We start from the raw sequence: 144,179 nt of genomic DNA, 5'->3' as shown, positions 1-144,179 counted from the left end.
CCCCAGATCTCTTATAACACCTTCAGTGTTCAGTGGGCTCCCATCAATGTGGTAATTAGTGAGAACTGAGTTATTATCAAAAGGGATGATGATGATGGTCAAATGTGAGGTTGTTATCAACCTGAGTGCCCAGGTATCTCACCACATGTTGTGTGATTAGGCGGTTGCCATTGATGTGGTAATCAGTAGGGGCCGTATTTTTGCTGAATGGTATGATGATACATCTTTTTGTGTTTAGCTTGAGGCCATGACTTTGGCACCAGTCATTAGTTGCTGTGAGACCCTCTTGTGGTATGTTAACATCATTTGGGGAGTCAATGACAGCACACAGCTTACAGTCATCTGCAAACTTGGTCAGCCACAGGCCTTTTGTCTTTTCCTGGACCTCTGAGAAGTAGATGCCAAACAGTAGGGGTCCCAGGACAGATCCCCAGGAAACTCCACTAGTGACAAGTCTGCTATCAGAGGTGGAGGCACCTTCTTTGACTTTGAGCATCCTGTTGGTGAGTCAGTTGGTCACCCACCTGCTGAGATAGGGATTTAAGCCAAGTTGTGTTAGCTTTTTGATGATGCCTGAGTGGGGGATTGTGTCAAAGGCCTTGGCCAAGTCAAGGTAAGCTGTATGTACTGACTTTCCCTCATCCAGGGTCTTGGTGACAGTCTCAACTAAGTCAACCTGGTTCGACAGGCAAGATCTGTCCTTGACGAATCCTAACTGGGTGGGGTCAAGTGCTTGGAGATTGCCTATGTCCTTGTTTATGAGATCCATAATAATATGCTCCATGGCTTTACAGATCAGACTTGTCAAGCTAATGGAGTGATAGTTTCCAGGGTCAGTAATGGTGCCACCTTTGTGCAAGGGGATGACAATGACAGTTCTCCACTCTGCTGGAATGAAGCCTGCACTTAGGCTGTGGTTGAATAGGGTGCTCAATGGCAAAGCAAGTTCTTGCTGGAGATGGTACAGAATACACACTCACAACAAAAGCTCTTCAGCTCCACAGGATCAGCAGCTAAATCCAAATAAGACAACAGCCAGTTCACCAAAGCAGTTTATTCTCTGTAGATACTCTTCTAGGCTCCTCGGCTACAAAGCCTTCAAGGAGTAACTAACAAAACACTTCCATCCATTACTTATACACACCTACATTAACACATTATATAATCAAACATCAATTTAACAATTAAGAAACCAATTTAAAAAAAAAAAAAGAAAGAAAGCAGCATATTTATATAACACTTTTCCAGCAGCAGTCAGTATTTAACCCTTTTGGTACCAGTGTTTGATATTTTAAAATAAAAATTAATTCTTTCTTTAAAAGTAAATTTTTTATACTTTCTTCACTAGCTTCTTTTCTAATAATGTTTTCTAAAATAGACACCCTAAAACTAGTAGTGTCAGAATTATGACATTTAACAAAATGCTGAGCTAAAGGGCTCTCTAACTTGTTATTTTTAATGTCTCTCAGATGTTCCATGATTCTGACTTTAAACATTCTTTTAGTCTGCCCTATGTAAAATTTCCTACATCCACACTTAATAATATAAATAACTTGTTCTGTAACACAACTATAGAGACCTGTAGGTTTAAAATTTATTGCATTTATGTAAGGAAAAGCACTATCTACATGAGCACAAACTTTACATTTACCACAAGTTCTAGTTCCTATATTGCTTATTGCCCTATCTATATTTTGTATGGGTAATTCAAACTTAGTGTGTACTACTATGTCTCTTATGTTCCTCCCTCTTCGATAACTAAACATTAATTTTTTCTTTGTCATCTCACTTAGTTCTTTATAATTTTTTAGGAATCTCCAAAAATGCAATATACATCTATTTATATCATCACTGCAGATATTATATGTAGAGACCATAAAAATATTATCTAAATTTCTATATTCTTTACTGTACATCCTATCACTTATTTGTGTCCCTTTATTATACCTTTTTTTAAATATTTCATCCCTACTCTTCTGTATCACCTGCATATTATATTTTCTATCTATAAACATTTCCGTAGTATCTTTTATTTCCTTTTTAAATTCTACTTCAGTATTACATACTCTGGAGATCCTCAAAAATTCACTGTATGGTATAGCTTCTATTGTATGCTTTGGATGGCAACTAGTGCCCATCAAAAATTGATTTATACAATTAAATTTTCTATGTATACCAGTAACTATATATTGTCCTGTAAGTCCCTTCAAATTAATATCTAAGAAAGAAACATTAACTCCACACTGTATTCCATCAAATTTAATATTAAACCTATTCCTTTGTATGTCTTTTATAAAATTTACACTATCATTTCTACCTCCTTTACACAAAAAAATTAGATTGTCTATAAATCTAAAATAGTGTATTACATATTTTTTTACAAATGAATGTGTATAAATGCATTCAGATTCCACTTGGCCCATAAAGATATCTGCACCCATGGCTGTGCTTGTATTTGATGATACGTTCTATTATTAAAATTAAAATAATTATTTTCCAAACAGAATTTAACTAGTTCCAACACATAATGTGTTAGTGGATAATCTCCCATTGACTTAAATAATGCCTCTATTCCATGTATATTTTTAGTATTCGTATATAGACTACTAACATCCAATGTTAGCCAATACATATCTTCACACCAAACAATATTTTTTATCTTATTCAAAAATCAAAAGAGTCCTTTATATATGATGGCAATTTCATGGCTTCTTTTAACAAAATTTGGTGTAAGATCAGCCCTAAATTATGTAAAAACCCGATACAATCAGCCTGCCTGGAGGTTATTTATATCCTTATGTAACTGTGGTAGGCAGTAAAATTAGCAGGGCTGCATTCTGTTATATTTAACTTATAGTCTACATCTTGTTCTAAATAATTTTCTTTGGCTGCAGTAACTTATATGGTACAGAATACAGCCTGAGATACTATCAGGTCCCATGGAAGCTGTGTTCTTTGCCTTGGATAGGGCCTTTAGTATTTGATCTATGGAAACCTGACATGCGGGACAAGTATCAGGGATGTTGAAAGGGCCTTTGGGTGGACAGGGTCTGAAGTTTGCACTGAACCTATATGCTGGCAGATTGGCCAAGTCAACAGGATCGGTGTAAGTGATACTTTTAAGTACTAATTTGGAACAAATCTGGGCTTTGCCATGGAAGTTCCTGACGTAACTGAAGAAGGCTTTGTAGTTTTACTTTGTTTCAGAGGCTAGTTTTGATTCATAATTGAATTTGGAGGCTTTCACTAGTGATCTAATTTGCTTGTTGAGGCTAAGGAGAGAGTTTTTCCAATTTGGAATATGTTCCTTTTTACCTTTGGACAACAGCAGCTTCCTTTTGTTGTAAAGCCTGTTGATATAGGATGTACACTAAACAGGTTTGTGCTTCCTTGAGGTGCAGGTTTTAGTTCTACTGGATATGGCTGAGTCCATGCAGTTGTACAGGTGCTTGTATACTGCACTGGCATACTGTTCAGCATAGTTGTCTGCATCCTCGGCAGGGGGCCGGTGGTGTGAAGCTACAGATACCCTCCCTTAGGAGGTTGTATTCAGCTTTTGAGAAGTTTTTTTTGCTTGATTAAGGTTGGGGGATTGGGTGGGATAGAAACTTCAAATGAGACAGTCCGATGATATGATCTCACCAGGGAGGAACATACTATGAGAGTGGTGCAGTGGTCATCCATGTTGTTGAGAACCAAGTTCAGAATGTTATCTCCCATTGTGGTGGATGAGACGAGCTGGTCTAGTACATTAGAATTGATGAAGTCAAGGATTTGCTGAGTGAGTGCATTAGTGCAGGAATAGCTCACCCAGTCTGTGGTGGGGTAGTTGAAGTCACCAAGGATCGTGGTGTTAGGGAGTACCTTAATGCAGTCAAGTAGATCCAGGTAAGGGAATGGGTGTCCTGAGTCATGGAGGGGAGTCTATAGCTGGCTATAACTTGGATGGGTGTCTTGCCAACTGTCAGTTGCACCTGGAGTAGTTCCAGTGCATCATGCTGGCAAACCAGTCTGGAGGTGTGCCTGTCCTTAATGAAGATAGAGAATCCACCACCCTTAGTCTTCCTGACCTCATTTTGGGGTTGGAATGTGTAGAATGAGGTATATCCTGGTAAGGCAGGGGTGTTCTACGCAGCTCTGAACCAAGTTGCATTGACTGCATAGACATCAGCATCTTTGAGTGCAAGGAGAGCCTGCAGTGAGTGCATTTTCAGGTTAAGTCTCCTAGCGTTAAGCAGCATAACCTTCAATTTACTTTTTGACAGATATTTTATGTTGGAAGATTTGTCTTGAGGACACTGCCTAAAAAAGGCACAATGGGGGTGGTGAAAGCCTTGGCCAGGATTTGGAAACCCAGTGGTGACAGGTAGAGGCCATCTCTGGCAAAGTATTGAGGCCTGTCGAACATGTAATCCCAGGCAGACAAATACTGGATCCCTTTGGAATGACACCAGAAACTAAACCAATTGTTGAAGTCAATTATTTTTTGTTGGTATTGTAGTATTATTCTTGGTGAAGGTAGGATGCTGCTTAGGGCTAGGGTCATATCTACCTGGGACACATACTCTGAGAGCTCAATCATGTCTCTCTTCATATAGTCCAGGGAAGTACGTCTCAAGTCATTCACACCAACATGGACAATGACAGAGTTGTACTTGTACTTGTAAAGAGACTTAAGTGCATACGTGATGTGGCGGATTCTGGCACCAGACAGACAATTGACTGTGACCTGCTCCTTGTCGAGCCTGGTGAGGGTATCATCGGTGTGTTTCACAACTGACTCACCAATGACTAGTATGTTTGGTTTATTGTTATGCCTTGTGGGCTGTGTTGGTTTATTGTTTTGCCTTATGGGCTGTGTTTGTGACACACTGGTGTGTTGTCTGCTGTTTGTGAAGTGTTTAGTATTGTGTATGGAGTGTTTGTGGGTGTGCTTTGGAGGTCCTGTCTAAACCTTCTCCTTCATATTTTTCCCCTCCACGTGTTTGTGTGTGTGTGTGTGTGTGTGTGTGTGTGTGTGTGTGTGTGTGTGTGTGTGTGTGTGTGTGTGTGTGTCTGTGTGTGTGTGTGTGTGTGTGTGTGTGTGTGTGTGTGTGTGTGTGTGTGTGTGTGTGTATGAGACTGTCTCAAGAAATATCATACAAGTGACTGAAAATACGAAAAACTAAAATTTATTTTTTTGTACTGTGTAAAGTCCCCCCTAAACCCCCTTCCACACATCCTGCTAATTATATATATTAACTCCAGGATTATACAACAGCAAGGTAAGGGCAAATTCCCATACTCAGCTGCATTGTGATCCAATACAAAAAAATCCAGTTAAAAGAATGTTTACTTTCTATGGGTTTTCTTCAGGTATTCCGGTTTCCTCTAGCATTCCAAAGGCATGCATAAGGTGGATTGGACACTCTAAATTGGCCATAGGTTTGTGCATGGTATGGAAAAATAATGTAGCTGGGCTAGTCACCTGGCAGTGCGAACATCAGTCCTAGATGATTGTCTGTGGTGAAGTGTGCACAATTGGGAAAAAGGGGTTGTGGATGGATGTGTGTATATACCCTTGTTTCCCTTTTCCCATACCACTATTCCTTTCCCCTTGCAAAATCCACATATCAGTGCTTCCTGTTTCCTTTTTCTGACTGTCAGATATACTAATTTACTAATTTGTATTAAAACAGTAATAGGGACTTTGCTATCTAACCCTTATCAGAGCTTTCAGCTGTGCTCTTAGTGGTGCATCATTCATTGCACTTGTGAATGCAGCAGGCACACAGCTGGGTCTCATTGGGTCATGTGACCACAGTTGAGCAATGCCAGTCATTATGCCATTTAATGGGTTTTCACTAGTGAATTCCATAATTAGTCTGACCCCATTGCACATCATCACTCCTACTGCATATGGAATCAGTTCTGAGCAGCATTGCACTGCTTTGTCTACACTATTTTGCCTTTACATCCCTGTATAAGCAAATTTTCTTTAATTATGCTCTGTAAGTTTAATAAAACACTAATTTCAAGGTGCTAGTACTTGTTTTTAGTTTTGATTATCATATGAAATTAAATATTTATTTGTCCATTTCTGCACTGGTTGTTAATACCACTGCCAATAAAGGACAGTTCAGAATAACCAGCTAATTAGTATGCATTTTGGGAGGAAACCAGAGTACCAAGAAGAAAATCACCAGGACATGGGGAAAGTCTGCAGGCTACACAGTGACAGTAATCAAAAGTCACAATAAAATCCTAAAAGTTGTGCATGTGCAGAAGGCTCAAAATAAAACTGCCAAACAGCTGCAGTGGTCAGTATGCATAGTTCTGCTTAGCGTACTTTTTTCCTGAAATCTAGTACCTGATTTATTACCAGCATTAACTCTGGGATTTGGAGTACCTGAAAAAGATATGCTACAGTGATGAAAATAAATACTCATGGGTTAAAAATGTGGAAAAAGTCACCTAGTAATGAATAATTATTTTCAACAAACATGTAGTAGGATAATATGTGGAAGAGCTAGGATTGAACAGCTGCCCCTACTGTCCTGTTGTGGTAATGCACTTACTTAGCACCAATGAGGAATGCCCTAAGCACAGTTTATGCATACTATACTAGGACTGCACGGTGTGGTGCTGCGGTAGAGTTGTCGCCTCACAGTAAGACGTTGTCCTGTTCGATACTCATCTAGAGTGTCTTCTGTGTGGAGACATGCGTGAATGGGCGTACCTTCGTTGAAGGTTATGCATCAGGGCCAGCAACTCGGCATGTAAAATTCTACTGCCAATCGTTAGCAGACCAGAGTTCCACTGTGGCGACCCCTAACCGGATAAAGCCGAAAGACACAACAACAACACTAGGACTGCACTTGTAAACAAAACTACAATTTAGACAAAGACACAAAGAAGCTACACTGCATTCACAGTCACACTAGCATCCCTCCATACATCTGAACTTCTTTGCTCAAGAATTCTGGACAAAAGCAAAAATAATGGTCGGGGGCATGCCATGCAGTCCAGGAATGGACTTAGCCATTTGACCTAACTCCTGCATTGTCACACCGGTACTCTTTCTTGTGGATGTTATATGTGGGGGAGGGTCAACAACTGCAGTAATGGGCGACACCACACATTGATACCTTCCTGAAAGTGGAAGTGTCACCTTCCCTCCATGCTGTGGCGATATTCTAAACAGTATCATTATCTGAAGATGTATCCCAAACATTTTTTTATTGATAAAAATGTTTTCTATATTGTTGAGGTGCATTATCATCCTTCTGGTGTGGAAACATTTGAGAAGCATGATTATGTCATGATTATGTTAGATGAGGAGGCAATGTCCTGGGTTGTAGGTACATCAGATAGCTTACTGTCATTTGTTCAATAAACTGTTTGAGATAATTCCTTGTGTACTATTACTTGTGCCATACATCTGAAGTTTGCTAGTACTTCTTCTGTTCTATGTTTTTAACTTGGTCAAGTTTACAGTCTCCCAGAAAAAGAGTGAGGCAGTTTTTTTTTACTCCATTAAGTGTCTATTTTTCTTTGAAGCACAGCAGTCTTAAAATGAAGATAATAAAGTAAAAAGGAATGGGGGGGCTTTAAAAACATATAGGTGGTACACAGGTGGCTGGCTCACTGCAAAAACACGTTCATGTTATTTATTGTTGTACATTTTGCTTAAGAAATGTGCAGCTATAGGTGCACGTATAATTGTAAGTGTATGTATACTTGGATTGGCTGCTCTGAGTGTTTTCTTCCATAGAGTTGTGTTTTGAAGCATGTGGCTTCAAGTAGTCATATTGTCTCTGGCAATGATTGACAGGGTTTTTGCTTCCATGTTTATCGTTTGACTTCCCATCAGACAGAAATTAGTGGATGAACCATTCAGAAAAAAGCTGCACTGCCATCCATGACCTGCTGTTAGTGCATCACACTACTGTTAGGTTATTAGTGTACACATTTGAACCAATGATAGTTCTTTGCCTCTTCCCCAGCAAGAGTTGTCATGTTGTGTTCACCTGTGAGAATGACAGAAAGCACAGGTGGCAATCTTTGAACAGTTTATAGCCAAGAGCTACTGATTTTAATTTTAACAAATTCTTATTTGGCATTTTTCCAAAAAAGGTGCTCGAGTGTTTGTCCTTTTGCTTTCATTTTAATCAAGTTCTTAAAATGGGTGAACACTTTCATGGCTTGCTGAGCACCTTGCACCTTGTGTTGTCACACAGTGAAGACCATGCCTACCCTTAAACCAAATGAACAAACCTGGATTGGTATCAAGCATCTCATTTTTATCTATGTAAATTTGAGGGAACAGTGGGTGAGCCTTTGCAGCAATCTATGTAACCTCATCTGGAGTATTTATGCTGGTTAACAAACCATAACAGTGGTATTATACTTATGCTTTAAATCCATTTTCTTTTCTTTATTTTTTAGGATGACACCTTCACCCAACACAGTGGTGTTTCAATGATGGACAATGATGACAAGGCTTCGGAATTTCCATGACTTTTTCACTTTTTACATCTTTATAAATTGGATATTTTGCAGACACCCTCATATAGAATCAGGCATGATTTTAAGCTCAGTGTTCTAAAGTATAGCCAAACAATTCACGCATGCTATACTGAAAAGGTCAAAAAAGACTGAACCACAAATATCTACAACTAATGGGGTTTGGCTTGATTGGCCTAAGCATACCCATAAAGACCTAACATGAAAAAGTAAAGCATTATGGGAATTCAGTAGTTTTGTTGCTGAAACAATGGTATATATTTAGGAGATCATTTGCATATCTCTCATGGGCCTTTACTACAGGAGGTTTAAGGCACTACACAGTAAAGAGTCTAGCTTGGCTGAGTCTTTCTTACAGTTTTCACTGAATGGTTTGTATATGTGACCTTTTTACCACTTGGAGTGAATTTTCAGCTTCTGATTTCCCCATTTTCTGCTGTGACAGCTGTCTTTTCTGTACTCAGTTTTATCCCATGTGCATTCAGTTTTGCATTCCATTCCATTCCCCTATCATTTGCTGAAGTTCCTGTTTAAAGTCTGCTTGTAAATCCACACTGTCTGCAGACAACAGCTTTGTCCTTCCAACTTGCTTACTAATGTAATCCATTATTATTATTAACAGGAGTGGAATTGAATTGAACCCTGATTACCCATATTCCCACTGGGAAGGAACCCCTCCATGAGACTGAACACTGCATACATGTGTCACTGCAATAATTTTACCAATGTTTCCAGGACTTTGAACCACCACCACTGCCCAAAACTGACTTTGTTTGCACCTTGAACACGCATTCACCAAGTCTATGAATGTACAGTTGGACTCTTTCCTCATCTCTAGCTTCTTCTCCATTATCTGTCTCACTGCAAATATCAGATCTTTAATGCTGCATCCTGATCTGAATCCAAACTGCCTATCTCCCATATTACTTTCTCATATTTTGCATATTCATTTATTAAAACCTTCTCCAATACTTTCATGCAGTGTGACAGGTGGGGGTCTACTTCACATGACTGATAACTCAAAATACCGAATTTCATTTGATTGAGACCACAATACCTAATTTTCAAAATACTGAAAACTCATTTGACTGAGTCTCATTATACTGAAAATTTACAATGCTGAATTTCAAAATACTGAATTTTAAGCCATAGATGTGATGTGTGTTTCCCTTCACCTGTGCCTTGCTTGTGATAAATAAACATTACTGTAACTTAAGGTGCCAACTGTCAGAACACAGATAGTAGCATAGAAAGTAGTGTTGTAGTGTTTCTAAATGTGGGTATGTCTCTTTACATTGTGCTCCTAGCAGGAGTGGCAGTGTGTACAGTACTGTAAGGTAAGTAAAAGGTATATGGCCTTTTCCCCACTGTACTGTGACCCTAGAGTTAGTATATATAGTTGGGGGTGGGACATGTTTGTTTTTATATCGTCCAGTTTCTGTTAAGAGAGTAAGTAAGTAGTTTTTAAGTTTTGGAAAGAGTTCGTCATTGGTGTTGTAAGTGTGTATGTCTGTGGTTTAAAATTCAGTATTTGAAATTCAACATTGTAAGCTTTCCATATAATGAGACTCAGTCAAATGAGTTTTCAGTATTTTGAAAATTAGGTACTGTGATCTCAGCGAAATGAAATTCAGTATTTTGAGTTTTCAGTCATGTGAAGTAGATCCAACAGGACTTTGATACTTTTGTACTGCCCACAAATGTGTATGCTCCCTTTGTTCTTGGGCACTGGCACTAGAATATTTATTCTCCAATCATCTGGAATATGCTTTCCTCTCCATTTTGTAATGAGTTCCCTCAGGAGCCATTTCACCTCTAACTCACCCAATATCTTGATCATTTCTGCTATGACCTCACTGAAGCCTGCTGCTTTCCCTGACTTCATTTTCCTTAGTGTTGTAGTTACTGCTTCTAGGGTGGGGTCTTCTTCATTGTAGGCAGTGCACGGGGCACAGCTTTTTTGGGGTTTTCTTATAGGTTCACAGGGTAAGTACAAGGCTAGCTAACCTTACTGGCCCTTTTAAGCACAGCCAGTTTCTCTTTTGGTGCTTGAATTAACTTATCCCATTTGGTGTTAGCTTGCCTTTACCCATCCCATGTTCGATAATTATGTATTATCCCTAGTGAGAATAATTAGGATCATGCCACAAATAATGTGAAGGGACCTGTTCATGGAATAAAGCATTTAGTTGCTGCCTTTGTCTATTAGCAGTAAAGAGGGCAGTCCTGGGGTATATTTTCTTTTATCCATCCATAGATTCAAGCTGCTTAAGTATGGCAGAGATTAGGTTTGTTTTACATAGATGGAGAGTCTGTTCCAGAGCAGTGCAAGATATGCCTGTCCCCCTGCAACATCTATTGATGTTGCAGAAGAGGTTTGGATCCTTAGATTGAGTATTTCTGATACCAGTTGACTTACCGATGTGCAGTAGGTCCATCAGTATTGGGTTGGAGGATGCCTTGAATGCCAGACACAGGTTCTTCTTCATTCAGAAGCTGCTGGAAGTGCTCCTTCCATCTGCCTTTGATGTCTTATGGGCTGGTGAGCAGGCATCCTTTTATGAATAATGTCTGATGACTAACTTCTTTATCTTTGTGTCATTGCCTTGCAATCTGATAGAGTTTCTTTGTGCCATCTGTTGAGTCACTTTCCAGAAGATGGTAGAGTACATTTGTTGCCTTATTCATTACTATTGTGACTGCTCTCTTAGCCTCTCTGTTATTCAACCAGTATTCCCTCTTTGTCTGGTCTGTTTTTAATATCTCCCTTTTCCTGTATGCCTTTTTTTTTATAGCTACCTGAACTTCTGCATTTCACCACTAGCTTTCCTTATGTACCTTATTTCCATACCTCGGCTGTGTATTTGCTATATAGTCCTCACACATGCTGTTTTGAGACACTGCTATTCTTCTTTGATACTACTGTTTCTTCTTTCTCTTGTGGTAGTAGAGTCCTGTGTATTTCTTTGAACTTTTGTACTTTCACTCCTGTCAGCTTCCAAATCTTCAGCCTAGTCTCTCGTGACCTTACAGCCTTCTCTGTCCAATGCTTTCAGCTGATTCTGGCTACCAGTGGTTCATGCTGTGGGCCAACTGTTTCACAGGAGATTGCTTTGTAATCTCTGATTCTACCCCAGTAATGTTTATTTTCTTGGAGGAAGTCTACTTGAGTTGTATGCTGGCCACTCTTGCATGTGATGTAGTGACTGTCTGCCTTGTTTAACCATATGCTGAATATCCTCAAGCCACTTGCCAGGTAGAAGTATAGAATGGCCTTTTCTTCTTTATTCCTCTTGCCCCATACATGTGGACGCAGGCATTCATCATATCCTGTTCTGTCTGCCCAGATATGACCATTAAGGTCCCACATTATTACCACCAACTCATGTTGTCTTTCTTTGTCTAGCAGGTACTGTAACTGCTGCCTGAATGCATTCTTTTCCTTAGCACACACCATCTAGTGGAGAGGATTAATGGTTCACTTAACAACGGACATCCAATTTTACACAACAAGGTGAACCAGAGCAAGACACAAGTTTTTAACACAAAGCAGAGATCCTGAGATAAAATTCAAACATTTAATTTTATTCGTAAGCACTTACACAGTCATTAAAGACCACTTCATCAAATGATATACAAAATAAAACAATTTCCTCTATATAAATGAATTAAAAATCCTAGTAATCCAATCACATAATTTAAGTCACTAATAGCTTTGAAACAAATAAACTCCACTGCTGCCCTCATCATTTCATGTATAATCGCATTAATCTATTACATATTATTAAAACATCTGTATTGATATTAAATAAACAAATTAATATTATGACATATATAATCTATCACATATATAAACAATGTAAACAGATATGCAAAGGAACATTTGTAACACAATTACAAAGCGTCAAAGAACAGTAACATATGCTATGCATTTTTTTAAAAGGGGAACTATCTCATAGGTTCATAGGTTGATACTAGGCTATCGGCCCTAAGGCCTATGCAAGCCTAGCCATAACAATTCCCTGGAAATTTTTTCCCTCAATATTTACTTCTCTGGGCCCCTGTCTAGCAGGGTGACTGACATGATCCCTGGGGTGAATTTCCTATCTCCCATCCAATCATCAAGGTTCCTTTTGAAGAGGGCCAATGAGGCGCTCTGCTTGACATGTATGGGCAGTCTATTCCAGAGTGTGGGGAGTCTCTGGGTCAGGAACCTATCCCTCCAGCATGTTTTGTTCATTGTGATGATAATGTTTAGATCCCTGGAGCGTGTGGCTCTGAGGGATTGGGATTTCTTTAAGTGGAGCATGTCCAACAGCTCTGGGTCTGACATGGCCTTGTATGTTAAGCAGAGATCGCCTCTGAGTAGATGATATGCCACAGAGTATAGCTGGAGTTTTTTTAGACGGTCAGCACATGGCATCTGCTTTAGGCCTGTGATTCTTTTAGTGAGGTATTTCTGTGGCCTTTCCAGCTGTTGCAGATGTCTTGTGAGGTACATACCAAATGGGGCATTATACTCTATAATGGGTCTAATGAGGGATGAGTACAGTGGGACAATGACCTCCTTTTTTCTGGATAAAAAGCCCTTAGTGATGAGGTGTGCCACATAGAAGGATTTCCTGACTGTTGTGGTGATGTGGTTATTGAAAGTGAGACCACTGTCCACTTGTGTCCCTAAGTCTCTCATCACACTTTCGATGTTTAGTGTCCTGCCACCTATGTGGTAGTTCATGGGTACATGTTTTTTCCAAAGGGGATAACTATACATTTCTTGGCATTAAGCTTGAGCCCATGACTCTGGCACCAGGCATCTGTTTCTGTAAGGCCCTTTGTAGAATATCCACATCATTTGGGGATTCAATAATGGCTCCCAGTTTGCAGTCATCTGCAAACTTTGTTAGCCAGAGTCCCTTAGTGTTGGCCTGTACTTCAGAGAAGTAGATGCCAAACAAGAGTGGTCCCAGGACTGAACCCTGAGGTACTCCACTTGTCACTTGTCTGGAGCTGGATTTGGAGTCGGCTACTTTTACAGTCTGGGTTCTGTCAGTAAGCCAGTTGGCAACCCATCGAGTGACGTAGGGATTTATGCCCAGCTTGTAAATTTGTGTTTGGATATTCCTTCTGGGCCCATCTCATTTGCGCACTCAACTGAGTGCAGTGAGATCATATTCTGATTTCAGGCACTCCTACTGTGTACAAAGAGAGCATCTTCGGAAACAGAAAAAAAAATTTAGGGATTTATGCCCAGCTTGTAAATTTGTGTTTGGATACTCCTTCTGGGCCCATCTCATTTGCTCACTCAACTGAGTGCAGTGAGATCATATTCTGATTTCAGGCACTCCTACTGTGTACAAAGAGAGCATCTGGGAAACAGAAAAAAAAAATTAAGCTTGTTTCATGCCTTTCCTGTTAAGTGGTATAGACTGTTTGTAGGCTTCTGAGCCCCCAAGCCCTTCTGTGTTGGAGGGAAGCCTTCTAGCTTAGTTTTTTTTTCTTATAAGTAGCCAGTTTTCTAGTTTCAGCACTCAAATCTGTTTCTTTGAACTCAGCACTTGTTCAGAACTCATTGTAAGCACTACATAAGCTGCAAATTACTACAGCACTCAACTTTCCTCACTTGTCTAGTGGAAAGCAGTTTTTAGTACTTAATAAATAAGCACTTATCCGGGCATGTCTAAGTGATTTCTCCTGTCTACCTGATGAATCTCGGCATCTTGGGGCAATGCAGCAATTGCCTCATGTACACAGACAACCCTCTCCTCCTTCCACCCAACACTACAACCTGTGAGAGATGCACTTATATAGCCAAACTGGAAGCAAAGCTCTCTTCACCCAAGACTGGATCAGACAGTCAAGAGAAGAAGGTAAACACTTGCACCACACCACACTCATCACATAGTCCCTCAAAACCTACACCACCAAAACACACACATAGAAACACAAAACACATTCGTGGAGGCTCTCAATAAAAACCTGCCCAAGCATCAGGGACATCCAAAGCATAAACGCAAGCAAACTCCACCACCCAACACAACCCAAATGACACATAGCCCACAAACTCAGTGTGCCACTCAACCACAGCCCATAAGGCATAACAACGTACCCAACTCTCTAGTCATAGGTGACTCTATAGTCAGGCACACTGATGTTCCACTCACTAGACTAAACAAGGAGAAAGTTACTGTCAGCTGCCTGTCAGGTGCCAGGATCCGCCACATAATGCATGCACTCAGGTCACTCCACAATAAGTACAAATATGACACTGTCATTGTCCATCTTGGTGTGAATGACCTGAGACGTACCTCCCTGGACTACATGAAAAGAGACATGGAGGAGCTCTCCGATCTTGTATCCCAGGCAGGTATGACCCTAACCCTGAGTAGCATCCTGCCATCACCCAGAATTATACCACAGTACAAGGACAAAATGATTGACTTCAACAATTTGCTAAGCTTCTGGTGTCATTCTAAGGGGATCCAGTATTTGTCCGCCTGGGACGACATGATCGACAGTCCACGATGCTTTGCCAGAGATGGCCTGCACCTGTCACCCTTAGGATTCTGGATACTGACTAAGGCTCTTGCCACCCCTATAGTCCCTTTTTTAGGCAAGGTTCAAATGTCAAATTCACCACCGTAACAGGTACAAGCAAGCAAAATCTGAGGGTAATGCTACTCAATGCTAGAAGTCTAAACCTCAAAATGCACTCACTCGAGGCACTCCTTAAAATGGAGAACATTGACATCTGTGCAGTGACAGAGACCTGGTTCAAGGCTCCAGAGAGCACCCCTGCATTACCAGGCTTCAATTCATACCACATCTTTCGGCCATCTAACCCAGAAAGAAGCACTAAAGGTGGAGGCGTGTCCATATTCATTAAGGATATCCACACCTCCAGGCTAGTTGCACAGCATAATGCATCCGTGATTATCCAAGTGCAACTAACTCTGGGCAAGACCGCAATCCAAATTGTAGCTTGCTACAGACCCCCCTCCATGCCCCAGGATTCACACTCCTCATTTCTTGATACACTGGAAAGTATTAGGGTACAACCCAACACCCTAATAATGGGCAATTTCAACTACCCCACCATTAACTGGGAAAACTACTCATGTACCAATTCTTTTGCTCAACGTTTTCTAGAATTCATAAATTCCAACGCCTTGGATCAACTTATTCACACCCCTACCAGGGGCAGCAATATCCTAGACCTGGTCATTACCAACATGGGAAACCGGTGTTCCACACCAGAGGTCAGTTCCTCGTTGGTCAGATCCGACCACAAGCTAATCAGCCTAGACATCCACATCCCACCCCCAGCCTCAATTAGGGAAACCATCATAAAAAACTTCTCAAAAGCCAACTTCGCACTTCTTAAGACAGAAGTGGCAAACTTCATGACACCCATGCAGACGGACAATAGAGGTATGACTGCCGAATCCTACACAAATGCACTTTATAAGCACTTACACAAGTGCATGGATCATGCTATCCCTAATAGAACCAAGATGTTATCCTCCAAAAAAAGGAAGCCAATCTGGTGGTCCTCTGCCATAAACAAACTCTACAACAGAAGAAAGAAACTGTTGCAAAAAAGAGTAAAATCCCATGACTGGGGGAACTCCCTGGTCAACCTCAGTAAGAAGCTGAGATTGCTCATAAAATCCTCCAAAGCTAGTTATGAAAACAAAATTGCCACTGACTCTAAAGACAACCACAAAGCATTCTATAGCTATGTCAAGAATCTAAATGGGAACACTCAGATCTGCTCTGAGTTACAGCATAATGGCACTAAATATACAGAACCAACTGATATTGCCAACATCCTAGCAGATAGGTTCAGTGCTAACTTTACCCCCTCTCACCCCCCTAGAGGGCCCATCTCTATACCGGAAGAATGCAAAGTTCCTATAATCATGGCTGCACAGGTAAAAAAACACACTCTCCAAACTACAGCTTTACTCCATCGCATATTGCCTACTCAGGGGCGATCTCTGCCTAACATACAAAGCTATGTCAAACCCAGAGCTGTTGGGCATGCTCCACTTAAAGAAATCCCAATCCCTCCGAGCTACATGCTCTAGGGACCTTAACCTTGTCACCACAATAAACAGAACATGCTGGAGGGATAGATTCCTGTCCCAGAGACTTCCCATACTCTGGAACAAACTACCTATCTATGTCAAACAGAGCTCCTCATTAGCACTCTTCAAGGAAAAATCTTGATGATTGGATGGGAAATGGGAAATTCACCCCGGGGATCACTTCTGTGGCTCTGCTCGACAGGGGTACAGGAAAATAATTTTCTTGGGTGGCGAAAGCCAGGGTACATTTTTTGGCTAGGCTTGTATGGGCCCTAGGGCCGATAGCCTAGTACCTACCTATGAACCTATGAACCTTAGTAAGTTTATCTATGATTCCAGAGTGGGGGATGGTGTCGAAGGCCTTGGCGAGGTCCAGCTAGGCTATGTGGACCACCTTACCCTCGTCCACAGCTCTGAAGACCGATTCGAAGAAGTCAATCAGATTCAGGAGACAAGATCGGCCCTTCACAAACCCAAACTGGATGGGGTCCAGTGTCTGGAGGTTGCCAATGTCTTTGTTTATAAGTTCCATGATAATGCATTCCATGCCCTTGCAGATCAGGCTTGTCAGACTGATGGGACGGTAGTTCCCGGGATCCAAGGTGGATCCTCCCTTGTGGAGCGGGATAACTGTAGCTGTGCACCACTCAGTGGGCACGAAGCCTGAGGTGAGGCTATGATTAAACATGACACTTAGGTGGGGTGCCAGTTCATTTTGTAGTTCATGTACTACACAGCCTGGGATGTCATCTGGTCCCATGGATGCTGTATTCTTAGCTTTGGAGAGTGCTGTTTCTACCTGTGTGGCTGTGATTATCGGAATTTGGCAATCTTTTGGTATTGAGATGGGCCCTTTAGGGGGTGAGAGGGGAGTGAAGTTGGCACTAAATCGATCTACCAGGATATTGGCAATATCCTTGGGATCAGTATATTTAATGCGATTCTATTGTAGCTCAGAGCAGATCTGAGCATTGCCATTTAGATTCTTGACATAACTATAAAATGCCTTGTGGTTGTCTTTGGAGTCTTTGGCAATTTTATTTTCGTAACTAGCTTTTGAGGATTTTATGAGGGATCTCAGCTTCTTACTGAGGTTGGTGAGGGAGTTTTTTGCATCCTGGGATTTTCTCTTTTCTGCAACAGTTTCTTCCTTCTGTTGTATAGTTTGTTTATAGCAGGGGACCACCAGATTGGCTTCCTTTTTTTGGAGAAGAGCATCTTGGTTCTATTTGGGATGGCACGATTCATGCACGAGTGGATGTGCTCGTACAGTGCCTTAGTGTAGAATTCTGCAGTCGAACTTCCAGATCCTGTCTGTGTGGGTGTTGTGAAGTTTGTCACTTCTGACTTCATGATGCATGAAGTTGGCTTTGGAGAAGTTTTTTAAGGAGGTTTCCTTACTGGGGGTGGGGGTGGGATGTGGTGATCAAGGGTGATTTGCTTATGGTCAGACCTGACCAATGAGGGAGTGACCACTGGTGTGGAGCATCTATCTCCCATGTTGGTAATGACCAGGTCTAGGATATTGGAGCCCCTCATGGGACAATGGATTAGTTGATCCAGGGCATTGGAATTTATGAATTCCAAGAACCGTTGGAAAAAGGAGTTGGTACCCGAGTAGTTTTCCCAATTAATGGCAGGGTAGTTGAAATCACCCAGTATTAGGGTGTTTGGTCATATCTTAATATTTTCCAGTATGTTTAGGAAGGTGTAGTGAGAATCTTGGGGTATGGTGGGGGATCTGTAGCAAGCTACAATTTGGATTGCAGTCTTACCTAGTGTTAGTTGCACCTGGAGAATTTCAGATGCATTGTGTTGGGCAACTAGCCTGGAGGTGTGAATATCCTTGGTGAATATGGACACTCCTCCACCTTTAGTGTTTCGGTGTTGGTTTTGTGGCCACAAAGTGTGGTAAGAATTGTAGCCTGGTATTGCAGGGGTGCTCTCTGGAGCCTTGAACCAGGTCTCAGTCACTGCACAGATATCAATGTTCTCCATTTTTAGGAGTGCCTCGAGAGAGTGCATTTTGAGGTTTAGACTTCTAGCAGAGTAGCATTACCTTCAGATTTTGCATGCTTGTATCTGTTATGATGGTGGTTTTACCCTTTGAACCTTGCCTAAAAAAGGCACTATAGGGGTGGCAAGAGCTTTAGCCAGTAACCTGAATCCCAGGGTTGACAGGTGCAGACCATCTCTGGCAAAGCATCGTGGTTTGTCGATCATGTCTTCCCAGGCAGACAAATACTGGATCCCCTTTGAATGACACCAGAAGCTTAGCCAGTTGTTGAAGTCAATCATGTTGTCCTTATACTGTGGTATCATTCTGGGCAAAGGCAGGATACCACTAAGGGCTAGGGTCATACCTGCCTGGGTCACATGATCCAAGAGCTCTTCCATGTCTCTTTTCATGTAGTCCAGGGAGGTACGTCTCAAGTCATTTACTCCAGCATGGACAATGACAGAGTCATATTTGTACTTGTTGTGGAGTGACTTGAGTGCATGCATTATGTGGCAGATCCTGGCACCTGACAGGCAGGTGACTGTAATTTTCTCCTTGTTCAGCCTGGTGAGTGGGACATCAGTGGGCCTGACTATAGAGTCACCTATGACTAAAGTGTTGAGTAAATTGTCTTGCCTTAGGGGCTGTTGTTGGGTGGCACACTGGTGTTATAAGCTATGTGTCACTTTGGTTGTGACTGGTGTTTGTTTGTGTTTCGGCTTCGGAGGTCCTTGTTGCTTGGGCAGGTTAATGTTAAGGGCCTCCGTATATGTGGGTTTAGTGTTGCTATGTGTGGGAGTTGATGGTGTGGGTTTTGAAGGGCTATGAGTTGCTAGAGGTGTAATGCAGGTGTTAGCCTTCTCCTCTTGACTGTCTAGCACAGTCTTGACCGGAGAGAGCTTTGCTTCCAGTTTGGCTATGTACGTGCATCTCTCACAGGTTGTAGTGTTGGGTGGTAGGAGGAGAGGATTGTCTGTGTACATGAGGCAGTTGCCGCATTGCCCCAGTATGCCCAGATTCACCAGGTGGAAAGGAGAAATCACCAGAAGCTGACCCTTGGACATGCCTGTTTAGGTGCTTTTCTGTAAGGTTTAAGAGCCGTTTTCCTTTGCAATTGTACGCTGTTTAGTGCCTATGATTAATTTCTCCTTATTGCCAAGGAGAGTTAAGTGCTTCTATCAGTTTCAGGCTTCCTAGTGCTTTCCAGCAGGTTCTAGAGCAAGTGCTAGTCACAGGGGTTCAGATTTTAGTGCTACTACTGAGAAACCAGCTGGTTTTAAGGGAAAATTTGAAGAGCAGACTTTCTGGCACCTGGAATACTTTAACTGTAGCCTCATAGTGCTGCACGATGTGAAAAATTTTAAGCCAGAAAGTTGAAAGGGATAGAAATCACCCCAAAAAGGGTAATAAAATTACAATTTCAGAGCTGGAAACCACTCCTCTAGCGTTAGATAGGCAGTACAATGCTCACCAGTCCCACTGGTAGGCAGTAGGACTTCCCTCTGCCACAGCAAGGTCTGGATAGCTCTGAGCACAGAAAATAAAGTCCTGAGACAAGCAAGGCCTGTGATATGGACTGGATAGAAAAGGTGGGAAACGAGCCAACAAGATAGTATATATATATATATATATATATATATATATATATATATATATATATATATATATTTTTTTTGTTGTTGAAACAGGCTAAACAATGCAATAATACAGTAAATGAACACAGAAAAGGCTAACACACTTGAGTGTGTAGTCCTAAACAGTAAATGCAATTAAAACTCTACAAAATTAGCAATTTAAAGCTTTTTAAATGAAGCAAGGCAAGCGCACAACTGAAAAACGATTTAAGTGGCAGTAATACAGCAGAATAAGTAGCTAGTCTACATATACAGAGAAGTCTATATATACAGAAAAGCAGCTTAAACACACAAACACTTCAGATGCAGTGCAACCTAGAGCACTTGAGTTGTAGCAATATTAAGGCAATTACAGTTATAATAAATGCTCTAAAATATACTCTATATTTCCAAAATGTTTGAGAAGCACAGTCAGAACATAAGGAAATTCAGGCAAAAAATTATTATTATTATTTTTTTTGAAAGGGAAAAAGAAGAAACAGAAGGCCTTATCAAATGTTCTCCCTGTATTAGGTAGAATGAGCTAATGACACTAGACTGGGAGGAGTGTCCCAGATCAGATTTACAGTAGGGGTGGGCAACTGCAAAGCCACCAAGTATAACACAAGACACCAACAGGGAGGGTGGGTGGGTGGATGGGACACTAAAGCTATTAGCCTATAAAGCACTAGAGAAAGACACAAAATGAAAGTTTTTAAACAGATAAAGATTTGTAAAGATACAGAATGCTTTTAACTGCAAACAAATCAGTTACCCGTGCAGATTACAATAAAAGTGCTATATATAAATTGCTAGAAACAATAAACTGTATAAATAATTGAAAAAAAACAGGATACTTATATATCTCAGCTAAGAGTTGGATTCAACACCTGTCATCCACTCTAGTCTGTATATATAAAATGGCAGGCAATATAAAAAAATGAACCCATAAAAGATGTGTTACATCCTGTCCCTTGAATAATAAATAATAATAACATAATAAAAAATACGAAATATAATAAAATGAATTTCTCCCTAAGAATGGTTTAAAATCCAAATATTAACCTGCTCTTAAAGCCATGTGGATGAATGTGTGTGGTTTGAAGTTCAGTAGGTTTTTGACATGTTTAAAGTGATGCATTTGTAAGGGAGGAGGAGTAGCTTAAGTAACAAAGGCAGGGAGGTGATCACTTAGTTGTTTGGGAGGGTGCCGGCTGATGAGATTTTTGTTGGATAGGAGACTAATCTTCAGTCCAGACTAGAATCTTCATTAGTTTTGTTATTATATCTGGAGGGGGTAGTGATAATTTGGGTGAAGTTAAACAGGTTAATGTTAGAGGATGGTACTTTTGAGGTAATGCTTGACCAGTTAATGTTAATATTACCTAATATTACAGTTTCATTTTTTTATGGTGAGGGAGGCCCAGGACAGCATTTCTTCAAAAACTGGTATGTTATTACCAAGGGGGAATATAAAGGACAATGATACGGAGCTTTTTGGAGTTGTTTATTTCTAGAAGAGACCAAGATTTCTGTGTTTGAAAATTAAGGGATGTTACCGGAAAATGGGAGTATATTGTAAGTATTAGGGAATAGAATATCAATATCTGTCCAGCCTGTCTTTCTTCAAAACACCCTGTCAATACAAACAAACAATATCTGATTTATTTATTTATAAATATCTCAAAACTAAGTATCCAAATTTATGATCAAATGCCAAAGACCAAAATATAACTGACCACACTCTTTCCTCTGTAAAATATCAATTCAAAAAATTAGTGGGGATATTCACCCCAATCTAGGTCCCACTGTTTGTAAAACCATCACGTTCAACCCCAAAATAAATCAGTCACCTAACTGATCTCAGCAAAAACAGAACCCAAACTCACCTTACTAAATATGAACCTGAGAAGTATGTGCAATAAAATCCATGCCATATATCCCTACCTTGCCACATACACTCCTGATGTAGTCATAGCTACTGAAACCTGGTTAAACAAGATATAAAGAATAATAAGTTCATCCCCAGGATACAATATACTCGGCTATGACAGACAAAATAAACATGCAGGTGGTGTAGCAATCAACTATAAAAATTCCCTAACCATCAATTTACTTCCACAGGAAATACCCACATTTAACAATGCTGCACTTCTGATAACCATCCTAAAAATCAGCAATAGGAAAACTATATGTTTAACAGCAAATTGTATACTACCAGGGGAATACCATTGATACTTCTGAAAGTATCCAGTATTGGATATCCCAACAAATTAGCCATTAAAATATAATACTTGGAGACTTAACTATTGACTAGCAACTTATAAATTCCACTATCCCCGCTGAATCTGTAAACCTGTACAACCTCAGTTAATTAATAACCACCCCTACTAGAATCAATAAAACTTCAGGAAGACACTCAACATTAGACTGGATTCTTACAAACAAACCAGACAAACTGAGAAAAGTAGGCTCCTTCTCAGATATCATAAGTGACCACATACCCACATATGCCATTAGAACTAACCATAACCTAGATAAACATATCATCTATAATCAACCAATTTCAGCAAATATATTTTCAATGAAACACTAAAACAATATAACTGGTCTGTACTTAGAACAATGCCACCAGATACTGCTGTGGAACAATGTAATTCTGACAGACCTTAAATAATCTATCACCAGTACGTAATAAAAGAGTAAAGTCCAACCCTGCACCATGGCTGACAAAGGAAACAAAAAAAATTATGATAAAAAGTGATAAAGCCTGGAAAAACTGGTATAAAAATAGAAATCAAAATGCCCTTCATCAATTTAGACATCTTAGAAACCTTGCAAAACTCCATGTCAAACAGGATAAGTTAACAAACTATACCAACCTAGAAGACAAATATAAAAACAACCCAAAACTTTTGTGGTCATCACTAAATAAACTACTCCACCCTGACAAGACCACTAGTCCATCTCCAAAAACAGATGATATGACAGACTCTATCCCCACACAGTTTAATTCCTACTTTATACAATCAATATTATCTCTCTTAGACACTAACACATCTGGCACCCTCACTTTACCCCTGATTAATCAAAACCACCCACAGCTCTTTAATTTTAGTCCAGTACCTACCTTGCTCATAAGAAAGTTGTTCCATAAACTTAAAACTACTTCAGTAGCTGTAGACCAACTACCATCAGACTACTTAAAAATGACCATTAGTCATAGTCTTCCCTGTGTCCATACTAATTAATAGGTTCACAGCAGAAAGAGACATACCATCGTTGTGGAACAAATCTTACATCATACCACTGCACAAAGGTGGCACATCTACAGAGTTTAATAACTACAGACCAATAGGGATCCCCCCTCCAAAATATTAGAGAAATACATCCACATGCAGCTGACATAATACCTAACCTCAAATAACCTGCTCTCAGAAATACAATATGGCATTAGGCCCCAGCACCACACCACTACTGCTCTACTACAATTTACCAGTGTAATAAACAACACAGAAACAATGGTCTGCTTGTGACCACCATGTTCTTAGACTTTTTAAAGGCATTTGATACTATCTTGCACCAGCAACTGCGTGTTCGACTCTCCTCAATAGGACTTTCACACTACTCCTTTTTGTGGTTCCTTAGTTACCTATCTGGAAGGTAACAACCCATTAAATGGCAACAAACCTACTCATCCTTTCAACCAGTTACTACAGGTCTCCCTCAAGGATCTATCCTGGATCCTCTCCTATTTAATATATTTATTAATGACATCCACACCTCTACTCACCATGCTAGTTTAGTTCTTTATGCAGATAGCTCAACATTAATATGTGTGGCCTCAACAAAAAATAAGTTTGAAGACATTACCCAAAAATCTTTCTCGTCTGTAGAAACCAGGCTCAAAAAAGCAAATCTCCTACTCACCCCAAGAAAACTAAGTTCATAGGTTCATAGGTTCATACTAGGCTATCTGCCCAAGGGCATTTATAAGCCTAGCCCATAGTTATGTGGCTTTCGCCACCCCTTTAGTTTGAATAAAAACTATGCCTATCATTTTTCTGTGCCTCTGTCAAGCAGTGACACTGAAGTAATCCCTGGGGTATATCTGCGATCTCCCATCCATTGGTCAAGATTCCTCTTGAACAAGGCCAGCAAGGTGCTCTGCCTCACATGTACCGGGATTTTGTTCCACAGCATAGGGAGTCTCTGGGTGATGAATCTGTCCCTCCAGCATGTTCTATTTATAACTGTGTCAAGGTTTAAGTCTCCCACCCTTGTGGTTCTGAGGGATCTAGATTTTTTGAGGTGAAGCATATTCATCAAATCTGGGTTTGACATGGCCTTATATGTCAGGCACAGGTCACCTCTGAGCAAGCGGTATGAGACTGAATAAAGCTGGAGTTCTTTCAGTCGGGCAGCATAAGACATATTTTTGAGACCCTTTATCCTTTTGGTGAGGAACTTTTGGGGCCTTTCAAGCTGCATCAGGTGTCTGGTCAGATACATTCGAACGGGCATTGTACTCAATCATAGGTCTAATGAGTGATGAGTACAGGGGACGATGACCTCCCTTGATCTAGATGTGAATCCCTTCATGATCAGGTGGGCGATATAGAAGGTTTTCCTAACTACTTTAGCAACATGAGTGTCAAACGAAAGACTACTGTCAACTTGGGTCCCCAGATCCCTGATGACTTTTTCTGTGCTCAGTGGATTATCACCTATATGGTAGCTAGGGGTAACCTTGTTTTTCCCGAAGGGTATGACTATGCATTTTTTGGCGTTTAACTTCAGGCCATGGCTCTGGCACCAGTTATCCATTTCTGTGAGGCCCTTCTGGAGGATATCTGTGTCAGATGTGTTTTCGACTATGGCGCCCAGTTTGCAGTCATCTGCAAACTTTGTCAGCCATAACCCTCCTGTGTTTGCTTGTACTTCAGAAAAGTAGATGCCGAACAAGAGTGGACCCAGGACTGAGCCCTGTGGGACACCACTTGTGACAGGCTTTGAGTCTGACATGGCTCCAGCAACTCTGACCCTGTGGGTTCTGTCGCTTAGCCAGTTTGCAACCCATCTTGTGATGTATGGGTTTACATTCAAGCTGATGAGTTTTTCGATGATACCTGAGTGGGGTATTGTGTCAAGGCCTTTGCCAGGTCGAGGTAGGCTGTATGGACTGCCTTTCCTCATCAATGGCCTTGGTGACTGTCTCGAAAAAGTCAACCAAGTTTAAGAGGCAGGATCTGCCTTTGACAAAGCCAAACTGGGTTGGATCCAAAGTCTGCAAGTTCCCTATGTCTTTATTTATGAGTTCCATTATGATCCTCTCCATGGCTTTGCAGATAAGGCTTGTCAAGCTAATGGGGCGGTAATTTCCAGGGTCTGTGGAGGCACCGCCCTTATGAAGTGGGACCACAGTCGCCGCGCCACTCCTTGGGTGCGTATCCTGAGGTGAGGCTAAGATTAAACAGCTGTCCTAACTGTGGGTTTAATTCCTCGTTGAGTTCATGAAGCACACAGCCGGGGACACCATCCGTCCCATGGATGCTGTGTTTTTGCCTTAGTGAGGGCAGTTCTCACCTGGGCGTTGGAGATGTTTGGGGGCTACAATCCTCTGGAATAGATATCTCTCCTTTTGGGGAGGGGAGAAGTTTGCACTGAACCTGTCAGCCAGTATGTTAGCAATGTGTGTAGGTTCAGTAATTTTCACATCATTTTGAACTAATTCTGAGCATATCTGGGAGTTTCCTCCTAGGTTTCTAACATAGCTAAAGAAGGCCTTATGATTGTCTTTAGAGTCCTTGGCGATTTTTCTCTCAAAATTTGCCTTTGATGATTTTATGAGGGCTCTTAGTTTTTACTTATAATGATCAAAGGTGTCTTACCTTTCAAGGATTTTGCTCTATCTTGTAGTAGCTTCCTCCTTTTGTTGTAGAGCTTGTTTATGGCTGGGGTCCACCAGACTGGATGCTTGCCTTTGGTACAGAGAGTCTTAGTTTTGTTTGGGATTGCCTGATCCATGCAGTCCTGTAGGTGCTGGTAGAAGGCATTTGTAAGTGATTCAGCGGTTTGAGTAATGTTTACCACTGGCTCAGGGGCCTTAAAGGAGACCACACTAGTTTTTAGAAGTGTGAAATCGGCTTTTGAGAAGTTTTTCACTGTGGTCTTTTTTGTTTCAGGTGGGGGCGGGATGAGGACCTCCAGCGAGATTAGTTTATAATCTGATCTCACCAGTGAGGGGTATAACAAGTTATGCTTTTTACCTCAAAAAAGTGCCAAATCAAAAACAATCTCTTGCCATAAAGTCAGTAAATAATACTGTCATTGAAACTGTAACTCACAGTAAACTTCTAAGCATTATAATAGATGACAATCTCAAATGTGACCAGCATATACTGCACACCATAGGTTTCATAGGTTCATAGGTTCATAGGAGGTTACTAGGCTAATGGCCGTAGGGCCCTTGCAAGCCTAACCAAATTCAACCCTTGTTCCCTTAAAGGTCTACAGTTGTGGTCTATGTTATAAGCAGATCTAAATCAGCACTGACTGCCCCTATCCAAGATGTACACAGGTGAAAACCCTGGGGTGAATTTGCGGTTTCCCAACTAATCATCCAAGTTTTGCTTAAAAAGGGTTAACAAGAGGCTCAGTTTAACCTGTATTGGAAGTTTATTACCGAAGAGAGGCAACCTCTGGGAGACATATCTGTCTCTCCAGCAAGTCCTCTTGATGTCACATGCTAGGTTAAGGTCCCTAGAGCGAGTGAATCGTGCACCATTTGACTTATGAATGTGCAGCAGTTCCATTAAGGCAGGATCAAAGGTTGCTCTGTATGCAAGGTACAGGTAGCCTGTGAGTAGTCTATGATACAGAGTATAGTGACAGTCATCTCTAAGTAGTCTACATGATACAGAGTATAGTGACAGTCACCTCTGAGTAGTCTACATGATACAAAGTATAGTAACAGTGATTTCAGTCTATCCACATAAGATATGTGATGAAGACCCTGAATTTTCATTGTAAGGAACATTTGAGGTCTCTCCAGTTGCTGCAGGTACCTGTTTAGGTACATACAAAAGGGAGCATTGTATTCCATTATTGGCCTGATGAAGGCCAATAATAGATAAACTAGGCTCCCTTTATAGAATCAATGGATTCCTTACAGATACTGCAAGAAAACCTCTAGCCACCACCTTCTTATTGCCGACTCTCTTAAACACCTCTCCTATCCCAACAAACTTAAACAATACACAGAGAAAGAAACAGGCCTCCAGCTACAATATAATAGCTAAATTTGCCACCAATCTCTCTCATAGGACCCACCATTGTCATAGCTTAAAGCAATTAAACTGGCTTGAACTACACAACTACTTAACATATTCACAGTTCACTACAGCACACAAACTTAATCATCATCCTAAAAAATGCCCTGCACTACAAAACATATTAATGCCCTTCTGTCCAGCAAGGGACCTCTGTTCTAGTAACAAATTCTTATTACTTACAAATTAGTCAAATAATGTTGCAGGAGACTCACTTTACTCCAAATACACTGCTAAACTCTGGAATAGTATCCCCACACAAATAAAACTCTCTGACAAACTCAGTAGTTTTAAACCACTACTTAAACAACATCTTAATCAGTCCTGGTCCTGCACGTGGTCATCACAAGGTTAAGACTTTGCTTTCACCATACAATCCTCTCCAAATACTGTCCTTAAACAAATACTCAAAACCTTTCACTGAAGTGACAAAACAATTTTTATACATAGCTTCTGCTTTTACAATCCACTAAGTTGCACATGGGCTTTCTCTTTAATAACTTCCACCTCTGTAAAATCTTAGAATGTATAAATTTACTACTGACTGTGTATAAATGTAAATAGAAATGTAAATGTGTTTAACTGGAACTTAGTATAATGCAATGTAAATTACTGGAGCTTTACTCCCTAGGTATTACCCAGTCAGACTTTCCTGGTAAACAAAGACAAATAAATAAATAAATACATAAATTGGGGAGTGCAAAACTACATATTCCTATGTGTGTAATGACCAACTTTTTTAAGGTCTGAGGTGAGTAGGTATGTCTGATTATGTTAGATGGGCAGAGATTACACTTTATGGTTGTGCAAACTGTAATACATATGACTGTAATTCTTACTATACTCAAATTTGAACATACTTAAGGCTATCTGTATGTTCCTGTGGCATGCTGGAGAATGTTAAGGACACCTCTGGTGCTGTCTGCATGGCATTTCTATGAGCCTGAGACTGCATTCATGAGCTGCTGAGAGTGAGCTACATTTGTAAGTGGCCATACATGTTCACGTAACACTGAGATTCATAGAGATAAATGAAAAAAGGCCTAATTAGGTTCATAGGTATGTATAATTCTAACAGCCATTGAGAACTTTTTAAGCCTAGCCATGCATCCCAAATCTCTGACAAGTTCTGGTACCCTTGGTAAGTAAACAGGGGCTAGGGAGATGAAGCATTTATAGACTACCTGTGTATATTAGAGAAATAAGTGGCAATCCAGGGATACATTTCCTGTTCCCCATCCATTTGTCCAAGTTACAGTTGAATTGGTTTAAAAAAGAAGTCTGCTTCACATGGATGGGGATCCTGTTTCAGAGAAGTGGTAGTCTCTGGGATACTTACCTCTATCTCCAGTAGGTCCTATTTATACCATGGGCAAAATTTAAGTTTTTAGAATGGGTAATTCAGTGCTGTTTGTTTTGTGGATATGCAGGAGGTCCAACATAGTAGGATCCGATGATGCCGGGTCTATATTAGATGAACGAACAATTAAAATGTTGAGTACAACATGCTTCACACACTTTAGTCGAATGTTCATCTAATTGGAAGCAGAAAATGCTAAAAATACGAGTTTTGAAAACTTTTAGTTGGCCATGTCACTAAATTTGACTTGTGACGTCAATACGCTAACCTGTCTCGAATGGCGAGGTAAGTGAATTCTTTCCTTGTGAAAGAATTCACTTTGGCATTACTGGAAAATTGCCCTTTCCCCAATGTAGCATGATCTCGGAGTTGGTATATTTAGTTAGGGGGAGTGAGGGGGCACAGCCTCACTCAAGCAGGCAAAGCCCCCCCCCCACCTTCTCCTAAAAAACAGAAGAGTGTTTTTAGATATGAAAGGTTTGAAATAATGTGAGAGAGTAGGGGTATACATATATTAGCAGCTTGTATATGTCTCGTATGTCAGTACAGGGAAGATGTTAGCTAAACAAAATCTTTTGATTACCTGATTTTCAACCATTTCAGTTTCTGATTAGATGAACGTTCAATTAAAGTGTGTCCAGTATGTTGTACTCAGCATTTTAATCGTTCATTCATCTAATATAGACCCATGATGCCTTGTATGCCAGGCATAGATCTCTTCTCAACAGCCCATAGGAGACAGAATGCAAAGATAAGGCTTTGAGGTGATATGCATAGGACATATTATTTACACCCTGTATTCCTTTAGTGATAAACCTTTGTGGAATTTCCAATTGTTGAATGTGTCTGGCTATGTACATACCAATGAGGCATTGTACTCAATAATAGGTCTGATGAATGCTGAATAGAGATGAATAATGACATCCTTGGACCTAGATACTATACCTTTTGTTTATAAGTTGCAAAATATAGAATGATTCCCTCACTGTCAAAGAAACACGATGGACAAAAGCTAGATTACTATCTACGTGTACCCCAAGTCCTGACTACTGGGTCAACTCATAGGAATGTGTTATCAATATGATAGTTACCACGGGTGTCTGACTTCCCAAAGGATACTATTATGCATTTCTTTGCAGTTAGTTTTAGTCCGTGGTTCTAACACCAATTATTTGTCTGTGTCAACCCTTCTTGGAGAACTTTAGTGTCAATGGGGGATTCTATGACTGTTCCTAATTTGCAATCCATCCATTGCTTTGGTGAGCTTCTCTGAGAATTATACCAGGTTGAGTAGGTATGACCCTTGATGAAACCAAATTGAGCTGGGTCCACTGTCTAGAGGTTTCCTATGCCATTATTGACCAGAGACCTCCAAAGCAGATATCAAAGCAACCACCACCCCCCCAAAACAAACCATGAAATACATACTTCACAAAACCAGTGTGCCACACAATCACAGCCCTTAAGGCAAAATAACATACCCAACATACTAGTAATAGGTGACTTTATAGTCAGGCACACTGACGTCCCACTCACTAGGATGAATAAGGAGAAGGTTACTGTTAGCTGCCTGTCAGGTGCCAGGATCTGACACATAACACAAGCACTCAGGTCACTCCAGAACAACTACAAATACGACTCTGTCATTGTCCATGTTGGTGTGAATGACCTGAGCCGTACCTTCCTGGACTACATAAAAAGAGACATGAAAGAGCTCTCTGATCACGTAATCCAGGCCGGTATGACCCTGACCCTGAGTAGCATCCTGCCCTCACCAAGAATGATACCACAGTGTAAAAAAAAAAATTATCAATTTCAACAATTGGTTAAGTTTCTGGTGTCATTCAAAGGAGATCCAGTGCTTGTCCGTCTTGGATGACATGCTTGACAAGCCACGCTGCTTTGCTAGAGACGGCTTGCACCTGTCACCCTTAGGCTTTCGAACACTGGCCAAGGCTCTTGCCAGCCCTATAGTGCCTTTTTTAGGCAAGACTCAAAAGACAAACCCACCACTGTAAATAGCGCAAGTAACAAAAATCTGAGGGTAATGCTACTCAATGCCAGAAGTCTAAACCTCAAAATGCACGCACTCAAGGAACTCCTCAGTATGGGGAAAATCAATATATGTGCAGTAACAGAAACCTGGTTTTCAGGCTCCAGAGAGCACTCCAGCACTACCAGGCTACAAGTCATACCATACATTTCGCCCACAGAACCCAGACGATAGGACAATAGTTCACGGGGTCCGTTGTGGCTCCACCTTTGTGGAGCAGAATAACCGTTGCTGTGCACCACTCTGTGGGCATGTAGCCTGTGGAGAGGCTGAATTTAAACAGTGTGTTTAGGTGAGGGGTTAGTTCATCTTTGAGCTCATGCAGGACGCAGCCTGGGACACCATCCGGTCCCATTGATGCTGTGTTTTTGGCTTTGGAGAGGGCTGTTTTAACCTGAGTGTCTGTGATTTCAGGGGCACTACATTTTTCTGGTATAGTTATGGGCCCTTTTGGGGGTGGGGGGGTGAAGTCTGTACTGTACCTGTCTGCCAGGATGTTGGCTATATCGGTCAGTTCAGTGTATTTTGTGCCATTCTGCACTAACTCCGAGCAGATCTGAGAATTGCCACTTAGATTCTTGACATAGCTAAAGAATGCCTTGTGGTTATCTTTGGAGTCCATGGCAATTTTTCTTTTGAAGCTAGCCTTGGCTGATTTTATGTGGGACCGTAGTTTCTTGCTGATACTGATCAGGGATGTCTTCCCTTCTTGGGATTTTACCATTTTATGTACTAGTTTCCTCCTTCTATTGTATAGCTTGTTTATAGCAGGGGTCCTCCAGACTGGTTTCATTTTTTTGGAGGACTGAGTCTTGGTTTTGTTTGGCATAGCATGATCCATACATTTTTGTAGGTGCCCGTAGAGTGCATTAGTAAAGGATTTTGCAGCTTGGACAGCATTATCCTTTAGCATGGGGGCTTTGAAACTTCCCACCTCGGTCTTAAGTAAAGTGAAGTCTGCTTCTGAAAAGTTTTTCACGGTGGTTTCTTTGACTGGGGGTGGTGGCGGAATGTGGATATTCAGAGTGATTAGTCTGTGGTCAACTCTAAACAGCGAGGGGTTGATCTCCGGTGTGGAACACTGGTCGCTCATGTTGGTGATGACCAGGTCCAATATGTTGTCACCTCTGGAGGGGGTGTTGACCAGTTGATCCAGGACGTTTGAGTTTATAAATTCTAGGAAATGCTGGGCAAGGGAATTTGTACTTGAGTAGTTCTCCCATTTAATGCCTGGGTAATTGAAATCACCCAATATGAGGGTGTTTGGTAGGACCTTTATGTTTCCCAGTGTTTCCAGGAATGTGGAGTGGGGGTCCTGGGACATGGTGGGTGATCTGTAGCAAGCTATAATTTGAATAGCAGTTTTACCCTTGTTAGTTGCACGTGGATCATCTCTGAAGCATCGTGCTGTGCCACTAACCTGGAGGTGTGGGTATCCTTGATGAATATGGATACTCCCCCCCGCCTTTTGTATTTCGGTCTGGGTTTTGTGGTCAAAATGTATGTTATGAGTTGTAGCCAGGTAGTGCTGGGGTGCTCTCTGGACCCTTAAGCCAGGTTTCTGTTCCTGCACATATATTGATTTTCTCCATACTGAGGAGTGCCTCGAGTGCATGCATTTTGAGGTTTAGACTTCTGGCATTGAGAAGCATTACCCTCAGTTTTTTGTTACTTGTGCTATTTAAGGCAGTGGGTTTGTCTTTTGAGCCTTACCTAAAAAAGGCACTATGGGGGTGGCAAAAGTCTTGGCCAGTATTCAAAAGCCTAAGGGTGACAGGTGCAAGCCATCTCTAGCGAAGCAGCGTGGCTTGTCGAGCATGTCATCCCAGGCTGACAGACACTGGATCCCCTTTGAATGACACCAGAAGCTTAGCCAATTGTTGAAATTGATAATTTTTTCTCTATACCATGGTATCATTCTTGGTGAAGGCAGGATGCCACTCAGGGTCAGGGTCATACCGGCCTGGGCTACATGATCAGAGAGCTCCTCCATGTCTCTTTTTTCATGTAGTCCAGGGAGGTACGGCGCAGGTCATTCACACCAACATGGACAATAACAGAGTCATATTTATACTTGTTCTGGAGTGACCTGAGTGCTACTGTTATGTGGTGGATCCTGGCACCCGACAGGCAGCTAACAGTAACCTTCCCATTGTTCAGCCTAGTGAGTGGGACGTCAATGTGCCTGTCTGTAGAGTCACCTATTACTAGTGTGTTGGGTATGTTATTTTGCCTTAAGGGCTGTGATTGCGTGGCACATTAGTTTTGTGAAGTATGTGTTTCATGGTTTGTGTTGGGGGTGGAGGTTGCTTGGATGTCTGCTTTGGAGGTATCTGTTGCTTTTGCAGATTTTTATTTAGAGCCTCCGAATATGTTTTCATATATTTATTTGTGTTTTTTGCCGGTGCTGGTTTCATAGGTCTGTGTGAGACTGGTGGTGTGATGCAAGTAATTCCCTTCTCCTCTTGACTGCCTATTCCAGTCTTGGGTTGAGAGAGCTTAGCCTCCAGTTTGACTGTATAATTGCATCTCTCGCATGTATTAGTGTTTGGTGGAAGTAGGAGGGGGTTGTCTGTGTACATGAGGCAATTGTAACATTGCCTCAAAATGCCCAGATTCACCAGTTGGACTGGAGAGTACACCTAAAACTGACCTTTGGACATGCCTGGATAGGTACAGTGAGCTGTTTTACTGATTGGCTGGTAAGGTTGACTAGAGAGACTTGTCCTTCTCTACAGTATATGGGGGTCTAGTGCTAAGGTTTATTAGTGCTTGCTATGAATTTTGAGCAAGTGCTGGGATGAGAAGTGAATGGTTTTAGTGCTTAAGTTGAAAGTTTGTCTAGTTCCAAGGGAAAAATTGAAGAGTACACTTTGTGGAGCCGGGAGTTATACCCTAGCTAACCGGTGCTGCCCAGTGTGCAAAACTGCGCAAATGCAGGTTTTATAGCAGGGAAATAAAAGAGATAGAAATTAGCCCAAAATGGTCAATAAATTACTAATTTCTGGGTTGAAACCACTCTTCCAGGGACAAATAGGCTGCTCAAAGCTCCCTCCTCTCACAGTGAACAGAGAAACTTCCTTTTATCCAAGTAAGGTATGGGCAAACACAGAAACTTGTAAGACAGCCCTGAATTCAGCACTAACCTGAAAACTGGACTATACCAGCTTAGAAAGGTGGGAAAACAAGTATTTATTTTCTGTTTTTGTTGTTTTTTTTTTCAGAAAATAAAGCAGATACAATCAAAAAATCTGTTTAAATGCACAGAAATGGCTATCACACTTGAGTGTGTAGCCTACAACAGTTAAACAGGTAATTTAAACACAAAAATGACTTTGTTAACAAGCAGGCAGTAAAATAAGTACAATATGTAGCTGAAACAAGCTTTTTAAATCACATAAACTCTAGAAAATCAGCGTTTTAGGCGGAATTAGCTAAAGGCAGCAAGAAAATACAGAAAAATTATACTTAATCACTCCAAAGTCTCTTTTTTGTCTCTCTGCTGCTGTAGAACTCTACAGGGCACCAGGCAGGAGCTTGCTGAGCTGTATACTAGTGCAAAAACCTTGCAAATGCAGGTTTTATAGCAGGGGAATGAAATAGATAGAAATTAGCCCCAAATGACCAATAAACTACTAATTTCTGGGCTGAAACCACTCCTCCAGGGACAAATAGACTGCTCAGAGCTCCCTCTCTCATAGTGAACAGAGAAACTTCCTTCTATCCAAGCAAGGTATGGGCAAACACAGAAACTTGTAACACAGCCCTGAATTCAGCACTAGCCTGAAAACTGAACTATACTAGCTTAGAAATGCAGGAAAACAAGTATTTTTTTTTTGTTTTTAATCAGAAAATAAAGCAGATACAATAAAAAAAAACACTTTAAATGCACATAATTGGCTATCACACTTGAGTGTGTAGCCTACAACAGTTAAACAGGTAATTTAAACACAAAAATGACTGCGTTAAAATGCAGGCAGTAAAATAAGTACAATATGTAGCTGAAACAAGCTTTTTAAATCACAGAAACTCTAGAAAATCAGCTTTTAGGTGGAATTAGCTAAAGGCAGCAGGAAAATGCAGAACAATGATACTTAATCACTCCAAAGTCTCTTTTTTGTTTCTCTGCTGCTGTAGAACTAAATCTGCAGGGCACCAGGCAGGGGCTTGCTGAGTTGTATACTAGCACAAAAACCTTGTAAATGCGGGTTTTATAGCAGGGAAATGAAAGAGATAGAAATTAGCCCAAAATGGCCAATAATCTACTAATTTCCGGGCTGAAACCACTCTTCCAGGGACAGATAGGCTGCTCAAAGCTACCTTCTCTCACAGTGAACAGAGAAACTTCTTTCTATCCAAATAAGGTATGGGCAAACATAGAAACTTCTAACACAGCCCTGAATTCAGCACTAACCTGAAAACTGGACTATACTAGCTTAGAAAGGTGAGAAAACAAGTTTTTTTTTTGTTTTTTGTTTTTTTTAGAAAATAAAGCAGATACAATAAAAAACACTTTAAATGCACATAAATGGCTATCACACTTGAGTGTGTAGTCTACAACAGTTGAACAGGTAATTTAAACACAAAAATGACTTTGTTAAAGTGTAGGCAGTAAAATAAGTACAATATATAGCTGAAACAAACTTTTTAAATAACAGAAACTCTAGAAAAATCAGCGCTTTAGCCGGAATTAGCTAAATATGGAATTCTTTAGAAAGAAGAGGGTGCTAACATGATTCAATTCCTCAATAAGTGGTGTTCATCAGTACTAAACATGCCCGAATCCCTCTCTTTTGGAAATGAGAGGGCTCATTGGCCCTCTGTCAAATCCAGCTTCATCTCTGAGTTATATCTAACCCCAGGTCTATAATAGTTAGATTTTTTCCTCACAAGACAATGACTTAGTGCTGAAATCAGCTTGGATTAATTCCCCTAACAAGATGGATGAAAAAGTTATTGATTTTGACAATGACTACATCTCTACAGTCATATCCAGAAGAAAGGAGTGTGTTCCTGTAATTAAATCCTTGAAAAAAGCCAATATTAAAGCTCAAATTCTTTTTCCTGCACTGTCTCCTCTTCAGTTTTTCACTTGAAACTAGTCTAACTCTCAACCTAAGCACTCAAAAAGCATCCTACAGTCCAGCACTTGCTCAGACCTAATAGCAAGCACTAATATACCCTGACACTTGACTGCCCAGCAGGGTAAGGCTCTTTATCCACCCCTCACCAACCAAGTGACTAAGCAGCTCACACTACTATTCAGGCATGACCAAAGGGCAACTTCAGGTGTACTCTCCAGTCCAGCTGGTGAATCTGGGTATCCTGAGGCAATGTTACAACTGCCTCATGTACACGGACAGCCCTCTCCTTCTACCAAAAAACACTAACATATGTGAGAGATGCAATTATACAGCCAAACTGGAGACTAGGGTATCTCCACCCAAGACTGGAACAGAAAGTCATGAGGAGAAGGTTAACACTTGCACCACACCTCCAGCCTCACATAGACCTACTAAACCAGCACTGGCAAAAAATACACATAAATACACAAAATCATACTCGGAGGCTCTAAATAAAAACCTGCAAAAGCATCAGAGAGCTCCAAAGCAGACACCCACAAAACCTGCACCTCCAGTCACAAACCAGACAACACATAAAACACAAAATCAATGTGCCGCACAATCACAGCCCTTAAGGCGAAATAACATACCTAACACACTAGTAATAGGTGACTCAATAGTCAGGCACACTGATTCCCCAGTCACTAGGCTGGACAAGGAGAAGGTTACTGTTAGCTGCATGTCGGGAGCCAGAATCCGCCACATAACACAAGCACTCAGGTCACTCCAGAACAAGTACAAATATGACTCTGTCATTGTTCATGTTGGTGTGAATGACCTGAGCCGTACCTCCCTGGACTACATGAAAAGAGACATGGAAGAGCTCTTTGATCATGTAGCCCAGGCGGGTATGACCCTGACCCTGAGTAGCATCCTGCTCTCACCAAGAATGATACCCTAGTATAAAGAAAAAATGATCAATTTCAACAATTGGCTAAGCTTCTGGTGTCATTCAAAGGGGATTCAGTGTCTGTCAGCCTGGGATGACATGCTCGACAAGCCGCATTGCTTCACAAGAGACGGCTTGCACCTGTCACCCCTTGGCTTTCAAATACTGGCCAAGGCTCTTGCTGCCCCCATAGTGCCTTTTTTAGGCAAGGCTCAAAATTCAAACCCACCTCCATAAACAGCACAAGTAAAAAATTGAAGGTTATGCTACTCAACGCCAGGAGTTTAAATCTCAAAATGCAGAAAATATGGAGAACGTCGACATCTGTGCAGTAACTGAAACCTGGTTCAAGGCTCCAGAGAGCACTCCAGGACTACTGGGCTACAACTCATACAACACATTCCGGCCACAGAACACAGACCGAAACACAAAAGGAGGGGGTGCATTCATATTCATCAAGGATACCCACACCTCCAGGTTAGTGGTGCAGCATGATACCTCTGAGATCATCCATGTGCAACTAACCATCAGGCAAATCTGCAATGTAAATTGTGGCCTGCTACAGATTACCCTGCATGACCCAGGACCACCACTCCACCTTTCTGGAGACACTGGAAAACATGAAGGTCCTACTGAACACCCTGATCTAGGGAGATTTAAATTACCCTACCATTAACTGGGAAAACTACTTGAGTACAAACTCCCAGGCTCAGCGCTTCCTGAAATTTATCAACTCAAATGCCCTGGATCAGCTGGTAAACTCCCCTACCAGAGGCCACAACATATTGGAGCTGGTCATCACCAACATAGGCGACAGGTACTCCGTACTGGAGGTCAACCCTTCACTGGTTAGATCAGACCATAAACTAATCACCCTGGATGTCCACACCCCACCACCACCCCAACCAAGGAAACCACAGTGAAAAACTTTTCTAAAGCAAACTTCACCTTACTTAAGGCAGAGGTGGTAAGTTTCATAGCCCCCACGATAAAGGATAACACTGCCCAAGATGCAGAATCCTTTACAATTGCACTCTATGAGCACCTACAAGGATGCATGGATCATGCTATCCCTAGCAAAACCAAGACTCACTCCCCTAAGAGAAGGAAACCAGTCTGGTGGACCCCTGCCATAACAGGTTATACAACAAAAGGAGGAAACTAGTTCAGAAAAAAAGCAAATCCGAAGAAGAAAAGACATCCCTGATCAGTATCAGTAAGAAACTAAGGTCCCTCATAAAATCATCTAAGGCTAACTTCGAAAGAAAAATAGCCAAGGATTTGAAAGTTAACCACAAAGCCTTCTTTAGCTATGTCAAGAATCTAAGTGGCAACTCACAGATATGCTCTGAGATAGTGCAAAATAGCACAAAATATACTGAACCTACTGATATTGCCAATATACTGGCAGATAGATTCAGTGCAAACTTCACCTCCCTCTCACCTTCAAAAGGGCCCACAACAATACCAGAAAAGTGTAGTGTCCTGGAAATCACAGAAGCACAGGTAAAAACAGTCCTTTCAAAAGCCAATAACACAGCATCAGTGGGGTCAGATGGTGTCCCAGGCTGCGTCTTGCACGAACTACAGAATGAACTAACCCCCCCCCCACCTAAACACGCTGTTCAACCTCAGCCTCTCCACAGGCTATGTGCCCATAGAATGGTGCACAGCAATGGTTATTCCGATCCACAAAGAAGGCACCACAACTGACCCTGGTAACTATCGCCCCATAAGCATAACTAGCCTAGTCTGCAAGGCTATGGTGGGCATCATCATGGAACTTATTAACAAAGACATTGGGAATCTCCAAACACTTGACCCATCCCAGTTCGGCTTTGTTAAGGGCAGATCATGCCTACTAAACCTGGTTGACTTCTTCGAAACAGTTACCAAGGCCATAGACGAGGGAAAGGTGGTTCACACAGCCTACCTTGATCTCACCAAGGCGTTCGACACCATTCCTCACTCGGGTATTATTGAAAAACACACCAGCCTGAACATAAACCCCCTATGTCACAAGATGGGTTGCCAGCTGGCTTACAGACAGAACTCACACTGTAAGAATAGCGGGCTACAGGTCTGACTCTAAACCAGTCACAAGTGGTGTCCCGCAAGGCTCAGTTCTGGGATTCCTACTGTTTGGCATATATTTCTGAGAAGTACAGGCAAACACAGGAGGACTACGGCTAACCAAGTTTGCCGATGACTGCAAACTGGGAGCCATAATTGACTCTCCGGCTGACATGGACATCCTCCAAAAAAGCCTTACTGAGACAAACACCTGGTATCAAAGTCATGGCCTCAAGCTAAATGCCAAAAAACACATAGTCATCCCGTTTGGGAAAAACAAAACACCCATGAATTACCACATAGGCGGCAGCCCCCTTAATACAGAACAGGTAATAAGAGATCTGGGTAGATAGTAATCTCTCCTTTGACAATCATATTGCCAAAGTAGTTAGGAAATCCTTCTATGTGGCCCATCTAATTAATAAGGGGTTCGCATCTAGAAATAAAGAGGTTATAGTGCTCCTCTACTTGTCACTCATCAGACCCATCATAGAGTACAATGCCCCATTTGGGATGTACCTCACAAGACACTTCCAACAGCTTGAAAGACCACAAAAGCACCTCACCAAGTGGATTACTGGCCTCAAACATATGTCCTATGCAGCCCGACTGAAAAAACTCTGGCTGTACTCAGTGGCATATCGCTTACTCAGAGGTGATCTCTGCCTGACTTACAAAGCCATGTCCAACTCAGAATTGATGGAGATGCTCCACCTAAAGAAATCCAAGTCACTGCGAGCCACGCACTCTAGTGAGCTAAACCTTGCCACAACAATAAATAGAACATGCTGGAGGGATAGATTCCTGTCACAGAGACTCCCCATGCTTTGGAACAAAATTCCTAACTACATTAGGCAGTGCCCCTCACTAACACTCTTCAAGAGAAGCCTTGATGAGTGGATGGGTAACAGAAAGTACACCCCTGGGATCACTTCATTGGCTCTGCTTGACAGAGGCTCAGTTAATTAATCAATGGGGCAGTGAAAGCTGACACACTTTGGCTAGGCTTATAAATGCCCTCAGGCAGATAGCCTAGTACCTGCCTATGAACCTATGAACCTAAAAGTTTCAACTGCAATACAACACAGTCCTAGACACTTTCATTTCACAGCTAAAGTGGCAATGTGAATCACTATCAGAAACAACATCTGATTTTACGTACTTGTCAGGCTCTTCTTTTTCATCTATGCCTATTGCTGACTTGAAGACATGTGCTGCTGCTTTGGCATTGATGTATCCAGATGACTTCAATACTGAAGATTTTTAAATTGAGGTTGAAAGCTTCAAACTGAATGCACCTGCTCTGTTGCCAGAATTTAATAAAGCCACACTGATCTCCTTGTTTAAATTTTATTCACAGGTTGGGTTTAAAATAGTCTTATCCATACACTGAAGTTGTGCTCACACTATTTTTGCCTTTGTCTGTCACAGATGCATTCTGTGAACGTAGCTTCAGTATGATGATGTTTATAAAGACATACTTGAGATCTAGTATGGGGCAAGAGAGGTTATCAAATCTGGCCATACTATCTATTGAAAACAATTTTTCCAGTACATGTCAGCATTAGATATGATTGATTCATTTGTTTCTCTCAAGGCAAGAAAAATACACATGATATGGATGTGTGAACATTCTCCAAGATAGCAGAGAAAACAAAGTGAAGTTCAACATGTTCAAAAGTTTTAAATCAGTTCAAAAAAGACAAGTGTAGAATGTTCCAAATTCATTCAAAGTGTACATTAAAGCCACAAGAAATGCTTTACACCACAGAGAAGAGAAATGGCACAGAATAGAAACCTTTTAGATGATACAGATACAGGGTACAAATACATCCAACAAAATTGCTTTGCACAAGGCAAGAAGCATTACTGAAAACTGTAACCTAAGCCACATGAAGTCACACTTGATAAGTCAGTAAAGCTTCTGTGAGGCGTACCACAAAACCATCATATAGCTTGCCAGCTTTCCCTGGGAACCTAAACCAAGATTGCAGAAAGCTCTGTACTATTTCCATTCTACTTGCATGGACAAAGATCCATATCCTCAGACTCTTGTAAAAACTGCAGTTCCTGTGACAGTCTTTGACTTGGTGTCAGTGGTATTTTTATTTTTTTTATTGCCTTAATCTGTACTGCAGTGCAAAGGCTACTACATTTCTTATAATACACTCTGTCTTTCCCTAGCATTCTGCAGCAAATGACCATTGTGACCAAGAAGCAGTCCTACACAACAAGCTTTGCAAAATGAACAGTGTGCAGTAAACACACATTTACTGCCTGACGGTGTCCTGTCACATTGGTTAGAAGATGATGTCCTGGTGTTGTACTTCTGTGGTGTAATGGAAGACAAAATCCCACAGTAATATTTACTTGACAGCTGTAGCCCTTGTTTTTGTTACCTGTAATGTAAAGATGTAGATTCTGGAGTTAATATATTATATATATATATATATATATATATATATATATATATATATATATATATATATATATATATGTGTGTGTGTGTTTTATATATATATATATATATATATATATATGTGTGTGTGTGTGTGTGTATTTATCTACATATATATATATATATATATTTATGGATCTATGTCACATGATTGAGTTTTCAGAACACAAAATTCATATGGACGAGACCATATGCTCGTGTTTCCGAAAACTCGAACATCACAAAAAATCAACTTTTTGCCCCCATGCACCCCTCATACCACCTGAAACTTATATATTCCAACTTTGAGATTGCACTACAGTGACGAAAAGGGTAAATTTCTTGATCCTCACTGTAACGCAATCTCCATTCAAAAGCTTTGAGTTTTCAAACGCTCAATCATATGGTCTTGGCCATATAAATTTTGAGTTCCTGAAAACTTGATCAAATGATAGGGATTTATATATATATATATATATATATATATATATATATATATATATATATATATAGATCTAGGACTGTTGAACAAAACTTCAACATCCCAAATCCACAATAACCGAACTCACTTTAACAAAAGCGCTTTCACCTAAAAAGCGCTTTCGTTAAAGTGTGTTACAAAAAAAAAAAAACAATAAATCTACTTTTATGCATTGGGGCTTTGCTGTGCCCCCCACACCCCCCCACTTTAATATTCTCACTCCGAGGTCACATTACAGTGGAGAAAAGGGAATTTTCCCTTATCCGCACCGTAGTGCGACTGGCAAAACGAGCATACTTATCCAAAAGTGCTGCTTCGGTGAACAGCACTTTTGGTTAAGTATGTTTGTTGATTTCTGTTTTGGCAGAAAGTGCCGTCAGGGATCAGAACGAATCCCATATATATATATATATATATATATATATATATATATATATATATATATATATATATATATATATGTGTGTGTGTGTGTATACATTCATAATCTCGAGACCAGAATCTCGAAGTTCCATTCACTCAAAATTGCGAATGGGAGCCTTAGGTTTAAAAAAAATAAAAAGTTAACTTACCTTTTTGCAGGGGGCCAGGTCCCCCTGTACCCTAGCAGTTTAAATGTGAATGTTCTGTGACCACACTATAGTGGAGGAATGGAAAATCTTCCATTTTGCGCTTACGCGTATAGCTCGGAATGGCAGATTACCCTTTCCTTCACTATAGTGCGATCTCGGAGTAGGAATATTTAAGTAGGGGGGGGTGTGGGGGATGCAGGGGGGTGAAGCCTCCCTGCAAAAACATTTAAAAGGTATTATTTATTTATTTATTGTTTTTTGTCCCTTTCATAAGTTCGAGTTTCTCTAAATTTGAGATTCTGGTTTCTAGTTTATGACTTTCGAGTTTAGAGAAATTTGATCATATGAAGGGGAACTATATATATATATATATATATATATATATATATATATATATATATATATATATATATATACACACACACACACACACACACACACACACTCATTGCAATAAATGACTGTGGAAAAGTAGCCCAATAAGAATGCAAACTCAACAAGGAAATATATATATATATATATATATATATATATATATATATATATATATATATATATATATATATATATATATATATAAACATGTATACATACACATTATATATATATATATATATATATATTTATATATATATACATACATACACACACACGCACACACACACACACACACACACACACACACACACACACACACACACACACACACACACACACACACACACACACACACACACACACACACACACACACACACACACACACTCACTCATTGCAGTAAATGACTGTGGAAAAGTAGTCTGATAAAGATACATACTCAACAAGGATGTTTCCACTGCTAGGACCATGTTGGGCATGCAGTGAACTTCGTGAGTAGGTAAGGAGCATTTTACATGGTGCATCATCATCTCTGGCTACAGTAATGTCCTTAAGAAGCTGCGTTACACATTAGTTGCATGTTCACACTTCTCCTGTGATTAATTGTTTTGCATTATGATGCAGATGGAAAATTTACATAGTCATTATTATGACTGTCAGGCTACATGACCTATCTACTTTTCTTTGTATTCTGCAGTACTATGAGTCAGTTCTGTAAAAGCACTGTAAGTGACGGTACACATGCATAAGATTTTTGCTTTAATATCATTTCCAACACTGGTAAATAGTAGGATAACATTCCATTTAGCATTTCACTTTTATCTATGTGTTCAGACGATGCAGTGGTGCAGCAGTAGCGTTGTCACCTCACAGCAAGAGGCTCCCCAGTTTGATTCTCGGCTGGGGCGCCTTCTGTGTGGAGTCTGCTTGTCCTCTCTGCATTCGTGTGGGTTTCCTCTGGGTGCTCTGGTTTCCTCCCACATTACAAAGACATACATCTGGGGCATTTCTCCCTTGGGTTCTGCTGAAAATTGGCTTTGTTCCAAGTCTGACTTTCCCAGCAAGCAAATGTTAAATAAATAAAAATAATAAATAAATAGCAGTACTGCTGTGAGCAGGTCTATCAAACTTGGTGAGTTCTTCAGTGTTGAATGTTATAAATGCATGAATAGGTTGCTGTTAATAATTTTGTAACTGTTTAGTAGTTTTGCTTTTGTACCTGTAAATCATGATTTCTAATCCTCTTTATTCTACAGTACATCTCCATCACACAAGTCCTCTGATCTTTGTTACATGCACAAAGGGCATCTTCTAGACTACTGTGACCTCACCATATGCAATGGACTGAAGAGGTAGGTAAGAGAATTTCACACTTACCTGATTCACTAATTATGCATGTGCAGAATCTTAAATTTCAAGCTGCATAATAACCTAAAACCCACGTGAGTTGGGCAAAATGTGCATTTTTCAATCTGCAATAGCTGCTCTTTTTTCTGTTGTAATAATGTTTCCTTTTCATTTACAGTAAAAGAGCATGGTGCAGAGGAAGCAAAATCTAGGCTGTCATCTTTGCTTTACAAATTATGACATGCACTGCTTTTGACCATCAAGCGAGTAGTATACTTTACCTCCATATTCACCTGACCTTACTAAACTGTCTGTGATCAAATGAATTGTGAAATCTAAATTTCACATTTATATGAATCAATGTAAAACACATTCAGTTAGATTTCTGTCAGATTATCATACATGTGCAGAGTTTATTTTGCAACTTGTAATTAACATTTTTTTCTCTTTAGCAATGCTCCTACCCTGATGTTCTGCAATAACTGGCCATGGTGAAGAAGCATTTCTGTCAAGAATGGAATACATGGCATCTGCAGGCAATAGCTCACAAACACAGTGGACTGATACTTGTTGTTTTGCAGTATTTGACTCTACATGCAACCTTCACCTTTCAACTTCATCTTCACCTGAGCAATGTCTTGTATTTTAGCTTGAATAGTAATTGTTAAATGTTACATAACACCCTGGAATATAAGATTTGCATGCACAATAGTGTTAAAACGTCATGCTACAAAACTGTTATTTAGTCATGCTTTACTTTTAATATCAGTGTGGTTTCTTTAAATTGCTGAAGCTGTGTTGTGTTTGGTTATGCATCACATGACAGTTAAATAATTAACTGTGAAAATGTGTTAAACTTTCAGTAATACTTCTTGTTTGGACATGCTTTTTAGCCTCATAGTCTTATGTTTTTGTCAAGGCATTTTTTTCCCACTCCATTCAAAAAAAATTTCCTCTGTAGCCGGGCGTGGAAGCCAAATAAGTGTCTTGTCCTGGGCTCTAAATCGGCTAGCTATTCCTCTGCCATCCATGGAAGGGATATGTACCTTATTCTGTAATGTTTAAGTGGTGCAGAGTTGTCTAGAGCACCTGAAATACTGTTCTGGAAGTGGCTACTGCTTCATTTAAGTTCGGAAGATGATATTAGAACTTTCAGTCAATTCCAAGGATTGCCTGGTGAACTCTAACTTGGGAATACAACTGTTGAACCAAAGTACGGTAAGAAGGTAAGTTAAAGGAATTCATGATTTTTGCCTTGTTTCCTGAATGTGCAGCCTTGCAGCTGATTATAATTAGGTAGGGTTATGATAGAATGAGCAAACATTTTATTCACCTATATTTTTTGTCCTTTTATGAATTTCCATTATTCAGCAATTTAATATAGAATCCAATAAATTGGTAAAGTTTGTTTAGGCTTCTGTAACATGCAAGCAATTTCCAAATGTCAAAGATAGGATTGTGGTCACTTAAATGTCCACCAAAATAACTAAAGGAGAAATATTAGGAGGATGGAAGGATGATAACACTTATTTTTCTTGATTTTTTTGTCTGTCCTAGTACAGACCAAAAGCAGCTTAGACCAATCAGCTGAACATGTAATGCCTCTAATAATAGTCCATTTCAGATTTATATCTTCTAGAAAAAGATTTCTGACTCACTACTCTCTTCTACCTATATAAGTTTCATAGTTTCATAGTTTCATAGTATAGTACTAGGCTATCTGCCCTGGGGCATTTGTAAGCCTAGCCATAGTGATGTGGCTTTTGCCACCCCATGTAATGGTACAAAAATGTACAGAATAAATCAAGAATACTGTGCCTCTGTCTAGTAGTGACACAGTGAAGGTCCCCTATATAATAGAATTTGTTTACTGTGCCCCTGTCTAGCAGTGACACAGATGTGACCCCTGGGGTAAACTTACGATCACCCATCCACTCATCAAGATTTCTCTTGAAGAGAGTCAGTGAGGGGCTCTGCCTAATACGAACTGGGATCCTGTTCCAAAGCATGGGAAGCCTTTGGGTTATGAATCTATCCCTCCAGCATGTCCTATTCATACTTGTGCCGAGGTTTAAGTCTTTAGCTCTCATGGTCCTGATGGATTTGGATTTTTTGAGGTGGAGCATGTCCATCAGATCCTGGTTGGACATGGCCTTGTACGTCAGGCAGAGATCACCTCTGAGCAGGCGGTATGCTACTGAATAGAGCTGAAGTTTCTTTAGTCTGGCAGAATAAGACATATGTTGGAGACCCTTGATCCTTTTGGTGAGGTACTTTTGTGGTCTCTCCAGCTGTTGCAAGTGCCGGGTGAGGTACATACCAAATGGGGCATTGTACTCAATCATGGGTCTGATGAGGGAGGAATATAGGGGTACAATGGCATCCTTGGATCTGGATGTGAAACCCTTCATGATGAGGTGTGCAAGGTAGAATGTTTTTCTAACCACTTTGGCAACGTGGGTGTCAAATGAGAGGTCGCTGTCTACTTGGGTCCCTAGGTCTCTGATTACTTTTTCCATACTCAGTGTGTTGCTGTCTATGTGATAATTTGTGGGTACTTTGTTTTTTCCAAAAGGGATGACTATACATTTTTTGGCATTTAGTTTAAGGCCGTGACTACGGCACCAGTTGTCCATTTCAGTGAGGCCTTTTTGTAGGATGTGTGTATCTGCTGGTGTATCGACTATGGTGCCTAGTTTGCAGTCATCTGCGAACTTTGTCAGCCACAGACCTCCAATGTTTGCTTTAACATCTGAGAAATAAATGCCGAACAAGAGGGGTCCCAGGACAGATCCCTGTGGGACACCACTTGTGACTGGCTTTGAGTCAGACATTGCTCCAGCGATTTTAACTTTATGGGTTCTGTCCTTTAGCCAGTTTGCAACCCATCTAGTGGCATAAGGGTTTACTTTTAAGCTGTTTAGCTTATCTATGATGCCTGAGTGGGGTATTGTGTCGAAGGCCTTAGCCAAGTCCAGGTATGCTGTATGGACTGCTTTGCCCTCATCAATGGCTCTAGTGACTGTTTCAAAAAAGTCAACCAGGATTAAAAGGCAGGATCTGCCCTTTACAAAGCCGAACTGGGAGGGGTCAAGCATCTGTAGGTTCCCTATGTCTCCGTTTATGAGTTCCATAATGATTCTTTCCATAGCTTTGCAGACCAGGCTAGTCAAGCTTATGGGGCGGTAGTTTCCAGGGTCTGTAGAGGCACCCCCCTTGTGGAGTGGGACCACTGTTGCTGTACGCCAGTGTTCAGGTACATATCCCGAAGTAAGACTAAGGTTAAATAGCATTTTTATGTGTGGGTTTAGCTCCTCTTGGAGTTCACGTAACACGCACCCTGGGATACCGTCAGGTCCCATTGACGCTGTGTTTTTTGCTTTGTTTAGGGCGGCTCTCACTTGGACATCTGAGATGACAGGGAGATTACATTCAGCTGGGATAAGTATTTCTTCTTTTGGGGGTGAAGGAGGCGAGAAATTTGCACTGAACCTGTCAGCCAGAATGTTAGCAATATCTGTGGGTTCAGTGTATTTTTTGTTGTTGTGAACCAACACTGAGCATATCTGGGGGTTTCCGCCCAGGTTTCTAACATAGCTGAAGAAGGCTTTGTGGTTATCTTTAGTGTCCTTAGCGATTTTTCTCTCAAAGTATGCCTTGGATGTTTTTATGAGAGAACGTAGTTTTCTGCTAATGATGATCAGAGATGTCTTCCCTTCATGGGATTTCACTCTGACGTGCAGTAGCTTCCTTCTTTTGTTATACAATTTGTTTATGGCTGAGGTCCACCAGACAGGACGCTTACTTTTGGTGGAGAGGGACTTGGATTTGTTTGGGATTGCATGATCCATGCATTCTTGGAGATGTCCATAGAAAGCATTTGTGAAGGATTCGGCATTGTGGGATGTGGTATCCACTGGCACAGTGGGCTTAAAGGATACCATCTCAGTGTTAAGAAGAGTGAAGTCTGCTTTTGAGAAGTTTTTCACTGTGGTCTTTTGTGCTGGGGGTGGAGGTGGGATATGTATATCCAGTGTGATTAGTTTGTGGTCAGATCTCACTAGTGAGGGGTATACTTCCGGTGTGGAGCATTTTGTCCCCATGTTTGTGGTGATCAGGTCTAGTATATTATCTCCCCTAGTAGGAGAGGTGACTAGTTGTTCCAGTGCATTTGAATTTATGAATTCCAGGAACCTTTGGGCTAGGGTATTAGGGCTAGAATAATGTACCCAATCTATGTTTGGGTAGTTGAAGTCTCCCAGTATGATGGTATTTTGTGATACATTCGTATCCTCCAATGTCTTCAGGAAGGCTGAGTGGGGTTCTTGAGATTGGGAGGGTGGTCTGTAACATGCTACCAGTTGTATAGCAGTTTTGCCTATGGTTAGTTGCACCTGTATGGTCTCTGATGCTTCATGTGTTGCTACTAACCTGGAGGTGTGGGTGTCCTTTATGAATATGGACACCCCCCTCCATTGTGGTTCGGCCCACGTTTTGGGGCCGAAAAGCATGATACGAGGTATAGCCTGGTAGCGCTGGGGTGCTCTCAGGAGCCTTGAACCAGGTTTCAGTTACTGCACAGGCGTCGATGTTCTCCATGCTGAGGAGTGCATCAAGTGCCTGCATCTTGAGATTTAGACTTCTGGCGTTGAGCAGCATTACCCTTAGTTTTTTCCATTTTTGTTTTCTAAGGAGGTGGGTTTGTCTTTTGAGCCTTGCCTAAAAAAAGGCACTATGGGGGTGGCAAGAGCCTTAGCCAATATCCGGAAGCCCAGTGGTGACAGGTGTAAGCCATCCCTTGTGAAGCAGCGTGGCTTGTCCAACATATCATCCCAGGCAGACAGACATTGGATCCCCTTAGAATGACACCAGTACTTGAGCCAATTGTTAAAGCTGATCATCTTGTCTTTGTATTGTGGTATCATTCTTGGTGAGGGCAAGATGCTGCTCAGGGTCAGGGTCATACCAGCCTGGGCTACATAATCGGAGAGCTCCTCTATGTCTCTTTTCATGTAGTCCAGGGAGGTACGTCTCAGGTCATTCAAACCAGCATGGACAATGACGGAGTCATATTTGTACTTGCTTTGGAGTGACCTGAGTGCGTGTGTTATGTGGCGGATCCTAGCTCCCGATAGACAGCTCACAGTCACCTTCACCTTGTTCAGCATGGTCAGTGGGACATCAGTGTGTCTGACTATGGAGTCACCTATTACTAGTGTATCAGGCAAGGTGTTTGGCCTTAAGGGCTGCGATTGGTCGACACTGATTTATTGAAGCCTTTTCTTTTACAAGTCTGGCAGGTTGCTTGGGAGAGACAAACCTACAAGTTTTAAAACACGTAGTACCCAATGGAACATTGACTATTCCGATAGCTCCATTCACTTGACATAGGTGTCACTTTACATATAAACTGCATTTCAGTTTGTTCATGGACAGAATGGCTACCCCACCTGAAGCCCTATGAGTTCTGTTATGTTTCACTATTTTATAACTAGAGAAATTAGCTTCACTCATCACAATATGGCTTTAAGTCATGGCAGACTGATGAGGAGGATTTTAGGTCTCTGCAGTTTCAGTAAAGGCTTGTGACTACTTTCTTTTGTTACACATACTAATCATATTTAGGTGGAGGATTGTGAGACCTTAGCTCTTTACCTAAGAAATCCCTAGGAATGGGAATTCTATTATATCAAATGGTAATGAGCACAGGGTCAACAGGATAAGTTAGGAAAACTATGCAACAATGTATGGACAAGGATTAAGATTCATGTCTGCTGATCTCATGTACTGAAATCTGATATATAGCACCTGATAATGCAAGTTCAGCCTTGTTTTCCATTTCCTAGTATGTTAAAAGCATATAAAAGTTTCCATGTGGGGACCGCCCATAGATACCATCCATGAAAAGGTATAGATGCCTTATAACAAAAGAATGAGTAAATAAAGGTAGCAGAAGTAAACCTCATGCCAGATCAAATAGCACACCAATACTCTGGGTCTATATCACTTCATCAAATCACAATTAAGTGAATGCCTCTTCATCGAACAAATATTCAGCAAATGTACTATTCATCAAATTAACTTTTCAGTGAAAAGTTTCCTAGGGCAAACCGATGGTTGGCCACCATTTGGAATTTGCTCTTTTTCCCACTGTAGTGCGATCTCAGAGTTGATATATGTTGTGGTGCCTCTTAATGAAATTAATATATCTTATAGCAGGATTGATTATTTTCTACATGACATGGTAATCCAAGGCAAGTTGACAGTGGATGAATATAAATTTGTGAATAATGGTGCACCAAAATTGCCCAATATTTTTGGTGTGCCTAAAATACACAAAGACCTTAATAGTCCACCCTTTCACCTTATTGTTGATGAGACTTGCTCTAAGACTTATTTTATTGCAAAATACGTTGAACAACAATTAAAAGATTATTTGTCTAAAGTAAAACACCTCTGTCAGGGCTCTTGGGATTTTTTATTTAAATGCAATAAGTTGGGTTCTTTTTTGGATGGGACATTATTAACTATTGATGTGAAAGATCTTTTAACATCTATCCCCCACAAAGTTGGTATTGAATGGGTTACTGAATTTTTACTGAACATGTACATATTGCTCAAGATAGAATTAATACTTTGTTACATTTATTTAAAATTGTATTGTGTAATAATTATTTATATTATGATAGTCATTATTTTAAACAAATAACAGGTGTTGCTATGGAGTTACTCTGTGGACCACTTTACTCCAATGTTATGATGTTGGTATGGGAACTTTGTGATGTGATACCAGGTTTTATGGATTATATACCAAGTATATACTGCTGCAGAGTCAAAGGTACAAAGCACAACGAAAAAGTTGAGGTAAAAAACACACACCTTTATCAAACACAAAGCTTTCAGGTACAAGACCCTTTCTCAATGATAGACACAGGTACATTAAAATCAGACATTAAATACACGCCCAACACATCACGTGACCCGCAGCCATGGTCATGTGACTAATGCATTAAAATAATTACATTACTTATAATTTTAAAGCATAAACAAGTAAAATTAAATAAAATTCATACATACATATATTTGCTTACTTTTGTGTACTTATATTTACATGCACACATATATACGCAAATACATTACCTATGTTACTTTCACTTAGTGTGTTGTATTTTTATTAAAACAGGTTTTAAGGAAACATCAAAATTTAATCCAGGGGATGTATTAGCTGCTAGCCTTACTATCCACTCATATTCTTTATTATCTAAATGATTACATAAGTCCCCTCCCCTGATAGAGCTAACAACACATTCTATTACTCTAAACTTGAAACTGTGTGTGGAGCCACAATTTAAAATATGCTTAGATAGAGCATTAGTCTCCACTCCCCTCCTTATACATGATTTATGCTCTATGATGCGTTCCTTAAGTTTTCTAGTCGTCTTGCCAACATAGAAACAAACGCATGCCTCACACGTTGCCAAATAGACAATGTTACTTGTCATACAAGTTGCATGGCACCGAAAAGTAAATATCTTCTTAGTGACAGGATGAACAAAACTACTACCACATTCTGAAGGACCAGCTTTCTGTTTGTATATATCACTACAGCAACTACAATTATAACAACTAAAGGTACCATTACCTAGTCCATTAAGGGAAGTAGCATTCACATATTCAAAATCTTTGTAAGCTAGAACATTCTCAATAGTCCTCATATTTCTGTATGTGAACAAAGGAATTTCACCTACAACTAATCTAATATCTTCCTGAGCTAATAGCACCTTCCAGTATTTCCTTATTATAGTTCTGACTGCATATGAAAGAGAATTGTAAGACATAATAAATCTTACATTAACCTTTTTATTTAATTTGTCCATTGGGGCAACAACATCTGTACTTGTATTCAAAAATACAGATGAATACATGGAATACCTATTAGATACTACATGTTCTCTAGCTTCTACCAGCATACCTTCTGGATAGCCACTTCTTCTAAAGTCTCCACATGCCTCATCAATTTATTGTAAGCACTTGACATTATCAGTGTTTAACCTACTAACTCTTGCCAGTTGTCCCCTTACTATACCCCTAAAAATATGGGGTGCATGCATGCTAAACGCATGCAAGTATCTTCCTGATGAAACTTCCTTCTTAAAAACAGAAGTGTTAATAACATTGTTCTCCTTAGATAAAGAAATATCCAGAAAATTAACAAATGTCTTAGAATAATCAGCCTTAAAGTGTAGAAAGGAAGTAGTATTATTCAAATATATAATATAGTCTTGTAACTCACTGGATGTTCCTTTCCATAAAAGAAAGCAATCATCTACGAATCTCTGATATAAAACTATATTTTCATTCAAAAAGGTAGTTCCATTACCAACATAACACTTCTCCCATTCATAGAGAACAATATTTGCATATGTATTTGCTACCGGGGTTCCCATAGCCACCCCCATTTGCTGCAAATAATATTCCTTATTGAATATAAAGATGTTATTTTTTAAAACTATATCCAACAACATGCAAATGTTCTCTGTGTGCCTAACAGTAAAAGTGGAAGAATGACTTAAAAATTCCCTTATTGAATTGATGCCATATTCATTTGGTATGACAGTAAATAATGAAGTAATATCTAACACAACCATGTATATATTCTGACAATCCATGTTAGATTGCTTAACATTTAAATACCATGTTCTAAGTTTAATAAGAAAATCAGTGCTGTCTTTAAGGACAGTTTCACATTTACCCAAAAGTGGTTGTAACTGCCTCTGTAAATACAAAGAGATAGGTTCTGTTATCCAACCATTTCCTGAGACAATGGGTCTCATAGGGGGATTTTCACATGATTTATGCACTTTTGGAATACCATATAGTTGGGGAATTATAGGACTAGAAACAGTGAAAAAAATGAAAAAGATCCAAAGAGATGTCACCTGACAACTGTAAGTCATATATACACATGTTAACATAACAAATACACTTTTTTACATCAGCATATTGTATCAGTTTGTATGCAGTAGCATCCCCAATCAAAGATAATACTGAACTTATATACTTGTTCCTATCCATTAGAACTATGGAGCCTATAATAAGGAAATACTGGAAGTTGCTATTAGCTCAGGAAGATATTAGATTAGTTGTAGGTGAAATTCCTTTGTTCACATACAGAAATATGAGGACTATTAAGAATGTTCTAGCTTTCAAAGATTTTGAATATGTGAATGCTACTTCCCTTAATGGACTAGGTAATGGTACCTTTAGTTGTTATAATTGTAGTTGCTGTAGTGATATATACAAACAGAAAGCTGGTTCTTCAGAATGTGGTAGTAGTTTTGTTCATCCTGTCACTAAGAAGATATTTACTTTTCGGTGCCATGCAACTTGTATGACAAGTAACATTGTCTATTTGGCAACGTGTGAGGCATGCGCTTGTTTCTATGTCGGCAAGACGACTAGAAAACTTAAGGAATGCATCATAGAGCATAAATCAAGTATAAGGAGGGGAGTGGAGACTAATGCTCTATCTAAACATATTTTAAATTGTGGCTCCACACACAGTTTCAAGTTTAGAGTAATAGAATGTGTTGTTAGCTCTATCAGGGGAGGGGACTTATGTAATCATTTAGATAATAAAGAATATGAGTGGATAGTAAGGCTAGCAGCTAATACATCCCCTGGATTAAATTTTGATGTTTCCTTAAAACCTGTTTTAATAAAAATACAACACACTAAGTTAAAGTAACATAGGTAATGTATTTGCGTATATATGTGTGCATGTAAATATAAGTACACAAAAGTAAGCAAATATATGTATGTATGAATTTGATTTAATTTTACTTGTTTATGTTTTAAAATTGTAAGTAATGTAATTATTTTAATGGATTAGTCACATGACCATGGCTGCGGGTCACGTGATGTGTTGGGCGTGTATTTAATGTCTGATTTTAATGTACCTGTGTCTATCATTGAGAAAGGGTCTTGTACCTGAAAGCTTTGTGTTTGATAAAGGTGTGTGTTTTTTACCTCAACTTTTTCGTTGTGCTTTATGGATTATATAAACAGTACTACAGATTTTTTAATTTTTTCTTGTCAGTTAGAGACCACCTCTATAGCATATCTTGATGTTTTATTGCTAAAATCAGATGGGGGTATGAAGGCAAGAATTGTTAGAAAGAGTACCTATTCTAATAAATACCTGCATTTTTCTAGTAACCACCCATATCATGTGAAAAAGGCTGCAATAAAAGGAGAGATGGTAAGAGCAGCCAGAATGGTTACAGATTTAATAGATTTTCTTGATCAATGCCATTTTATTGGTGATATGTTCTTGAATACATGACTATGGTGAATGCTGTAAAATTTGAAGTTATTAAAAAGAGATTTTCTGGACAGTATTTACTGATATTATTACAAAATGTTGATTTCACAAATATTTTGGAAAATTATGGTAGAGGCACTTACCCTACAATAGATCTAAATATGGAAAATAATGTTATGATGGGCGTGGGACACTTAGAAGATAGTATGGTATTACAGTCCAATAACATAGATGTACCACCTACACTTTATGAAATGGCAAAGGATAGTTTTGAAGGGGCTTTTCTACCAGTAGAAGTTAAAGACAAATATATAAATAAAAATAAAAAAGGTAGATAATGCATTTATTACTACACTGAATGTGGACAGTAAACATGTTTTGGATATTATTCAAAAGAACTGGGCATTGATAAGAACTGACAGAGTGCTGTTGGAAAAATTGGGTGATTTTCCTAAATTTATATTTAGACGTGATAGGAACTTTAAAGATTGGTGTGACAGTTTGCCTTTATTGAAATTATAACCTGTAAGGAAGATGAGGAAGTGTGGTATGTGTAGTCAGTGTAGCTCTATTGTTGGAATGTGATCATATAAATTTCGGTACAAAGTTTATTTAATTTTCTGGCTAATTTACTTGCCAGTGCAAAGGGGTGGTTTATGCCTCTAAGTGTTGTTTTTGTACAGTGTATTATGTAGATAAAACTGAGCGGAAGTTAAAGCAGTGTGTTTATGAGTACAATTATGATATTCAAACATCAAGGGAAACAAGTGTGTTGTTTAAACGTATAAAGGATTTTCCAAACCACGTTTTTAAATTTGTTGTTTTGGAACAGGTGCCAGTAAATCCTAGAGAGGGTCCTTGGAATAGTATCTTGGAACAACATGAATTGTGATCGATACTGTTTTTCCTGGAAGTAATGATGTCGTATCCATTTCAAGTGTGTTAAAGCTGAAAATGTATGATAGTTGAATGCATATATACACATACATATCTGCCTATTAGTCTTCGTAATATATTATTTATTACATTTGTTAATTTATTGTAATTAAATTGTTTTATATGTTTACGTCAGTAAGGCGGTATTTAAATGGTGTCATATGACTGTATTTGATTGTCTAAAGAAGGCTGGCATTATCAGCTGGAAGTGCTTACTGAAAAAATTACATTGAGCTGCTTACTGCTTGGTGTGATGGATTTGAAGTGTTCTTAAGACACTCAGTCTTGCTGGCTGGATTCTGCTAAAATTCAAAGTCTGGTTATATTTGCATTCACATTCTGTTGCATACAGAAACTTGCAGAATATACACTGATGAGAGAATATACTTTGCAGCATCAACTTTAGAGAGCAGTAACAAATAACTTTTTATAATAAACCAAACGGAACAACGTTGCAGCTTAAAAGTACTGTTCCAACTTTACTTCTCATATAGTACAGATGATGTGAGAGATATAACATTTACCTTAGGACAAATGAGTCCCTACCATACCTCTAACATAACTGGATTTATACAGCTCTTTATATACACTTTTTAGTCATGCATAAACATATACATTTCCTCTTGATATTCTATTTTGGAGAATTGCTCATCCTGTAGAAACAATACTAAGCTTTCTTGTTTAACAATGTCTTGTAAGAGACCATCTTTTCTGACAGTGTGAACATCCTGTAACAGTGTCCTGTTGTCCATGCAGAAAAGCATGTTTTTGAGGAAACACATTGTCCTGTATTCTATTTGGATCTTTGTATAAGAACATCTGTTCTTGTGCCAATGCTGATAATCATATCCTTTTTTCCATGCAGAAAAACATATTTTTGAGGAAACACATTGTAAGAGATCAGCTTTTCTGACAGTGTGAACATCCTGTATTTTATTTGGATCTTTGTATAAAAACATCTGTTCTTGTGCCATGTCCTGTTTTCCATGCAGAAAAACATATTTTTGAGGAAACACATTTTCACAGTGTTATTGTCCATTCTTTAAAAGCAGATTTTACATTTTTGCTCTTGCATACATCCTGTTTTTAAGTCTGTAAGGGAAAAATGTCCATTTAGCAGGTTCCTTATTTTCCAAGCCATGGTCATTTAGTATGACTGCTGATCACATATTACTAAACTCTGTTTCTGCATTTAAGCAAGCTTTTTCTTTCAGCATATTTACAACAGAATTAATTTCAGCCTTATATTCATAATATCTAACAATTCCCTCTGTTTTTAAACATACTCAAAACATTTTATATAGAAAACACATTAAGAAGCAAACCTATAGTCTTCTTTTGATACAAGTCAAAATGCAATTTTACATAGTTAATACAATGATATTAAGTATTACTACAAAACTGAATGTATTTAAAACTTTTTCTTTTGCAGACCTTTCTGTGAAAATATTTTATCAATTATGAGCTGTGTCTCCTTTAATGTTATTTTTTTTAACATGATCAATTTATTCTTTTGCAATCACAGAATTTAATTTATGACTTAGAACTGTTCCATTAACTCTTTGCAACTGTAGAATTAACTATAAGAGACAAGAACCATGTGCTACTGCAAGCATTTATACACTGCTGAAAATATACAGTTTTAATGTCATTTTAACCATAACATTGTGGTCATGTCTTTCTATAGCTTTATTTCAGACCCTTGTTGCTTATTTTTTCTGTAGCTTTATTTCAGACCCTTGTGCAGTACTGCTTATACAGTCAGTGTAAAACTGAGAAAGTGTCCTTCCCCCTTATACAGTCAGTGTAAAACTGAGAAAGTACCCCTCCCCCTGTAGTACTGCAGCACTGTTTACCTGCCCTATGCTGTGAGAATAGAATGTATGTCAGCCCAACACTTTGGTTATACATTTATTTTATTAGGTTACTAAATAAAGCTTTCACTGTATATTACCTCTAGTAGGTATTTACACCCTCCTGCACAATTGATTTGAACTGTATATATACTATAGCCCATTTGCTGGCTGTACTTGATGCAACTGAGGTTTTTTTTGCCCTTTTAACATTTACTTGCAAACAGATTATAAGTGACATCTATGCACAATTGTGGCATTTTATTACAATTACCAAATAGTGTTGCCTGTAAACATTTTAACAATTATGTTTTAATAACAATGATGCTTTAGAAAAACTCAAGCTACTTGCTTGGCAATCAGTCTTGTTGTTTATCTTATCTTTTCAACATTTCCTGTAACTATTCATTCAGTCTAGGAAGGTCTGAGCTTACATTTCATACTCTATAAACTATAATTAATTATTTTGGCATTTTTCCTTTAATGTGATTGTGATTTGCATAACTATGCATTTATACAACATAAATAGATATCATTTTACAATGACCTTACATGGATTTCAGTATTTTTTTTTTTAACTATTTAACTGTCCTGCCATTAATTTTACAAAAACTGTTTGAATAATACCATCTGTGATTTTCTTTTTAAAATTCAGAACTTTAACTGTTTGGTGTTACTATATAATTATAAACAAATTGTAAAAAATAAAATAGATATTAGTTTAACCAACACATTTATATTTATATTATTTATATTTGCTGTTGTCTGCCTGTTATTCTTGTGTATTGTAACAGATGTACTCTAGATGAAAAGAACACACATGCATGTCTGTCTTGTATATGTATATCTTTATACAAGCATGTCATGTCTTGTGACTTTAAATTTTTACTCATCTATTTTTATTTAATTTTATACACTAGAACAGTTTTGTTTACCTTTTGACTATGCTAATGAATGGCATTCATATGCTTTACTTTACTGTAGTACTGATAGATGTCTTGCTTTAACTGAATAAAAGTAAAACATTTAAGAATGATTTGGCCAGACATCAGATCCTACCATCCTACCATGTATGTTTAACCATTTTCAAAACATAAACATATTATAAAATATATTTCTTTTGCACAGATTAACTGTGTATGCAGGAAGTTCCCAGTCTTTGTCAGTTCAGCTAATTTATTTCCTTTATCCTGCAACTGCTGTTGAATTTCTTGTGATGTTGCATGGTCTTCCTGACATTCTTTAGTAAGCTGTTCTGCTGAATTTGAAACTCCTATGCACTTTTGAACAGATGTATGTATAACTTGTCTAAGCTTCCTGAGCTCATTGTGTCTGTCTTTTAGAAGTTTACTACATTCCTTTGTAACAAAATGTACTAGGGGTTCTATCAGTAACTGATTTGACTCACATGTGGTGACAGGACATAACAGTTCAATATCAGAATGTAATGGAAACACTTTACCCTTAGTTAATTCTTTATCATGAACAGATCTGTCTTTACAGTCTATATTTTTAGCAATATGATGCAATATTATTTTATGGCATAATACACAAAATGCAGTTTTTGTTGAAGCACACACTAAACATTTGTCATTTTTCACATGGTTTTCTTTGAGATACCAGTCAAATATTGTAATACATTTGCATAATGCCTTACTATCAACCTGCCCTAACAAGGTTTTACATTTACTAATGTGCTGTGTATACCAACATAGCAATTTACTAAAGTTTGGTTTACTCCTGCATGAATTATAAATAATATCCATACTGTCTAGTAATATACAAACTGTCTAGGAATACACAAACTATGTATGAATATACAAACTGTCTTAAGAATATACAAACTCTCTTAAGAATATACAAACTGTTTAACATCATCCACACTAAATATGTGACACAGAAAAAAGTCTTACCAGTTAGCAAGAAAACAGGTGATCAAGCTGTTATTGCAGATGGCTAGAAATTTTTCAGAGTCACTTGAGAAGCTGGTGAAGCACAACAGGCAGCGAACTACTGTGCTAGTGGACATTCACCTTTTCTTGAAGAATTTATGGCACTGCGAATTTCTTGAACTAGTCTTACTCTGGATTGTAGACGTCTAAAAAACTTTACTACTGCAAGCTGCATAAACTGGAATACTTCTGTTTAGGATTTACACATACGTACAAATGTTAGTTACTGCAATTTGACTGAAGTGACCCTCTGCAGGGCTTACCATCACTCCTCCTGTGTTTGAATTGCAGATTGTAGGTTCAAATGCAGGATTCTAGGTTTGACTCCTGGCTGGATCACCATTGAAAAAATTACATTGAGCTGCTTACTGCTTGGTGTGATGGATTTGAAGTGTTCTTAAGACACTCAGTCTTGCTGGCTGGATTCTGCTAAAATTCAAAGTCTGGTTATATTTGCATTCACAGTCTGTTGCATACAGAAACTTGCAGAATATACACTGATGAGAGAATATACTTTGCAGCATCAACTTTAGAGAGCAGTAACAAATAACTTTTTATAATAAACCAAACGGAACAACGTTGCAGCTTAAAAGTACTGTTCCAACTTTACTTCTCATATAGTACAGATGATGTGAGAAATATAACATTTACCTTAGGACAAATGAGTCCCTACCATACCTCTAACATAACTGGATTTATACAGCTCTTTATATACACTTTTTAGTCATGCATAAACATATACATTTCCTCTTGATATTCTATTTTGGAAAATTGCTCATCCTGTAGAAACAATACTAAGCTTCCTTGTTTAACAATGTCTTGTAAGAGACCATCTTTTCTGACAGTGTGAACATCCTGTAACAGTGTCCTGTTGTCCATGCAGAAAAGCATGTTTTTGAGGAAACACATTGTCCTGTATTCTATTTGGATCTTTGTATAAGAACATCTGTTCTTGTGCCAATGCTGATAAGCATATCCTGTTTTCCATGCAGAAAAACATATTTTTGAGGAAACACATTGTAAGAGATCAGCTTTTCTGACAGTGTGAACATCCTGTATTTTATTTGGATCTTTGTATAAAAACATCTGTTCTTGTGCCATGTCCTGTTTTCCATGCAGAAAAACATATTTATGAGGAAACACATTGTCACAGCGTTATTGTCCATTCTTTAAAAGCAGATTTTACATTTTTGCTCTTGCATACATCCTGTTTTTAAGTCTGTAAGGGAAAAATGTCCATTCAGCAGGTTCCTTATTTTCCAAGCCATGGTCATTTAGTATGACTGCTGATCACATATTACTAAACTCTGTTTCTGCATTTAAGCAAGCTTTTTCTTTCAGCATATTTACAACAGAATTAATTTCAGCCTTATATTCATAATATCTAACACTTACAATAAAGTTTCTTAGCTTTTCAGTTTCTGGTTTATTAGCATACATTGCTTTCTGCCTTACTATTTATTTGTTTACTAGTTGTTTTTAAGTTTCCAGTTTTTGTTATTGGAGACTGTAAGATTTGATTCAGATATTATTGGCATCTACTTCCACTGTACATAATAAAACATTCTTAACCAACTAAAATGTATGCAGACTTTTATTCTTAGATGTACAAGAAGATTTGCACATAAAAGAGAGGAGATTGGCACCTCTTAAGCACAGTTTGTGGTAATTAAATAATAAAGACATTCATTCTAGTCTCATTCCAGTTTCCTTCAGTTATTTCCAGTTCATCCCAGTATTCTGCAGTCCTGTCAATTCTTACAATAATGAGCCACCACCGATGGGGGGAGGGCAACATTTGCAATTAGAATAAGTGTCAAAACTGCATAGCAACCTTGCAAATCTAAAGTTGACTATCACATGTATTTACAAAGCAGCGGTGTTCCTACTTCAGAAGATCTACAGTAAAGTCTCAGAGAATGTCACACACTCCAAGATACCAGTGTAAAGGGCATTATCCACTAAGCAGCATATCATAAAACTTCACCATCTACAAAGCAGACAACAGACTTTCATGTTTCTAGTGTGCCATTGCACAGCCAAGGGAATCCTTACAAGAGGGATTTGAAAAAGCTGCAATAGACCTAGCTACCATCTCAACCAACTTCAACTTTCCTTATGTGAGCATTCATTTTTTATTACAATTCATTTTCTAGCTAAATCAGTCAGTAAATCTCATAAAAGTTTAAATACATCAGTGAATGTAAATTGTATAAATATCTTAAACAGTACTTTTACAGTAAAGGCACCAGTAAATGTATGGTTTAAACTTAAAAATTGGGGAAAGCAGTTTAAAAAATGATGTTTTAGAAATTTTCATTTAAATTTCAAGTGTTATTAGTTCACGATTGGTAACTCTTTTTAGACACAAAAGGGTTAAAACACAGAAGCACACTGTAATGACTGAGTTAACAGACACACTTTCATATGATTCACAGTATAATTCAGCTTTTAATGTCAGTATGGTTTCGACTTAAATAACACACAAACTGTAACAAATTCTAGTTTATAGTCTTCAGAAGTCAGTGTAATGTTGTGTAATTCAAAATCCATTGTTAAGTCCCAGTATTGCAGATAGAGAAGCAAACACAGTCAGTGTATGTAACATGCAGATTTCTGAAAAAAAAATGAAGCATACATTTTCAGTGTCTCAAGTTCACATTATTTCAAATTCAGATGTTCAGAACTTAATACATTCTAATTTATATTTTTCAGGTTCCAGTGCAAATATTGCACTGAGGGGAGATAAGAGTGATCAGACTGCAGATTTTGATCAGATTGATAATCAGAGTGCAGAGTTTGATCAGTTTGGTAAAATTAACTCCAGTGTAAATTATACACAGACTTCAGGGCAAAATAAAGAACAAATGCTCAAGTCAGTGTTGCTGCTAGTTCTATAAAAATGATTCTCATCTTATCCATAAAGAGTGTGGTAGTCCAACATCAAGCTAGATTATTTATCTATCTATCATTGTTTAAGGTTGAGAGAAATGACAATATTTCATTGTTTACAGAAAAGAAATTATGGAATCATTTATTGATTAATACAAACATATCAATTTCAGTTACAAATAAACCTCTGCTAGAGGACACTAGTACACTTATGTCAGGATTTGAAAGGTTAAAGGTTACAGTAGTGAGCTGTTCTGAGTGTAACAGAATGGTATTAGGTATGAGCATGTCATCAGAATTACATGTTGTTTTAGACTTCAGTAACAAGCTTTTATGGAAAAATAAAAATCCTACAGAATGTACAGAAGTGCACACAGATGACATGTGTAAGAATTTGTATGCAATAGATTGTGCAAAAGATGTACACAATTTGAAAACTTGGTTATGATAGGAACACACCGATTCATGGGTTAAAAACAAAATACATTTCTGTTCAGTTGCCACAGCTGAAGTGCAGGCAGTCAAATTATCACATTTTTAGAAAGAGTATCTTATTCTCAGAAAAACAAAGAGAAACTGGAAAGAAAATTTCAATTCACTTTTATGGCCAGTACGAATAAAAGGCAGCAGTTTTAGGTTAGTAGTAGATTTAGAATTGGTATTCATATTTACAATTTTGGAAGCAGATGATACGTATGGTATACCAAAAATGACAGTCAAGTTAAATTCATAGAATAAATGGTTTTCACTTACAGATCTGGCAAATGAATTTTTTGCATTGTTGTTTTGGTTTAGTAGACATTGGCAAGCTGTTTCGATTATGGTAATAAAGTGTTGCAAAGCATAAATAATATCTGATATAAGTAGAGGCAGAAGAGCTTTTACAGATATTAATATTTTGCTAGTTTTATAGAATGTTGAATTTAAAGTCAATGTTACATTTTTAAAAGTGACAGTAAAGTCAAAAGATCAGATCCCATGTAAGAAATTAGGGTAGTATAAATATTATGTGTCACTGAAGCCACAGGTTCAACTCTCTTGCAGGAAAAAAATGCAGTATAACTTTGCTATATGAAAAAAAAATCACATACTTGTAAATGACAGACAACTAAAGTTCCAGAATTAAATCAGTTCAATTCAAGAAATAAATGTGTATATATAAATGGTTCAAAATTTTATATATTTCATGCAGAAATAGCAGTCTACCAGAGCACACCAGAGGCACAGACTTATGTAACTGAGTTGTCCGATTACCAATCAGCTCAGTGAGCTGAATTAAAGACAGTGCTGTATGCCATAAAACAGAATGATAAAAGTCAATTAAATATTATTATTGACAGTTTTATGTAGTAACAGATTTTAGTATTTATCCAAGAAAATTATAGACAGTAATGATAAATCCGTTCAGCATTCAGTAGTACTGAAAGAGTTAAATAACATCAGCTATAACAGCAGCTACATGTAAGGCAATGAGCAGAGATCTGCACACAGACAAACCATACCTCTCAACCTGGAAACATCAAAAATCTGGGCAAGGCCCATGAAAAATAGGTAAAAATCTGTATGCTGATTAACGTAAAATTTGCAGATATGATTAAGTAACCCAGCCCACTCCAATGGAATTGTGGGATACAAACTTTCAAATACAAATTGAAGAACAGACAATGAAAATATGGCACCACAGTCCCCCTGCAGCCATTGCAATGTCCCATTACCTGGTTATTTTGCCCCATTTACCATAAACACTAATGTGTGCATACATACTGCTTTACTTCTACAATGATTATTTTGATTTTATTTTTACATTTTATAGCACAATGCACAAACACTAATAGATATCTACTAAACAAAGCAACACTGTCTCACAATGAAAATAGCCTTGGCATTAAAACATCTCTGCCCTTGAAACTCGCATTCATTGAAACAGCATTAAAACCCATACCATATCCAAAGAAAATGCATCTGGCCAGTGGTTGTTAAAGATTACCTTTGGGCTGTTTCAAATCATAGGACCCTGGCTTGCACACAAAACAAAAAACATACATGCGTTCTTTGATACACATTCCTGACTTCATTAAATTATATTCCTTGTATAATACAGCACACTCGTTACACTTAAGTTAGAGCACATTTTAAAATTTATTGTTTGAACATTTTTCCAGTAGGCAATGAAACAAAATACATGAACCAATAATGACAAAACTGCCCAATTCAGAACATTTCCATCATAAAAGTCTACTTCAGCACACACAAAATAGGGACACATTTCAAATACTGATTCTGGGTCTACCTGACATTGCCAACACTCCAGAATGCCGGCAACCATATGGCCAACACCATATGATTGACATTTAGAATGCCAACAATGCGAAACTGGCATCTCACAATAGTGCAAAATGGAAAGATTTCCATTCCTGCACTGTAGTGTGATCTCGAAGTTGGTATATTAAAGTTACAGGGGTGTGGGGGTGGAGCTCCCCCATGGGGGGTGCAGGGGGACTCAGCCCCCCTACTAGCAGTTGAAAGGGATTTTTATGTTCCTTTTTTATGGTTTCATTCCTTTGTCAAAATTTTGGTTGTCGGTGATGTGGTGTTGACCATGTCGGTGTTGTGTGCTTTCGGACTTTCCAGGTAGACCAAGATATATATATATATATATATATATATATATATATATATATATATATATATATGGATTCGTATTACTTCACCTAAAGACCATTTCACTGGCACTCATTTCACTGAGACCAAATCACCTAAAGTTCATTTCACCTACACTCATTTCACCTAAAACTCATTTCACTTGCAAGTAGTACTCTAAGGCAAGTCAAAGGTATATGTCCTTTTCCCCACTGTAGTGCGATCCTGGTGTCAGTATATATAGTTGGGGGTGTGGGCAGCGTAGCTCTTCACCTACTTGGCTTTTACCAAATAATGTCAAACAAAACCAGACAACATAAAACCAATATAAGTGGGGGATACACCCCCACACCCCCATAACTATATATACTAACACCAGGATCGCACTACAGTGGGGAAAAGGACATATACCTTTGACTTGACTTAGAGTACTACTTGTCAGTGAAATGAGTTTTAGGTGAAATGAACTTTCAGTGACATAAACTTTAGATGATTTGGTCTCAGTGAAATGGGTTTCAGTGAAATGGTCTTTAAGTTAAGTGATATAAATCCAATATATATATATATATATATATATATATATATATATATATATATATATCGATATATAAAAATAGGATGACAGTAGTGTAAGACATTGGCATCTTGCACAGCTTCTCGCACTTATTTTCAATTTCAGGTTTTTTTTGGGGGGGCCAAAAGGCCAAAAACGAGGAACACATTTTAAATATTGCTTGTATAATTTTGGAAAGTTGCTAGAATAAATTGTTGTTTTACCACCATGCATTTCACTGCCAAGTCTTGAACCCAGGGCCCTAAGCATTATAGTCAGAGAAACATACCACTATGCCAAATCAGCAGTTTCTAGAAAGACAGGAAGACTGGAACTTAAATGGCCATCATTTAGTGAATTCAGTTCTCACTTTTCACCATAGCTCTCAACATCTTAGCACAAAAAACCTGGACAAAGACAATAATGAAGGTATACAGACCCAAAATAGGGACACATTTCAAATACTGATCTTATAAACTTAGAAAATTGCTAGAATAAAAGGTTTTATGTTACCATTTATTTTCAGAAGAATATGAAGTCTGAAATTCAAATGCCTGTCATTATTTAGTGAATTCATTCCTTCAGTGATTTGCCATTGCCACAAAAATCCTGAAAACCACAGATTTAATGAGGAATAAAACAAAAATATGAGGCATAAATTCACAAGTGGTGGTGGCTAGGGACTTCAGGCTCTTTTTACCTATACCCAAGGTACAGGGTTTTAGCCTGTATATGCATATATGGGGTCAGTTAGGCATAATGGTTAAGGTCTTTGCCTCTTAGATACAAAGTACAGGGATAAATTCAGGTTATTAACAATCATCTGAAGCCAAGTTTAACCCTGCTGGGTGGATAGCACATACACACATATACACACAGAAACACACAAACACCAATGAGAACACAGAAAGAGCAATTACACATGTATTTGTGCAAACTAGATAAACAGATAAGGTATATTATATGAAGGGAGGCAATGTTGTCCCATAACATTTTTTTTTCACAGCTCTCCTGCTTGGACTCCTTTAATGTTTTACAAACACAAGTCATGCAGTATAATACTAGCATTATAGAGGATTTTTTTTCCCTTTAATCGTTTAAAGTTCAACTTAGTGGTTTGTACAAGCAGCAATTATGTATTTAATTACATATTTATAAATGTATGCAATTAAGTAGACTTCATGTTAAGCTGACAACACCTCCCCGATATGTATAATTTCAGAATCTGCCACTGTTACTTACCAAAAACGTAAAAAAATGGTATTATGGACAGAGAGTAAGTACATGTATGGTAAATATCAGGTAAAGTGGAGAGCTATGCAGCAGAGCTGCCGCAGGGAGGGTGGTCATGGGGGAAAGGATAAAGTAGCTCCCCCTTACAATGTATAACATAACTAAAATATTTAAAGATCATTTAAGGGCATGCATGGATTTGTGAAGATGTATTTTATTAGTGTAGTACCTACACTACTACACGAATACAAAGCAGACTTGAATTTCTGTGTGTGCAGTAATTTATGATGCACAGCTAAAATTAGCTGGTCAAGCCCAATTACTATCTACTTGATTTATATTCCAGCTTTACAAGAACTACCGTGACCATTTTTTTATCTAGTCATGCAAAGGGCGATCACTCGGAGTTGGTATTCCTAATCCTTTCAATAGAATGGATTATTTTATGTAGCCCAATTTTTGTGGTGCACGTGGATAGGTATACAGGGTAGCAGGGCACCTGGAATGAGAGCAAGACTGCCCCCACAGTACTCCTTTCACCACGTGCCTCACAGGTTTACAGAAATTTCCAAGAGTAGACAGTAAAGTGCATTTCGGGCAACACTTCAGGTAACATCAGAGAGCAAAGTCACCCAATTGTGACCCCCCCAAAAACAAAACAAATTTTTTCTCCTCAAACAATAAAGCATTTTCTGTATAACGAAAAAATGCAACTGCTCAAGCATAACCAGTTATATGAAACCATTGTTAGGTACCAGTAACTAACGTTCTGCAGCCACAGCCAAGTTGCAAATTTGTGCGGTAAACTTTACAATAATTAATGTTCAATAACTTTCTTATTAAATGAGGTTTATATTATAAATGTAAACAAACAAACACACACACACACACACACACACACACACACACACACACACACGCACGCACGCACACACACACACACACACACACACACACACACACACACACACTTTGGCTCCAGTGTTTCACTTTCACAAAGTAAAATACCTGAAAGCAATTGTTTCCATTCCATGCTTCCCACGATGAGCAAATACCAGCATTCTGCTCCAACGCTTCTTTCAGTAACTTTCACAAAGTTGTTTCCCATTGTTTTCAAATTCCGTACTTGTAGCTAGTCCAAAAAACAAGTTGAAAAGCAGACGTTTCTGCACTCGCAGCTTCCGACAGGCTGATAGAGCTGATGTCATCGCGCATATGATGACATCAGCTCCAAAGGGTGAAAAGGAAAAAAAAAAATTTTTTAAAAATCGGGAATGAAGGGGTGCCTTATTTGGACCCCAAAACACAGTAAAAACCAAGTAATTCGGTACAGTTGGGAGGTATGAGAAAAACTATTTTGTAAATTATGACCTGAGTGTCACAGAGTAAACATAAATTCATCAGTTAAGATTAATTTTATAAAGGTGCAGAAATACAAAAATGCTGAAAAACTAATATAGTGTCAGGTTACTACTTTAGTTTCATTTGAGTTTATGACAGGGAAAAACAATGCCACTGAGGCTTGTTTGACTTAATAATAAAGTTATAGATTTTCCATTTCACTATAGTACATTATCAGTTCAGTTACAGACTTGCAAGAATTTATTTATTAGCAACACAGGTCTATTTCACTATATTACATTATCAGTTTACTTACAGACTTACAAGAGTTTATTAGCAACATATGTTTATTTCATACAGAAAAAATCTATATGAAGTCAGGGCAACAAAGAATGCTATCAGTTTATAATTGTTATAGCTGCAAATGTTATTTTAAGGACCTAATACTGCTTTTTTTGGGCTTTGCAGAAATTGTTACATAAGACATGCTGTCAGTTTTGAACCCTAGAATAATTTCCAATTTTGTATTTCAGAATGCATGTTTTTCAATATAGTCAGGAAAAAAAATCATTTGATCTACCACTCAGACTTGTACCAGAGATGGGGGGTTGGAGAGCCTAATTTTAGAGACACATCAGGGGGCCTTTGATAATTAAGGCAGCTCTTCCAATATCGCAGCAGTGACAGGGACAATGCAGCAGAGTAAAGCCTGAACTTGGCAAGTGCTGTGGTGCACAAGTCAAGTATTGACAGGAAGCAAGCTCACTAAATCCAAAAATGAAGATTATTGTTTTTTTTTTCTTCAGTGTTTGTTTATTCTGTAAATAAAATAGTAAGTGTGTTTCAGTTATCTAAAGAAAGTATTCTTTACAGGTAACATAAGTATACAACAGTTGTGCATTTATGCAGGTTAGAGTTAAAGCAAGTATGCAAATGTTTTTATGTCTTCAAACAACTGTATAACAGTACTAGTTTTCAATTTATGCTTTTAGCTGTGTTTAAATAATACTGGCAGGAAAGGTATTTATTTAGTATTAGCTTAGTTGGTTTCCAGAGTATAACATTTATACACAGCTATTTTACGTGCTCAGTTTAAATTTTATTTATCTATTTTACATTTGTTTACTGGGAAAGTCTAACTGGGGTCCTAGGATCACTTTTTCAGCAGACACCTGGAAAGAAAGTCTCCAGTATAAATGTTTGCTAATTATATATTTGTAAAAAATCAGAGTTCTTGTTTGCTTTAAAATATTTTATTGTAGTGAGTAACATATACTGATAGCAGCAAGTATATATGTCATAGCAGCATGTTCAAATCAGAAGCATCAATATATCAGCATCACTGAAAGCACAATTATAATAACTTCATCTGAACAAGCTTGCATCAGACTTTAACTGAACTGCTATCCTGAACACAACATATTATATCATTTCAGTTCACTGATTTTTCTGCTGTAAATTGCATGCACTCCCCCAACCTTGGTTCTCTGGCGTTGTCTTGTTTTGCAGCCTTGCAGGTGCCTAGCTGTTTCGTTATCTAACATTTTCTTGATTCTTCCCTCGAGAAAGAGAACAGAAAAAGAACAGTCTGTAGCCTTCTCTTTATTAACTGTTATCTCTCATGCTTGATCAGCAAGGTTATTCTTCCTTTCTGCTTAACTGTCTTTTCTAAAATGTATGCATAAATGAAACACAATTCTGCCACTATATTTCTAGGCCTATTTTCTAATGCCTAATAACTGCTTTAAAATGGAAGTCCCTAATCTAACAGTTGCCCCTGAGGCCCCTGATGAAAGTCTACAGGGACCTACTTTTGTAGTTACCTTACATTTGTACTGCTATCTACTGTATATATCTTTATGCTACTTGACTCATAATTTGAAAGCACATTTTTTATTTGGTAAATAAACTTACAATTTTAAATGTGACCACCAGATGTCACTTGAGCATTTATGACCTGTTTGGATTGAAGTCTCTTAACTTTATGATTTAATTATAACTAGGCAATTGTTTAAACTTGCAATTTTAATTTTGACCACTAGCCTTGAAGTCTGTTAATGTTATGGTTTAATTTTCATATCACCTAGATTTATAGTCTTTAGAGTCTTTAAGTCTAAGTTCTGATGTATGAGTGATATATCCAAAACCTGTACATTAGTCTGAAAATGAGTGTCTTTTTTTATTCTGTGGCTTTTAAGGCTGATTATTTAAGTTAGACAGAGTACGAACTGTTAACCCTGCCTATTTTTCTTTTTATCTCTGTATGTTGTAATAGTAAAATTACACTGTCTATTGTCTATGTCTTTTTCTACCTTATGAACTGGTGCCTTAGTGTATAATGATGCCTCTCTCTTATAGCAAATAAAACCATTTCCTGTTGTTCATAGATATAAATCTTTAAACATTGTACTGTTTAATCCATTTTGTTTTTATTGTATAGCCTATCAAGCATGTTGGCTATTTCTAAAGACTAATTGAATTCAGCACTAAAGAGATAACTATATATCTGGTCTTGAAGCATAATTACCATAGCCTGTATTAACTTGTGTCTACAAACTTTCATTTAGATTCGCTAATAATGCTACATATCTTTTTCAACTTTTATGTGCTGTAATAGATGTCTGCCTCTTAAATTTGTGTCTGAAATATTTTATGAATATTTCTGAGTTATAATAGCTTACTAAAACCTATGCTATCTGTATTTCAGATTTATACCTTTGCATTTTCTGTTATTGTCCTTTTAACTTTCTGACTAATGTACATAAAGTGCGCTGCAATCTGTAAACATGCACTGTAACCTGTAAACAAATTAACAAATTACGCCTGCCCTGTTATGCCTTGAGTGGATTGAATAACTATCACCACCTATTATTCAGAGAACCTATATTAATAAGCCTGTAATGAATAATTCCGTCACTTTACCCTTAACTAATGACTGAATAATGTGAAAGATGATGTAGAAATGTATGATGTAATACGCCTGTTACAAATAAGTTTGTCACTTTACCCTTAACTAATGACTAAATGTAATTCTCTTACTTTACCCTTAAAAACTAATGGCAGAATAATGTGAAGTTAATGAGTATTAATTTTATATTCTGAAACTTGACTGAAATATATTATACTGAACACATAACTAAGTATGAATGTCATATTCCGAATCTTGACTGAAATGTGATACATATTTATACTGAACCTTTAAAATAGCTTTGTATATTCTGGAAATTAACTAAACTAATACTAAAAGAATATATTTGCCAGTGTTAACTGAACACAGATAAAAACATAACTGAAACTGGTACATGTTATATTCTGGAAACCAAACTACTAGTACCTTTTCCTGTCAGTATTGTCTGAACCTAGATAAATTGAAAACTTGTACTGCTGTACAATTGTCTGAAAACAAGAGAACATTTTGACAGCATTACCTGAACACAGATAAAAATAAACTGAAATCTGTTAATGTTGTATTCTGCAGACTAAGCTATTAATACCTCTTTGTCAGTGTTGCCTGAACATGGATAAAAACATAAACTGAAACCAGTACTGTTAAATAACTGTCTGAAAACATAGATATTTGCTTTAACTGGTAAACTGAAAACTAGTACTGTTGTACAACTGTCTGAAAACATGAGAACATTTTGACAGTGTTAACCTGAACACAGATAAAAAATAAACTGAAATTTGTTTTCCTGTCAGTATTGTCTGAACATAGATAAAGTGAAAACTAGAACTGTTGTACAATTGCCTGAAAACATGAGAACATTTTGACAGTGTTACCCGAACACAGATAAATCTGTTATTGTTATATTCTGGAAAATAAACTATTAGTATCTTTTTGTCAGTATTGTCTGACCATAGATAAAAACATAAACTAAAACTAGTACTGTTATATAACTGAAAACATACATACTTGATATACTTGAACTGATACATTTTAACTTTAAACAAACATTGAAGAAATAACTGAAAGACATAGACAGTCAATGTCTGCACAACAGCTCTTGCCAAATTTTATTCTGCATTATTCTAGTCACTGATGAGGTATTGGAAGGCCTGCTTTAATGTCCGTGTCCTTTTTATAGTTAGGCCTTTTAAACCTCTCCTTTTCTTTTCTTGTGCAAGGATGGGTGGCTAAAGTTCTTGATTGTATTTAGTAGCAGGTCCTCAACAATTATAAACTGATAGCATTGCTTGTTGCCCTGACTTTGTTTATACTTTTCTGCTTGAAATAAACATTTGCAGCTTTAACAATTATAAACTGATAGCACTGCCCTGACTTTACATTCTTCTGCATGAAACAAACATATGCTGCAAATAAACTCTTGCAAGAGTGAAATGTACAACAGTGATCTGGAAAGGCTGTAACTCTATCATTAAATCAAACTGAAATGTCAGTGACATTGTTTATCTTGTCATAACTTCAAATGAAACTAAAGTAGTAATTTAACACTGTGCATTTTTGTACCTGTATAAAATTAATCTTAATTGTTGAACGTTTTACATTTACTCTCATGGCCCTCAGATTTTAACATACTATTCTGTGAGTGAAACTCCACCCACTGTCTCACCATAACCATTTCTTTAGCTGACATAATTTAACTTTTTTGTACTACTAAATGCTGCAAGAATTTATCATTACTGTCTACAATTTTCTTGGATAAATAGTAAAAACATTAAATGCATTAAACTGATCTTTACCTTACTGCCTTATGATACACAGTACTGTCCTTAATTTAGTTTGCTAAGCTGACTGTAATCTGATCTAGTGTGCTTGGTAAACTGCAATTTCTTTATGAAATTTATGCAGTCTTAAACTGATTACATAAATACATTTATTACTAGATTTAAACTGATCTGATTCTGGATGCTTATTTGTCTATTCTTCATAATATAAGAGTTGAACCTGTGGCTTTATTGACACATAATATTTATGATGTACTGTTTTTATGCATAGGATTTGAACTCTTGACTGTACTGTCACTTTTACAATGTAGCATTGATTTTTACATTCTGTAAACTAACAAAAAATTATTTAATATTTGTGAATGCTTTTTTGTCTCTGCCTGTATTAAGATGTTGATCATGCATTGTAACACTTTAATACAAAGCTCTTAACTAATGACTGCTAACCAAAACAATAACATAAAAAATAAATTTGCCAAATCTGTAACTGTAAATGCTTTATTCTGCAAATTAACTTCACTGTCATTTGTGATATACCTTACACAATATAAATACATACGGTTACCCTTTTTTCTTTTTAACTAGCCATACCCAATATGTCTTTCTGAGCACTTTAGTTGTTCCAGCTGAACTGGAATTTATTTTATCTTTAAACCATAAATCTGCATGTTCCTGTCATAACCAATTTTTCAAATTCTGTACCTTTGGAAAAATCTTGTTACTGAAATCTGAAACAGCATATAACTCTAATGACATGTTCATACCTAGTATGGAGCTGTTACACTTTGAGCTATTAGCTGCTATAATCTTTGACCCTTTAAAGCCTGACAAAACTGCCTTTGTGTCCTCTAATAAAGATCTGTGTGTAACTGAAATTGATTTGTCTGTATTAATCAGTGCATTATTCCATCATTTTTCTGTAAACAATGAAATATTTTTATTTCCTTTAACCCTAAACAATGGCAGATCAATGCTCTGATTTGGTGCTGCACTACCACACCCTTTATAGATAGCTATAGAATGCATTACTTCTTTGTTTTGCTCTGGAATGGTAGCAATTGTACTTTGCACTGAAGTCTGTTTTTCAGTTATGCTGGAATTTACTTTTTCAGAATCTGAACTCTGATCCATCTTATCCCCCCTCAGTGCAATATTTGCTCTTGCTTCTGAAAACAAGAAACTATGTGAAATAATGTGAAATTGAAACATTGCCTGCATGTTATGTACATTAACTTGTGTTGACGTCTGTATGTTTAATACTGCAACTTAATTTTACATTTTGAATTACATGTACACAAGAATGTATTACATTCTGAACATTTGTATGTGAAACTGTACTGCAACTTAACTCTGTATGTTGAATTGTATGTGCTGAAGCATTTACACAATAATTTGTATTTAAGTCCAAAACCATACTGACAGAAGCTGACTCATTATGAGAATGCTTTGCTGTATCCTGCTTCTGTGATTTAACCCTTTTGTGTTTAGAAATATTTAACATTCCTGATCTAATAACCTTTAACTTTAAAGTAACATTTCTGGTACACAGTTTTTTTAGACTGCTTTACCCAGTTTTTTAACTTTAAACCAAACATTTACTGTTGTTTTAACTATAGAAGTACTACTTGACATGTTTATACAACAGATATGCAAATGACCTTTACTGATGAATTTAAAACTTTTTTGAGTTGTTAACTAAAAAGTTTATATAAAGTCTTACATAACTTTATAATGCTGGAGGAATGTGTCCTGTCATCTGTAGCTTTTTAACCTATTTCTTGCTTTTTGGCTGTGTGACATCACACTGGAAACTTGAAAGTTTATAGAGCTGTTAACTGGATAATGTATTTTATGTTTTGAAAGAACACTACTGAAGTTTGTTGATTTAGTTCAGGTCTGTTGAATTATTTGAGGATTTTTTCCTGAAGTAAACACTGGTGCTCTACAATTTCCTTAACAGCGAGAGGTCTGTGTTCAGTGACTGAAGAATTGAGGGCTGGAGTTGCTGAAGAAGCTTTCTGTAGAGGTATGGATATACTGCCCCATTTGGAAAAACACCTATGTACTTTTACTGAAACGGTGGTCTGTAGTATTATTGAGTACCTTTACTGGTGCCTGTCAGCTGGGAAACCTTTGGAGTGCTGCTGAAACATCTGTCAAGAACTTCTGCTGTAGTAACTAATAGATTGGAAGAACAGTCACTGTGAACTTAAAAAATATATGCTGCACTGGAAAATTGACTTGTAAGGGTTACACACTACAACTGCCTCTGATCTTCTGATTGTCCAGAGTAGCTGTTGGGTTGCAAGAATTATATATCTCTCCCCAGACAGCAGGCCTGTCTGGGTGCCATTGTAAAAAAAATCAAAGTTCTCATTTGCTTTAAAATATTTTATAATAATGAGTAACGTAGAGTGATAGCAGCAAGTATAAATATCATAGCAGCATATTCAAATCAATATAACTGGAAGCATCAATATATCAGCATAACTAAAAGTACAATTATAATAACTCCATCTGAACAAGCCTTCCACCAGACTTTAACTGAACTGCTATCCTGAACACAACATATTATATCATTTCAGTTCAGTGATTTTCCTCTGTAAACTGCATGCACTCCCCCTAATCTTTTTTCTCAGGCCTTATCTTGTTTTGCAGCCTTGTAGGTGCCTAGCTGTTTTGTTATCTAACATTTTCTTGATTCTTCCCTTGAGAAAGAGAACAAAAAAAGAATAGTCTGTAGCCTTCCCTTGGGAACTGTTATCTCTCATACTTGACCAGCAAGGATCATACAATCAAAGGAGGTTACTAGGCTATTGGCCCTCAGGCCTTTATAAGCCTAGCCAAGAGTTTAGCCCATGTATAGACAAGTCAGCTTTATTATTCCTTTCTGCTTAACTGTCTTTTCTAAAATGTATGCATAAATGAAACACAATTCTATATTTCTAGGCCTATTTTCTAATGCCTAATAACTACTTTAAAATGGAAGTCCCTAACTTAACAATATTACAGTAGATTTTTTACAGAAATAAAAATATGCATAAAAATTGCACTGGAAGAGATATGTAAGATATTAACAATGTTACAGGGAGGAATTTTATGACAACTTGATTATTTGAAAATGAAAAAGAAAAGGACAGACAGCGCTAAGAAAAGCATGGGAGAAGATGAGAGTGTGAAGACGGGAAAACAGAGTGTGCAATAAGAGTAGCTTATGTTGGAAGAGACGAGAGAGGTAAGGGGTAACAGAGATGCAGTCAATATTTGTGTATAAACAAAAATAGAAGTAGCAGGGAGAAAATGTAGTAAAAGTATAGTCAGGAGCAAAGGCTGTTGAAGAGGTAGTTAAAGGTGCAAAGGCTGTAGTAGAGGTAGTTAAGGCAGAAGCGATATAGTATTAAGTGGGCTTAGAGCAGAAACATATCCGTGTTTTGCTTAAGAATTGTTATACATATTTAAAAGAGAAAGTTGGAGTTTATTCTAATATTTGTGGGACCATATGACATTCATACTCAGTTATGAATTCAGTATAATAAATTGCAGTTAGATTTTACAATGTAACATTCATAGTCAGTTATATATTTCTAACAGCATTACTAAACAATTTACAACTTGCAATTACATCAATCCTCACATTATTCAGTCATCAGTTTTAAGTGTAAAGTGGCAGAATTATTTATAACAGGCTTATTAAGATAAATAATCTAAACAATAAGTAGTAACAGTTATTTAATATACTCAAAGCATGACATGTCAGGCTTAATTTGTTAATTAATTTACAGAATATAGTGCACATTATATAATAATTATTGCATATTAGACAACACTGATAGGGTATGCAAAGGTATAGATCTGAAATGCAGAAAGCATAACTTTTGGTAATGGTACTTCTACTATTACAGCACATAGAAATTATAAAGGTAAATAGATATGAAATAAACATATGCTACTAATAAACTCTTATAAGGCTGTAACTCCAGAAGGGACCATTCCTGTGCAGCATGGTTGAGCGCAATGCATATGTATGAAGGGATCTACTTCATATGGTTGACATTTCAGAATGTTGACATCAACATTCGAAATGTTGACCATACAATAAAAAATAGAAAACACAAAAAAAACTTACCTTCAAGCTACTAGCAGGGGGGCTATGACCCCCCTGCACTCCCCCACACCCCCTGGAACTTAAATATACCAACTCTGAGAGCACACTACAGTGCAGAAGATGGAAATCTTTCCATTCCGCATTGTATGGACATGCTGGTTCTGTAAAATTTATGTTACTACACTGAAAGGTAGTCTGTACCATTACTCAATGAAAACTTTTGAAACGGTTCAATCTGATATGACATTCCTTTTACTGCAGATGAAGTAACATCTAGTATAACAATGAAAGATACACATGTAACTGTTAGAAAAATGTGTATTTAAATATATGAGAAATGCTAGTTTAAAAGCAAAGTAGTGTATAATGCATTTTATTCTATTAATCATATAGCAAAAGGATTAATTCTTGTGTAAATGTAAGTAGTTTTGAAACTGCAGTGTGGCTTGATGCAAGCTGACCTTCGACCCTGGCAGATGCTTGCTTAGCAGGTTTTAATGTTATGCTTTTCACAAATGATTATCTGCTGGGTCAGGAAAGTAAATGTGTGAAATAATGAAATCTACTGCTCTTTCCTGCTAGGATGATTTGGCCTTGTATATATATTACTGAGATAGCATGCAGCTATGTGAGAAAGTGTAACAGAGAACAAAGACGTGTATTAAAAGACTGAATCTGCTATTGTATTCAAACTATGAAACCTTGAAGAAGTAACTTTACAGAAAGACATTATGTCTGACCAGGTGTATAGCAAGGCCATATTGTAACCAGAGGAAAACTTTTTTAAAATATACAGCATCAGCAGTATTAATGAATAGAGGACTGTAAGCTAAAATGATGTAGATGCCCTGTGACATACCACGTCAGTAAGGTGGGCACAGCTTGAATGTTAAACCTATATAAAATTGTGTGCTTCCTGTTTCATCTTAGACAAAATTCTGTACTTGTACATTTTTTTGCCTCCTGGTGTACACTAGTAAACTTTTGAATCTGAACCTCCTGTGTATTGAATTCTTGATTTTATTTAACAGTTTGGTCCTTCTTAGCCGGAAATTCCCTCAGACAGCTGCAGATCAGAGTCTACCGGTGGTCGAATTCTGTGCAGGAGAAGTTACCGAAACGGTTCTTTTTGGGTGAAAAGACCTCCGACTGAATTGTCGTTTAAAGAGGCTGGCCACTTTCTGATCTGTGGCCGAAGAGCGGACATTGGACAATTCAATACCAGAGGCTCAGGTAGGAAGAATTTGCCTTTTTTCTGTTTTAGATCAGGGACTAGGTTACAGTATATTGTTGTCAAGATTTGTTTTGCAGATCAGGGACAAAAGGGAGTACTGTATATTTGGTCATAGATCAGGGTAACAGAATAAGGTAGGCAGTTATTCTAGATAAACTGTGAACAGGAACTGAGAATTTGATATCACGTGATAAAAAGGGTTACGTAACATTTACTTTGCCATGGGAAATCAGTGCACTAAAACATCGCGAGATCCGCCCCTAACCGAAGACACAAAATATATGCAATCACAACGTTCCGATAACGTTAGGTATTATACGAAATGGGTTAATAAATATGAATTTGATGGTAAACTAGATAAAACTTCACTAGTGAAACTCCTAAAACAGCTTAAATCTGATGCGGGAGGTCAGGCAAAAAAGCAACGTCAATTAGGCATTCCTCAGGCGCACAGGTGGATTGAGGAAGCAAATCGTAGAGAACAGAAGCTTAAAAATTCAAAAACATTGTTTTTAGACAAAGAAGATAATAACTTGGTAATAGCAACAGCTCCTCCTCCTCCTCCCTTGCCCCCTCCCTTACCCTTTTCTGGATATGAAGCGAGTGGACAGGCTGGTCCGCCTCCACATTATCCTGAAGTTTCAGCAAGACCACAACCATTTGTTAGAGATCCTATTGAAACTAAGTCCCGAACACGTAAAACACATAGGGACACAGACTCATATCAAATAGAGAAAAACCTACAGGATGAGAGTGAGGAAGAAATATGCCCACTTATAGAAGTTCTGAATCCTCAGGCAGGACAGGAAGGGCAAAACCCAACACTCTTAGTATACAGACCATGGACACCAGAAGATATCCGGAAGGCTACTGAGGGAATCCCCCATCCGAAAGTTAATTTTATGAAATTTTTAGAAGATTTACAAGGTATGAGGTTGAGTTACCACTTGAATGGGGAAGAGGTAGAAAAAGTGGTAAGACAAATTATAGGTCCAGATTGGCACATAATTTGTGGCGCCTGGAATCCTCGTAATGCAGAGCTTAGACCACTCCCACATAGTGACGCAGAGTTAGACAACAGAGTGAAAGGTCTAACAGACCGAATCTCTGAGAAATGGAAACCTAGAGCAGACTGGACTTGCATTAATCAATGCATACAACAGGAAAATGAAACAATAGATGGGTACTATGCTAGATTATTAGAATGCTTTAATAATCATAGTAGTATGTCGGTTCCTGAGAACCAAACTAATGATTCCCCGTATGAACAACTACTGAAAAATGCATTTTTGAAAGGTTGCATTGCACCTATTAGTAGCTTCATTACGAAGCATATGATAGACCATCGAACAGGGAGGTTACAAGCCTTACTTGAATACGCTAGACATGCTGAGAGACATTTTAATAGTAAAAAGAAAAAGAAGGCGCAAGTCTTCACTGCTGAAGACGGAGCTGAAGTGTTTGTGTTACAGTCAGGTAAAAAGGGCAAGAAGAATGCCCAGGGAAACAAACAGTCTGACAAACGATCAGAAGATTTTGAAGAGAGGAAAAAGAGAGGTGAATGCTTCAAGTGCGGGAAAAAGGGACATCTAGCAAGGGATTGTAAGCAAAACAAAAAGGTAATTTCAGAAGATAAGGGAGATGAGGACTGACTATATGATAGTGAAGATACATCATGTGAAAGTCAGAAATCATCAGGAAAAGTTAATAAACAGAAAACAAATGTAAATGTGATAGAAGGAGTAGAGGAAGTGCAAGTAGATATGGAAGATGAAGAAAGTGAAATTTTGGATTTAGCTTTATTGAGCTTAGAGCTCTACTTAGCACATACGAAACCGGAAGTTACACTTCTGGTAGAAGGAAGGGAAGTCAAATTCCTGTGTGACTCAGGAGCATCACGGACTTTGATACACCCCTCCAAGTTACCAGAACATTCCAAATCACCCGATTATATACTAGTGAAAGCAGCAAATGGACAGCTATACAGGGAACCACTTTCGCATGATATAGCAATAACTGACCCTTTTTCAGGTATGACCCAGGGAAGTAAAATTGTTGTTTCTGCAAAGTGTCCAGTAAACTTATTGGGAAGGGACCTTATGCAGATATTTGGCATAGCAGTAGTTCCAACTGTACAAGGTATGGAGGCACAGAGACAAATGGATACCTTTGTAGTGCGATCGGAGGGTGAAACTTTTTACTGGTACAGCCAGGACCTAGTCACGACTGGTCCAGGGGCGGTAACCGAGGAACTGATGAACATAGCCATCAGTAAAGCCCCCTCCCTTGACACTGATCGACAGCATTTGTTACACTGTACTCTATACTACTGTACTACACCAGGACCTGATAGAGAGTATGAGCAAGAATTGTTCAGAAATCGTGCAACTAGACTAGTATTGCATACTTTGTACTGGGATACTGAGGGGAACAGTGTAGTTAGCTGTTCATTACCTCAAGAATTCCTTGCATTATATAGATCAAATTGATTACCACATGTCAGCTTGACAAAGAACAAAAGTGTAAAATGGGCAGACTTTGGAGAAAAAGTAACAAGATGGGAAAAACAGACTGATTTAGAACTATCAGAACAAGGGATACAAAAACAAAATCTGAATTGGTTGACACAGACACATCCAGCTGTACACTTGCAATCTAGTGAGGACAGCTGATTAGCATTTTTATTAGAAGAAGAAGAAAAGGCCTTATGTGAAATTCCAACAACTCTTTGGTCAACAGGCAAGTCAGATGTAGGACTTATTCGAACAGCAGGACCAGTTACAATTACCCCAAAGTCAGCTTTTAGACCACAGAAAAGACAATACCCTCTGAGAAAGGATGCAGAAATAGGAATTAAGCCTATAATAGCAGCATTACTCAGAGAAGGAGTACTGGTAGAATCTCCTGATTCACCATGCAATACACCCCTATTTCCTGTTAAAAAAGCAAACGGGGAATGGCGGATGGTACAAGATTTACAAGCTGTAAATAGTGCAGTAATACCCAGAGCACCTACGGTGCCAGACCCACATACTTTGTTAAATGATTTAGAACTGCAACAGAAGTATTTCTCTATGGTAGATATCAGTAACGCTTTCTTTTCAATACCTATACATCCTGATAGTCAATATTGGTTTGCATTTACATTTCAGGGTAAGAGGTATACATATACTCGACTACCACAGGGATATTGTGAGAGTCCAACAATATTTGCACAAGAAATGGCTAGCAACATGGCAAGGTTTACCCCACTGGGAGGTAGTCAAATTCTACTTTATGTAGATGACATCTTGCTAGTAGCCCCCACCCAGCAACAATGCAGGGAGGATACTATAGCATTATTAAAATTTTTAGCAACACAAGGACACAAAGTAAACAAAAGTAAGTTACAACTTTGGAGAAAACAAGTTAGATACCTAGGATATGTAATATCCAATGAAGGTAGGATATTAGACGAGGAAAGAAAAACAGCGATTTTGCAAGCACCCAAACCAACCAAGAAGGAAATGATGTCTTTCTTGGGTTCAACTAATTTCTGTCAGAGCTGGATACCAAATTATGCTTTGGAATCTGATCCACTGACTGACCTGATATATAAGACACCAATGGCAGCACAAGATATTTTACAATGGACACCTGAAGCAGAGACGGCTTTCTGCAGGTTGAAGCAATTGATAGCTTCTTCATTAGTTTTAGGACTTCCAAATTATCACAAATGGTTCTTTCAGACCGTAGATTGCAAGCAAGGATATATGATGTCAGTACTGATGCAACAACATGGGGACAAGCAATGCCCCATAGCCTACTATTCATCGCAGTTAGACCCAGTGGCAGGATCTTTGCCTCACTGTGTACAAGCAGTAGTTGCAGCTGCAATGGCAGTACAGGCTTCGGCCTCAGTGGTGTTATTCCACCCTCTCACATTGAGAGTGCCTCATGCAGTTGCAATAATTTTACTGCAAGAAAAAGTGGCATACCTTTCTCCTGCTAGACACCTTTCATGTATGACTATACTGCTGAGCCAACCTCATATGACAATTGAACGATGTACGACATTAAATCCATCAACATTACTTCCAACTCCTGCGGATGGCATACCACACAGCTGCCTGCAGGAAATTGAACAGTTAGCTTTACCTAGACAAGATCTCACAGATATGCCCTTGGATAATGCCGAGGTGACATATTACGTGGACGGCTCATGCAGAAGGGGTCCTACAGGGAAGAATCTGGTAGGGTATGCAGTAGTTACAGACACTGAAATTCTAGAAGCCCAGTCCTTACCACATAACTTATCTGCACAAGCAGCAGAATTGATAGCTTTGATGAGGGCATGTACTTTAGCAAAAAACAAGTGCGTAAGCATATATACTGATAGTCAGTATGCTTTTTCTACAGTACATGTATTTGCGCAACAATGGAAAAATAGAGGAATGATAACATCTAGTGGGAAACCTATTAATCATGCGCAATTTATTTTGGAGTTATTAGAATCTATTCAGTTACCTACCAAAGTAGCTATTTGTAAATGTGTAGCTCATACAAAACAACAGGATAAGATTTTGAAAGGCAATGCACGAGCTGATGCAGCTGCAAAGCAAGCAGCCTCAGACTCAGAAACTTTACTTTTGAATGAGGAATTACAACCCTCTGAGATTTTAGATTTAGACATGTTAAAAACAATGCAGACGCTTACTACAAAAGCAGAAAAACAAAAATGGATAAAACGAGGTGCAATTCTTGAGAATGGACTGTACATTTCCAAAGAGAGAAAAACAATATTGCCGTCTAATTTATTTAGATATGCAGCTTTGTTGAGCCATGGGCAGTGCCATGTCTCAAAAGGGGGGATGGTACAGTTAGTAAACCGAATATTCCAAACATATGGATTCACAAATTACACACAAAAATTTTGTGCAGCTTGTCATACTTGTAACAAGCACCATGCACAAGGGGCATTTAAAACCAAGCAAGGAAGTTTTCCTATACCACCATATCCATTCCATACTATTTGTATGGATTTCATAGAATTGAATAAGTGTGAAGGGAAAAAGTTTTGTTTAGTTATTGTAGACATGTTTTCCAAATGGGTAGGAGCTTTTCCAACCAAAAACCCGGATGCAGCAACAGTGGTGAAAGCCCTGATAAAAAAAGTAATCCCTAGATTTGGCATTCCAGAAAGGATTTATAGTGACAATGGCACACATTTCGTAAACCAGACAATCCAGCAACTTGGGAGATTTTTTGGTATCTCCTTAAAGAACCATTGTGCCTACCACCCACAGTCAGCAGGACTGGTGGAAAGGTACAATGGTACCCTCAAAAATAAGCTTAGGAAGCTAGTTGAGGAGACTCAGAAGAATTGGATACACTGTCTGCCTTTGGCAGTGCTGAGTATGAGAACGGTTCCAAATGTAAAGGGTTTGACTCCCTTTGAAATGATTTTTGGAAGAGCATATTATGTGCCTCAGTGGAAAGCTGTCATGCCTGCAGAGCAAGAGGCTGACAGTGCATTAGCTAGTTATATGAGAAAACTGTTAACAAATAAATCTGTTTTGCAGTTTAACTCTTTTTCAGACAAGGAACAGACCAGACCGGTGGAAGCAGTCTTGGCCCCGGGGACGCATGTGTGGATGAAAGTGACGAAAAGGAAGAATTGGGCGAGTCCAAAGTGGGAAGGACCATACCCGGTTCTGTTGGCAATGCCTACTGCCGTTAGAGTGGCTGAGAGGACGTCTTGGGTTCATTTGACACACTGCAAACCGGTAAAGAACTTGATAAAAACTTTGTGACTGATACACAACCAGACCGAGATGGCCAAAAACAAAGCGAATAGAAATTTAGATCAACCCCAGAGATGTTGCATAATCATTTTGTTGAGTATACATTTATTGACTGTAATTGTGACAATTTTCCTCTTGTTGTGGTTTATCCTACACACAACCACACAAGTGAAAGTAGGAAGGTGTGATGAAACGTCTATAGACTGGCATCCAAATTTTAACACATACCTAGCCATGAAACGTGTATATGCAGAGACTATGAACATTTCAAATTGCTGGGTTTGTACAGCTATACCAACAGCATATGGAAGACTGATAATGTCCGCTGTCCCTTTGGGGATAAATGAGACTTGGGAGAATTTACTCTTCGATACAGGAGCTGTGAGATCACAGGACAAAATAGCTTTATTTTTACCTGTCACACAAAAAGGAATTGTATGTTTTTATAAAAATGATACCCTCCAGGTGGGCTGGAGCAATTGTAACATAACCATATCTTACTGATGTTATATTAAGAATAGTAATGGCAATACTTTTTGCAATACTAATTATGACTCATATTTGAACTCATTGAAAACAACCATGAATGACCTTCACAAGAATCCAGTTTTGTTTAAACAATTGTCAGTTATAGATCAGAAAATGTTTCATGCAGGGCTGATGCGTATTAGTACTAAAGTAGAAAACTGTTATTTTATTTGTGGGAAAAAGGCATATAAATGGTTACCTGAGAATTGGTCCGGCAGTTGTTTTTTGGGTTATTTGGTTCCGGCAATAAGACATACTGCAGAATTACCTTTGGGTAAGATATGAAATGTGAGAGAAGCAGCTCGAAAACCTGAAGGTCCAGTTGAAAAACCTGTGAATCCAGTCGGAAAGATCGAAGCTGGCTGGAAAGATCATAATGCCATGAAAGACAAAAGCAAATTGACACATATGGACTTGAGTGACAGTGTTATATCCTGGGCAGGAATATTCCCAGCCTATGGAGCAGTCAAATTGATCTGGGAGCTGAGGAAGTTGTCGAAACTTCTCGGAGTAATGAGTAATGCAACTTTTTCTGCCCTAGAACTGGTGACTGATGAACTGAATGCAAGGAGAACTGTTGTGCTGCAAAATCGGATGGCTCTAGACTTCACCCTAGCGGCGAGAGGTGGTACGTGCGCATTTATCAAAGAAGAATGCTGTGCGTACATACCAGATAACAGGCATGAGATTAATAACCACCTAGAGCAAAGTAGTATATAATGCATTTTATTCTATTAAACATATAGCAAAAGGATTAATTCTTGTGTAAATGTAAGTAGTTTTGAAACTGCAGTGTGGCTTGAAGCAAGCTGACCTTCGACCCTGGTGGATGCTTGCTTAGCAGGTTTTAATGTTTATGCTTTTCACAAATGATTATCTGCTGGGTCAGGAAATTAAATGTGTGAAATAATGAAATCTTCTGCTCTTTCCTGCTGGGATGATTTGGCCTTGTATATGTATTACTGAGATAGCACGCAGCTGTGTGAGAAAGTGTAACAGAGAACAAAGACGTGTATTAAAAGACTGAATCTGCTATTGTATTCGAACTGATATGAAACCTTAAAGAAGTAACTTTACAGAAAGATATTATGTCTGACCAGGTGGATAGCAAGGCCGTATTGTAACCAGAGGAAAACTTTTTTAAAATATACAGCATCAGCAGTATTAATGAATAGAGGACTGTAAGCTAAAATGATGCAGATGCCCTGTGACATACCACGTCAGTAAGGTGGGCACAGCTTGAATGTGAAACCTATATAAAATTGTGTACTTCCTGTTTCATGTTAGACAAAATTCTGTACTTGTACGTTTTTTGCCTCCTGGTGTACACTAGTAAACTTTTGAATCTGAACCTCCTGTGTATTGAATTCTTGATTTTATTTAACAGTATCAAAACCATACTTCAGCTTACAGCATCAACTGTAAGAATCAATGTCCCTCATACAAAAGTAAGAAGTTCAATTATAGTCCCTTTTCTTGCCTGCATCAGCAGTTTAGAGAATTTGCCAGAATAATAAGTCTTTCCTTTGAAGCTGGTCTGCAGACAGTTTGTTTCCCATATCTCACACATTCTGTTCCTGAAGAATAACTCCTCAGCCTTGCTCTTATCTTGTACATCCTGTTGACAAGACACAACTGCATACAAGAGTTCGTCTTGACCTGCTTGTAGATAATAAATTTCACAAATTGTATAGTTTATAAAGATAAAATTGTTAGATATTATAAATATAAGGCTGAAATTAATTCTGTTGTAAATATGCTGAAAGAAAAAGCTTGCTTAAATGTAGAAATAGAGTTTAGTAATATGTGATCAGCATTCATACTGAATGACCATGGCTTGGAAAATAAGGAACCTGCTGAATGGACATTATTCCCTTACAGACTTAAAAACAGGATGTATGCAAGAGCAAAAATGCAAAATCTGCTTTTAAAGAATGGACAATGACACTGTGACAATGTGTTTCCACAAAAACATGTTTTTCTGCATGGACAACAGGACATGTTTATCAGCACTGGCACAAGAACAGATGTTCTTATACAAAGATCCAAATAGAATATAGGATGGTGCATACTGTCAGAAAAGCTGGTTTCTTATAAATTCAGCAAAAATGTGACAAGACATTGTTAAACAAGGAAGCTGAAAAATAATATCAAGTCAGCAGTTTGCGTCAGCATCTGCAACAATTAGTACTGTTTCTACAGGATGAGCAATTCCCCAAAATAGAATACCAAGAGGACTAAAACTGTATATAAAGAGCTGTATGAATCCAGTTATGTTGGGGGTATGGTAGGGACACATTTGACCTGAGGTAAATGTTATATCTCTCATATCATCTGTACTATATGAGAAGTAAAGTGGAACAGTACTTTAAGCTGCAACGTTAGTCCATTTGGTTTATTATAAAAAGTTATTTGTCACTGCTCTAAAGTTGATGCTGCAAGGTATACTCTCTCATCAGTGTATATTCTGCAAGTTTCTGTATACAACAGACTGTGAATGCAAATATAACCAGACTTTGAATTTTAGCAGAATCCAGCCAGCAAGACTGAGTGTCTTAAGAAGACTTCAAATCCATCACAGCAAGCAGTAAGCTCCATATAATTTTTCAGTGGCTATCTAGCCTGCATTTGAACCTAAAATCTGCATTCAAACACAGGGGGAGTGATGGTAAGCCCTGAAGAGGGTCACTTCAGTCAAATTGCAGTAACTACCATTTGTACGTATGTGTAAATCCTAAACAGAAGTATTCTAGTTTATGCAGCTTGCAGTAGTAAAGTTTTTTAGACGTCTAAAATCCAGAGTGAGACTAGTTCAAGAAAGTCGCAGTGCCATAAATTCTCCAAGAAAAGGTGGATATCTACTTGTACAGCAGTCTGCTGCCTGTTGTGCTTTACCAGCTTCTCAAGTGACTCTGAAAAATTTCTAGCCATCAGCAACAACAACCTGATCACCTGTTTTCTTGCTAACTAGTAAGACTTTTTTCTGTGTCACATATTTAGTGTGGATGATGTTAGACAGTTTGTATATTCTTAGACAGATTGTATATTATTAGACAGTTTGTATATTATTAGACAGTATGAATATTATTTATAATTCATGCAGGATTAAACCAAACTTTAGTAAATTGCAATGTTGGTATACACAGCACATTAGTAAATGTAAAACCTTATTAGGGCAGGTTGATAGTAAGGCATTATGCAAATGTGTACAATATTTGACTGGTATCTCAAAGAAAACCATGTGAAATATGACAAATATTTATTGTGTGCTTCAACAAAAACTGCATTTTGTGTATTATGCCATAAAAAAGTATTCCATCATATTGCTAAAAAAATAGACTGTAAAGACAGATCTGTTCATGATAAAGAATTAACTAAGGGTAAAGTGTTTCCATTACATTCAGATGTTGAACAGTTATGTCCTGTCACCACATGTGAGTCAAATCAGTTACTGATAGAACCTCTAGTACATTTTGTTACAAAGCAATGTAATAAACTTCTAAAAGACAAACACAATGAGTTCAGGAAGCTTAGACAAGTTATACACACATCTTTTCAAAAGTGCATAGGAGTTTCAAATTCAGCAGAACAGCTTACTAAAGAATGTCAGAAAGACCATGCAATATTACAGGAAACTATTCAACAGCAGTTGCAGGATAAAGAAAATACATTAGCTGAACCGACAGAGACTGAAAACTCCGTGCATACACAGCTAATCTGTGCAAAATAAATATATTTTATAATATGTTTATGTTTTGAAAATGGTTAAGCATACATGCTAGGATGGTAAGGGCAAATCATTTTTAAATGTTTTACTTTCATTCAGTTAAAGCAAGACATCTATCAGTACTACAGTAAAGTAAAGCATATGATTGCCATTCTTAGCATAGTCAAAAAGTAAATGAAACAGTTATAGTGCATAAACTTAAATAAAAATAGTTAATAAGAATAAAGATTTAAAGTCACAAGACTGACATGCTTGTATAAAGATATACAGATACAAGACAGACATGCATGTATGTTCTTTTCATCTAGAGTACATTTGTTTACAATACACAAAAGCAAAAGGCAGACATCAGCAAATATAAATGATATAAATATAAACATGTGTTGGTTAAACTAATATCTATTTTGTTTTTTACAATTTTTTTATAATTGTATTGTAACACCAAACAGTTAAAGTTCTAAATTTTAAAAAGAAAATCACAAATGGTATTTGTCAAGCAGTTTTTGTAAAATTAATGGCAGGACAGTTAAATAGATAAATAAATAAAAAAAATACTGAAATCCATGTAAGCTAATTGTAATGTAGTATAAATGCATAGTTATGCAAATCACAATCAAATTAAAGGGAAAATGCCAAAAGAATTAACTATAGTTTATAGAGTATGAAATGTGAGCTCAGACCTTCCTAGACTGAATGAATAGTTACAGGAAATGTTGGAAAGATGAGATAAACAACAAGACTGATTGCCAGGCAAGTAGCTTGAGTTTTTCTAAAGCATCATTGTTATTAAAATATAATTGTTAAAATGTTTACATGCAACACTATTTGGTAATTGTAATAAAATGTCACAATTGTGCATAGATGTCACTGATAATCTGTTTGCAAGTAAATGTTATCAAGTACAGCCAGCAGATGGGCTATAGTATGCATACAGTTCAAATCAATTGTGCAGGAAAGTGTAAATGCCTACTAGTGGTAGTAAACAGCAACAGCTCGATAAAAAATTATCAAATCAGACAAAAGTCCATAATTTAATAAAATAAATGTATAACCATAGTGTTGGACTGGCATACATTCTATTCTCACAGCATAAAGCAGGTAAATAGTGCTGTAGTACTACAGGGGGAGGGGCACTTTCTCAGTTTTACACTGACTGCATAAGCAGTACTGCACAAGGGTATGAAATAAAGCTACAGAAAAAAATAAACAACAAGGGTCTAAAATAAAGCTGCAGAAAATAATATCTCATTCCTTCTTGATAACACTCTTTTAGGGGGAGGAAAAAACAGGTATTAGTATATTAGAAATACTGGTAAACTGGATTAAACCTAACAGGATACGATATTTTACAAGTTGTTAACAGCTATCATAATGGTTATTATTGTATTGTTTAGTATTAAATTGTATTTACAACCTGTTAAACTGTAAAGCTATACAAGAGATGGTTTACAAAACAAGAGATGGCTTAAAACTGCTTTATTACAGCTATACAAGAGAAAGTAAAGATATGTAAAAAATTGAACAAGATTGGTCACTACTTTTTATATGTTTTTGGCAAAACAATGTTGGTATAAAAAAGCATGAATAGGTTTTAATTAAGTATGTAGTTTAAAATAACAGGACATATGCCTTTGGTGCCAGTTCCACTAGATATTTCTAAAGAGACATAAACATTTTCCAAAATTTTGCTTAATATTAATGTTATTAAATTTGTAAGATTAGACTAAATGTACTTTATAGTCTTTGTATGTACAAATGCAGAAGAATTCAGTACAAATGATAGTCTTTGTATGTACAAATGCAGAAGAATTCAGTACAAATGAAATTAATGTCTAGTAATGAATATGTGTGAAAAAACATATTTAAAGAAAAAAATTGGTCCAGGGTACCTAGTAGATTGAAATGCATGAATAGCAAACAGTCTGTGTAAATACATACTGTACATGATACATTGTAATAAGTTCAAAATTATTTTGTCAAGTTGTAATATCACTGGTTTTACCCCAGTTAGATGAAATGTATATTAAAATATTGTACTCATACAGCTATTGGACTAATATGTACATAGCATTCTTTAGTGTATAAATCTTTTTTTTTTTAAATCCTCAAGTATTAAATATACTGAAATAATTGCATTAAATCTAAGCCCAGTTCAGTACTTTATGTTCAATTCACTGTCAAACAAGATGTTAATGAGTAGTTCAGAGACATTACCACAATGTTATGGTTAAAATTACATTGAAACTGTATATTTTCAGTAGTATATAAATGCTTGCAGTAGCACCTGGTTCTTGTCTCTTATAGTTAATTCAACAGTTGCAAAGAATTAATGAAACAGTTCTAAGTCATAAATTAAATTCTGTAATTGCAAACGAATAAATTAATCAAGTTAAACTAAAGCAGACAGCTCATAACTAATAAAATAATTTCACAGAATGGTCTGCAAAAGAAAAAGTTGTTAAATACATTCAGTTCTGGTAGTAATACTTAATATCATTGTATTAACTATGTAAAATTGCATTTTGATTTGTTGTATCAAAAGAAGACTAAAGGTTTGTTTCTTGTGTTTTCTATATAATGTGATCAAAAATACATATCAGTATAAAATGTTTTGAGTATGTTTAAAAACAGAGGGAATTGTTAGATATTATGAATGTAAGGCTGAAATTAATTCTGTTGTAAATATGCTAAAAGAAAAAGCTTGCTTAAATGTAGAAATAGAGTTTAGTAATATGTGATCAGCATTCGTACTAAATGACCATGGCTTGGAAAATAAGGAACCTGCTGAATGGACATTATTCCCTTACAGACTTAAAAACAGGATGTATGCAAGAGCAAAAATGCAAAATCTGCTTTTAAAGAATGGACAATGACACTGTGACAATGTGTTTCCTCAAAAACATGTTTTTCTGCATGGACAACAGGACATGTTTATCAGCTTTGGCACAAGAACAGATGTTCTTATACAAAGATCCAAATAGAATACAGGATGGTGCACACTGTCAGAAAAGCTGGTCTCTTATAAATTCAGCAAAAATGTGACAAGACATTGTTAAACAAGGAAGCTGAAGAATAATATCATTAAGTCAGCAGTTTGCGTCAGCATCTGCAACAATTAGTACTGTTTCTACAGGATGAGCAATTCTCCAAAATAGAATACCAAGAGGACTAAAATTGTAAGAGCTGTATGAATCCAGTTATGTTGGGGGTATGGTAGGGACACATTTGTCCTGAGGTAAATGTTATATCTCTCATATCATCTGTACTATATGAGAAGTAAAGTGGAACAGTACTTTAAGCTGCAACGTTAGTCCATTTGGTTTATTATAAAAAGTTATTTGTTAATGCTCTAAAGTTGATGCTGCAAAGTATATTTTCTCATCAGTGTATATTCTGCAAGTTTCTGTATGCAACAGACTGTGAATGCAAATATAACCAGACTATGAATTTTAGCAGAATCCAGCCAGCAAGACTGAGTGTCTTAAGAAGACTTCAAATCCATCACAGCAAGCATTAAGTTCAATATAATTTTTCAAAAATATTTTACATCTGATTTCTAATAACAATGAATGCCAAGCTATATGCCTTTTGCCAAGAGTTTAAACTATATACACTTGTATTACACTGAAAAGCAGAGTATTTATTTTACATTTTCAGACAAATCCACTGAAAGCCATTTTTAACTTGTTCACTGCTGAAAGCAGAATATTTCAAATCTCATAGGTTCCGCATGGTCGACATTTCAAATGTCGATCATATGGTCTCGGCCATATGAATGTTGGCATTCTGAAATGTCAATGATGTGAAGGGAACCTGTATGAAGGAGCACTGCCATGCTGTACTACATACACGGGGATGTGTATGAGCGCAGGGGGCATGTTTGAGAACAGTGCTATCACAATATACATGCCTCCTGCACACCAGAATTGCCATAAGGCAATTTAAAAAGAGCGAGATCACTCGTAACACCTCTAACCCATTACAGTAAGAAATCTGGACAAAGCCATAATGGACAAGTCTGAAATATTGCAATACCAATTTAGAAAGTTGATAGAATAACAGGTTTTGCATTAGCATGAAATTTTTGAAGGGTTTGAAGTCTAAAATGCATAAGGGACAACTGTGAAATATTGCCATTACAAACTTAGAAAGTTGATAGAATAACAGGTTTTGCATTAGCACAAATTTTCTGAAGGGTATGAAGTATAAAACTCAAATGTCTGTCATTATTGTCAAGCTTCAATCTTTAATGATGTGCCAGAGAGCCACACGTTTATGAAAAGTGGACCAAGAATATAATGCAAATATCCAGACATACTGTGAAAAGTTATATGTCATCAATGTTTGCAAAGCTCAGCCCCCAACAAATAAATATTTTTTTTTCACATCTGCAATAAAGTTTAAGCATAGCTGCTTGAGTGTACCGGTTGCTTAGCTATGCTTAGCCTAGCTTAAATGGCATGAGAAGTTAAATGGCAATAGATATCTAACATAAGCAGTAGTGCAATAGTGTAGCGGTTAAAGCACATGCATTGCATGTCATTCACGGTTCGAGCCGCAAAAAGCCATTTTCATTTTGTATGTGAAATCATTACAATTTGAATTTCTTTGTATATTTATGTAGGATGTAACTTATATTTCTCAACCAGAGTAGTGCATTAGGCCCAGATGTGAGGTGTCAGTATAATAAAGTTGTGAAACCCCTGATATAAACACAAGTGCCACATACAGTATAGTCACACAAGAATAAATGTAATGAAAGAACATTGGGTGATATCAGGGAAGGTAAAAAATGTATATTATGTCAGGAATGATGAATTAATTCCATACAGGTGGTAGTCCATAAAATAAAACAAGCAATACTAAGCATTCCACAGCTATGCTGACCGGGTGTAAGCATTGTGTAAATATGAATGCTAAGCAATGAGTAGCCCAGCTAAGTGGATTTGCCCATTGGTAAGCAGTGCTGAACCTGCCTCTTTAAGCATTGCCAACCTTAGCTAAGCAGGTTTGTCTGTAGCATAGCTTAGCTCAGCATATTCAAAACCATCCAATGATGGCAAAGGGCAGGAAATCGGACATATTTAAAACTCACAGGCAGGAATACAGCTCATAATGAGTTGTAGCTCCCCACTGTAGGCAGTATGGCAGGTGTTGGAGTGGGCATGCACTTTCAGGTGCAGCGCTGGGGCATACAGGAGTCCAAGGTCATGGTAGGACTTCTTGTAAAAAGCCATGATGTGAAACTGCTGCATGACCTGTACCAGGGCTCCCAATACAAAGCAGAAGCCTGGGAAAGTCTCACCATGATCTCACCAATGCCACTGGTATCCCTCAGACTGGTGAGCAGGTCCAGCACCACTATGTTGACTTGAAGCAGAGGAAGAGGGAGCTCTTGGAACAGTGGGTCCAAGAAGCATGACAGAGGGGTGATGTCCCAGCAATGTGTAAGTATTCATAGCAATAACTGTTTACCAAAGTCCAGCCTGTGTATGTGACAGATAGGTATGCATAAATGCTTCTCTATCTTCATTACAGCTCCAGCTGAGCAGGTTGCAAACCAGGAAGCCCATGCCAGCAGGTTGCAAAGGCTGCATCACAAGGCTGGTAAGTAACAATCTAGCTTGCAGTATTCATGCCAAATAAATATAAAGGAGTAGAATGTCACCTGGCATTATTAAAAATGGGTATGGTTTCTACTGAATAAAGCAGACAATATTACACTAATAATCTCATATAGGTCATATATTAATAAAACTGTAACTGCCTGTGAATAAAATTCAAAACCCCTGAACTGATTGTATTTACTCTGGTATGGTATGATTTGAAATGTGTACAGGTTATGCATAGCAACTATAGCTCTGAAAGCATTAAACAATCAAGTCTCATCTGACAAAGTTAGTGCCTCTATAACATGAGATTAACTGATATTACAAATGTCATGCACCAAGATCTGATATCTGAATAGTAATGTTGTGTTAACCACTGTTTTTCACACTGTGCTATGTGAAAAGGTATGTATAGGAATGTATATATAAGAATGTTGTAATTACAAGGTCAGATCGTACAACAAAGAGATAATGAGAAAGAAATCATTCAAGGAAAAGACAGCAGTTTCTCAATAGCTCCCTCTGATGAAACACACACTTGTTATATTTTTAGCAGAAACAGCCATGGTTCGAATCCCGGGAGTGATAGTAAGCTGTATGCATAATTTCAGCTAGGATTTTGTGAAAATGTGTCGAAACAGACAGGTAGTATTAAAAAACATTCCTTCCACAGATCTTCCAGATAAGAGAAGGTATAAAGTAGCTATAAGAAGGCTGTAGTTATACTGTGTCCAACACCTATGGTCCAACCCCAAGGCTGCAAATGACAGCAAGATAAGTACATGCACCAAGTGGTCTCCCCGAAGAAATATTCAAAAATGTCATGCTGTCACAGCTACTGGTCTCTGCTAACAATAACCAGGATGACTGATAGAAATCAAAGCAGAGTGTGTAAGTAGCACACACGCACAGTATGAGTGCACATATGTAACCCTGACTATGTGAATATGGGTAGAAACAGTCATGTAGTATTAAAAAACATTCCCTCCACAGGTCTTCCAGGTAAGAGAAAGTATAAAGTAGCTATAAGAAGGCAGTAATTATACTGTGTACAAACATACCACTGCCCAACCCAAGGCCATAGTTGTAATAATACCTGTAGAGTAATGAGTAGAGCAATGACCATTAAAGCTGTGACCACTGCAAGAATCTACATTTGTTAACTGACATCTCCCCCCCCCCCACCTTATTTTCACCAATAATCTAAACACATAAATTAATGGGTATGTTTTCCACTAAACCTACTGTTGGGACATGTGCCCTGTTGTTCTAAAAACATTGAAAGTTATTCCAATTAATGTTCCCTGTTCAAATACTATCATTGGTGGCCTGTTGCTATCAATGTAACCTGCATACTGGTGTAATGCCCACTATGGTTCCATATATGCATATGTTCTATTTGCTATGCAAATGTTCCAAATCTGTTATATTGGGTTAATGGAAATACTCATGCATGCTGTTATAACTAATCCAGGAATGTGTTCACCATTACTAACCAACATATGTTCTAAAACTGCAACACCATAGCACGTCAGGGAAGGCCAATCTCAGTGGATCCACCTCTCCTGCCACATATGGCCATGGCACTGGGCCCCAGCACATCTGGGACCCACCCCAGGAACTCCTTGTTTGCTGGTCCTGCACCACCTTTGAGTGGAACCATCTCAGGGGATGGGGCACGACTCACCTGGGCCCAGGTGCTGACAGGATCCTGTCATCCAAAGCCTGGTCAGAGGTCTGGTGCATAGCGAGCTCCACAAGGAATTTGGAGATCTGCTATGCCAGCTTGAGGGCCGCATGGTGCATTTAGAGGGTCAGCCTTCCCCTCCTGCTCAGCCGCCAGCACAGCCACCTTTGGAGCTGTGAAGGTGCAGTGGTGACTGCCCATGGATGGGGACCTCAGTCCCACTGTATCCATTTGGGGGCTCATGAGCTTCTGATTATCAAACACACCTCTCTGTCCAAGGTGTATACCCCCCACATGTGTCATATACTGCCCTTGTATGCTGTCTTATCTGTCTTATCTGTCTTCCTACCCAACTTACCTCCCCAAATGTACCTATCCTTCTCCAACATTCCACTCCCACATTAAAAAAAATTAAAAAAAGGGCAATCTGTTCTCAAAAAAACTTCACCCCATATATAGCTGTCCATTTTGCGCTCTTGTCCAGTGGACACTTGTAATCTTCTCTAATTGACTTCACAACACATTATTGTTGTCCACACCCCTCTCTCGCAGGGGTTTGAGTGTCCAAATTTACCTCCAAATTCAGTATATATGCACAGCTGTTACTGTAGAAGAAATGGACAACTATGGACTTTCCCTACACCCACCCTGCACACCTCTAGCTATCTGTCATTTTGTTTTACCCTCTTCGTGCTTCCTTTTTCACCACTTTCCTATCACCCTTTTTTCTTTTCTTTTAAAGAAATTAGCATGAGGGTAAGTGGGAGTAAGCAGTAGTAAGTGGGACTAAGCCTGTTTGTGCAGTGCTAAGTGATGCCTACTCAGATTAAGCACTTTTAAGACTAACTGTTTGTAAGCATATTTAACCAGAAGTTAGCATTGCTTACCGCCGCACAAACCCACGAAACCCACTTACAACTGCTTAAAAGTGCCTTAATCATTATGTATCCAACAGCCCTTGTTCTGCCCAGCAACAAAATAATCAGCCTTTGGAAGTCTTGAACCCAGGACCCTGCACACCATAGCCACAACAAGTTACCACTAAGCCATCTGAGCTGAAGATATGGCTGATGTTTATTCAAACATATCATGCAGCACAGTCATTCAACGGTTCAACGGTAGGGAAAATGTGTGTGTGCGCGTGTGTGTGTGTGTGTGTGTGTGTGTAAATATATATATATATATATATATTTATATATATACATATACAACCACACACACACACACATATATATATATATATATATATATATATATATATATAATATATATATATATATATATATATATATATATGTACACACACACACACACACACATATATATATATATATATATATATATACACACACACACACACACACACACACACACACACACACACACACACACACACATATATATATACATATATATATATACACACACACACACACACACACACACACACACACACACACACACACACACACACACACACACACACACACACACATATATATATTCACGAAACTGATGCGGAATAAGGTGAAGTCCCAAGATTGTTATCAGCCTCAACAAAAGGATGACATCTCTCATCAATTAGGTGTTTGAAATGCAAAATAACTGATTTATGCAACTATCAAAGAAAACATATGATACATTCTTAGTCCTACTATCTCAGGACATTTTCCATTTGTCAGTTGTCATCAGCAGGACACAACTGCACAAAGAGGGGGTGTCCCTCACAAAGAGGGACAGATGGTAACCCAAAGTAATCTGCAAAAAATAAGACACTCTGCTGTCTTGGCCAAAGCCTTCAAGTAGTACAACAGTAAAAAACACACTTGCCTTGAAGACAAGAAGCAATCAACACTTAATTACAGATTTAGTTTAACAGCCTCCAATTACACTCTGTAGTTAACCCCCCTAGTGGGAAATGTATCACATATTGCAATGTAAATGGATCCTTTACATAACAATACTTCACTTCAAAATGTACTATCACACTGACAAACAGAACTGTGTGCAAAACAGTAACCTCTAACCCACCACTGTCCCCATGTTGAAATGTATGAAAATGTACAGCCATATACCTTTATGTTTCTTATTAGTAATATCCCTCACATGTTCTAACAGCCTACGTTAAAGACATTTAATACCCCTCCCTCATAGAATGTCTTACAAGGACATATAACAGCATTTTCTATACACTGACCTCTTGACTGTACAGGGTCACACATGTTGCCCAGCCATAGCCCTCATATTTGCGCTCTACTCCACAACATGTGTGGGAGTCCACAACATCACTGGAATGATAGCAGGAATGTCAGCACTAAATAATGATAGACCGTACTTATCAACCTCTTACTGCATGACATCTGGACAAAGCCTGGTATATAAGTGGAGGACAGAGGCCAAAACACAGGGCCATATTTGAAATATTACTGTTATACACTGTGAAAGTTGCTGGTGTTACAAGATTCATTGCAACATACCCTTTCTGAGGAATATGATGTCAGAAACACAAATGGATGTTGCCATGTACTGATAGCAATCAACAGAGAGAATGCCACTGATTTGTCAAGGACAACACCTGTCTGGGCAACAGATAAAATATGGCAGCCAAACCTCTGGCCATTACATGGGTAGCCCCACAGTTGAGAACTATGCAAACAGACTGCATTCCATGCAAAACTAGCATGTACACATAAACCCTGTAAAACTAGCAGTATTCAAAGCACATAACAGCAATACTCACACTCTGTCCCTAGGTCTGGAACCTTATACAAACATGTAGTCAGCCTGTGTCCACAAGTCGTGTTGTAAGAAGTATTCTTACCTGCTGTCTATAACACTGCTGCCCCCACACATGAAGCATGTCTTCCATACAGGCAAGATAAAAGGACAACAGCCACATGAAGTAGTCATCTATAATAGTGGGTTGCTATGGCATTGGTTATTGGAAGAACTACACAGCTGCCTGCATGCAATTAGCAAGTGGGAACACCAGTTGGTGCAGAGGCCATCACCTGCTCATGAGCATCACCTACAAAAGCCATGCTGCAACCTATTCAAACCAGCTCAATCCCTGTAGTTGAGAGAGAGAGAGAAAACAAAAAAAAAAGAATAAAAACAAATACAAAAAAAAAAAAAACAAACCAAGCAAAACAAGGAAGACATAAACCGGAACACAGAAGAGAGCATAAAAATAAAGCAGGTATGTGAAACATGTAAGCATTTAATTGACTGTAGTACTTGGTCTGTAATGATGGGATAGATGATTTTGAAAGAATTATATGTGCCAATAAGACTTGCTGTAATGATGTCCTGATGAACAACTGCTACAGACATAGTATCTAGCTCAGTCTGCAGTGGGCCATACCTGTCAACTGCACAGATATTCACAGACTGTCGAGATTTACCCATCATAGTGTCTGGTTTGTTCCTCTTAACATCTATATTATTCTGGCAAATAGCTGGAGGTGGAAGTCATGAAGTAATGACAAACAGTTGAGTTTCAGACCCCACCATCTTCAGAACATTCATGGTAATGCAAAATGCATTATGCTTCAAACTTCATAGGTTTGTAACAGGCATATTTATGATGTATCCCCCCCTTATTTTAGGCTTTGTCCAGATGTGATCCTCTAAGAGGTGGAGAGGTAGGATCACTGCTAAGGAGCCTGACTCTCCCTGGAAAAGGACAGCTCACATATAGCAACCACTAGAGTGTCTGACAAACAGTCATGACTGTGCCACTGCTAGGCCAGTTAATGGGATGTTGTCCTTATCCATATGTTACATGTGAATATGAGTATTATACATGTTTGTATTGTAAATTTAAGATACCTATATAGGGCATGTGCACAGTAAAGTACTGTTGCAGATGTTGTGTTAAACTGCATGTGATATATTGAACTAATAACATTCAACTGTACAGTGTTCTGCCGGACAATAGTCACAGTTGTGACTGATATTTGTAGTCACATACACATATACTTGTGTTATGTCAGCTATAGTAATACGTTATCAATGTTGATGTCCCTGTTGTCACCCATTGATGTGGACCATTGTCCTAAAGTCCTGGTATAACAGGTTGAGAAGTATGATTGACCTGCAAGACAGTAAATACAGTGTGCCATACTGACATAGAACACAAATGAATACCAGGTATCCCCTGAGCACGTGTATGTATATGTATGTTCATCTGAAAGGCACAAAAGTAATAACATGGGTTGCAAGCAGTCTGGAAAATAGGTTGTGCATGTTGCACATGTCTGTAATATCAGTTTCACTGCATACAACAAAATAAAATATGTACATTTACTAATTGTTGCATTGCCATGACACTGATATGGGTACTACAGTAGGCATGATTATCAGGTAGTAATCAGAGAAGTGTACAACTGTGTTATGAGCCACTGTCCATGCCTACCACTAACAGCTATATCAACACTCATATACACTGGATATCTAAAGTGTACACACCTCTGTTGGAATGCCAGGTTTGTGTGCTATATGTCAAAGAGACCACAGAAAATCATTTCAAAATGGTTCTCACCTCAAATGTGACCCATAACCTGTACAATTCTATTGAAAAAGAAACAAAGCTGTTTCAAGGAAGGTGAGCAACCATTGCCAAGTGAAGATGTGTCATGATGTTAGAGTACAAACCAAGACAAATGGATGTTGTACTTATCTCAGCAGGTGTTTACACAACATATCAGTTTAAGAGTCTGCACACACATTCAACTGGCTTACTGTACTGAGTATTATTTCCCATATGTTTTCACAGAACAGATTGTTATGTTTTAATTGAATTGAGCACACTATAGGTCACATTACAGGTGGGGATTGTGTTGAAATGAGCTTTTGTGGGGTCATGTTTCAATTGCACAAATACCAAGCATTCTAACAGGGGTGTGTACACTTTATATCCACTGTAGCTATATGGAATCAGCAGTACCTGACCTGTACGACCAGCCTCCACCAACGATATCATAATCCCCCTTGGTGGACAGCAGCAATACACAAAGCACATAATAGGTTGCTATAGTGGCTGTACAGTGACACATAGGTGCAGACCACAACTTGAAAGCAAGTCCACCTCTATCTGAGCAAGCATGTAGGTTCACAGGTGACTTCCTGTAAGGCTGGCTATGACTATAAATCAGACATATCCACACCACCAAGGCCAATTGCAACAATGTCTCCACATATGTAGTCACTCTCAGAGGCAGTAGCACAATTCATCCTGTACTGGGGTAAAGCACATCTCATACACACATGCCATGGATAAAGGCAACCTGCATCAGACAGGTTAGAGGGGAACAGTGCCACCCTGTCTACAACATTTGTACAGGGGAATATGCACATCAGCAACACTCCTGCCCTCATCAGTGGTGCACATGTACATAATGCCTGCTGATGGCAACAACAGCAAGTCTCCATGGAGCATGAGAACATCACATTCTGCCTCCTACATGACCTCAGGCATGTGCTCACAGCTCCATCACACACTACAGTCAAACACAGACTTTCCACCATCCACACACCATCCACATGGAAGATGGCCACTGTCATCCCTCTACACAGAAATGAATGGAGAATAGAGAATTATGCAATTAAGTGTCCAACACTGGGAAACTAGACAGGCCAGGGCCAGGAGTGTAATGCAAGATACCAAAGTCATGATAGCTTACAGTGTTATGGTATACTCTGGATTATTTGCAAGTAATATCCACTGTTGATGTGCAAGTGGAGAACTGTATGAGGTCCTATGACCTTTTTTTTCCTGTTTATGTCTTCCAGGTACTATGCAACGTCCATGGCTGACAGCATTCACCAACATAGAGAATGACATCATAATACAATATGTCATACAGCATTACAACATATTATTCAGCCCCATAGCCCAGGATATGCAGGAGAGGACCACCCTGTGGAACGACCTCATCCACAGGGTAAATGATGTTGGCCTGCACAGCTGAAATTATGAGCAGGTGCGGCATCATTGCACTGACCTCATCTGCCATGCCCATCAGTGGGCTGCTGCTGTTGTAAGGGACTGGCCAGAAACAGGTGGGGGTCAAGCCATCCAGCCCCCACTGACACATGCTGAGGAGCTCCTTGCCAGCCTTGGGGCACCAGCACACCGGACAAGCCATGAAGCCGAAGACAGCATTGTGGAGGTGGGTGCCACCCACACAATGGACGAGGAGCGTGCAGGTAAGGGCCCAGTGAACATCACTAGAACACTGTTGCTTATCCATTTTTATCTGTAAAGTGTCTACATGCATATGTCAGATAAGATAGTCTGTTTTTGGAGTGTAGTAATGCACAGATGTGCATAATCCTTAGTACTGGGGTTTGTACTGTTGATGTGCTGAAATGCTGCTTCCACCCTGTACCAATGCCACAGGTGTGGCTACTGACATTACTTCTCTCCCACAACTATTTAGGTACCTCTGGTATACAACTGGGGCAACAGCCTGTAGCTGGTGAGTATGGAGCTGTATTGTTCAGGTTTGCCAATACACTGGCCATGTTAAGGCCATGCTATTTGCCATGCACACATTTAACACACCTACACATAATACATGCTGTACATGTTCATTTTTGTCAGTGTTAACTGCACTGCATCACAGTGATCGCTATGGTGGCATATCTGAAGGGTATGTAAGATTCCAGCAGTATACCTCACCACCTTTCAGTGCAAGATGTGTGGACATAGATAAACAAAATAATGGGACAAATGGCCTACAGTAAGGAAATGTATGAAATATTACCCTTATATGGTGGATACAACAGTGTATACACCACTATTACAATGGCAACTGTTCCTGACATATACAATGGCAGACCACAATAACACATTCTACACCTTTTTTAACCTGTACTGTGATCCTAGCATGAGCAATGAATGTGTAATATAGAATCATATGTTAGGACAACAAATATGGGGTATACAAACCTTACAAAACAGTGGAAGCATATGTGTGCACACACTCCAAATAACATATTGTGGAGGCAGCTTGTGATGTACTGACAGCATTCACTCTTCTTGAGTACACACCTGCCATCAAGTACAGGGCCTCAATGTCACACAAGTAATGGTTTGCTGTCCAAGAAGTATGTCCATTACATTTGCCCAGTCACCTGCAACAGAGGTAGGCATGGCTTGCACACATCTTACAAAGCATGAAATGGATCCCATATCTGAAAGGTAGCAGTCAGGAGTGGGAAAAGTAACCTTACCTCACCATTACATATATCATGGCAAACAGTGCAGACAGGGATGTAGAGGTGTATTAAATATGGGACAACAGTGATGTAGAAAAGAAACAGATGCCCATCCAAACCAGATGACAAAACATGTTTCAAACTGGTCATGGAGGCTGCCCAGAGTCATGCAGCAACACTGGGGGAGTTGTAGGAATGTCTAGCAAGTACTGCCTGTGTAGTACCTGTGTCGACAATCACCTGGATTCTGCATAATTGTGGCCTATGGGTTAGGGTAATCAGATGAACGATTTGTCTCACATGAAACATCATCCAGGGATTTGTACAGGTAGCATAAGTATAAAATCAAGTCTCCCAAAGGCATGTGTTGCAATGTGGAATGGTGTCATGAGACCAAGGCTCAAACCTACAGACAGTATTCATAAAGATATGCGTGGTGCACAAGCAACACCTCACTCCACCTCAGGGCCACCATCCCCAACTTTTAGCTTGCTGGTGCCAGTGTACACCTTTAGGGTTGCTGTGCATTAGCTGGAACTAGGCCAGTAGACATTGTGGGTGGAATTTGGAACACTGCAAAATAACACTCATGTGTGGCCCATAGTTGTCAGGTATATACAATAAGGCTGAGGATGGGGAGGAGTGTCAGCTTCAAACACAACAGTGAATTGAAGCATACATCCAAATCTAGCTAAGAATGGCTGTATCTGAACACAGTCAAGGTTATGAATTACGTCAGACATAATCCAGACTCTACAGCAATAGTGAAGCCACTGTGTGACCTCCAAGGGCTGTGCACATGAGCTGACCTTGCAATCTGGCAGAGTTGGGAGACATTTGTAGGGCAGACAGACCAAATAATGCCAAGTAAAGATGGGCCATGCTAGTATACACCTTCCAGGAACAGTGACTGCTGTAATTCACTTAACAGGTGCTTCAACAAACCATTGTTTTAAGGATGTGCACACTTATGCAACCCACATATTGTATGCATCCTCATACACTCCTCATATCCACATGAAGCTTTGAAGGTTGTCAGTGTAACCAGATTTTATTGCACATACATGCACTGCTGATGATGAGATCTGCAAATCAAAAGTCAGGCATTATTTATTAACATCAGACCTCATATCATCCCAGTTATGTGTCAGACAAACACATAGGGGCTGTGAGCAACAGAGCCAACATAACTGCCAGATATCTACACATTCAGCAATGGTCTGTACACTTGTGAGGTATGGTGCACAGTACATGCCAGTGTGCTGTATAGGTGCATAGCAATAATGTGTACATGGGTGCACTTTGTTCCAGGGGAAGGGGCATCACCTACTAACACAACTCATGCATCACAAAGATGTATATTGTTGGTAACAAGGATTATGAATGGCTGCAGTGCATGTCAACTGTTGAGTGATGAGAGGTCTATGTAATATCTTTGTGCCATCTTACCTGTAAGTGTGTGTGTGTGTGTGTGTGTTTGTGTGTGTGTGTGTGTGGGGGGGGGGGGGGGGTCAGGGTCCCTCCTGCAGGCAAACTGATGTTAGTGTCCATACAGACTCTGACAATGATGATAAGCATATTGAGGCACAGGCAGGGTTGTCAGGGGTTGAATCTATGCCATTGGTTGGCATCCACTTTTATCCACCCCATCCCCCCACGCAGTCACAAAGCCCACACATACCCCATCACCAGTGGTCATAGATGAGGGACAGTTGGCGGGAGATGACATGGGACAGGAAAGTCTGGTGACTATGGTAAGTGTGTCTGTATACAGCAGCCATGGCTGGATGACCGGCGAGATCCCACACAGGCAGATGGACAGGGGTGGTCGTAGGAGGGCTGCTGGCCATCATGCCCCTGGCAGAAGTGCCACAGCAGGTGTCAACAGACACATGTTTTTGGCCATCATGTAGGCACAGGCATGTATGGAATGTTACAGTGGAGATGGTCTGAGGCTCCTTAGGGCTATTCTTCCTGCTGTACATAACTACATCCGTGATCATGCAGATGCCCACTGTTATTTTACAAGGACCATGGATAGATGGTTGGGTGAGATAATGGGAATCCTTGACCATGTGGTGTCTGTGGTAGAGCATGTGGTGGGAGTAGGGCATCGGCCACATGGATGTAGGTCAGCAACAACAGCAAGTGGAGGTCTACGTGGATGTGCAACATCTCACTTCCACTCCTATAGTGGCAGTACCAGCACCAGCACTGCAGGGGGGGTGCTGTCCACACCACAATGCAGCAGGCCACATGTACGTGTCCCCAAAAGGGACACAGATCCAGCAGACAATTGCCATCATCAGGGGAGAGTACCATATCTTGGCTTCCTCCTGATGGTGCCCGTGCAACCCCTGGCAGGCGCATTTCCTGTGTCCATGGCTTGACACAGTGAACTGTACACCCTGCTATGTACAGTCTGCAGCTGTGCAACATACCCATGTATAGGGTAGCCACATGGCAAAACTGTGTGCATCCATACACACACGCATCACCATCACAGCTAGGGCACCTCCATACCTACCACACCACATGCCATTTAATAAACAACCCCCCAACCCACACACATGATGTAAACCAAACAGCTCAGCCTAGGCTTCTGGCAAACCCACACCACACCCTGTGCATATGATGATACTTGTGCCACATCCCTGTCATCCATACCATCAATGCAGGGACATGCTAATATAGTTCTGATGCACATGGTGAATGTACTAAAGTTTAGCAATGTAATGCTGTTTAAAGTGTTGTCAGCTGGAATGTTTCATGCTTTCACATCAGGGTGTGCAGCTGTCCAGCCATGATGCATTATTGCTGCTATTAACACTGACTGAATGTGGTCTCCATAATGTAGTCTGTTTGTGTTCTAGATATCTGTGTGTCAGGAGGATGTTGGTCTGCTGTCCGTTCCTACAAGGGGTGTGACACTGTGGTAACACATTGACTGTGTCATGTCCTGGATACAGCTGAACACAAGTAACAGGTCTGTATAACAGTTACTGCATGTGCCACATGGCTGATAGGTCTGAGGGGTGTATACAGGTGAGTACATGGAGGCTGATGTAAGCAGCTCTTCTACAGTGGACAATGGTACATGTACTGGGTGGCACACACCAAATGTTTGTGAATAACACACACACACACACACACACACACACACACACACACACACACACACACACACACACACACACAGGTTTTGGTGTTGATGCAATACACAGAGAATACTGTTCACAGAAATACCTCACTAAAAGAATCACAGGCCTAAAGCAGATGCCCTATGCTGACCATTTAAAAAACTCCAGCTATACTCTGTCACATATCATCAACTCAGAGGCGATCACTGTTTAACATACAAGGCCATGTCAAATCCAGAGCTGTTGGACATGCTACACTTAAAGAAATCCAAATCCCTCAAAACCACACGCTCCAGGGATCTAAACCTTGTCATCACAATGAACAAAACATGCTGTAGGGATAGGTTCCTGGTCCAGAGACTCCCCAGACTCTGGCATAGACTGCCCATACATGTCAAGCAGAGCACCTTTTTGGCCCTCTTCAAAGGGAACCATGACGACTGGATGGGAGATAGGAAATTCACCCCGGGGATCACGTCAGTTGCCCTATTAGACAGGGATCCAGGGAAGTAAATATTGTCGGAAGAAATACCAGGGAATTGTTATGGCTAGGCTTGCATAGGCCCTAGGGCTAATAGCCTAGTACCAGCCTATGAACCTATGAACATGGATGTACTTTATTTTGCAGAGAACTCATTTTGGCTTGTGTAATTCCACCAAGACCAAATTGCCAAAACATTACATCAGTAAATAATCAGGCCACCAAATTTAATTTAATTGAAAATGGTACTGGCAGGGTATATGTCCTTTTCCCCAAATGTAGTGCAATCCTGGAGTTAGTATACATAGTTGTGCTGGTGTGAGGGGCACAGCCCCCCACTTTTGAGGGTGTGGGGTGATGTAGAACCACACATAATGTGATTAACAACCACTTAACCTCTTAACATAAACTGGACAGTATAACAGCACACTAAGTGGGGGGATGCACACAACAATCCCCCCAATGTGAGTGGCTGTGCCCATATAACCACACCCAACTATAAATACCAACTCTAGTATCACTGTACAGCTGCACAGTGGGGAAAAGGGCATTTATACATGCACTTCTTGTTTTGATGGAATGAATTTCCACAAGATGATTGCTTTGAAATGTTATCTTTTGCCAGTTTGTTCTCAGAAAACTGATCTCCTGGGAAATATATTTTCTAAAAACTGAAGTAGATCCCTTCACATACACACACGCTTACTTGGCAACACTGAGATTAGAACCCCTACCTAGGTGCTTATTGCTACTAATGTGTTTGGCCTTAATTGCACACACCACAGAGCTTGTAGGGTGAGGTGTGTCCTGAGCTTCCTGTAAAGTGAACAACATCACCAGGCCTTGTACAGTATGGTAATGGGGGATGTACTGGGTGTTAATGGACAGTACATAGTATAACATACTGTCATATACACATTGACAAACACATACAGTCATATACACGTTTGACAGACCTGAGGTTTTGCGCACAGCACATGCATCATTGGGCTAAAGTGTGTCATCAGTTACCTGTATGATTGATGGTGACAGCGGTCCTCATAAATTGGACCTTGGGACATGTACTGGGGGTAACATGGTGTAAAGACAGTATACCCAGCATCCCCACCCCACATTGGATATTGCACTCACTGAAACCCATGATAATGCTCTGACATACCCACAATCACACATTTACCAGGACTGCAATACAAACCCTCATCTATCTAATTATTGCTACTACAGGAATATGCATTTATTGCACACACCACAGAGGTAGTAGGGTGAGGGTTTTGTCATGGCTCTCCTAATGTCAGCAACATCACCATCCCTTATAATGTATGGCAAGGTTTAGTGTATTTGGAGAATGTGGCCTCAGAATGCTGTCTCCTACAAATATGCACACTCACACACAATTGCACACACACACACACACACACACACACACACACACACACACACACACACACACACACACACACACACACACACACACACACACACACACACACACACACACACACACACACACACACACACACACACACACACAAACTGACATTTGCCAAGACTCAGAGTGTAACCCACACCTATTTACCCATTTGTAAAACAGTGTTATGCTGGTACTGCAAACTCCAGGTAGCCCATAGGGTGAAGAGTGTCACAAGGTACATTTAATGTGAATTACAGCAGCAGCCCTTTCTAAGTATAGCAATGGGGGGTGTAGTGGGTGAGAAGGCTCTCAGAGTATTTTCAACTACAAGTTTACAAACACACAAACACTGTTATACTTAGTAATACACACAGACACATTTGTCAGTACTGAGGTCCATAGGTGCAGGTGTTCCTAGGTGTGTAACAGGCTAATGTCCATGGAGAGATGAGAAGAGTAGGGCATGTGAGTACACTGGTATCATGCCACCTGACATTTGTCAGCAGGCCATCTATCACCTAATGCCACTTGAGTGATCCCCAGGGTGACAGTTAAATTCAACATCTACTCATCTGGTTTTCTCTTGAAGAGGGCCAGTGAGGTGCTCCACTTGACATGTATACAACATGTATTGCATAACATGACCAGTGTCTGGTTAGGGACCTGTACTCAAACATGTTCTGTTGACTGTGATAGTGAGGTTGAGGTATCCATGTCATGTGGTGCATACAGAGTGGGGTTTCCTAGCTGTGGCGTTCATAACACAGCTGGGCAGACATGTCAGTGTCATTCAATCAGAGATTGCCTGCAAGCAGGCAAGATGAATACCTGACATCTGCACATCTGTACAAATGACAGACAGAAAGTAGATAGCCAGCAGGTTATGCATTCGGATGAATGTTTTGAAAGATAGACGTCTGAAACTGAAAGGTATGCCATTACTACATGACAGCAGTCCTCAATGACATGTCGTACAAACATAGTAGTCTACAGTTAATATCAGCATATCAGATTAATATCTAATAGGAGATACATAGAAAAATACAGCTCAAACACAGAGAACACGGTAGTCAGTACTCAAAGTCCAGCTTTGCATGCAGGGGTGTATGGTTCCAGTACAACAATCTGCAATCTACTCTTACTTGAAAAGCACTGTTAAAAGTGGTAATGTAATGTAATGATACAATACATGCAAGTGTGACTGCATATAACCTGGGATACTACCCAAGTATGAAACACATACAAAGAGAAAAGATTGTGGTACTACCCATGTATACTCAGGTGTCCCATACAGCATACTCACACCCCTTGCTACTGTAATGACAGCACATAGAAGCATGTTATGTACATGGAATTAAATACACTTATTAAAGATGTCATTACCCTGCTATTTGATCAGACTGGAATGTGATCACTGGTTACCAGGGCTGGGCTATGCCTAGCAGGTTTAAGCATTGCTTAAATATAAATGCTAAGCAGATTTGTGCACAGGTAAGTGAAGGTAAGTGTGTATTCATTTAACCATATGTTAGCAGTGCCTACCATCATGCAAACCCACACAAACCCACTTAAAGCTGCTTTAAAGCACCTTAATCACCTTGTCTCCATCAACCTTTGTTCTGTGTAGCAACAAAATAAATAGCCCATGCAGCGCTTGAACCCAGGACCATGTACAATATACTCATAGCACTTAACCACTAAGCCATCTGAGCTGTAAGAATGTCTGTTGCTTTTTCAAATATATCATTCAGTACACGTACTGAATAGTACTTGATAACTGCTTTGACTATTACAATTGTTTACTACTTGTTAGTGAAAATAGTGTAGAATCAGTCATGTTTTTATATCTAAATATACACATATCAGAAAAATATGGTGAAATACATCTGAGAAGGAATATACAACTCTCATGTTTACACATAAAAATGATATATATATATATATATATATATATATATATATATATATATATATATATATATATATATATATACTTATACATACACACACACACACATATATATATATATATATATATATATATATATATATAGATAGATATATATATATATATATATATATATATATATATATAACATATGCCCATAACATGTAGTGGAGTCATACCCAGCACCATAACTCTCAACCTCTTAGTGCAAGGGAACATAATGTAAGTATTGCATTTATAAATGTAGAATGTTGCTACAGTAACAGGGTTTGTGTCAACATACATGTCCTGAAGGAATGCTCATCTGAAACTGACATGTACGCCATCAGTTATTGACAGACCTCATAAAATCATCATAGTGAAGTACCACACAAGTCACAGTAATGATCATGTGGAATACAGCAGAAAAATGAACAATAAACGTGGACAGTCTGAAACAATCTGATCAGTCGAGAGGTATACACAGAACTCCTTAGTGCAAGAAATGTGGACCAAGTCTGACAAAAGGGATGTTTAAAGTCATGAAAATGGGGATATACACTAACACAAATACTGGAGTAGATAAGCTCACACAGTTGATGCATTCACACCCTTCTGTCTGTCCTAACATATATTAACTGAAGGAGCAGAGGTCCCAAGCCTACATACTTCCTACTAGTTAGTGACATACATCTTCACAGCATCCCAATGCTTTGTTAGAAATACACAACACATATGTTGGCCAGGCAACAGTACATCTAACAAATATCTGGACATAACATCACACTAGGGTAAATACACTGAGCTGCTAGACATGTCACCAAGCACTGTCTATACTACAGGCAGACTGCCACAACATTAATCCACTTTTCCTATGAGGGAATACACATGCAATTGCAAATATAGCAGGCACTACAGGCATGTAACAGCATGGAGTAACAGACACCAGTGTGAAAGTGCATACCCACAACCAATCTGAACACAACCACAGTCACATTATGGTAAGCCTAATTAATAGTACAGTATATGGACTGTGTAAACAAAACCCGTCATCATATTTGCCACTCACACACTAACCCTACATATATAAAGACAGAAAATGTGTGAGTAACACACCAAATCTAAGACTCCAAACTCTGGCCATTCTGCAGCTAGCCTTACAGGTGAGGGTTTTCTCAACCACATAAGACTGTCATGCCAGACTTTAAATCATGCAGAACAGCCATATCCACAAAAACATGTTAAACCAACATTACTGCAAATGTAGAACAGCAATACTTACATTCTGTCCCAATGTCTGGAACATCCCCCTTCAGTTTGTTGGCCTGTCTCCACAGTGTTGGTTGTAAGAGGTATTTCCAACTACCCTCTGTGATGCTGTTTGTCAGACACCCACATGATGTCCTGCTCACAGTGAAGGAAAAGGGCCAACGCCCACATGAAGTGCTTACTTATAGGAGTGTGTTTCCATGCAATTAGCTATAGGAAGTATACCACAGCTGTTCCACATGAAATTAGCAATAGGGGACTCCAATTCGTGCACAGGACATCAGCTGATCATGAGCATTACCTACAAAAGTCAAGCTGCTGCCTATGCAAAATGGATGTATTTTTCTACATCTACCAGAGAGGGAGAGAGAGAGAGAGAGAGAGAGAGAAAGAAAGAAAGAAAGAAAGAAAGAAAGAAAGAAAGAAAGAAAGAGCCACGCATCTTTGTTTATGATCCATGGGTGGAGAGTGGTCTCTGAGTATTATAAGGGTTGCCTATATTGTTCACTAATCCATACTGTCACATAGTCATTGCACATGGCAGTAGGAATTTATGGCTGTGGATTGTCTACACCAACCTCTATGGTGTTTGACAACTGTTGGCCTTGTAATGTGGACATTGGGACATATAGGTCCTCAATATAATAATGTAGTAAAACCCACCCCGCAATGGATCCTATTACACAATCACACCAACACCCACACAGGATATTGATGATAGATACACACATGCACACACTTGCCAGTGCTGAGTTTCAAACATCTGCCTAACGATGTATTGCTACTACAGTGTTATGCACTTATCATGTGCACCACAGAGCTTACATGCTGGAGACCTGTCCAAAGGTATCTTTGAAGGTGAGTGACATCAGCAGCAGTGCTAAAGGAGAGGTAAGGGAAGTGTAGTAAGTGTGAATGTCCATAAAATCAGGTGTCAATAAAGACACACACACTCTCTCACACAAAGACACACATTTTCACAGTTGCCAGGACCAGGAATAGAACTCCTACTTAACTAGTTTTCTACATTATGATATTACGCAGTTACCACAAGTGTAATGGAGCTTATATGTTGGAAAGCTGTCCAAAGGTATCTTTGAAGGTGAGTGACATCAGCAGCAGTGCTAAAGGACAGGTAAAGGAAGTGTAGTAAGTGTGAATGTCCACAAACTCAGGTGTCAACAAAGACACACACACTCTCTCACACAAACACACCATTTTCACAGTTGCCAGGACCAGCATTAGAACTTCTACCTAACTAGTTTGCTGCACTATGGTATTAAGTAGTTATCTCAATTGCCACTGAGATTATATGTTGGAGAGCTGTCCAAAGGTATCTTTAAAGGTGAGTGATAGCAACAGTGCTAAAGGAGGGATAAGGGAAGTGTAGTAAGTGTGAATGTCCACAAAATCAGGTATCAACAAAGACACACACACTCTCTCACACAAACACACACATCATCACAGTTGCCAGGACCAGGATTAAAACTTCTACCTAACTAGTTTGTTACACTATGACGTTACACAGTTATTGCTCGCACCACAGAACTTATGGGATGAGACTTGGCCAATGGGTTATTTCAAGGTGACTGACATCAGCAGGAGTGCTAAAGTAGGCCAATGGGAGGTGTAGTGAGTGTGAATGGCCTCAAAATCATTTATCTCCAGACACACACACACACACACACACACACACACACACACACACACACACACACACACACACACACACACAGTTACCATGTCTGGGATTAGAACTCCTACCTAACTAGTTTGCTACGCTACAGTATTATGCAGTTATTGAGAGCACTATGGAGCTTATAGGGCTGAGACTTTGCCAAAGGGTTATTTCAAGGTGACTGACATCATTAGGAGTGCTAACATGGGCAGTGGGAAGTGCAGTGTGTGTGAATGGGCCATAGATCATTCCTCTGGAAACACACACACACACACACACACACACACACACACACACACACACACACACACACACACACACACACCACACACACACACACACACACAGTCACACACAACTTTACATTTGACAGGACTGAGTTTACAAATGCTACATGAATACTTATTTGTATTATAGTATTACATAGTTATCACAAGCACCACAGACACTATAGAGCTGAGAGCTACCAAAATGAATGTTTACAGTGATTGACATCAGCACTTCATGTGATATAGGCCAATGGGATGTGTAATGGTTGGGACAGGCTTCATAATGGAATTCTGTCTGTCACTGTCTGTCTCTCTCTTCCCCACATCTGTGTGTGTGTATGTTTGACATATTATAGTCTGTTGGCCTTAGATATGTGTGAATATTCCTATCCAATGTGTGTTTGAAGCATAAATGGTGTACAATTTGGTGTGTATGCACAGACATCTCTAAATGACAGATATGTATAGGCCACTGTGTTCTCAGACATGGGCTTCATTTCTCTAAGTGTAGGAGCATGCCCAGTATGACCTTCTGTATTGAGTATGTGAATCCATTCCAGGTAGGGTTGTACTCCAGTCCAGGGTTTGGTGTTCTACACCTACAGCTATCAAACTGTTTCTGTAGGATATATGTAGATAGGTTGACAATATGGAGTCACAATGGGTGAAAGATAGGGGGATACTGTAACTATTACTGTCTGTGCTGCTTGTGTTACATGGTTGGTGTTAGCAGAGATATTCAGACATATGTACTGTTTTACACTGTGATGTACTATGTCATCAACTACTGACAGATATAATTATTTGCTCACAGTTATTTACTGGGAAATACAAGATGAATGAAGCTGAGTCCAGTATTGTGGCCACAGCCTACACATTCTTGCACACTCCTGCCATTCTGGAGGGGTAGCTACAGACACTTGCTGATGGGTCTGTGTAAATGGTCCAGCACCTTGGTAGTATGGTGGCTGAGGATCCCCTTCTTGTACATATATCGATTTAACAGAATGGCCATATCCTGCTGTGGCCATACCTCTCAGCTGTACAGATTCACCCAGGTTACCCAGAGGCAGGGCTCATATATCTGGTCAGTTCCCCTTCACATTGTGGTTTACAAGCAGGTTTGTAGCCACCCATTAATGGATTTGCATGCTTCTACACCCGCTCTGTTATTCTATCCTCTTCCTAACATTATGCGAGTGATATCTGAGAAGTATCCCTATAGTTGGCCCTTCATCCCAGCAGTATTTATGGATTGTGTTCACAGTTCTTGCAGTAGGACATGGGGGCATGCTACTGGGATTTGTCAACATGGCCTTGCATTTGTGTTCTGTTGACTGTGTTAGGTTGTTAGTTAGGACCCCATGAGATACCATATATTGGCACTATGGGTGAGGCACATGCCTTTGACAGAGGACTGCAGACCATTTGGTAGTGATGCAGACCATCTGTAGCAGGCAAGTGCATTCTGTCACTCCTACATTCCCAGGCTGCAAGCCAGTAGATTCCCCTGGGGTGACAGGGTAAGTGTTCAAGGTGTTACTGGCAATACTTCCTACCATATTAATCCATTGGTCTGGAAGCAGGCAGGGTGCTGCTTACAGCTAGGGACACACCTGCATAGGACACCTCTTCAGCATGTGGAATTCTGTGGGTATTCCCATACAGAAGTGAGGTCATACTGTACTCATTCCCAACAGCAAGGATATGACCTGTGATAAACCTGTGGCTGATGGTGTAGTGAGCTGAGTGCATCTGTGATATGGAAGCTACTTCCAGCTGACTCACAGATATACCTGGGACATTCTCCTTATGCTGCCTTGTGCATGGACATAGGCAGTCTCTCATTACTTCATAACTGTGCCTTTTGTGGTCTGCCAGTGATTGAATAAAACAAAAGAACTTGTTGAGAAAACCACTTTATAAAACAACACAACAGCAAAGCTTTCAGGTTGAAAGTACAAAAATCTTTATAGCACAATCTCTGCTTTAATGTTTTCATGTTTTTATAAGAAAAATATGGTCTATCACCCAAAACACTCTTTACATCTGTTGATGCCATCAAAATTGTCCAATTCTTCTGTATAATTTGTCTAACCAAATGTGTCTTGACATTAAAGGAAGTAACATACCTAACCACAGACTTTGGTTGTTCACTTTTATTAGATTCAAACTTTCCATCTAAAAAAATAGGTTTTAGTAGTCTTTCTATCAGCTAAAACTTGATGAATTTTTATATAGTGGTTATGATGAAAAAATATTTTTTCTGCTATAAAGATTTTTGTGCTTTCTCCAGTCCCACTGTTGTCAAACCAGGCACTTATAAGTGTATGAATTGTACCTGTTGTGTGGACATTTTTGATGAAGGTAGTCACCAGTTTAGACATCCTATAACTTACAAATTATATTGTTTTGATTTGTTAGCAACTTGTATTACAACTTCTGTGGTTTATATGGCAACTTGTGCCAAGTGTCCCTCATTTTATATAGGGAAAACCACTAGAAAATTAAAAGAAAGAATTATTGAGCATAAATCAGAAATTAGAAGATCGGTTGATAAGAATGCATTGTATAAGCATATAGCTGAGTTTGGAACTGAGCATAGATTTTATTTTAGGGTTATTGATATTGTACGTTTAACTCCTAGGGGTGGGGATGCTAATAATATACTTGAAACAAAAGAGTATGAATGGATACTTAGGTTGGCCTCGGACCACCCCCAGGCTTAAATGAAATGATGTGGTTACATTAAACCTATTCTTGTTAAGTTGCAACGTACTAAATTGCATTGAAGAATGTTTTTAGTTTTGTATATTTTGTATACACATTTATATAATATATACATGTATTGTAATAATAATTTTATTTGTTTATGATCACATGACCGTTGGACTGCTGGCCATGTGACTTTGACCTGTATTTAAACCGTTGTTGGTTTTTAACTACATGTAATGCACTGAGGAAGGGTTTTTACCTGAAAGCTTTGCTGTTGTGTTGTTTTATAAAGTGGTTTTCTCAACAAGTTCTTTTGTTTTATTTTGTTACATTTGTTCACGGCTTCTTTTATTTATCTACCTATTTGCTGTTTGAGAATACCTGAAGGGTCGTTTTGCAGTCCATTTCCTGAGGTTAATATGGAAACAACTAAGACTGTTAACTCAGTAAGGTCTCTTATAGCTAATGAGACCAATCCTTTGATGCAGTTCGTTACTACAGCATGTTTTGATGTGGAGAGTGCTGGTGGATTAAAACCTGAAAGTAACATTGACGTCAATAAGAAGGTACAGTTTTTTTGAAAGAAAAGTGGGTGCTTTTAAGTGCCTGCAATGGCAGCGCTTCAGTTTTCCTGCATACCTGGATAGAGGCATTGTTCCACGAGGCTTAAGAATACTCAAGATGCCTTCTTATGGAAATGCATATCCGGAGTTGCTGAAATGCTGGCAACAACTTAACATTAAATTGAGTTTGGATTATATGACACTCATGAATGAATTTTTTCTCAGCATCGAAAATGAGCTAAAGGATGAAATAATAGGCTTGGGGAATGAAATTATGAGCATGCCTGTCTTTGCTACAAATACTGTCATCTATGAACAAATGATTGATAGAGTACGTGCCTTGGATGATCGTTTAGAAGCAGCTAAAAAAAGAAAGTTAATACATGATGCAAGTGATTTTCGGAAAGGCCATATCTTTTCATGGCCGAAGACTGACTCTGCAATACATCTAAATACAAATTGTGGTAACCGGAGAACACCTTTAGATACTCTGGATGATTTCCGTGAAGTGTTGCCGGTTAACTCATTAGATCAGGAACCAGCATCATCTACCATGCTGACTGGTGTGCCTGAGGGTACTCCTTCTACAGTGATGTCAGTTGTGACTGCAGCTAACGTATGTCCGCACGTGGAGGAGAAGGATATTCAAGATGGAGAATCTGTTACGCGTTTAAGTACGAATAATAGAAAAACTCAACAACTTACTCTTAGTTTTTCACAGAAGCGCTTTCAGTTGAATCAACCTGAGGCTGTCTGTGAGCGAATTACACCAAAAAGGAAGACGTTAGCAAATCAGGTGGTAGCTCCAGTCAAGCGGAAAAGTGACAGCCCTTTAGGACAGGGCAAGCAGAGCCAAAGATAATCAAAGGTATTTTGAATCTTTCAACCTTTGATTTGGAAGCGGCTCACTATTCTCTGTTACAAAAAGGTCTTAATTTCATACCCATGACTAGTGACGATCTGGTAACTGCACTTACTGACCTTAAACAGTTTGTAAGAAATGTTAATATAAAGGTTTTGTTTGGTAATTCTAATGCCACAGAAAACGTCTGTAAACGACTTAGTACGTTTATACCTACTAGTATACCTGTACTTACTGCATTTCATGATATTTGTGAGATGGACTTGAGAAGTTTATATTTTGACTGTTCGAGGTTGAGACGTTTTAACCTATCTTATGAGGAACATGTAGCCCTAAAGTCATTACAGTGTAACAGTAGTATAATTATTAAACAAGCCGATAAAGGAGGCGTGGTGGTCCTGATGGACCGATCTAAGTATGTGTGTTCTGTTTTAGCTATACTCAATTACACCAATGCATTTAAACGTACTTTGATTTCTGATGTTAAAAAGTTTATTAGTTATATTAATATGGTCGTATATGATTTACAAGTTAATGGTGACATTAGCTTGGATTTGTTTCACTTTTTTACTGTACCCTGTCCGGTTATTCCATGTCTTTATGGTCACCCCAAGATCCATAAGTCTATGTTTGATCCCCCAATGAGACCTATTGTATCGGGGGGGGTGGTTGGCTCACCGAACCAATCTCGATTTATTTACAGAAGCAGTTGCAACCTTATTTATTGAAATGTGATAATGTCCTAAAAGATACTACTGAGTTTTTACTTAAACTTCGACAATGGTCTAATAATATGAGTAATGGTAGATTGATAGAGGGTGAAGTTTTTTTCGTTACTTTAGACATTGCTTCGCTATTTACTGTTATACCAAATGATTATGGTGTTGAATCAATCAGAGAATTTCTGACTTCACAAACGCGCCTATTAAACAACAAAGTTGAAAATATTTGCTCCCTTTTGGATAAGGTTTTAACTAATAGTATCTCTATGTTTGACGAACAACTGTACTTACAACTCACTGGGGTAGCCATGGGTACTTCGGTAGCGAATACCTATGCCAACCTGGTTTTGCATCAGTGGGAGAGGGCATATATTTGTAGTAATAGGAATCCCTTTAATAAGTATGTGGGCTTTTATCTGTGTTTCGTGGATGACTGATTCATGATTAGGAATGGATCGTTAACTCAACTTGATGAATTTATACAATATTTAAATGCAACAACCGATTTTTTGAAGTTTAAGATGGATGTTTCAGATAGCACGGCTGTATTTTTGGACGTTAGATTAAAACTTATAAATGGCCCTATTCATACTAGTATATATAAGAAGGAGGTATATTCTGGTAGATACATCCATTCTACCAATATGCATGCTCCGCATGTGTTTAAAGGTGTTGTGACTTCTCAATTTAATAGAGTTAGTAGGTTGAACACTGATGATGCTCATTTCAGTATACAATTGGACAAAATGTTTGATGAATTTTTATATAGTGGTTATGATGAAAAATTACTATTAGATTTAAAAACTAAAGTTTTAGCTGATAGAAAGACTGTACTAAAACCTATTTTTGTAGATGGAAAGTTTGAATCTAATAAAAGTGAACAACCAAAGTCTGTGGTTAGGTATGTTACTTCCTTTAATGTCAAGACACATTTGGTTAGACAAATTATACAGAAGAATTGGACAATTTTGATGGCATCAACAGATATAAAGAGTGCTTTGGGTGATAGACCATATTTTTCTTATAAAAACATGAAAACATTAAAGCAGAGACTGTGCTATAAAGATTTTTGTGCTTTCTCCAGTCCCACTGTTGTCAAACCAGGCACTTATAAGTGTATGAATTGTACCTGTTGTGTGGACATTTTTGATGAAGGTAGTCACCAGTTTAGACATCCTATAACTGACAAATTATATTGTTTTGATTTGTTAGCAACTTGTATTACAACTTCTGTGGTTTATATGGCAACTTGTGCCAAGTGTCCCTCATTTTATATAGGGAAAACCACTAGAAAATTAAAAGAAAGAATTATTGAGCATAAATCAGAAATTAGAAGATCGGTTGATAAGAATGCATTGTATAAGCATATAGCTGAGTTTGGAACTGAGCATAGATTTTATTTTAGGGTTATTGATATTGTACGTTTAACTCCTAGGGGTGGGGATGCTAATAATATACTTGAAACAAAAGAGTATGAATGGATACTTAGGTTGGCCTCGGACCACTCCCCAGGCTTAAATGATATGGTTACATTAAAACCTATTCTTGTTAAGTTGCAACGTACTAAATTGCATTGAAGAATGTTTTTAGTTTTGTATACACATTTATATAATATATACTTGTATTGTAATAATAATTTTATTTGTTTATGATCACATGACCGTTGGACTGCTGGCCATGTGACTTTGACCTGTATTTAAACTGTTGTTGGTTTTTAACTACATGTAATGCACTGAGGAAGGGTTTTTACCTGAAAGCTTTGCTGTTGTGTTGTTTTATAAAGTGGTTTTCTCAACAAGTTCTTTTGTTTTATTTTGTTACATTTGTTCACTGCCAGTGATTGGCCAGACTACACCAGTTTTCCATACTACATGGACAACTAATGTGCTGCCTACTTGTATGTACAATTCCAAAGTTCTGTGCAGCTGACAGTTACATTATATCAACTCTGTCTAGGGTACTTCCACCTGTGTACTGTGTGTATGTATGGGCCCACATTAATGGCATTTCCATCTTTCAGACGGTGACAGATATTGACATCTGGACAGTGAGTATGGATGACTGCTGACATGGGTATTGCTGAGAAGCATTGTGGTTGGCACTGCAGTTGTTGGAACATGGCCCTGTCAACCACAGTACTACCTATAGGCCATCAAGACACAACCCTCCATGCCTACATCCTGACCACTTCCAGACAATATTGAACATACAACAACCTAACACACAGACCCCTGCATATTGTACACATGCAACAATCTATCCTGTAGATTGGGCCAGCTCGGGCAATCTGTGCTCTACTGATATTACTCCTCACACTTACATGTTACTGCATTTCTAAATAGGATTGTGGGGGAGGACACACCTGACAACTTTAAACATTTGCTATGACTGTACTGGTATTTCAGGTACTCTGTTGGCTTTCATTTCTTATTGTATTCTGACCTATCATGCAGACTGGAGACATATCAGTAGAGTACAGATCTTAGGTTTTATTGACCTACATTTTAGTTTTAGACTTCTTACCCTTCGGAACTAACATACAACTGCCAGACCTGTTGTAGTCTGTCTGTGTAGGTCTGGAAGGGGGCTGCTCACCATTGCCATCATTTGGAGGCCTTCATCTACACCTGTCCTGCTGGCTGAGGCTGGTGGTGAGTATGTGAGCCTCACTGACATGCATGTGTGTGTCCTATGGACACCCACAGTTATTTGGGCCACCACATGTACTGTGGTGGGATTTGTCACCTTGTTTAGTACTGCCTAGTATGTTGACACCAGTATTTGCTATGGATTTCATGCTGCTCATATATGTGTCCACTATCTGCTGCCATCCCATTCAGCCACACGATTCCCTTGCATGCTCACATCCATACCATAACTACAACTATCAGAATATACTACTCCATTCGGTGATTGATAGGAAGAATGACTGATTTGGGTATAAAAGCTTATTTCCCCCATTTTTTCTTATTTTCATGGAGATCCTGTTTGCACACAGCTGTCCTATGCTTAAACGGCCGAGACCAGCAAAAAAAAAAAACTTTTTTTTTATAAAATTGCAACTATTTTTCATGCCAATGGCCATATATTTGGCCATTGGCATGCCTACTACATTGACTACATGCTTTCTTTAAGCTGTCATGCCTCCATTTTGTAATTTGCAGAAATGTATTCATTTAGTAACCAAATGCATTTCTGCAGGTTACACTATTCCTACACAGACGCCTGCCTGCTTCCTGGATCACTAATTCACCTCATTTGCATGGTTTTCAACAGCAAATGAGGTAATTAGCATATAGCAGTGGTGTCCATGCAAGAATAGTGTAGGAGCACTTGTGCATGTCCTGGGAGCTTGATCCTGGATCGCTCATTGGCCATAATGCGTGCAGCAGCTTTTGCACTATTCCTGCACTCTGTGCAGAGCTTGCTGAATCCAGAGGACTGTTTCTGAAAATGTGGTAACTTGACTGCTTGCACTTCAGTTGTGCCAGCTGAACTGGAATTTATTTTATCTTTAACCCATAAATCTGTGTGTTCTTGTCATAATTCTTTAAATTCTGTACATTTACACAGTCTACTGTACACAAATTCTTACCATCTGTGTGCAGTACTGTGCATTCTGTAGCCATTTTTATTGCTATAACCTTTGATCCTTCAAATCCTGACATAGCTAGACTTGTGCCCTCTAGAAGATGTCTATTTGTAACTGCAATTGATGTATCTGCATTAATTAGTGCATTATTTCATAATTTATTTTCTTTCTTTTTTTTTCTAAACCATAAAATATTATCATTTCTCACAACCTTAAAGAATGACAGATAAATAATCTGGTATGGTGCTGGACTGCCACACCCTTTACAGATAAGCTTCTATAGAACTAGCAACAACAATGACATGAGCTATAGTATGAGTTTCTTCTTTATTTTGCCCTGAATCACTAGTAATAACATTGACTTGAGGTAAGGTATGCATTTCTTCTCTATTTTGACCTCCAGTCTGTATATTATTTAAGCTGGTGTTTACTTTATTAAACTGATGAAAATCTGTACTCTTATCCATGTTATCCCCCAGTGCAATATTTGCACTGGCTTTTGAAAACAATAAACTAGAATTTATTAAATTCTGAACATCTGTATGTGAAATAACATGAACTTGAGAAATTGCAGATGGTTGCTTGGTGTCTTGTCTGAAAATGTGCATGTTATGTACACTGACTGTGTTTATGTTTCTATCTGCAATACTGGAAGTTAACTCTGTATTTTGAATTAGATGTGCTGTAGCATTTTCACTGATTTCTGAAGACTGTAAACAAGAATTTATTTTTATTTAAGTCTGAAACCATACTGATAGAAGCTGACTCATTCTGTGAATCATGAGATAGTGTGTCCATTGCATTTTTTCTGTGATTCAACCCTTTTGTGTCTAGAAAGATTTAACATTCCTGAACTAATAACCTTAAAATGTAAATGAACATTTCTAGAACACATTTTTAAACTGCTTTACCCAGTTTTTAACTTTAAGCCACACATTTACTGGTGCCTTTACTGTAGAAGAAATGTTTGACATATTTATACCATTTACATTTACTCATTTATTTAAACCTTTCTTGGAGTTACTGTTTGATTTAGTTAGAAAATACATTTTAACAAAAATGAATGCTTACATAAGGAAAGTTGAAGTTGGTTTAAAAAGGTGACCTGGTGTCTTGCAGCTTTCTTTACTTTCTCCTATTCCTTAGCTATGTGATGTCACACTCAAAACTTGAAAGTCTGTTGTCTACTTTGGAGATTGAGGTTAACTGGATAATCCCCAGGATTCAATAAAATCTGTGTAGGCTCTACACAGAGTATACACAGCCATGGTTCTCCATCAGCAGCATGCCACGCATATTAATCAAGGTGCACTGCCAAGGGAGAGCATAGTAGCAGGGATATTGAATCCATGTAGGCAGAAGTGTAGAGGCTATCCCATGGTAGTGGATGCCTGGTGAGATATGTACAGGGTGAGTCTCCCTGTAATGTTCCCTGTTACTGTTGAAATGTGTTGTGAATTAATAGCTTGTGTTTTAAATTTCTAGTTTTATTTTATTTTTTTTTTTTAAATGTCCATTTGCATGGCGCAGCACAGAGCACAGTAATACCAAGCTGCACTTAGATGTATACATGTGCTAGACATCTAAAAATAGGTACAGGATATAATCAATTATCATATCTTTTTTTTAATGTTGGTTTGTGCGGAGCAGTGTGAAGCACCACAATGTGAAGCTGCACTTAGACACAGCTGACACCTGCCAGCCATCTAAAAATAGAAACCGGATGTAATTAATTGTTTAATTCTGGTTATGTTTAAGCCTGTTTGTGTGGCATGGCATGGTAGCTTTGTAGTATATGTGAAGGTATACTACTTTATGTACTATCGACGTAGTTAAATGGGTAGAGTGATGGCCTAAAACTTTGTAGGTCCTGGGTTCATGTCCCTAGCAACCATACCATTTCTTTAATGTAATGCAAAGTTTCTTTTAATTGAAAAACAAAACTTTTACATTTGGAAGGGCTGCATGGTACTAAGCAATGTTTAAACAAGATAAATGTCTACTTTTGTTTGCACGTTGCTAAGCTTCACTAAAACCACTGTTGTGCGAGTTTTACTCAGCTCTACTTAGCTGGTTTGCATGATGCTAAGCAATACAGTGCTTGTTTAAATGTTGCTAAATGACATGTAAGGGTGGGAAAGCAGCCTATATTAAGGCCAATAGGCAGGAATTCTGTAACAGTTGTTGGAGTCTTTCTATCAGTATGCCAGATGGTATTGGAGAGGGTGGCCACTTTGGGGTGCAATAATGGGATGTGCAGAAGTCAAGGGTTTTTGTTGGGCTCCTGATATGCAATTATGAACCTAGGCTGCTGCAGGGCAGTTACCAAGATTCAGAATGTAAGGCTGAGGCCTGGGATTGGTTGGCCAGGGAACTTACCAGTGCTACTGGTATCCCCCACACTGGTGAGCAGTGTCATCACCACTAAGATGACCTGAAGCATAGAAAGAGAGGAGCTTTCAGCACCTAGGTTAAATAGGCCATAGCTGGGCATAAGACATATGTAAATATTTCTTCCAGTATTTTACTAAAATGCAAGCTGAATGTGTGCAAAACTGGTGTGCATAATTCTGTGCTTCCCTCCCAACAGCTGTATCTCAGAGGGCTTGCAACATGCAGTCCCATGCCGGGTGCCTGGCCAGGTTGTGCCATGAATGTGGTAAATATGGATATATTATGCTAACTGCAATCCAATAAACAATACACAATAAAAACTGTAGTGCAATAAAGAATAAACAATAAAAACTGTTGTGCAATAAATGGATAATTAGAACTGCACTGCAATAAATGAACAATACAAACTGTAGTGCACTAAACAATAAACAATCCCAATAACAGTAAGCAAAAAAGTATAAAACAGGATTGTGGTGTCATGACATAATTGCAGTAGACCTGTATACATTTCATGTCTATGGTAAGATTGCTGCAGTCAAATTTAAAACTGTAATAACTGTAGAATGCAAAATAAATGGCCTAAAATGTATTGCACAACTCATAGTATGGTTCAAGGCTGTCTCCAGGCCAATTTCAGTCACACAATGCTCTCTTTTCCTTCCACTCCAGGAACAACAGGTATATGGCTGAGTTAGCCCACTTTGTGGGCGGATATTGTACGTAGACTTCACAGATAATTAACACCAATACCAATAATGTGTTAAGCAGGATCGTAGTGTCCTAACTAAATCTGTCTTAATATTTTCAGTAAGGCTGTATTCATTGCATGCATGTACTAATGTCACTGCAGTCAAGTGTAAAACTGTAATAACTGTAGGATGCAAAATAATGGCCTAAAATGTATTGCACAACTCATAGTATGGTTCAAGGCTGTCTCCAGGTCAATTTCAGTCATATAATGCTCTCTTTTCCTTCCACTCCAGGAACAATAGGTATATTTGTGAGGTAGCCCACTTTATGAGCAGATGTCATGTGTAGACTTCACATATAATTAATACCAATACCAATAAAGTGTTAAGTAGCATTGTGGTTTCCTAAATAAATCTGTCTTAATATTTGCAGTAGGGCTGTATTCATTGCAGGTCTGTTCTAAGTTGCTGCAGTCAATTGTTACATTATTTGCATATGTCCTCTGCAGTCACAGCTTTTGGGTTCTACTCCCATGCATGCCAACTAAGGCATGATGGCTGTCTAGTCTATTTAATGTACACAAACATACCTCTCAATTGTCATGATTTTTCATAGTGTAATTACAACTATCTAATGTGTCTGGTCCATGATTACCAGATAAATGATTACATGTAATGCAATGTATTTTCAAATCACTTTACAGAACACCTTGGTAGTTATGTGCATGCCCATTATGTGTAGTTGTGTACCTACATTTGGTAGTGCTTGGCCCATACTGTCCCATGCTAACAGCTTGAGAGATATGTATGTGCTACATCAGCTATAGAAGAATTGTAGTCATTGTGCTCACAACTGACACTGCACATCTGTAGAAGTACAATATGTATTACCAGTCTTTTTAGGGATAGCATCTGCAGTGTCACTAATGGTATGTTTTCTCTCACTCCTCACCCTTTAGCTTCCTTAATTTATTATTGTTATGTATTATTATGATTTAATATTAACATATTTTGTTAAACTACCTGTTTTGTTGGCCTTATGGATTATTTCATTCTGGCTTGCTGTTAACATATTTACTGCTACTTAATGCTGTGTTACACATAATATAACTTAATATGTATTTGGATTCATCAATGTTATGTTCCATTCTGTTAATGCTAACATTGCTTTGGTTATTACTAACCTTAAATTATTCTTATAGCTACTTTACTACAGCATGTCAAGGTCGACCGGTTCCTCGTGATCCTCTTACCTTGCCTCTTCCAGCCATACCACTGGGTCCCAGCACCTCTGGAACCTAGCCTGGTGGTGCCCCCTCTGCTGCCCCTGCACTACCTGTGGTGTGGGGTAGTACCACCTGTGGGACAGGAATGGGTCCCTTCTGGGAGCGGTGGTGGAGGGGAAGTTGTCACCCATGACAAACTGCTGGGTTTGGTGCACATGATCATCATCCATGGGTTTGGATGATGCCTGCAGTGGATGAAGAGCATGCTGGCCACCCTGGTGGGGCAGGTGCCCTGGAGCCCAGACTGCACCAGTGCCACCATCAGGGCAGTGCTGACAGTCCCATGAGTGGGGATGTGAGTCATGCTGCTACCTTGTGAAAGCACATTGGAGTGGGATTCCACATCACCCTCCCCATCCAAGGTGTCCACCCCCCTCTTGTGTCACACACCACCCCTGTCTGCTGTCTTGTCTGTCTGCAAAAGCTTTCTCACTGACCCAACTTACCTCATCCACACTTACCTATGTCCCTTCCCCAATATACCACTCTCACCTTAAAAAATGGCCACCTGTCCCAAAAAGAAATATTGCCGCATACATAGCTCTCCATTTCACATGTGTCCACTGGACACACATAATTTGGTCCAATTGACTTAACAAAGTAGTTAAGTTGTCCTCACCCCTCTCTCTGGGAGTCAGAGTACAAAGTCATCTACAAATTCTGTCAAAGTGCACAGTTGTTGCTGGAGAAGAAATGGATAGCTATGGCTCTTTCCTACACCCTTCCTGAACATATCTACCTGCCTTTCACTATGTTTTTCCCCTAGCTTGCACCCCATTTCACCACTTTTCTATCTCCCCATTTTTCTTTTTTTTAATTGTTTGCACAACGCTGCAAGAGGCAGCATGTAGCGCAGCTTCACCAAGCTTAGCGAAATGGAGCTATATTGATATATGTGTTTTAAATGATAATACACATGTACAAAAGAAGCACCTGTCTCCTATTTCAAAGCCAAGACCATTGCACCTGCAGACCACTGCATTAACCTGCCATGCCACACAGCTGTTCATTAAAACAGGTGGTTTAAGCAAAACATAGTAATTGCAAGTTACAGTCATTAAGCATGTTTAAGCAGAGCTGTGCATCTTGCTGTGTCACTCAAACTTGATTAAAGAGTAATGGAAAAATTAGAGTGTATCTTGGAGTCTGGTGCAAGAGTACACCACTAGAAAGCCAAACACAGAATAATAGATGTAAGTGAGGTCTCTAATAGCAGGTAATTGTGCCCTTTTATCAGCAACATTTAGAAATACACCTGCTAAGGCATTAATGGCAAACTACATGTTCAGCTGGGACCCTGTTACAGAACTACATCCATATAAAGCCATGCACATAATGATGAATGGAAAAAATATGTCACAGCCTGTACTTGTGCACTTATATCTTGCAAATACACCTGCTGTAACAGTGACTCAGTAGCTCAGTCTGTTAAATGCCTTGCAAACAGTACATTTTGCCACACACAGTTCTGGGTTCAAATCCAGAGTTGTGCAGCATTTAAATTACATTATTGTGAAGCCAGCAATTAATGACCGAGTCATGCGCTCTTTATTCAAACAATGCATTTCAAATGAAACATCTGCTTTTCTCTGATGGAAGTCACAGTCCAACAGATAGGAATACACTTCACATATCCCTATAGCAAAACTATAAGTACATAAAATGTCAGATCATGCATTGATATGTATTCACAGAGGATTTTAACTCAGGTAATGCAAATGAGGCCCACTAATATCAGAGTGCAGCACACAATCCTTACATAATCACAGTGCAGATTAGTACAGCTGCACAACTGACAAACACATAATGAAGCCCCTGGTAGTAACAAATACTGCCAGCATACACTTTCCAAATGAGTATTAGACTGTAACACATGGCCTGACAGTTGCCCAAATGGTGGACTTAATGTTATCTTCATCCCCTATGTTGTTAAATGACACAACAAACATGTTGCCTAGTATACTTGCCTTAAACACATGGCTTAATTGGATTGAATGGGTACCCTCACTGTAGCTCTGCTTCTACAACAAGGCTGACACAGCTCCCACAGTTACTCTTTGTATTCCAAAGTGTTCACACTCTCTGCCTATGCCTTTTACCTGCAGCTGCAGACTGTAGCACACACATCTCTATGTAAAAGTAGCTGCTACAGACCTAACCTCTGTGATGATGTAGTCGCCTCACTCCAGTAATTTCCAGCACAACATATCAAAAATGGCTTCTAATCTACATGAAGGCCTTATATCTTGTACAGTGGTTGTATGCCATTGGCTGAAGATAGTGCAAACCAGCCTTGTTGGCTGCAATTAGCATTTCAGAACCACAGATTGATTAAGAGGCAATCGCCTGGTAATGAGAAGCATGTCAAAAAGGCATACAGCTGGCTATGGGGAGTCATTCTGTATGAGATTTTCTTCACACAGAACACACATTTGTAAAACCTTAAATATGACCATATATCAACAGTGGAGTTTTGCACTCCATCAGGTATGTAATCCTTTGGTTTACAACAGGGTGCATATGTGCATATAAGCACACATGACAGCTCCCAGCCATCCATCACACCATATGGCCTGGATGTGAGTGCCACAGTTTCCACATCAGAAGAGCATGCAGGTAAGCTTAGTTTGATCAGCATTGCAATACTGTAGCAGTCAATGTGTTAGGGTATACATACTTTTATGTGGGTGTCAGGTCTTTGTTCTTTGGGGGTTAACTCCATTTGACTTATCCTTCTCAGATTTTGATGAATATAGCAATTAACACAGTAGCTACTATAAATGTGAGATATATAGACATATTACCTTGTTGTGGTGCAACATGTGGTGGTACTGACATTACTTCTACCTCAACTTTTCACAGGTCTGTCAGGTATTGGGCAAGGCCATTGTCCTGCTCTTGGTAAGCATGATACTGTTTTGTTACAGATGTAGGTTTACAGCACTGTAATCCCTAAAGTGTCATCCCAGGCCTGCTGCCTGGATTGCTGTACTGTTGGCATGATTCAAACTGCACAGATATTTTATGACTGCACACATTACAGTTATGCCTATGCCTTGTAGGTGTGACCACACTAATAGATGTGACAGTATTCTCAGGACATTACAGATTGTCATATGTGTCAGCTTTGCAGAGTTTTCAAAAATGTCAACAGTGTACCACATTGTTGCTGATGAGATTGCCGTGTAAATAGCTTTTATTCACAAGTAACTACAGCTGATTGTGGGGAAAGTAATGTCCTCTTGTCCTACTATATGAGGTTGGGTTTTCAACAGGTCTGTAATAGCAACAACAGTGTATAGAGTTTAACATTTTTTGCAGCATAGTACTGCAGAGCATAATAGTGCAGGTATTAATGTACTGCTTTTTCCTTTCTTATCACAGGTGACCTGGGGAGTTGGTCTCTGTCCCCTACACAACCTGATATCAGTGTTTCTTCAGACTCTGATGGTGATGGTGGCCAGACTGAGGGACATGTGGGAGTTTCAGGGGCTGAATCTGTCCCAGAGGTTGACATCCCTCTTCTGCCCTCATTGTCACCACATACAGTCAATATGCCCACACATACCTAGTCCCTGGAGGCCACATATATTGGACAGTCAGAGGGTGGGGACATTGAACAGGAAAGTGTGGCAACTATGGCTCCAGTGAGTGTAGATATTGGCCATAGCCAAAGAGCTGATAGGGGTACTTGTAGGAGGCCTGCTGTCTGTCCATAGCCTGTTGCAGTTGTCACATCATGGGTCACTTGGCACATGTTTCAGGCCATCATGGAGGCACAGGCACATTTGGAAAGGAACTCCAGATGTATGCTTAGGGTTATGGATGCAGCACAGTCTGACATCCATGACTGCCTCCGCCACATTGCTGACACCCTGGATTGGTTCACTGATGCAGTGGATAGGTGGGCTGAGACAGATCGTACACTATCTTTCTTGGAATGCACAGTGTCTGTGCGGGAGTTGAGCATCAGATTCGTGGACGTAGGTCAGCAACCCCATCTAATAAGGGTCCACGTGGCCATGCACAATCACACTCCTGTAATGGCAATACATACAGTGCTACAGAGGGGAGGGTGCTGTCTATACCAATATGTGGCCAGCCATGGACTCATTGTCCTGAGCTGAAGGTTCTTGTGGAGGACACAGTCCCAGCAGACAGCATTCACCATCAGGTACTAGCACCGTTTTTGACCTTGAGCATGGAGGTGCCAGTGCAACTCCAAGCAGAGCTAGTTCCCATGTTCGGGCCCAGAGATGGTGAACTGTCAACTCTACCATGTACAGTTCGAAGGTATCCAACATATACATATGTAGGGCTAGCACTGTGCTTGACTGTGTACATGCACACACTAACACACCACTGTCAAATGCAGGTCACTTACAGACACACATGGCACATTTCCATGGTCCATCTTGCCTGCTTCCCTTCCTGACTCACACACATGCTGCCATCCTTTTGGGTCAGTCTAGGCCTGATGCACCCGCACACAACACCCTGTGAAAGTGATGATACCTGTGCCACATCCCTGGCATCCTCGTCATTGATGCAGGGAAAATGAAACTATGTGTCTGATGCACAGGGTGACTATATAAATTAAAATGCACTTGTGCAATGCAATGTTGTTTTGCCATGTTACTTGTACTGGTTACTGACAGATACTGTATTCCAACATTTGAAATGAGTAAACAACATAATTTTGTGTACCTTATTCTGTATGATGTTATAATGGCTGTATACATACACAATGAAAGGTGTGTCATGGACCTGTTTCTGTTTCTGTTTCAGGATTCTGTTGGAAACACCTATAAATACAGAGTGGTGATAAAGCCATAGATGTCACAGCACTGGATGGAATGCCAGCACAGAATAAAGATGCCTTCAGCAAGTTATAGCACTATAGGCACATGGCTTCATAGGTTCAAATGTGTATAACAGGCTAACAAGGGCAATGACATCATTCAGCATACTCATGCAACCCTAATCTGTGAAAAGGTCTGATACCCTTGATAAGTGTCACCAGGATTTTGGGAGCTAGCACATGTACAAGCTATGGTGATGGAGATGACCCATCTCCAGATTTCCAGTGTCCAGTACAGACATTTGTCTGACACCAGTTATGATTGTCTTGTTCTGCATCCCATTGTGTAACTTGAGCATGATGTGTGTTACAGCAGATGTGTGTTTTACATGCATGGGGGGCCTGTTACATATAGGGTATACTGTCTGTGTTACATACCTGTCACTCTAGCATGTACTATCTATACCACAGTGACCGTTTAGGTGTGTAGAACAGGTAAGACATATTAGTCCTGTCATGGATACAAGTGAGGTACACAGTGCAATCTGACACCTCCCAATATGGCAGCCATACACATCCTCTCCAAAGCATTTAGGCGACAGACTACACATGTATGGTCTTGACACAGACTCCATACAACATGTTATCTACAATGTGTATCGGTGCACCATGGAACCTGTGTGGCTGCTACAGTTGTAAGTTATGCCTGTGTACTGACATAGCAAGGGTGCCATTGCACCCAATGATAGGTGTGATGAGAGCCAAATTCAGTATAACAATGGCAGTCTGGGAATTACATCCCATGTCTTTCTGTATAGGTTGTACAAAATGGAATGCATCCCCATATCTTACCGTCCAGTGAAAGTCAAAGGTTACATTAATCTCTGTGTCCCTAAGTCTATGAGTAATGGCTGAAATGTGTGCAATGTGTGGACACAACTGTATTTTCCAAGGGTGGATGACCACCCAAAGGATAGTATTGTGCAGTCATTGGCATTTAGTATTTGTCAGTGGCTCAGACAACAACTGAATGTGTATCTCAGGCCATCCTGGATAACTGTTGGTTCTGTTTGGGATTTAATTAAAGCTTCTAATGAGCAGTCGCCTGCTAATGTAGTCAGTCAGAGGTCACTGACGGTGGTTGTGACTGCAGAGAAGGGAATGGCTAGAAGGGGTATGCATTAATGATGTCTTGGGAAATCCACTGGTGACTGGAGTCATTGTAGCCTAGGTATCGCAATGCTATCTTCCCAGATCATGACTGTCAGAAACTTTCCTATCCACCAGCTGACATAACACTCTGTAGATAACCTACACAGTTTCCAGCAAGGCCTGCTGGCCTAATATTATCAAACACCTTGTCAGGCCATGGTCAGTAGAGTGAGTCATATTCCCATCCTCCATTGCATAGTGTAACAGTCAGTGGGGTCCATCGCTTAGGGTCAGCAGGCATGATATGGCCTTGAGCAAAACAAGCTGTGTTTGGTCCAGTGTCAGTAGGTGCACAATAGTGTTATTGCTCGTATCCATGCTAACTCCTTTTATGGCATTTCATGTCACATGACTCAGCGACACTGCTTGGCAATACATGCTAGTTGTCCTTTGTGCAACTAAGTATTGTAGTTACTTCCAGCATGTTCCAAGAAGACAGTCATCCAAGGTGTCTGTACAGAGCACAGACAAACAAGTTAGGGAAGTGTAATATGTATAACCTGTGAAGGTAAGGTGGGGCGTTTGCACAGGTATTCTGCAGTTGGACACTACACAAGCAGTGTGCACTAGAAAGACACAATTACCATGTGAAGACTGTGTTAATAAGCATGGGAGTCCATGGAATTGGTGGTGCCTGGCAACTACTAATGCTGGTCTCACCAACACCACTGTCACATAGGATACCATGCTCTGAAACATTTTCTGTCATCACACTCAAAATGTTACTATGAAGTTCATGAGGAGAAGCAGGGCACAATGTGTGTGTTCATCCACACAGCTGTCTCACATCATGAAAGGCTCTGTAGGTGTCACATACCCTTCTCCAGTTAGATGTCTTGATTAGCAACCTGGGCACTCACTTGGCTTTTACAGTACATGAAAAGAGACATGTAGGAGCTCTCGGGTTATGTGGCCCAGAAAGGTATGACTCTAGCCCTGAGCAGCATCCTACCATCACCCAGAATGATACCACAGTAGAAGCAGGAAATGATTGACTTCAACAATTGGCTAAGTTTCTGGTGTCATCCTAAGGGGATCCAGTATCTGTCTGCTTGGGATGACATGAGTGACAGACCTTGATGCTTTGCCAGAGATGGCCTGCATCTGTCACCCCTGGGTTTTTGGATACTGGCTGAGGCCCTTGCCAACCCTATAGTGCCTTTTTTAAGTGATGTTCCAAAGACCAAATTACCACTGTAACAGCTACAAATAAATGCAATCTGAAGGTCATGCTGCTCAATGCTAGAAGTCGAAATCTCAAGATGCACTTGCTTGAAGCACTCCTCAAAATGGAGAACATCGACATTTGTACTGTAACAGAGACCTGGTTTAAAGGAGCAGAAAGTGCTACCAGGCTATAACTCATTCCACACATTTTGGCCCCAGAATATGGACCAAAGCTCTAAAGGCAGTGGTGTCTCCATAGTCATAAAGGATATGCACACCTGCAGACTAGTAGCCCAGCATAATGCATCTAAGATACTTCAGGTACAACTAACATTGGGTAAAACAGCGATTCAGGTCATAGCCTGCTATAGGTCCTCAACCATGTCCCAAGACTCTCACACCACATTCCTAAGCACCCTAGAAACTATTAGGGTCCAACACAACACTCTCATACTAGGTGACTTCAACTACCCCTCCATCAGCTGGGAAAACTACTCATGCACCAATACACTGGCGCAACACTTCCTGGAATTCATCAATTCCAGTGCCCTGGAACAGCTCATTCTTTCCCCCACAAGAGGAAACAACATCCTTGACTTAGTTATTACTAACATGGACAACCATTGCCCTACACCAATAGTCAATTCTTCCCTGGTTAGATCCGACCACAAACTGATCACCATGTAAATCCACATCTCGCCCACATGCCCCACAAAGGTAACCACAAGGAAAACTTCCCCAAAGCTGACTTTGGGTTCCTAAAAACAGAGGTGGCTAACTTCACTGCACCCATGTCAATGTAAAATAGATGCATGACTGCCGAACCATACACCAATGCATTGTACGAACACATATATAAATGCATGAAACTGGCCATACCCAACAGAACCAAGATGCTCTCCTCCAAAAAAAGGAAGCCAATGTGGTGGTCCCCTGTCATTAATAAACTCTACAACAGAAGGAAGAAACTGTGTCAGAAAGGTGAAGTCTCAAGACTGGAAAAACTCCCTTATTAGCCTCAAGAAAAAGTTGAGCTCCATCATCAAAACCTCTAAAGCCAGCTATGAAGGCAGAATTGCTGCAGACACTAAAAACAACGACAAAGCCTTCTATAGTTATATCAAGAATCTCCATGGCAATACCCAGGTTTGCTCTGAGTTACTGCATAATGGTACCACATATACTGAGCCAACAGTTATCGCCAACATACTGGATGACAGATTCAGTGCCAACTTTACCCTTCTCTTCCCCTAAAGGACCAATCAAAATACCAGAGGAATGCCAGGCACCCAGCATTAACTGAAGCACAGGTTAAAGCTGTATTGTCCAAGGCCAAGAATACAGCTTCCATGGGACCCGACAATATCCCTGGATGTGTTTTACATGAACTACAAAATGAACTGGCACCACATCTGTGTGTCCTGTTCAATCACAGCCTCATCTCAGGCTTTGTCCCTACCAAATAGTGCACTGCTACAGTCATCCCTCTCCACAAAGGGGGAGGGACTACAGACCTTGGGAATTATCGCTCCATTAGCCTGATGAGTCTGGTATGTAAGGCTATGGAGTGCATCATCATGGACCTAATTAGCAAGGATATAAGGAATCACCAAACTCTAGATCCCATGCAATTTAGTTTTGTGAAAGGTAGATCATGCCTGCTCAACCTGGTTGACTTCTTTGAATCAGTCACCAGAGCTGTGGATGAAGGCAAGGGAGTTCATACAGCCTACCTCAATCTGGCCAAGGCCTTTGATTCCATTCCCCATTCAGGAATTATTGATAAACTCAACAAACTAGGCATCAACCCCTGTATCACTAGGTGGGTTGCAAATTGGCTCACAGATAGAACCCACAGTGTGAAAGTAGCAGACTCCAAGTCAGACTGCTGACCAGTCACGAGTTGAGTACCACAGAGATCGGTCCTGGGTCCTCTCCTGTTTGGCATCTACTTCTCAGAGGTCCAGGCCAATACGGTGGAACTCTGGCTGGCCAAGTTTGCAGATGACTGCAAGCTGGGACCCATTATTAACTCCCCAAGTGATGTAAACATCCTACAGAAAGGCCTCACTGAGACCAATGACTAGTGTTAAAACCATGGCCTTAAGCTTAATGCCAAAAAATGCATTGTCATCCCCTTTGAGAAAAACTCAGTTCCTACTAATTACCACATCGATGGGAGCCCACTGAACACTGAAGGCATTATAAGAGATCTGGGGACACACCTTGACAGCAACCTCTCCTTCGACCACAACATTGTCACTGTGGTCAGAAAGTCCTATGTGGCACATCTCATTACCAAGGGTTTTGCATCCAGGAAGAAAGAGGTCTTCGTCTCTCTCTACTCTTCCCTCATTAGGCCAGTCATCGAGTATAATGTCCCATTTGGCATGTACCTCACTAGATACATGCAACAGCTGGAAAGGCCACAAATGTACCTCACAAAGAGGATCCCAGGCCTTAAACACATGTCCTACATGGACAGACTCAAAAAACTCCAGCTATTCTCTGTCTCATATCGTCTACTAAGAGGCAATCTCTGCTTGACTTACAAAAACCATGTCTGACCCATCTCTATTAGAAATGGTACATCTAAAGAAATCCCAGTCTCTCCACATCACATGCTCCAGAGACCTCAACCTCATTACCACAATCAACAGAACATGCTGGAGGGACAGGTTCATAACCCAGAAACTGCCCATGCTCTGGAATAGACTCCCCATACATGTCAAGCAAAGTACCTCACTGGCCTTCTTCAAGTGAAATCTTGAGTGGATGGGAAACAGAAAGTTTACCACAAGGATCACTCTAGTGGCTCTACTTGATAGAGGCACTGGGAACTAATGTCAGGTGGCATGATGCCAGGGCAGTTCTATGGGCTAGGCTTGTAAAGGCTCCAGGGCCATTAGCCTAGTACACACCTATGAACCTATGTATTATACCTTCTGTTCCAGGGTTGGTGGTATGTCAGTAGGGAACTGACAAGATGGTGATTAGGAGCACTGCTGTAGAGCCACAATATAATGTGCAATGTGCAGTGACATAGATGTCAAGTCTTGCTTAAACAATCAGCACACTGGTGGTGAGCCATTACAGGTGACAATTTCATAGCTAGTCATGCATCCTGCCCATCAATATATTAATGGTGGATATCTGCATGACATGTCTGTGAGGCCTACTGCAGCGGACTAGCCACCTTTGGCCAATGTGTGTCCACCTGCCACATGTCCTAGGCATGTCATACTGTACAGTTATGTACCCGAAACACATGTCTGTGTTTCTACATCATGTCACACAACAAACAGCGTGCTGTCTGGTTGCTTGACAGGCATCGTACACTTGTGAAGCCAGAGTAATGTCAGCAAAGTTGAACAAGCCCTCTATGCTTACACAGGCATCCATATCTTCACTGCAAGGTGTGCCTACAACCACTGTATATCAGGCTGTCAACCTCAAGGGTGTAGCAACATTACCCTAGCTTTGCAGGACCTGTTCATGAGATGTTGAGAGTGTCCACACCCCTATACTCCTATGAGACATAAACACGTGTGACAGATGTTACTGCATTTCAAACCTTGTTGCCTTGGTGTCTCCAACAGCAGTCATTACATATGGCAATGAGCATTATGCCAACATGCACAGCTCACATTCTGCATCACCTACAACCACATCACACACACCTGCACATGTGCAGCTCCTTACCAGATTTATTGCCAAACAGCAGACACCTCAGAAAATCCTGCCCCTGGAGAGCACAGTACACATAATACTGCATGCACCACTCTCTCACCTGTCAAACACCCATGGCAAAACACAAAATCACACCTTTTAGTCATAGGTGACTACATCGTGAGACACATTGATGTCTGTGTGAAGTGGCTACAAATGGGAAAGATAACGGATAGCTGTCTGTGGGTTGAGACAATAGGTCTTACTACATATCTTTGCAAATCAAGGAATATCAGTTAACATAATGTTGACATCATACTTCCTGCAGGTGTGTGCGACTAGGGACATATGTCACAGGACTGTATGCAGACACATGAATGAGCTTAGCTAGTCTGTGTCTCTCGCAGGTATGCACATAGCTTTCAGCTGCTGTTGACCCTTACCTAGGATGATGGCTCCTTACACATGGAAATTGATGGAAGTCAATAATTGCCTTAGCATGTGGTGTCATTGTAAGGGAATCTACTACATGTCTGCCTGAAATGGCTTGCTCAACAGACATCAATGCTTCACCAGTGATGGTCTTCATCTCTCACCCTTGAGATATGATGTACTGGCTAAGGTTGCTGACACCTCCAATGCATCTTAGATGCACTGTTGAGGGAAAAGTTGGCAATGAGAACACCTTCTTTATACAACATCATGGTTATGCAGCTACACACTGGGTATGACACTGAACCCCACTGTGTGGAAGGTGTCCCATCCTGGAATATGCAGACATGTGTACAGTCAAGGACATTTGGTTCAAAGCTGTGGACAGCACCACAGCTATATCAGAATACACGTCCATCCACATCTCAGACCTCAAAATGACAGTGTACAAGGTAATGCTGGTGGTGTAAACATGCTCATTAAGGACAGATACACATCCAGATGTTGTGAACACTGTGATTTCCAACAGGCACTGCGGGTGCCATTCATTACTGGAAGAACACATAATCAAGCAATAGCCAGCTACAGGAGCAGTTCCATGAATCCAGACACCCACTGTGTGTATTTGTATGTGAGTGTGTGTGTCAGCTACTTGGGTAGGAACATGAAGCACTGGTTGGACAGAGAGGGTGCTGGAGATCTTGCCTTGGTCACTCAGCTAAGATCTCAACTCTATAGCTGTGCCAGTGGGGAGTGTTACTGAAGAGCTGGAGAAAGAGGGAGAAACCAGCCCCAGACTGACTGTGGTCTCTGTGTGCTCTTAAGGTAAATTGCCCTTGATGCAGAGAGCTGCATCTGGAAATACTGTGTGTGTAACTTGTCATCCTCCGAATATACATCCCCCACTGGTGGTAGTGGTGAGGATTGAGGCTCCTTGATTACTGGGCCAGTGGTGGGGCATTACATACACAAACACACACACACAAATATATAAATATAGATATAGATATAGATATTTATATATGTAAATAGATACACACACACTTATATATACATATATTAATATAGGGTGCCAAGAAAGTATTTTAACTTATCATAATAACAGATATTCATATAGATTACTGCTATAGTAGCCAGAAGTATATGGAACATATCCTGCCAAAGACTAGACATTCAACAAAGCTTTGAGCTCCTTCTTCATGCACAGTGCATCCACCCTTAGCTGGCATAAGACGGACATATGGATATGCCAAAAAATCAGAGCTTTCATGCCCAAAGAGAAGGCTGAAGCCTGACACTCCATGACTGGTAGAGGCTGCCATATCACGTCAGGAGGGCAAAGGGTACCTCATTCCAGTGTGGTAAAACAGGAAAAAAAGAAAAAAAGGGGAAGATGAGAGAATGTTAATACTGAAACAGCGATTTCCTTGAATAGCTACTGTTATGGTAAGTGTTCTTTTTTAGATCACTGCTGCAGTAGCCGTAACTAAAAGGGATGACTGCCATAGTGTAAGATGGATGGGAGAATGGAGAAGGATCAGACATTATAACTCCTTGTAATATAGCTTTTGCAAATCCTAATCTAGCTCTAAAGACTAAATGTAACTTGTAGTGCATAGCAAAGGTGTTATAAGATGCTGGTAGTATTATTTTATGTTGTTTTAAATTATGTCTTTCTATGTATGTGATTTCTTTTTTGTCTGTCCCATGATGAGCTGATTGCATGGAATCTCATTTAAACTACACTTGTGTAGATCTAAATGACAATAAAGTTACTTTTGACTTTGACTATAGATGACAATGTAGCTGCATCTAGGATAGATCTAAAGTCGATTGATTTCCAATAAGTCTCAGAAGTAACCAAATCTCTGGTACAGTGAGCTTTGACTTTGAGAGGGGGCCCTATACTATGTTGAAAGGCATAGAATTGGATCACCTGCAATGGCCACCTGGAAAAGGTTAGTTTAGACATCCAATGTGTGCTGGATTCCTTCTCCTCTGATGTTGGGTTCAGGATAAAAAACAAGGTGTTCAAGGGTCTGATTTAAAGGAAACTCAGAAACAACTTTTTGTATAAAGGAAGGGATGGTTCTAAGACTCACCATGACTTTGTGGAAAATTAGAAAAAGGTTGCATGGACATTTGGGTCAGAAATTCAGATACCTATCAAGCTGAAGTCAAAGCAATAAGCAAAGTAGTCTTCCATGTGATAAATGTTAAAGAATTGTCTGCAGGTTCAAAACAAGAAGAGTTAACTTCTCCAATGCAAAACTGAGATCCCAAGCAGGTACCACTTGATTTCCTGGTAGTCAAATATGTAAAAACCCTTCCAAAAATTGTTTAATTTGAAATAATGAAGAGGACTGATTAGCAGACTTTACAAAAAATATGTACCTTTTATAGACATGTATGCTACACCTGAGTTGAGCAATTCACACAGCTACTGAAGAACGAGGGGAGCTAACATTTGGGATGGAGTTTGTTCTTTTTTATAACTCCAAATAGAAAATCTTTTCCATTTTGCTAAGTAAGATTTTCTAGAAGCAGATTTTCTAGCCTCCTTTAATACCTGCTGCATGTTGACAGGAAAAAAGATGCCTGAACAAAAGAAAAAAACTATCATACATAGAGTCAAGTGAATATTTTGAATATTGGAGTGGATTAGGGATCCCTTGTTCTGTATGAGCAATTCCACTCCATGAAGAAGTTTTGCCAGATGTATGAAGAGGGAAAACAATATTGTCTGGGTCAGAGGGAGTTAGCAGAAGTGTCTTTGGAAAATCCATCTTGATATTTAGAAGAACATTGGATATCAGAGAAAAGCGGAAGGCACAGAGGAGCATTCTCATACGTGTAAAAGAAAATGCATCTGTTTTCCACATTTTTTGCAAGGTGAACTAGATCACAGCTAGTTTAGTTCACTGTTTAAATAGAGGGCAAACACACTTACTTGGAGACTTCCTGACAGGTGGACACTCTCATGTTCAAACTTTGGGTGTAGCATCTACTCATTAGGGTATTCTCATAGCCGGCCTTAGGCATAGGCCAACTAGGCGGCCGCCTAGGGCACCGCTGTAGCAGGGGCACTTTTCTAGTATTTATCTGGTATAGGGAGACCAGGATGGGGGCACCGGGTGGTGTTGTAGGGGGCGCCGTGAAGCTCTTTTGCCTAGGGCACCAGTTGACCTAAGGCCGCTCAAAGTGTCTAATATAGTGCTCTGCTCTGATGAAATGTATGCAGCCTGGAGAGTGTGACGTTTTTGTATTTCTAGCTCCCAGGCAATCATGACTAGTGCTTACAGGGGGTAAGATTTTGTTTCCCCTTGTTTATTTATAAACCACATTACTGTAATCTTGTGGTTTACAAAGAAACAAGGTCTTGAGTAAAAAAGAGTTTTCTAATAGATCATCCTGAATTTGGGACTAAAACAAAAGATTTTCACTTTCAAAGGTCTCAAATCATGTTCTGAGTCAGTGACTTGATTTCTGAGAACCAGGAACATTCTTGAATAAAAACCTTTGCTTTTTTGGGGGATGAATGCACTGGTTCTATCATTGCCTGGCAGGATAGGAGAAAATAAATGTGGATTTTTATTTTTGGGGGGTCCACTATTGAGAAGGAAGTGATGACCATTACAGTCTGTAATTATTCTGGAATATGTTTAAAATCAAGGTATCTGAATTTAGAAATGAACACAGCAGGAAAGACTGCCTGCAATTTGGGAAGACTGGCTAGGGTGAGGAGAGGGAATATGCAGAGGTAGTAATTCTGCCTCCTCCTATTTTGAATCTCCTTGCCATTTTGTCTTGCATTGTTATTTGGAATGTTTTTGCTGAGAGGATTGAAAGGCTTTTAAAAAAGGACAAGAGGAAGAAGGGTAATTCCTTTGAAATTTGGGGATAGGAGACAAAAAAGAGAGTTGTTTGACTCCTTATATCAACTTTCTCTTTTCTTCTGTTTTCTTTACTTAAGCTAAAGAATTCCCATACATACGGTCCCTATCAAGAGGTGTATTTAGATGAGCCTTAACATCATCAAGAACATTTTGTATTCTAATCAATGCATTCTTGCATATTACTGTACCTGTCACAGCAGCCCTGGACATAGCATCTACTGCATTGTAAACACACTTAATAGAATGCTTAGTGAGATGTGAGGCTGAATGTAGCATTTCCAAATGGGAAGATTTAATGGCAGAGTTTGGTAAGGAAGTTAAGGTTTGCTGCATATTAGCAAAATATGTAGTAGATCCTTTGACACTTGAATCTGGTAACTGATAACTCTAAATCCTATAGTGGAAGATGCATAAACCTGTTTTCCAAATCTATCAAATGAACATCTGTCTTTGTCATTTGGTACAGGGTTAGAAGTAGAAGAGGCCTTAGATCTATCCCAACAATAGAAATTATAGCTGGGTCTGCCACAGAGTTTTTATAAAGGAATTTATGTGTATGAGGCACTGTGCAAAATCCGACAGGTTTCTTGAGTGCAGGGGTTTGGAATGTAGGGAAAGTGGCAGAAGCAAAGGCTTCCTCTAAGACTCCTAAGACAGGGCGATAGCTGCTGGTTTTGGGGAATCCATACTCAATAACCCATTTCCTCTGAGATTCTGACACCTCCTTATGCCCCTATTTAAAATGTTCTTTTATTTTAGAAACTGTATCCCCAAAGGATATTTCTTCTTAGGGGGGGGGTCTGAAGAGAAGGTATCTTCAGTGTCAGACTCACAAGGAGTAGGGGAGGATAACTGTGAGATTTAGCCCAAACTCAGAACATCTGATTCAGAAAGACCCTCTTCTTCTGAGGAAGAGGGGGACCTCATTCACTTAACTGGATAGAAAACGGAAAAGAAACTTGGGCAGAGACTAGATTTCCTCAAATAGGCCCTGTGCAAAATTATACCAGTCTCACTGAGAAGCTTTCATCATAAAAGTGTTGGGTAGGGCAAATGTTTTGCTTTTGAATTCTCTTTTTATAGGGTTTTCCAGCCTGAATGACTTAGGGGTAGATTCCAAAAGTTGGACCTCTATAAGAGTTCCAATGAAGTCCTCCCTCACTAAAACTTGATGATTATCTCCCTCATAATCAGACAGAATAGTTTTAGGTTCTTATCAACAGCCTGGCTTATAGTCTGGCAAGGCATGCTTAAATCCTGGGATTCAGCAACCAATGAGCTGCAAAAATTCCTCAGCAGAGATGTCAGACCCAGACTGCAGAAAAGGAGGGAAAGTCTGAATTTCTATATAAAAAAAAAGTCTTTCATACCATTCTTCTTCTGAGGTGAGAGATCTACTGAATGCAGTCAATCACTATGGTCTTTTACTCCAATCCCCTAAGACATTTATTTTCAAGAAAAAAATTAAAAGAATTCAGCCTACTCCTAATCTGACAGGAGCTTGTATCATGTTGATTTCCCTAATAAAAAAACATAATAAGAAGGAGTATTTGGTAGAGGATCTGTCTACCACACAAACATTTACCTTTCATGGAAGACATAACCAGTTTTTATATAAGCGTTTCCCCAAAAAGGAAGTTTTCCTATCTTGGATACTTATCTCCTCAAAACTGAAGCTGAAGCTGAGTGCTGATACTCATGCCGTTAAGCTGATGGGAAGTCTGCATAAGCATACATGCGACAAGAAAGTTCTGATTTGTGGTATGTCCATACATCCCTCTTGTACTTGTTTTATTTATTTTATTTATTTATTTATTTCCAGTTTGATGACCGGGGAGGTCCACTGGGCTCAAAGAGCCCATTTTCAGTGGAGGCCCGGGGAGAAAAGCTCTAATAATACGTAGTACAAGTTCCATAATATGAAGTATAATACATAGTGGAAACAGAAACAAAGTAAACAAATTTTACATACAAAATAGCAAAAACTAAACAAAAGTTAAACAGCTGCTTGGAGAAGGATGTAAAGCATATTTACATGTTTAGTGGTTGAGAACAGTAGTACAAGGTTAAATTAATACAGAGGTTTAAATCATCTGAGAATGATATAGAAGTAACATTAGCATGGATGAGTTCTTTATGCATGAATATTAGCATGAGTTAAATTAATACAGTGGTTTAAATCCTCTGAGAGTGGTATAGAGGTAGTATTAGCATGAAGGCAATACATAGGGTTAATCAATAGACTGTAAGGAAGAACAAACTTTGTGTGTTATAAAGTATTTATGTATTAAGCAGGTTAGGTAGGTGGAGTGCAATTACATTTCTATTTTTGGGAGAATGCAGCTGGGTTTTGAAGTGTTCAGAGTTCTCAGAAATTCTTAGAGATGGAGGGAGAGAATTCCATTTTTTGGTGATGGAAAAGGATAGGAGAAGCTGACCAGTGGGATGGTTTGGTTTATAAACAGAGATTAGATTTTGGTGGGTAGTACTTGCATGTACTCTCATGTTAAGAGTAGATGTGCAATGCTAGAAGAAGGAGTTCAAAGCTTAAAAAGCACATGTGAGGCAGAGTAACACTTCCATCTGAGTCAAACATTTGACCTACTGTCCCATGGAATGTTTCTGTCCTCTCTGAGCACACCTTAGGACACCTGTGTTACTTTTTGATAGCCACATCGGTCAAAATCCTCACCTGACACTTTCCCCAGAGCAGGTTACTCCCAAGTGCTTGGAACCAAAAGCAGGAGCCTGCCTCAATGGATAAGTAAGAAATAATAAGAGTAGTGGTAATTCAGCAGTGTCTCAGGCCTCCCACTTATTCTGTACCTCCCATGTCTCTTCACAGTGCCAGACTATTGTCAGGCTGAACAGGGTTTGCTTTCCCCACTAATTCTGCTAAGTTCATTCCCTTGGCTTTGATTTTGTTAGACTGAAGGAGGGGACTGTAGGAATCTTGTTCATCCATTTATGAGCATCTTTAATTAAATGATGAGGCATTTGGCTACCTTAAGAGAGTCATAATTACTTCTGCCATTTACCCCCACTTCATTGAATTTCTTCACTTTGCCATTCAGAGTACTGGGCAAAAATCATATCTCATCAATATCAGTCGTGGGACTTTGCAATGCTTTGTTTTAATTAAACAGTTGAATTCCCCTAGTACAAACCAGTTGTAAGACAGCTCCTAGCTGCCAAACAAAGTGGAACACCAGTCAGGACCAGCACTTACCACAACTGGGGTGATCCACAGGAAGGTCATACCATATGTAAACAGACTAGCTGGATATATGAACCTTGGCAGGATACAGACAGTACATTATGGCATATGCAATAGTGATGAAAAACATCATATGCTCAGCACTTCAGCACTCATGCATGTCATTTCAAAACAGAGATTGATATGGTATGTAAACTAAGATCAAAACAATTCTTATTATTCTGAGGTAAAG

The sequence above is a fragment of the Protopterus annectens genome, chromosome 3.part1 (genome assembly GCF_019279795.1).
Source record: "Protopterus annectens isolate FY-2018-M chromosome 3.part1, PAN1.0, whole genome shotgun sequence".
Classification (NCBI taxonomy): Eukaryota; Metazoa; Chordata; order Ceratodontiformes; family Protopteridae; genus Protopterus; species Protopterus annectens.
This window is presented reverse-complemented; position numbering follows the sequence as displayed.